The following is a 144,179-nucleotide window of genomic DNA, read 5'->3' as shown; positions in this document are numbered from 1 at the left end:
GTGTTTCGGTTTAGGGATAGAATATACAGTTTGTACAGTTTAAAAATCAGTATGTCTATGGAAAGTCCCCATAAAACATGGAAACCCAATGTGTGTGTGTGTGTTCGTGCATCTGTTTTTCATTCTAACACTGAGCATGTGTGAATGTGTGACATTTTATGTTTGCATACAGTTTGCACAAGAAACCGTGCATGTTGGCGCTCGTGCGTTTCCAAACAAATCAATGATTTATTCTGAGATCTGATTTATTTCTGTGAGATTCTGTGTTTATGTTTAAGCTTTATTTTGATGACTCATACGTGGCAGGATGTGATTATTGGTGGCAGTATTGTTCATACTTTAACAATTAACAATATTGTTAATGATTCAAGCAAACCCCAAAAGTAATAAACTACAAAACTCTCTCTTTATCATTTGTACTTTTCTACGCTCTTAAAAATAAAGGTTCTTTATTGGCATTGATGGTTCAATAAAGAGCATTTATCAGATGGAACCTTTCCATTGTACAAAAGGTTCTTTATATTGGAAAGGGGTCCTTTAGATTATTAAAATGTTCTTCACACTAAGAAAAAAAGGTTATTTTAAGAACTGCTCACTGAAAGGTTCTTTGGGGAATCTAAAATGGTTCTTCAATGGCATTGCTGAGAAAAGTAACTTTTATTTTTAAGAATGCATGTACTCAAGACTTACAATTTGTTTTTTTTTGTCTTGTGGTCAATAAAATGGATGAAAAAATCTTCATTGAAACAAGGTTGAGATCCATATCTACAGACAAAAGTGTGCTCTTTTTTTTATGTGGGCCAATAAGAAACCACTTAGCAGTGTGCTAAAAACTTTAATTCATCTAGCAAGATAAATACAACGGCTTTACAAAAATGAAAGACTATAATTAATATTTCATGAATTTTCCTTTACAGTTTGAAAGCAACACTTGTGCTATACAACTAGCCTACAACTGGGGCTGTTCACAGTGTGAGAGGGCGGGGCACAACCTAACGCGGGGCTAGTTGTAACACCCTTGTTTTAAATACTTCCACACATGCTAGCATGAAACTTTTTACTAGTTGCCAGATCAACACTATATAGAGAAACAATTGCGCCAAAATTCAGAAATCTTTGGAAGATATCACTGAACATTTATTTAACCATAGCAAAAGTAAATTTCTTACTTATGTTAATTTCTCGAATCTCTATTTTTCGCCGGGTTTAAATCCCAGTTGTGCAGGACAGTGTGTAACACTGTTACAATGAACCCCTATTGATATTCTATTGAATTCTATTGATAAAACATGATAAAAAGGTGAATAAAGACTTAAGAGTCAATGTTCAGAAATGATTAATTATTATTATGTTTTGAACTATGTTGTATAGCTGTGTTTACCGGTGTGTTCGCTGTCAAACTCAAAAATTATTTTACATTTAATAATTTAAAAATGCCATTATTTTATATGAAAAAGTTAATAATTGTATTTTATTGAGAAAATATTTAAATTTGTCTTGTATACTTTTTTTTTTATTAGATCAGAGAGCATTTTAAGCTGTCATTTGGTCATGTTACAATGTACCCCACCTATGGGGAATGTTGTCACATTTCACTTCCATTCTTTCGGGGTATATCAAGAAAAAAGTATATGCTGTAACAGCATAACTATCTAGAATAAGTAAAGTCAGTGTCAAAGAGGAAGGAAAACGTCATTCAACCATGGCAAAAAAAAAAAAAAGAGGTATGAATTCCATAACGTTCATAGCTTCTGTACTGTCTGATTCGTCCTCACTGAGGGGCCCCTTAGGGGCTATAACTGTTGGTGGCGTGTGGTCAAATTGACAGCATCAAAAGCAGAAGTGAAACTTGTCGTGTCCTCAGGCAGCGAGAGGAACAGTAAAGCATGGCCGCTTCTTTGAAACTTATCAATGAACACTTTCAGTTTTACTCAACCTGTTGCATCGTTTCCACACCTCATTAGGTTTAAATCTTTTGACTTATGGCTAACATGGAAACCAATCTGTGACATCAAAGTACCATTAAAGACTTTTTTTTACCTATGCTGCATGTATATTAGGTTAATATAATAGTTAACATCGACTAACAATGAAGATACATTATAGTCTTTATTAGTCTTGGTTAATGTTTTCTACATATCTGAAAATTGTAATATATATATATATACAATATATATTTTTGCATTGACATTAACCCGGAAATGCATGGACAAATGTATACCTTAAATGCAATGTGTCTGTGGATAAAAGCATCTGCAAATGCATAAATACATAGACCGATATTAATATATGACTGAAAATAAATGCTGTGGAAATATTGCTAATAGTTAAAATCATAAAAATAACATGTAAATATAAAAAATATATATTTATATATTTATTTTTATGATTCTAACTACTCCATGCATCAGTGCAATGAAAAACAGCACACAAAAAAAGAAAAATGTATATGCCCTGTGTGATCTGCTGAAATGTTTGAGTTATTTCCTGTGAGATCAATGTCACTTCTGCACATTAGAAGCCTGTTTAAATGCTTCCCAGTTTCTTATATGCCGAAAGCGAAAGTTAACTGATAAGAAGGAAGCTGCAGGTAAATGAGTAACAGTCTCAGAGGAAGAGGATTCTATAAAATATCAGCTTCAGTGAATTGACCTTTTCCAGTGAGGAATCAGTTACAGTCTGTGACTCTAGATATGCTGCAGCATCAGTGGATGATGCTCACCAGCAGAACCCCCGTGGAGCAGCATTTTCACAGCTCAAAACAGTTACTATCACCGGTTTACAGGCGACACATCCCCCCCACACGCGCTTCTAAGGAAAGCTGTGGCCGCTTGTGTTGCAATGCTTGATTGCCTGCAGAGAACAGTGTTAGGTAGTGTCTTCCTTCTTATCTTCTTTCTCTTCCTGTCTTGGTACCCCTCTCTGAAGATGACAATACTATCAGGGGGAGCAGCAAAACCACGAAATGCCATGGTGAACATCGCTTACAACATCTTGTGGTAGAACTGGGTACGAGAACCTGCTGTCCGTCCTTATTCAAGCTAACATGAGCTGAATCAGCAAGGTTAAAGGTCAAAAGAAGCAAGAAGGCTGAATTCAGAACGGCTTACTACGCATCTTACTATTTCTGCCATATCTTTATATGGAGAAAATAGTAAGAATAGTGTGCTATTCTGAATTCAGCTGCTATTTTAAAACCAGTTACATTTTGGTGCAAACGTGTTTTTCTGTTTTCTTCGGTATACATTTACATTTAGTCATTTAGCAGACGCTTTTATCCAAAGCGACTTACAAATTAGGACTAAATTAAGCGAGTATAAGCATTTGCTATGAAAATAATATGTAAATATTATAAGCAGAGTGAGGCAAAAACATTCTTTACACAACCAATAAGTGCACATTTTATAACCTTAAAATACTAAAAGTGATATAAAGGGTCATATAACATTAATGCCTGGTTTCACAGACAATGCTTAAGCCTAAAATGCATGTTGGAGCTGTTTTAACTAAAAGGAGCTTGCACTGATATATCTTAAAATATGTCAGTGCCATTGTTTTGTCTCAAGATTCACACCAGTAATGTTTTTTTCTTAAAAGCCACTTAAATGTCGTAATTGAACTAAGGTCTAATCCTGGCTTAATCTAAGGCTTGTCTGTGAAACCAGGCTTAAATATTTTAAAGACAAACAACAAGCAATAAAACAAAAACGTTAAGGTTATTTAAAACGTAAACTCATATAAAAATATGTATTAAATTCATATGACATCAGTATAGTGTACAATAAATATACATTAATGCATATAATTTCTAACAAAGGTTGTGTCAATTTACAGCAGTTTAAAAAGGCATGCATGATGCTTTCTTTATGTGATTCTTTCTTAAGGTTTCCTTAGAGGTTTACAAGTTTTTCAGGTTTGATCTGTGTGGATGTGAAAGTGTATTATTATCTATTGTAGAAAACCCCTCGCCACAAGCACATTTGTCATCCATGATGATTCATATATTGTACCCCACTTCATTCGAGTGTACTTGCTTTTTAAAAGTGATATTATTTATTAAGTATTAAAACTTTTTTTACATTTCAAGCAGCCATACAGAAAAAATATAACTGTATTCTACTAAGGGACGCTGAACTTTGCTTGTTAACCCATTTAAATCATTTTGTTCCAAGCTCCAAGTTGAGTGTATTTCAGCAGGTTCATTCAGCACTACAAGATGACAGCGTGTGAATATGGTCTTTGCGCACCTTATGCTTATCTTTGTACGTCTGTCTCAAAATGTTCTCTTTTCATACAGTCCTGATAAGTGAAACAAAACTTTAAAAGAACTGTGTAAATGCTTCTGCTTTAAAATTGCAACATTTCTTTAAGTATTGCTGATGAGGCAAACAAATGTTCCAAACAATGGTATTCTTTATTGAATGAACACAAGCCATTTAAATGGCATGTCCACGTGTCTGAAACATGTGGCTGGACTACATATGGGAGCTATTTAAGAGATAGCTAGAAGCAAAATGAATGAGTGATGCAAGATTTAAACAGTCTTGGACTACAACATGCCTCCCATTGAGTTTAACAACCACACATTGCCACCATAAACTGCATGAAAGCTGGTCTAACAACAAACTTTCTATGGGTGTATCCCTGAAAAATCTGACAAGTACAGAATTATTTATAGTCTAAAGCTGTGAACATAAAAAAAAAACTTTTGTGTCAGATGTATTTTGAGATGAGGTAGAGGATTGAATTGTGTAGGCGTATGCACACACCTGGCTATGTTGAGATCAATGCACTCACTTATTACTAATGTTACATTTACTGAGCATTGCAATCATCTCATTTCATTAGTGGAATATATGCAAATATTAAATGCATTCTAGATCAAAGTGTGAAGGATACACTAAAAGCATGGTTCAAATATAGAGAGGTTAGGTTATACAGGGCATCTGCTGAAAGAAAGCAAACTGAGCAGTGCCGTAATGCTGTACATCTGTCTGGAGTTCACTAGGTCTTGATACACTAGCCTCATTCAGTGGCCTCTAGGTGGCAACATTTATAGGACTTTCAAAATACATTAAATTCTGTCCATTTCACTCACCGAGGAGCAGTGTGATTTATTAAATGTTAGTTTGTGTAGGCTATCCTGGATTATCATTGAACTCAAAAGGAATCAAATATACTGCATTTCAAAAAAATGTTTAGCATAGGCCTATAGATTTAGGTGTAAATACATAGCTAATTCATGATCATTTTCATACGTAGTGTTTTGGAATTTCCTGAAAACCATGTTGCACTTAATGTGACGAATGAGTTTTTAAAAATGCAAATACCCCATATTGTCTCTTTAATATGAGGTCATGAAAACGGCATACATAAAAATGATGTATCATTTTAAATAGTTTAAGAAGGAATATAGCATGCTTCACTACAATGAACGTGTATGAGAATTATCTTCTCTTTGTTGCATTCTGAAGTCAGTGGTCATAAAGAATGCAGGATTCCGCCCATATGTCGAATTCGCGGGAGACTCATAAATCATTCCCGCCACCTGAGAGGGGGTGACTTTAGCCTGCACGTGTTGAGCCGGATGCGATTCTTTTGTTATGTAACCAACGCCTATATCTTCCTCATATGCTTTGCAGTCACATATAAGTTCATATATCTATCCCTTAAGTCGCGCGAGATCAGTTGTAACTGTGTATGTAAGGAGTGTCTGTTTGAGAACAGTATTTCCTTGTACGTATATTACCCGCCAAAACAGACCACAGCACAACGTGATCGCGGCGTTCTTTCTCTTTTTTTTTGTAGACAGTAGACTCTACTATCAAACCAGACCGGCATTTGTGAACTCGCACTCTCGCACACACGTGTGTGAGCTACAACCCCCCTTCTTTTTCTTGGAATTGCATGGTTCATTGAGTGCACGCGCACTCCGCCAGAGCACTAGGTTGGATGTATATTCCCTTCATTACACCACGGCTATTCAACCGCTTTTGCGTGCAGGATTTTATTAAACATCAAGCTACAGACTTTAATTAGGCATCATCACAATAAGAGTTTTCATTCAAATTTTTGCTGAAAGAGTTTTGGCGCGAGTTTTCTAACGCGGAGGAATTGCGGAGTGCATCGCCCTTTAAATTAAATGCTCTCCATTCGTCGCCACACCCACTGCCAGCTTCTGTCCGCGTGGGCTCTGACATGCCGCAAAGGAGGCTCTGCGGTTTTTACAACTATTTTTAAAATAATTTTGCAAATTTTTTTTTAGACTTACCGTCTTTGTCAAGCTCCCTTTTTTGCCATAGTGTTTAGAAAAAAAGGTAAGACGTGACTTTGTGTTCTTTTCCTGCATGTCTACCGGCTTCCTCCATATGATTATACAATGCGAACATCTCTCTCTTATACTTTCGCAGGAACTGCTTTACTCGTCAAGAAATCAGTAAAAGTGTGTTGGAAAGTACTGTTTTTATGCTTCGCAGATACTTTATATGACTTTACTTATATGGTCCGTTGTTTACTTTAATACGCGATTACACATGGCATAATTGCATGTCTTTTCATTCATTGTCCAGTCATTCACTCACATGTCAATTTTTCCTGCATTTTGTACAGTATATATATATATATATATATAAGTATGTTAAGAATTTTATTAGTTACGTTCAGAACTGCAGGGTTTTTCTTTTTTTTCTTTTTTTCTTTTTCTTTTCTACATAGCAACTTTTTTCAGTTAAAACACTTTATTCAATGCCACATGAATACAAAATAGAGGTTTTTGTCACACTAGTATTATCAACAATATTGCCAGAGAAAATCGTTTTACATGAATTACAACTAATTTACGACATGTTTTTTTGTTTATTAGCTTTCTAAAAGTCAAACCGAATGATTTAACTTTTTGTTTTAAATGTGAGAAATTTTGGTTGGAATAAAACTCGTGCGGGACCTTTCCAGCTGTTCGGTGACATCACGCACGACCGACCGCAACTCCGCCCATTTGGGCGGGGCCAACATTGTAAACACGAATAAAGTGAACGCGCGAGCCGGGAAACTTTGCAATCGGCAGTGCATGAGAACAACACTTCGCAGGCCGTTTAGAAACAAGCCGCTGTTCGTCGGTAGCAGAAAGCCGGGTGGACTTTTGTATGCAAACTTTTTCTCTTTCTAAAGGATTCTTTTCTCGTGCGCTTTCCTGACAGGTTCCATCAAGATGTTGCAGGCTTGTTCTCCATCGCACGAGTGGCTCTGCGACTCCGAGCCGCTGCTGTTTGACGACGAGTTTTGCCTGAGTCTCATGAAGGACTTGCAGGCTATCCCCACGCCGCCCCAGTCCCCTCCGATGAAACCCGGCCTCGCGAAGAATTTGTCCACGGTGGACCAGTTGGAGTTGGTATCTGAACTTTTAATGGAGGATAGCGACTTTCTCCAACTGGACTGGAACTTTACCGGCACCGCGTCTGCCGCGGACGACCCGCTCTCGGAGGACTTACTGTGGCGCATCGACGGAGGCAAACACATCGAGGATAAACTCTCAGCGGTGCTCTCCACGAGTCCCTTGCTCTCCGATATTGACACTGAGATTTTTGCCGAAATCGCCGGCTCTACGCTGGATTGCCACAATGTGGCGCTCGCTTGTCAGGCTCTGGAGAGCGAGGACTTACCGCTGGACAGCCAGGAGCTGATCGAGTCCACGTCTGATTACGGTTCACTGTCCACTGGGGGAGAATCATCTACAAGCGATTCTGGTGAGTCTTATGATTCATGTAGAATGTTTGTTTATTTTCTGATGCATGCACATGTGTCCTAAAGTTAAAAGAGAGCGTGTTATAAGTTTGTTGCCAGATTGAAACCACACGGATCAAACTTGAACTAACGTGATTTGAACTGTTTGTGCTCCACAGAGGAGGAGATTGACGTTGTGACCGTCCGGAGGTCGAGCACACTGACACGTTCTCAACACCAGCAGCAGCTTGAGGACAGTCGGCGTGAGCAGCAGCTTGCTCTCAAGCGCTGTCACTTTGAAATTCAGCAACAGCACAACTACGCCGCCCCGCGGCCCGCCTCTCCTCCTCCCCCGCCCTCCCCCCCTCCCAAACGCTCCCGAGGGTCCGGAGACTCCCACCGGAGCTCGCAGAGTTCAGGACGCTCTCGCAGTCTGGCCTCCCGACAGGCGGTGGACACGGAGGACGAAGAAGAGAGGCGGAGGACACACAACGTGATGGAGAGGCAAAGGCGCAACGAGTTAAAGAACTGCTTTCTTAAGCTACGGGACAACGTCCCCGAACTGTCCAGTAACGACAAGGCTTCCAAGGTGGTGATTTTAAAGCGGGCGAAAGAAAGCATCAGAAATCTGGAAACAGAGAACCAGAGACTTGCACAGAAGAGAGACAAACTTAGACAACGACAAGAACAGCTGAAAGCCAGACTGGAAAAGCTCAAGAGACTGTGAGCGTCTGGGACTGAACGTTGCCGCTATGTTTGGCCGCTAGATAGTCGTCTAAGACCCCGCTGGTTTGAGGACCGTAACACTTTTGACTGACTGCGGAGACCTCAGTATCTCTTAGGAGATTGTGGATTTTATGTCACCGTGAAGTGCTGTTTTGAAACACGCATGGTCAATGCAAGAAACGTTCTCAGTGTTGTGACTTTGCATTGTGTTAAAAGTCATTTTGTTCATGAGTCTTAATATGAACCGTTTCATAGACTGTATGTTGGATGCATAATCAGTTAAAAGCATAGTTAGCCTTAAAAGAAATGAGCCCTAGATGATCCTCACACATTCTACCTATTTGTTCTTGGCATACACATTATTTCTTCTAATGTTTTGGGCTGGATCCAAAGGATGTTAAAAATGAGGGGTTGAATGTAATTTGCATATGATTAAATTTTTATAGACTTAAAGTTTGCATTTAATGTGATGTTCAAACTGGAAAGATAAACTATATTGGATTTTGTGTTCATGCATAGCTCGTATTGTTGAGGTCTGGAGTTATGGAGGGTGTTCATTCACTCTGTTTTTACTTCACGTGTCTGCTTTGTTGGTTATTGTATGTTCCCTCCTGTTTCTTTGTTTATCTACCTCTGCCAGGAAGAAACCTGGCTATTTTATTGCCTTCATAATGGCAACTTTTTTTTTTTTTTTTTAAATGTAAATACCTCCTGTTAATTATGTATCATAAATTATTTAGGCTTTTTTCTCTTGGTTCATTTGCAGGTGTTTTGCAAAAAAAAAAAAAAAAAAAAGTTCTGTTCATCCTCAACTGCACTTTGTTTTATAAAGTAATAAAGAATGAGCAAGATGACTCGTTGTGTTTGGATCTTTTTATTGGCACCATTCATAAAATCACATCAAAACAACATGATTTAATGATCTGAAGGTGTGGTTTCTTCACAGGCACACACACAAAGAGTTGCACAACACTAAAAGCTTTAAAGAAAAGAAGGAATGTTTGAATGGTGGAATTGGGGTCAAGGTGAGGGGGTGGCTGGATTGACTTTTGTTGGAAGTCTAAAGGGCCTGATTGCAGCGGGTCAATAAAACATTAAAGTGTAGGAGTGTTATATTGATACAGTAGCACTGACTTGCCCACATAAACTTCAATCCCATAACTGAACCTACATGCTCAAGCCTTGCTTTAAAGTAAACTGAATCATAAAGCATAAACCATATACTTTAGCTCAGTAAAACATATTATTTGGTTTAATGTATTCTCCCTTTTCCCACCACAGCCCTCTGAAGTGTTATAGTTATGAGGGCCTGTCTTTTCTCATTACATAATCATTACAATTATCTGAATGTATATATGAGAGTCATATTCTTAACTAGCATTTAAAAACACTTGATGCCAGTGACACTTTGGGTAAATATTTGACTTACTGCCCTAATTGGCTCTTGAAGAGTAGCACAGTTGTATGATTAAATGTCTAAAAATACATTGTTGGTCTTGGTAAAATTGTGGTAAAACTTGGCAAAAAAAAATCTCTTTAAATAAAAGTCTTTAATAAAATCACTTTTATCAGCAAACATGCATTACATAGATCAAAAGCAAAGACATGTTACAGAAGATTTATATTTCCAATAAATGCTGTTCTTGAAAAAGAAAGGTTTCCACACAAAACAAGCTGCACAACTGTGTTCCACATTGATAATAATAAGAAATGTTGGTAACACTTTATTTTACAGTGTCCTATAGTAATAACAGTAAATTATGTATAATTACATGCAATTAACCCTCAACCAAATCCTAATCCTACCCTAACCCTATAGTAAGTACATAAGTAGTTGCTTAATATTACTCAGTACTTAAATATATAATTACACTGTAACAATGACACCTTAAAATAAAGTGTAAATGTTTCTTAAGCATCAAATCAGCATATTAGAATGATTGACACTGAAGATTGAAGTAACGATGCTGATAATTCAGCTTTGCGTCACTGGAATAAATTACATTTAAAATATGTTCAAATAGAAAACAGTTGTTTTAAATTGTAATCATATTTTACAATATTACTGTTTTTATTGTATTTCTGATAGAAAAGACCAGGTCAAGGACTGACAGTTTTGCAACAAGTGTCAGAACGGGTTTTAGACCTCCATCACTTAGTCTCTTTCATCTTTTGTGCTTAAACCTGTTGGGTCATGGATGCTCAGGAAAGAATGAAAGCGAGGGTGCATTCAGCCTTTAAACATGCAAATGCTCTGTCATCTAGACTAGACCACTGGCCCCTGAAACATTCTGAAGTTGTAGACGGAGAGGTGCTAAAGGGACCAAGCTGGTTAAAGCGAGACCCTTACGAAAAACACCCTCTTCCAAAAGACCCTCTTCCGTTCTGAAAGCGCTTCCAGCATCGTCTCTTTATTTCTCAAGGGACTTTGGCTGAAACTGTACAGATTTCATAATGAAAACTATTTCAAAATGTGGTTTTAGTATCTTTTTCATCAACCATTACATTTCACATGCTGAACGTTGTGAACGTTGAGATCGAAAGTTGCAACATCTGTAGAAGGGTTGAAGACACACGTCAGTGCACGTTAATCTCGTGTCCCGGGGCTGTTCAGCAGCGAAGAACAAAACATCCTGACAAGGATTCCAGAGAGTTTCTAAAGCTCCTCTTTACACCAGAACCCTGCAAGAACACAGGGAATCACCTCAGGTCTGATCATAAATGATAGAAAAAGACAAAGACAAGAAGAGAGATAAAAATCTGTTCACTTTAGCAATACAACCATCTCTCTTTGAAAACTGGTGCTTCCGCCCATCCAGTAAATACATGACCAGAGGAGTCATCCTTAGGAGGCTTTGGGGAAAGTAATTTCAGTAGTTCTTTTTTATTGGGTTCGTTCAAGAGCTCGGAATCCACTTTAAAATTCTTTGTAATTTAATGCATAACTTCCATTATGGCTGAAACACATCAAACAAAACATGATTTGTAACAAACCCGTAAGATATGCATCTGTCACTGCGTGACATTTTTGTCTTTTTCTTGTTGTTCATGGTTTTTATCAGCGTTTGGGCTTCAGTCTGTTGGTCTGATGTGGATTGTCCCTGTTGTGTTTGCTTTCATCACACTAAAGTGTCTCTGGCCATATGTTCCCTCGCAGGAAGGTGACAAGAGACGGGAGCCATGTTTGCGCTGGGACGTTTCACTGCCTTCCTACTGTCATTAAGACATGAAAGCAGATTTAAGAGCCGATGACCATAAAGGTCACACATTCATTCATTAGAATAATTCATGCCAAAGAAATCATTCAGTAAAAGCATCCCAGCTAACAGAACTTTGACTAATATTCTGGCAAGGCTCTCTCAAAGTTAAAAGCAAACATTCTTCCAGGAACGTTAATAGAATGTTTGTTCCAAGCTATCTGGTCTTTAAGAATGTTCTCAAAACGTTAGCACAAAAACATCATTTATACTTTGTTCATGGAATGTTTTTTTTTTTCCTGAAACATTTTAGTGGGATGTTCGTCTAACGTTTTTTAAATGTTAATACTTGTTTCAGAATGTTCAAAGAACATTCAAAAGGAACATTCCATAATGTTTGCAGAATGATAAAATGGAACGCTTTCATAATGTTCGCATAACCAACAAAACATTTTTAAAAATGGACTTTGTTTTAATAACCTACATTAGCAAAATGTTCTTAAAACCCATTTTTCTTTGAAAAAAAAAAAAAAGAGAGAAAAAAATTATATATGCAATATATGTAAAAATATAATGCATGGGCTAAAATCTGATTTATGAAAGCATTTTACATGCACAATTGACCCAGAGTTATTTTCAGCAATGAGCCACAGGAATGAATTAAGTGATTGACACATAAATTCGATTTTGAGACATGAATGACTGCTGGCTGTTTTCTGAAAAATGACTTTTGGAGAGGTAGCAGTTTCTAAAGCACTCGAGGGTTCGGCACAAAAATGCCAAATAGCCAGTGAGATCCACACGCTATGCTGACACGTGAGGCTTTTCAGAGAAGTAGACAAGGACAGGTGTGAGATCTGATTGAGGCTGGGATACACCCTGTGGGGTATGTGGGAAGGGGACAGTCCTGGATGAACGTGTGGAGCTGGGAAAGTATTTGGGGGACAGTTTGAGATCAATGCATGCATGTGTGTGTTCAGCCCTTGATTTATGAAGACACAACACGCACAAGCCACAGGGCTAAAGTTGGTCAATTCCAAAGCACATCTTCCCAGCGCTCACAACCGGCATTACAAAACACCACAGTCTTCAAATGGAGTTTTTAATAGAGTGTCTTTAAGTGGCCATTCACTGTAAACCTGAATAAGTTGGCAAAACTCAATACATTTAAGGCAATCAGTTGCCTCAAAATATTTAAGTTAAGAAATTCAAAGTTTAAGCAAGCAGAACTTGCAGATTTTTATTTTGTACTCATACATTTTACATTTTAATGTTTGAGTACATTAATCCATACATTTCACTTATTATAAACGTAGCTGGTTATAACAAACTAGTTCAATAAATGCTAATATGCTAACAATAGACATACTTGCTCTCAAACCAAGCTGCATGCACCACTCTCCTAAAATCAACATTAACAAAAATTATTCTAAATTAGCATAGCAAAACATTAAATAACTACTAAATCTCCCACTTAACATTAATCTTAAAACCCCACATTATATTACACTAAATTTCAACATTTACTCTCCCTTTTGAGTGCTATGGGCAAATCATGCTGGGAAATAGAAATCCCAGCCCAGTTTCAAATTAAAAGAAATCATTTCATAAAACTCAAAACAATGACACAGTTCAGTTTACTTAAAATATATCAGTTCTGTGAACTTGAAAGTGCTAAATACTCATAAAAGTTCATTTGACTGAACTAATTAGTTTAATTTAAGTTTGTCCTACTCAAACCAATTCATTATTTTGAGCGTTAAGTTAATTGTAATGGTTTACTTAAGGTTTGAATACACTACACAACCTCTGCCCAGATTTTCCCAGATTTATAGTTGCTGAAAGTCAGAGCCAGTCTGCAGATTTTGAGCAGTCAGAGTTGACCGATTTCACAGAAAATCGAGTAGTGAATGATCAGCACGGCCTCATTCGGATCCCATTCGGTCGGGGGAAATCAAACATTTTTGATATTTTGAGCTGAGTCACGTTTTTTACTGATCGGATAGCTATGGGATTTGTTAAAACTCTTCCATTTACACTTGGCCACATAAATGTGTCTCCACCAAAACAAATATAAATTTGATCTTAGATTCCCCTCCTATATGCAAATTTTATTCTCACTACTTTTAATAAAGATGACTGTGTGTTGAGCTTCAGGATGCAACAGCAAACTTTGTTTCATTTGCGTGCAGTTTGCGTTGCTTGCTGAAGAGATACTCAGCAACTCATCTTCTACTCATCTTCGATGTGTGTTGCTGTAGCACGGTCATATCTGCCTATAACTCGCTCTCACGCATTTATTTTTTCCCATTTTGGGAAAAGTAAAATTTACATATCTGGCTAACAACCAGATGCATTTACACTTGTCCAGTTTCGTCTGGAATGCGTCTCAAACCACCTCATGAAGTGATTTTTGTGATCGGATTTAAATCTGTCTCGAAAGTGTTTCGGAGGGCAAACCCCCTCATGGAAGAAGAACGCCATCATGTTTACAACTGTGACAATGTGCGCTTATCAGGATCAACTAAACGCTGGATTTTCGAAAGTATGTGAAGTACGTAAAGTTCGTGGCTCTTTAAAATACGTCCAAGAGTTTTACACACCGGTCTATTATTGTAGGGACATCGACGTTGCATTTTCTCTCCCCTAAACATGATGCGGAACAAAATGAACTGTGATTGGTTGCTTTACATGTCAGTCAAACGGCCTCTGGGCGATCCTGGGCCAATGAAAGCTGCTATGGAGTCCAGACCTTCTACCATCAGTCTGAAGGTCTGGCTATGCGAGACTATTTAGTATAATGCCCATTTTTCTCTGTAACCACTTACAAAGTCAGTGTTTTAAAATCTGTTCTGATTTAAAAAGTCGTGTAGTGTATTCCTGCCTTTTAAGGGATAGTTCACCCATAAATACTCACCCCAATGTTGTTCCAAATGTTGTTTGACTTTCTTCTGCAGAACACAAAAGATATTTTGAAGACATTTTATACTGATTTTGTTACTGCAGAATAAAGACATTTTTTTGTGTTACTGCAGAAGAAAGAAATCCTACAGGTTTGGAACATCATAAAAGTGAGTAATCTCTTTAACTTAGGAAATATAATTCGCAATATTAGTACCATGAACACAACAAAGTAAAAATTAACCCTATTAATGCACATTGTTGTGCATGATTCATCAGTTAATTGTCGTTTTTGTAATCTTATAAAAAAATTATCAACTTTTCCAAACCCTCCCTTCCAACCAACTGCCATAAAGAAATCGCTTTTTACAATCCAATTAAAACACATTGAGAAAAATCTACCTGAAATATACCACACTGCTCAAGTAAAACGCCATTCAAAGACTGTTTCATGTTGACTTCAACACAGCTATGGTGCTCTTTGCATCTCAATGCCCATGAAACAAACATTACTCTTTCTTTATGATCTTATATTCTTTGCCTCTATGTCAGACACACCAACAGAACAATGGGTGTGAACCATTTGCTATTATTAATATGTTTTGTCTTGAGAACAGCATTTTAAGGAGCACAACACGGCTTGCTACATGGCACACTATTTCACTTTCATCAATACAACTGATAAAATATACATGATACTGTCAAACAAATGACTTTATGTCCCTCAAGAATACATGCCGTGATTGCCATGCAAATTATCTTCTAGATGGTTAAGATAGGGACTGTTCACTAGTGTTTTACTGATTAACATGTAGTCAAAGTAGCAATACATAGAAACTTGCCATAGATTATTATTATTATTATTTTTCATAGAAAATAGCCAAGATAGAACATAAACTATTGACTGATAATCTTATCAACTCGTTGTGGCAAAGATGAACCTTTTCAAAGAATTAACAGCAATTTTGAAACAAAGTGGCTTTATCTTAATCCTAATTTAAGTGCATAATGATTTGCACTCAATGGATCTCAAATCCCTGTCATTCTTTGCCTTGTTTTGGGACAACTGATGGAATAAAAATGTATTTTTATGTACATAGAAACATTTATTCCTGTATTTCATTATCATTTTCTGCATAATGATGTACACAACTAACTAGCCAACTTATCTAGACTGAGTGGAATGAAAATAACAAGAAACCATAAGTATTATATGAATGATGTAGATGAAGTTAAATTGTTTACCAGCACTATTTGCTTTTAAATGCCCATAGACCTACTGGTCAGAGATCACTAATCCCAGATAGATGAGCGTACGGGTGAACAGAGGTTTAGGGTCACCCCCTAATGAAGCCTAATCCACCAAAGGTTAAAGGTCATTGTTTATCCACTTTCCTGGACATAAGAAGGCTCTTTCTTTTGTGGATGTTAAACCTCCTTTTCTTCATGCCCTCGGAGCATAATGAGAGTCCAGTCACAGTGAGAGGAGTGCCAGGGTAATTAGGCGTAGAAGCAGATAGGGTGTCTTTAAACATTAATGGAATTTATGTGGATTGCTCCAAGTGTGTCAAATTGTGTCGGAAAGATTATTCCACATAAAGGCTTCTACTTACAAAGGGATGATAAAAGCTTGTGTTGACATGTTAGCTGCTTTACACAATATATTTCTTTTAATATTCTGAGGGCGCCAAAATTCTGTTCAGTCAGTTGGGTCACACGGGTATCGCACGCAAAACATCTCATTCTTTGAGAAACTGCTCCATGTTTCACAGTGGGCTGGGAGTAAAGTGCCGTTCATGCTGCATATTATGAAAAAAGATGAATCGTAAATCGCAAGACCTTCCAAGAATCTTCCAAGAACTTCCATTGTTAAAGGAGCCACCGGGCCCCTCTCCCTTCAGCATGAGGCCTTTCCTCGGGCCGTTTCCTTCGCCGTGGGGGGCTTCACCCCCCGAGCTCCTGTAGGTGTGCCTGTCTGTCATCTCAAGAATGTCCTGCAGCACATGTACATACACATGCAGAGGTTAGGGCACATATACAATCTTGTTTTAAGCATACATGTGAAAAAAAAGTCAAGTTTAAAATAGAAAAACAACTATTTGCCAGTGGGGTAAAAAACATAAACAAAAAAATCCAACATGGGTTAAAAAAAATCATATGTACGGTTTCACATGACTTAATCCTCAGGCCTTAATCCTTTTTAAAAAAGTTTTAAAAACTTAATTCATTTAAGTTTTCTTATTTATTTATTTATATATATATAGAATATAGTATAATTTTAGATTTCAAAATATATAACAGATTTAATAATAATAATAATAATAATATAGTATACAATAAATATATACATAAATATATTTTTATAATTATTTAATATTTATTCTTATTTATATTTTTGCCTATTTTTATATATTTTCAAATCTATCAATATATAAAAGTACATTTTGATTTTTATTTAAAATGTATTTTAAGACTGGAAATGTATATTGTCTTGCCCCTTTAAGTAAATTTTTAAATATATTTTGGCATTTGAAGGTTTGAACAAAATTAATTAAAAAATATATTTCCTCAAGCAAGATTTCTATTTTGCCCTATGGGTTCTACTTAAAAATAAGAAAACCATACTACAGTATAAGTATAGTATATATAAATATAATAATTAATAAAGGTTGTCTGCATGTTTAAGGTTACAGGTAGACAAAAAAGTGGCAAAATCCTCTTTAGTTGCCCACAGGCTTAAATAGTTCATTGATGGTTTATTGGTCAAATTACTGCGACAGCATTCTTTCCTTTTATTCCTCTGAGTGAAACTCTTCTGCGGGTAAAACAGGTTAATGAGCACAGTGAGAGAAGAAAATGAACAAAAGACAAACCTGTAAACCTGTGAGATTTATTGTTTTTGTACATTAGATTTCAGAATTAGGAATTTAGAAAGAGGAAGAAGCCAAGAAACGTACAGCAAAGAGAAGAAAAGAGAAGTAAAGAGAAGGTGTGACAGAGGGGGGAAAGATGCTGTTTGTAGTGTATGTGTTCTCACATAGTAAAACAAGTGCAATGAAAAAAAAATGCAAAGCATCATGTTTTTCCGCTCACTATCATGGGAAGTTGTTACGGTCCACGTGTGTTTGTGTGTGTGCAATAGTTGCACATGATTTTACTGCTTTGCATCATTCTGTTGACACACACCCAGTATATTTGTTCAAAGGTAGGTCATTCTTTAACGGAGGCATTTTCCACATTCATAGTACATAGTGTGTGCTTAAAAACAAAACCATTGCAGCTGATATCATATTTGTCAAGTTGAAAAGGAAGAGTGCATTGCATTTATGGATATTGCTGTACAGCCTGGCATGCAGAATGTAGAAAATAAGTACAAGTAGGATGCTGAACATAGCTATAGACCAAAAAAAAAAAAACCTATTCTTTGTTTAGTTCATCCATCTGTGTGTGTGTTCTCTGGCCGTCTCTGCCTAGCTAATAGCTCATGACAGCCTGAGGTCTCGGCCTGTCAGCTCTACCTGCAGGGGTCTGGCCCAACGCCTCGACAGGGTAATTGTTCTGCCCCTTCCAACCCCCTTCTCAAGCTTTAATCCCTTCCCCCAAGAACGCTACGGAGGGTCAAGGTGTATGAGGGGAGAAAGAGGAAAAGAGAAAGTGTGTGAAAGAATTCAAGAGCAGTTGCTGTTTGAAACTAATTATAACTGCATGTCAACGCAGTCAATGTAATCTCAGTTCTGCACGCCACCTCAGGGACATATCTACACTTCTTCAAGACACCAACTGAACAACTGTGAGAACGTGCCGTTACATAATGCTAGTGCATGTGTGTAGGTAAAACTTGCACGAAAAGCATAATTTGCAGGCTAAGGGTGCATTTACAGGTCAATGATGTTCTAAAAACGGAAAAGTTTTTCCTTTTGCTTACAGACGACAACGTTGTCAAAACGATCGACTAAAAACAATGCATTATTCATGCCAGGCCAGTAGTCACTTTGTGAAGAAACACTACGCCTATAGACTAAACACTTAATATGCATGCGCATGATGTCACCGTGTACACAAATTTACAATTGAGACGCTAACGGTATCGGTTTCAAAAACGTGCAACTTTGAAACCTATTTTCAAAGGTTAGCACTTTCAGGCCCCAAAAACGGCATCATTGTGTAAAAAAATTGCCTCCTACTAGATATGTCTCGGGTTCCCTTTTCAATAGGGTTTTTTTTTTAACCCACCAGATTAACTTTTTTTTGTGACTTTTTTAAGTAAAAGTACTTAAGTGAAATATTAGTTAAAAAAATAAACTGAAGTGACACTTGTTGCACACTGCAGTGAGCTAGATCGATATTAGGCATGGTAAATATGGTACTCGCGGTAAATCAAGAAAACAAGATTTAAACAAAAAAGACTAACCGTGTTGAGCTGTATAACAATGATTCATTTTCTGTCGATTAATGTATCCAAACAGTTGCTCACCTGTCTAATAAAACACATCATATTTTAAAGCGTCTTTGGTATTTCCATGGTTTCTACAAAATACGATTCGTGTCCTGGTTAAAACTGCTAATTTCCCTGGATGTACATTCTTAGAATCATTTGGGATAGTGTAAGTACACAAATCAACAAAATATATAACATTGTTCTAGTGGTTTTTGCATATTTTAATCCAAAAAATCTTACATAGTGTGCCTTTAATAAGAAAACCAAAATAGGAATACATAATAAAAAAATTAAAAAAAGATTCATAAATAATTACAAATAAAATAATATAAAAGTGAATTAAATACATAAATAACATTAAATTCAAGAGACTAGACGGCCATTCCATCTCCTCTCCTTTGTTTCTAAAACACAAAGTTTGGATCAAACAGTTTAGAAAGCACAGTGAGCTGGAGTCAATGAGTTCCTCAGTGTTGTTTTTGTTCAGCAATGGCACCTGTTAAACATTGGCTAGAATGGAGATGCTCTGTGAGGCTTTTCCTAGAAACTCAACTCTCTCTGGTTAAGCCGAAGAGGCAACCTTCTGTATGTACAGTATGTGCTCATGTGGACACTGAGGGGCTGAACACAGGGGGCGGAGAAAAGCCCCTCATCCCAGCCTACCAGACGGAAGGGGTGATCCCACACACGTGGACCACACTCCAGGAAAATTCATAGAAGTACAGAGACATACTGTACATACTGTTCATGAAGACACAAATGGAAAATAACAACCACTCAGAGACTGGAGGGGTCAGAGAATCTAGACCCAAGTCTGTGTTTCACTCCGGGAATATAGACTGAATATGATTAAATCTTATTTAGCTTACTTTAAAAGAATAGTTCATTCTAAAGTAAAACATTCTGTCATAATGTACTCACCTTCATGCTGTAATATGACTTTATTTCTTTGGCCGGCCACAAAAGCAGTAGCTTATCAGAATTTCAGAGGTTCTCTGTACTGTGAAAGTGGAGCTGTCAGTGTCAGGAGCTTAAAAAAGGACCTAAAAAAAAGCATCAAATTCCAACTTGCATGCTTTTTTTTATTTTGCTGTAAATGCATTCCTCTCATCAGGAAACTATGGCTATATAATGAAGCCCATATGTGACATTTTTAATTACCTCAAGGAAAAACTGCTTACACAAGAAGCTCTGCCCTTGTTTCGCTGTAATTTAGCGTTCTCCAGCATGTGTGGTCTGTGACTAGCCAACAAGCCTGAAGATAGAAGCCTTGAGAAAAGCTCTGTGAAATCTGGGAGACCAAAAAAAGGCAGTTTAGATGAAAATAGTAACATCTCCTAACCATTCCATCACTATTACTTTGCAATAATATAGGTACGGTTAAAACCATTTACATCAGTAAGACCATTGCCATGCAGATCTGTACATAGTTTTACGCAAAACTCACATAATTCATGAGCTGTGATTGTTTAACACACACAAAAGTAGTTTGCCTGTGTAAAACTTAGTCATGACGCCAGGCTGTTGTGTTGTTACTAGGGTGCTCTGGGTGGTTGCCATGGTGTTGCTAGGGTGTTCTACATGGCTGCTTACCAAGACAAAAGATCTAAGGTCCCAATATGACTCTGCATTGCAAGTCTATCATATTTGTTTGGTCGTTTTATTGCGCATTGTGGGACGAGTTAATACCTTTATTATATTAATACTTAGGATTTGTTTAAATCCCTAACCTTAAGTATGACCAATGATACTACCGGTACTATAGAGAGAGAGAGAGAGAGAGAGAGAGAGAGAGAGAGAGAGAGAGAGAATACATGACGCCCCTTTAAAAAGATTCATTTTTTCAGAAATGAGCTCTAAATTTGGCTTGGGCCTCATGGGTGGGTGTTTTTGAGCCGAAAACTTCCATTTCTGTCATGTATGTCAGATGATAAGTCTTGTTTTTGCAAGGGGGCTTCCCCTTGTACGTGTGTTGGTGTCTGACAACTCATCTCTACCTTCAGCATGATCTGACCGATACAGTAAGTGCAGAAGCACAGGAATCATAAGACACCACAACACCATTAATGGGCTCATTGAAAGTCTCAGAGCTTCACAGATCATTCATTTTCATACCAGTCTTACTGGTGGTGATTGATATTATTAGTTAGTTGGATGTTCTTGTCATGCACAATCAACTGTGAAGACAGTCAGACTTGGTTAGATGATTGGACTGATGGTAGATCATAACACACTCAGTGCGCACACACACACACACACACACACAGGAACCCGATCTCTTTGAACTCTTCTGGTAAAAGGGTGGGAGATTCAGGTGGTTGATTACTCATAATCTTCTGATTTCAACCAAACAGTCATCAGGATGTAAAAGTAAGCCATTCCCATAATATACCCTTTAACCCACCTGTTCTTGACCTCATTGTGTTAAGACATCCGCTAAGATTTCACACTTGACACCTCAGTCTATAAATATGTAGCATCATTTGTTTACTGTTGGAGCAACTTTATGGATTCACAAGAGCTTTGTCAACACATTAAATGGACACATTTAAAAGTCAAAGGGTTCTATATGTGTCGTTTCAGCTTAAAGTTTTATACTGTACTGTTAAAAAACATCTAACAAGTTAAAATCAATGTAAAAATGTATCTGTTTTATAGAGAGAAGATGAAAACATAAAGCCCTGTTCACACCAAGAACGATAACTATAACCATAACTACAGGTGCTGGTCATAAAATTAGAATATCATCAAAAAGTTGATTTCAAGAATTCAACTTAACAGGTGAAACTAATATATTATATAGACTCATTACATGCAAAGTGAGATATTTCAAGCCTTTATTTGTTATAATTTTGATGATTATGTCTTCCAGCTTATGAAACCCACGAAATCAAAATCCCAGAAAATTAGAATATTACATGAAATCACACAGTAATTACACAGTAATACCAGGTTTTGGTTCTTTTGGCAGTGTGGGCAGGTGCAAATCCTGCTGGAAAATGAAGGAAGCATGAAGTGCTCTGAAAATGTCCTGGTAGACGGCTGCGTTGACTCTGGATTTAATAAAGCACAGTGGACCAAAGTCCTCTTTTCTGATGAGAGCAAATTTTGCATCTCATTTGGAAACCAAGGTCCCAGAGTCTGGAGGAAGAATGGAGAGGCACACAATCCAAGATGCTTGAAGTCCAGTGTGAAGTTTCCACAGTCTGTGTTGGTTTGGGGAGCCATGTCATCGGCTGGTGTTGGTCCACTGTGCTGTCCACTCAATGCAGCCGTCTACCAGGACATTTTCAGAGCACTTCATGCTTCCTTCATTTTCCAGCAGGATTTGCACCTGCCCACACTGCCAAAAGAACCAAAACCTGGTTCAATGACCATGGTATTACTGTGTAATTACTGTGTATCGTACACTAGTGGAGCGGCTAAGTGATATAATCGTTCAGTTTATGATACAAGCGTGAAAATTGGCATGAGCAGTCTCCATGGGTCACTTGACAAGAAAATTGTCCGAGCCACTTGAAATTTCAAGATTTTTCAAAATGGCCGATGGCCGACACCTTAGTGGAGCAGTTAAGTGATATAGTGGTTTATTTGGTGATACAAGCATGAAAATTGGCATGAGCAGTCTCTGATGGTCACTAGACAATAAGCCACCCACAGCTACTTGAAATTTCAAGATGGTGGCCATTTTTCAAGATGGCCACCACCAGTGGAGCAATTAGGCTTAAGAAATCATTTACTTGGTGATACAAGCATGAAAATTGCCATGAGCTGTCTCAAAGGGTCATTTGACAAGAAACCGCCCACAGCAACATAAAATTTCAAGATGGCGGCAATTTTTCAGGATTACTGCCGCCCGCCATGTGGATCTTTAAATGATACATTTTCTCATAGAAATGTATTGGGTTCCTCAAAAGACTCTGTCAAGAGAGGTAGTTTGACTGTGTTTTGTCTGACTCCTCACCCATGACCTGTCCAGTTTGGTAAAGCCTGTCAGGAGTTGCCTCCCACCGGCATAGCTCTCAGGGTTCATTGAGGTACACAAGCTCCCTTACCACGACAAGGTAACAAGTGACCCACAGAGACTGCTCATGCCAATTTTCATGCTTGTATCACCAAATAAACCACTATATCACTTAACTGCTCCACTAATGTGTCGGCCATCTTGAAAAATGGCCGCCATCTTGAAATTTCAAGTGGCTCGGACAATTTTCTTGTCAAGTGACCCATGGAGACTGCTCATGCCAATTTTCACGCTTGTATCATAAACTGAACGATTCTGCCAAACATAAGCACTTAGCCGCTCCACTACACCAAGAACGATAACTATAACCACAACTATATTTGCATCCACACCAACGGACGGTATCGGTCTGTTTATTCTAAGCAAGTGCTGATTTTTTTCGTCTGCCACTTTAAATGCTCGAGCTCTGAAAGTAGGATTGATTCTGATTGGCTGTCAATGTCTTTATCGTTCATCAGGAAAAAATCGTTCTGAAAATGATTCCAACGATATAATTTCTCCGTGCCATCGTTATTGTTGTGGTGTGGACTCTGCTATTCTTTTATATTTAGAACAATTTTTAGAACTATATCTTTATTGTTGTTGTTATAGTCCTTGGTGTGAACGGGCCTTAAAGCTGCAATAAGAAAGAAACGCTGTAGGTTAAAAACAACAATAATGTATTGCAAAATCGTACTTGTGCATATACTGACCCAAAAAGCATTTGGATGCTAATTTGGACACTTAAATAACATTAATGTTTTGCTTGCACTATCTTTCTTTCAAAAAGGCTATTTGATTTCATATTTTGTTACCTAATGCAATAGCATTCAGACATGCGTTGGATACAATGGGAAAATAAATGGATATTTTGATCATAATATAGCTAATTTCAAATGAGCTTCGTCCTGTTTTCAGCCAATGCAACATCAGATTAACAGAGATCTGTTAATTAACATCATTTCATAATTTCTGCACAGGATGTAAGCATCCTTAAATTACCTCCTAAATTATTATACTATGCTGAAAGACTACGAGTCACATTTTATTGTATATTTTCATGATCACTAAATATTTACTTTTTTAAAAATGCTCATGAAATACATGATACATGAAATCATCATATACTGCAGGTTTTTGTGATTTTATCTACAATTGAAATAAAACATATTTGTTTCTGCAACATTTTATTCCCACTCTGCATACACTTTTCCTAGAAAATAGGTCCATGGAGTTTGTATTCTCTGCACCCAGTATAAATATGAGATTTGACAAACTCAATTAACTCAAATTAATTAAATTAGTGCTCTCATAATGACCAAATAAAACCATTCAAAAACATGTACTTCCTGTTGACTTCTGTTGAAGCAGAATAAATCAAATTATATTATGTAATTGTAACTCTTTGGGCCTATAAACACTGATTTTAACATCAGGGTGGAAATCATGCAAATGAGACAGACGTGAAAGAAACAATGGTAAGCGTCAGGAAACGTTCCTTTTCTTTTATGTTAAACCCAGATGGGGAGCTTCCCCTGAGTTTCCTGTGAGTAAAGTGCTAGCTCAAGCGCTACAACAGAAAGTACGGGGTGAATACCTACATATGACATTCATGTGAAATTTCCCTAAATAACTACATTGTGTGGGCCTTGCTGATTTCTTGATGCGCTTCAAGTATTTCAGTGTGAACAACCACAAATTTGAATCGCTCAAAGAAGAACTCGAGTCACATTTTACAAGAACATGCATAACGATCAGGATTATGTTCATGCACTTTGTAGGCGGTCAAATCTTTAACTTTCTAAAAAAAAACATCAAAAAGCCTTTTAGCATCTTTAAATGTTCAGGAAACGCCGTTTGCGTTTTCTGTTAAAATTGCTACCGGCGTCAAGACGACGTTCTCCAGATAAATGGCTAAAGGTTTTGGTTTGTGCATGGCCTCCGGTTCCGTTACCTCTATGAGTGATGAGTGTTTCCACAGCGCATGCCTCTCAATAGGAGGATTTCCCCTTGTTGTTCAAAGCTGCACTCATGACTCACTCTCTTTCACTCACTCTTTCTCATTCCATCCCTCTGTTATTCTCTCAGGCCGAGGGGGCTTTTCTTTGTTTCACCTATGGAGAAACGGGTAAAAAAAAAAAAGAAGGGGGGGGGGGGGTGGCTTTCAAGAGTGATATGACTAAACTGCAAAGGTGCAAATGTCTCACTACAGGCAGGTGGTTAGATGCACTTCAGTGGTCTCAAAAGTGTGTTTTCAGCCCCCACGCACCTTACTGCAAAGCATGATGACGTTTGAATAATGGAAGTTGTTAAAAAAAACTCCAGATGAATTACAGTAATGGAAATTGGGGGTGAAATGTCCATAATTGTCATGAAACTTGTAAAGTAAGGCTGAACACTTCTTTCTTTCTTTTAATTCTAATTTCTTAAAGCATGCTATTCACCTGTATATTCATTCCAGTGGGAAACACTGGATCATGGACATTTTCAGGATCACTGCAGGCATGCATTTCTCAGTTTCTTCAGCTTGTTCCTACACCTGCAGAGATCATAAAAACATGATAAGCTCTTCAGCACACAGGAATGTGACAAGATACAGAACAATTTGCCTACAGGGGATTATTCAAATTTATTCAAATTTATTCAAATAAAGGTGATGGCAAAATAAAGATGGTGGAGAGCAGAATGTGAAGTATGTTTATGACTCAATCTGTTTTGCCTCAGGTCAGAATATACACATATAGGTAATATATATTTAAAGGTTTTACCAAGTAAAATCCAAGTATCCATGAGATACACGTCACTGAATTAAAGGGACCAAGATCTCCTACTAAATACTGGGACAAAGTTCAGTAGTACATGATTAAAGTGCTCAGCAAAGCTTGGTTTACATTCCCTGGTGATTGATATGCATGTGTGTGTGTGTGTGTGTGTGTGTGTATGTGTGTTTGCTTGGTGGCTGACGTATCACTATATGATTTCAAGGCCAGATGACTTTCTGTGGAGAGGACAAACACGAGACCGAGTTCAAATGATTGCATATGTGTGTGTAGTTTGGAAGTGAATTGGATTGATCGGGTCATTGTACGAATGCCAGCTTGATGAAAATGCAGAAATACAAAGATAGTAAGTCTCGGCTCTGCTTTATATCCACTCTGTTCCATTCTAGGGAGTTCTTTCTGAGAAGTTGGATTTCTCTATATTCACCATGTGGCACACAGAACCCTATCATAGAGGTTAGTCAGAACGAGTCCTCATGTGACACGAGCACATTTTGGTCAGATAGAATTCCTTGATGTCTAGATATAGTTCCATGAATGCTCGATGCCAAATTTCAAGCATGTCGCAGTAAATTTGGTTTTCAGGTAATAAAAAACAACTCGTTCTAAATTCATGAACTGCATTTCTCTTACCCCACTGGCATTTTTTTTCTTCCTTTTAAGCACACCCACACTAAATTTAGAGAGATTTATGCTTTATAATATTAATAATTTGTAAATGGGATAAGAAAAATAAAGTTAATTCATAATATCTTATGCTGCTTTGCTTCTCATGTAAATTTACCACTGCTTTAAAGGTGTTAAGACTATTCTAGTGGAAAACAAGACAAAAGTATTGATTAAAAAGGTTATTTTTTCAGTGTGATTAATGCAAACTTAAATGCAATTTTGCTTCAGAATGTTTGATTTCACAGTACATTAAATTTGAATATTCAAAAAAATTCTTGTTTCTTCGCATTCAGTTTGAAAAATTCAATTCAAATCAAATTATTTTATACAAATCATAAGCAAATCAACATATGCTGTTTGTAAAACCCCCAACGAAACTCATTTCACTTCTGTAATATGATATATATCTGACTAAAATAAAATATTTAACAAGAAAAAATTTAGGATGGCATTTGAATTTATCCATCGGAAATTAATTGGATCATAAAAAGCGGGCATTTCCATTCCAGAATGAAGATAAAACTATAATATAAAATAGTTATTTGGCTAGTGGTTAACGTTATGTGACGTCAACAGAAAAAGAGTAATTTCAGAGGCAAAGCGAGTTCAAAAATAAAGATTATTAAGACAAATTATACTTTTTTTTAATAATGTTCACCAGTGAATCATTCACAGTAGACCTAATTCACAGCAGCGCCATCTTTGAATGAAAGCGAGGCTGTGAGAGACAGACATTCATCTCTTCAGTGGGTTGTACTGTTATTTAATGTGTTTTTAGATTGTTCTGCTGACAAAACACCGCAAAAATATCTTTCCAAGAAATTTCAGAAGACAAAAAACTCCAGAACACATGAGCTGTGGAAAGTGATTTAGGAGCTTTATATAGCTTTATACAGAGGATGTTATCTCTTAAGTCTATCCCACACAACCTCGCTTTCATACCTGTCATGGCGCTGCTTCTGAATAAGGTCTATAAGAACAGAAACGTGGTCAATTTTAATTTTATGTTGACTTCAGACTTGTCAGAGTTGAATGCGCGTGCTGTGTGTTTCTGTCACGTGTGTCAGAGGGAACATGTGCGTGGGAGATTTGTGGGAGAATGTCCTGTGACAGCAGCATGAAATGGGGTGAGTGACAGTGGACAGCTGAAGGACGTCAAACGAGACAAAAAGGACAGTATATATATATATGTGCCGGAGTGCGTGAATGTGTAAGAGGAGAGAGTGCATCTGTGTATCTGTGTGTGTGTCTGCAGTGGGGCAAACCAGTTCACATTCCTCAGACGCAGTTGTGTTTTGCGTGATTTATAGTTCGTCTGAAGCGGTGGCGAGTAAAAGGCATAATTACAGAACGTTCTGTAGAGGATTTTTACATATGGAAATACAAAGGGTCACGTCTGCGGATGAAAACAGATCGTTCACTTAATGACTGGCTGCAAAAGACATCTTATTTACAGAACCTTATACTATAAATCAGCTAGGCCATATTAACCCATTCGTGCCCACGAGCTTGATGTACAAGGTTTGGCTAAAACACATCATCCTTAAAGGGATAGTTCACAAAAAAAGAAATTCACCCTGACAATGTTCCAAACTGTAATTCTAGAGAATGTCCACACTCGTAGGCCCTGTTTACACTAGTGCGTATAACTTTTGCTGCGGTTACGCCTGGCATCCACACTACTCCAGAGTTTTTGATACTCAAAAACTGAGACTTTTGTATTACTTTACTAATAATACTGCAGCTGCCTATATCGAAAGAGGCAAGCTATTATTAGAGCAATCGGCAAAAAACTGCAACGGTTTCCACTTGTACGCGCATGCCTAGTGTGCATGAAAAGTCATGTGACTTGCATTTTCAGTCGTGTAGTGTGGACGGAGATCACTTCTGAAACGCCAGTATGGATCGTTTTCATTTGTAAAAGTCTTGTTAAAACGAAAACGCACTGTTAACAGGGCCTATTAAGAAAAGGTTCTTTATCCTCCTGGGACCCAGAAAAAAAAAGTTTTTTGAATTTAGTTTTTTTCCATGTCATCACACTGTTTAGAGCACAATAAACAAATGGTAAAAAAACATTTTTGAAAAATAATATTTTATTCATACGTTATGCTATGTCCTCTGTAGTGGACGCCAGGACTAAGTTGTTTAAAAAATAAAATGACATGAAATTATATGTATAGGCAAAAACAATGGGATTTTTTTTTCAATCACCAATAAATTTGGGGGTTTCAGGATTTTTTCAACCAAAATTTGTATAAAGATTATTCTCAACTATGTTATGAAAGAAATAACGGAATGAATTGATAAACCATTTTACTTTATGCAATATGTGGGTAAAATATCCATAAATTAATATTCCCATTCAATGCAATGTATCTATAAACTGTATCTAATTTGCACCTTAATGTGTTCTTGGAGCAACATTTAATGAAAAAAGAAGTGTAATAATTGGAGTAATAATTGGCAACATTTGAATAATAATATCTAATATTTCATAGGAATATTGATGTGTAATTTATTTCCATATTCACTTGTTGTGTCTCACAAAATGCCTGATAAACATGATTTAAGTCCTGGTGTCCACTACATTGGACATGTATGAAATCAATGCCCTGTTCTGTAACAGAATTATTATTTTTTATACTACAGGGCCGTTGAATGCTTGAATCTGATTGGTTGACGAACGTTCTAAGGTGTGCATTATTTTCAGGGAAACGCACGGCTAAAGTAGTTCCAGGCAGGTCTTGACCGCATTACAGTTCCATATCACTTCGCCTAGTTAACGGTAATAACGGAAAATAGGATACAATTCATAACAAGAAAAAGCATTTAGCCCCATGCGCTTGATCTGCAGTTTTCAATGTCTAGCTTCACAATCAATGGAAACATGCAGTTTAATTTTAATAAATAAAGTATATTCCTATCTATAATCAATAGAAAATTAAACTGAATATATAGGCTAAAAAATGGATAGTCCTGCAGCACGGATTTTTTTATTGCAGATAATATAACAAATAAATAATTATTGATAGGCTTTACTTGTTAAAAGGCTTTTTGTTTCATTTATTTGGCTAGTCTACTGTCATCTGTAATAATAGAAGAAAAAAAAAGAATGAACTAATTAATTAAAACGAATTGAATTAATAAATAAATAATAATATTGACGCACATGCTTTTCTGTCTCATTATTGCAACATCTCTCTATAATAACTGCATAAAGCCGAGCCGGGGACACACTTTAAGGCCGGTTATGAATGTAATTTGATACTGACTGATCGATCATGCCCAAACGCGTGTTCAGCGCGTTCAGTCTGTGTTCGGTGTTTAAAATCTGCAGCAGTCGATGAAAACAGTCAGAGAATGTGTCAGCTAGTCGTGTGTCCCCAGCTTTAGTCTGCTATCAGTGGCTCAAACCTCCGTTACTAACTCTAAAATGACGTTTTGGAATTAGCAACGGAGGCATGGGATTAGATGCGTAAGAAATTAGTCCTACATACTAGAGCGTTTTAATGACAAAAACTTTACAAACGTCTTGAAATACATAATCTGAACAATGTTTCGAGGTGTGGTAACTGTAGTATAAGCGGAATAATTGACTTCAGGCCGTTGAATTATTAGAAAAATAATGCACACCCGAGGTGAACGGCCACTCCGCTTCGCGTCGTGACCGCATTACCACCTCGGGTGTGCATTATTTTTCTAATAATTCAACGGCCTGTCGTCAATTATTCCTTACTTATTTGAAACCCCTTAACATTTTCCTGAGATGTTGTTTTATGAAATACAATCTGAAAAGTAGTCCAATTTAAATTATAATTACAATATATTAGCATATTTCCATAAGAATGCTACATTTGATCACTAAATTAATGTCAGACATTTTTAAAGACCAAGGAGAAGTTGTTTTCATGGTGAAACCTCCAAACATTTCATATCTCTGAAAAGTCCTGAATGTGCTCTTTACAGGACACCCAGGTCGTGTCATGTGACATGTATGATGTCAGAGAAATTCACTAAAATATAATGTCCACTACAGTAGACAAAAGTCTATTCTTGGGTCCCAGGAGGATATAGAACTATAAATCGTTTCAGATATAGAACTTTTTAGGTGTTCCCATCATGAGATCATTTTATGCATTTAGTTTTAATAAAGTTTTTATTTTGGATCATTTTATGAATTTACCAGCTCATAAACATACTTTATCACTAGAAAATCTGTTAACCATGAAAGTATTATGCAATCATTTAAGACATTTAGAACCTTTCTGGCATAAAGCACTTTGGAGCATTCTGGATCTTTTTACTTTCGTTAAATTCAAATGAGTGTTTAGGCTATTCTTTTGAAGTTCTCCATTTGTGTTCTAGAGAAGAAATAGCATCACATGAGTTTGAAAAGACATGTGGCTGAAGTAAATGAATGATTTTTGGGCTAACAAATGAATGTTCAGCACTTAAAGTTTCATGCTCTGTTACAAACTCCAAAAGAAAAAAATTCTTATCTGAGTGTAGATGTAATCAGTGTGGTCCTGAATCAGGTTTTACAAACAGTTAACGGTTTATCACACGACTGCCAGCTGAGATACGTCAGGAATCTGAAGTTCACTGAACCCTCTTTGTGCAGTAATGAGGATCCATTAGCACGTAACTCGACACTGTTCTTGGATCAGAGACAGCAGATGCTGATGTCTTTACACGGCTATTAGCAGGAGGGTAATCCGCACTCTCAACATTAAATGAAATTAAGAAGAACTGAAAACTGGAAAACTTGCAGAAAGGGAAAGCTTATTTAAAAACAGCATATGTTGTGTTATAGATGCTGGTCCTCAATAGACTTCATAACTAGCTATCCAGTAGACTTCCTTGGTCAACCAGTTTCATCTGACAGACATTGCTGGCTAACTTCACCAGCATGGTTATGATGGTCAACTAGCTAGACCAGGACCAATCCACCATGCAAATGTAACAGACGAAGGCCAGTGAGAGCTGTGTGTGTAAACCTCACTCCCCTAATCCCAAGCAGCGCTCTAGACTGACACTAGAGACTGCTCTCTTTAGCCTCTTTGTTAAAGCGCCCACCTCCCATGTGGACAGGCCCGGGTTCGAGTCCCGGTTCAAAATGGGGAAACAAAATCAATCTGTAGTTATTGGTATGCCAAATAGAATATTGAGACCATAAAATATTATTATTCAGTAATGGTCAGTAGCAATAGAAAATAGTTCCATAATTAATTCATTAAATTACAAAATAGGACCTGATCTGACCCATATTAATTACTTTGTTGATGTAACCTAATATAGTCAAAGTGATTCAAATATGTGAAATTATATACTGGAATTATTTAAAAAATAAAACATTTGATTTAGATGTGACCACGTAAAGCACATTTCCAAGTTGCCTGATTAAACATTTTTATAGCATATTAAAGAAGATAAAACACTTGCAGTGTAGGAGTTGGGAAACCTGATTATAAAGCACTTGGTAACCAATCACTCTCAACATTTAAATATGAACTAGAGCAATCATTTAATCTCTTTCCACTGTTTCTAGCATTTTTGTTTAAAAAAAAATCCCCATCTGTACATAGAAGAGCACTTGCCACTTTCTGAGTTTTGACCTCCCCCTGTTGGAGAATATATATATATATATATATATATATATATATATGTATGTATATATATTATATATGTATATATATTATATATGTATACTTGAGCATGTCACTCAGGACTGAGGTCAGGAGGTGAGGTCACTCCTTAAGGAGCCAACCAAAGAGCAAAGACAAAGAGCCTCCTTCTTTAAAAGACCAAAGGAAAGGAGACGAGAGCCAGACAGATGCACTATCTGAGGTTTTAAAAGAATAAAGTGCAGCCTTTATCAAGTGTACCTAAAAGACAATTCGTCTTTAACTTCTCAAACAAAGAGCTCACATTGATGAAGTAGTCAGATTGCATGAATCAAAAGCATTTAAGCTGATGACATCTTTTCTTATCTTTTAAACCCCCTGAATTGGGAGTTTAATGATATTTAAAGGTAAATGTTGTTATTGCCCAATGTTTTCCTCTCCGTTTAAATGAGCATGATCAATACGCTTTTGTAAGAGCAGTTATGCCAATTCTAAACACACTTGAGGTAGGCTGTCAAAAATTGTGCACACATGTACAGTACTGCAATATCAGTTATAACTTGCTTAACTTGGTTAGTGCTGCAATGTAGTCATCGAGTTAAACTCATGGTTGGTGGATGAATCATGAGAACCACAAAGAAAGTTCTGCATGCGGTTCATTCTTAGAATCCTTCTGAGCATTTCCCTTCAGAGAATTTGCATTGAGGTCATAATTTCAACTTCAGTATTATGATACATAGGTGAAGCTTACATTAACATATAAGGGTCAAGAAAAATAAAACAAATACTACTTTGCATAAAGACATAAAATTTAAAGACCATAAAAATTATTTTTTATGATAGTTAAGCACATTTTCACCAATATTCTATCACCCATTTTTATTATTGTCACAAAAATATGAAAACCTTTTCTTTTCTGTCTCTTTTTCTTGTAAACACTAATAAGGCAATAATTAACATCCATTTTTTTATCCAAGTTAATAAGCTCCACAGATTAATTTCATTTAACTCAAAATCTTGGTTTGACTACACAAGCATGTTAATTGCACTAACTTGAAATTTTGAGTAAGCTAACTCATACAATTTGATTGATTCCTCCCCCTTCCTGTGGTCCGTGTGTCCAGTCCATAAATACACAAGTGAAATTTATAGGGGGCATGCGACGAGAGTGTCTCAGTACTCAGGTTTTGAAACGCATGCATCTAGTATATACCTGTCTCAAAATAACTTGGTGTGGTTCAGGCGTCATCACTACAGAGGGCGGACCTCAATTAGACAGTGCCAACCTTTGTGAGCATGCATGGTAACACTGAATTACATTTACATCCCCAGATCTTAGTTTGTGTCACATTATGTGTGCTGATGAACTGTCACCTTGTTCCCTGTGGAGAGAAGCTCCTGTCCAAACAAAATCCTGTTATTGCAGGGAGCTCATCTGGACAAATGTTTGTCTGTGTCCCTTTCGGATGTCGTTTCTCTTAGCACTGTTGAGATAAACGAGAGAGGGAGAGTGATGGAGACAGAAGGGAAAGTCAAGCATGAGCGCTTCAGGAGTGACCCTTTAATGAAGCAGCTCTGATCACCTTCACAGACGCTGTGAGCTGTTTTTTAGCATGTTGCTATGTGGTTTCTAAAGCTTTACTAGGTCAGTGCTTACTGGCCCAAGTCAAAAGGACCATTGCCCAAGTCTATGATATTCTGGTCCTACTCGAACCACTCCAAGCGGGATTCGAACCTAACAAAGACTGCAGTCTCTAGCGTCAGTCGCTCATGCACTTCTTGAGGCCAGGGGAGTGAGGTTTACTCGCACAGCTCTTACTACCTGGCCTCAGTTACACTCACCACCTTAATCCTCACTCCTATCCGGGTCACGGCACCAAATGTAACCAGTCCTACTCAAACCGCTCCGAGCGGGATTTGAACCGGCGTTTACGGCATGGGAGGCGGGTGTGCTAACAAGGATCCTCGTGCGACTCTTGAGGCCAAGGGAGTGGGGAGTGAGGTTTACTGATATTTAGATATGGCTCAGGTCTCTCCTTCAATCCAAGTCTGTATGAGTATAGTATGAGTACAGTAATATAGTTAACTAAGCAAACACCAATAAAACTCCCAGAACACTCCAAAATATGTAAATGACAAGAAATGAATAAATGTTTAAACCTTCCAACATGAACTTCCTGGACTCCAAGCGTCTCGTCATGTTAACCGCATTGGAAATTTCCTTGCAGGCCTGTAGTTCAGTGGTGAGACAACAGAGAGCAGCCCACAATGGTAACACAAACAAACATCTCCACATATATGTGTGCGATTTCCCTTTAGTGTAGGCATTTGCTGTAATACGTAGGCCCTTTGTTGTTTGCTGTGTAGGTTCTCTCTCATTAACCACAGACCAGTGCCCTATTTTCATTCATGCCTTCAGTTGGGTCTTTCTCGCCAAAGTGGTGCAGAGGAGGATAAATTCACTGACCATGAAATATTAAGCACAAGTACTTATTGTTCGCCTGTAAAATGCAGTATGATCAAAGGACGTTTGTAGTGAGTCGGGTCTTGTCTTCACACATTTTATAGATGGCTGCCAATTCTGTCTCATGTTTAACAACAACTATGTGTGAACGCGGCCAAGATGAAAGAGGGGCTTGCGTGAATTGATCTGTGGTGTGAAAAACTGTGTGAGGGGTCTTAGGGTATGTGCATTAATTACGGCAGAAAAAATTTGGCTGAATTCCCCTCGTTTTAAATGCCAATCTTATTGTAACTTACTCGCACATCATACTCAGCACACTTGATCCAGAGCATTTCTGCCACTTCAAGTGGTAAATACTGTGCTTTTATAGCGACTAATGCTGTAACTGGTAACTTTATCTAGGCCGAGCAGAGGAGGATTTTTGAGCCATTGTTCAACCTACGTGTTTTCCCTTACATCTGTTAAGGCCAATTTACAGCAAAACCAGGTTAAAAAGTCAGCATGATAATGCCCTACATTCAGTCATAACATATGTAATGCAAGACACAAAAAAACTTATCATGCAAATTTGACTCACTTTAATGTAAAATATGTCCCAACCAATAATGCTATCATAAAACTAGTACCTAGACTTTGAATAAACCATATAAAACATTTGATCTGATTGACATTAACATATAGATTAAAATGTATTAATTCAAAAGTAATTTTCACCCTATTTTTCTTATAGTAAAAAAGCAATATTCTAATTACAAAGTGAGAAGTCCATTATCATCACATTTAATTTAAAAGTTTCCTGCAGAATTTCATGTAAATCCACAGGTAAAACTGATCTGTCTGCATAATACTGTGGATAAACAGCATTGATCTATGACAAAGCAAGGTCACAAATAGTAAAACTAAATTAAAATCCAAAATTAACGTGTAACCGCAGAAGCCACATAAACAGGAAGTACTCTCTTTCCTGACAGGAAGTGGGTGAATGCATGCGAATGCTTTGCTGCATGTGTATGTACATTTGGAGGTATACGAATCTGTGTGTTAGATGAGAACTACTTATCTGGTAAGATTGGAACTGTCATACTACTTGTGTAGCAAACTAAATCTGAGAACCTCTGAGCCACATCCTCTTTCCTGATACACCTTTCCCTGCAGCGTTATTGCTCTCATAGTACTGCCTAGTGTAGTCATTTTACACACTTTTTGTTCAGTATTAAATGACAGTAACAAAGCTCACATTACTATTAATATCACTCATGTGTAGGTTAAGGGATTTATACAAACACTGAACTTTAAGCAACCTTAACTATCTCATCTTACACCAGTTGTTGAGGATAGGTGTGCTGTTACTTTTCTAAGTGATCAACTTTACGATTTCACCTAAAAGGTGATAAAACAAAAAAAAGGAGGGAAAAAAACCCCCAGACAACCACCAAGAACATCTCATAGCTGCACAACCACTCAAAACACTCTAGCAACTGCATAAAAACGCACTGACAATTACCCAGAACACTCTAGAAACTGCATAGTAACAACCTGGCCACCTAGAACATCTTATCAACTATCTAGCAACGCTTCTGGCAACCCCCCAGAACACCCTAGCAATTGCATAGCAACAATCTGGCCACTCAGAACACCCTAGCAACTGCATAGCAACAACCTGGCTGCTAAGAACACTTTATCAACTGTATAGCAATGTCTTGGCAACCACCCAAAACATTATAGCAACTGCATAGCAATGCCCTGGCAACCATCCAGAACACAATAGGAACTACAACCTGGCTACTAAGAACACCTTATCAACTGTATGGCAACTAGAGTTCTCAACGGGTCGGGTCGACGGGACCCGCGGGTTCGGGCCGGATTCGGGTCGAAAATATAATCAAATGACTCGGACCTCGGGCTTAATCTTTTCCGCTCAGTGAAAAAAACAACGTGCATCATGGAGAGGGGCGGGGGCAGACCTGACACCGCTGTGTGCACGCCTTTAGCCTGGAGAGAAGAAGATGGAGTTGGTGAAAAGTAAACTTGCCGCAGGTGAATTCACCGTCGCTACTACAGCCTATTTATATATTTAAAGTTTATTGTTTCAGTTGTTTGTATTGTTAAAAGGCGTGAACATTAAAGGTTGATTTGAATTCCCGTCTGCTGGTCATGATAATACGTGTATGAGAAAAAAAAAATCCGATGCGGCGTCGGGCCACGGGCCGGGTTTGGGCAGATAATTCATGTTGATGTGTCGGGTTACATCGGGTCCGGGCTTTAAAAGCCACGGGCCGGGTCGGGTCGGGTTGGGTTGTAATTTTCAGGCCCGTTGAGAACTCTAATGGCAACACCCTGGCAACCACCAGAACATCCTAGCAACTGCATAACAACAACCTGACCACCTAGAACACCTTATTAACTGTATAGCAACGCCCTAGCAACCCCCCCAGAACACTCAAGCAACTGCATTGCAACAACCTGGCCATCCAGAACATCCTTACATCTCCATAACAATGGCCTGGCAACCCCCCAAAACAATAGGATCTGCATAGCAGCAACCTGGCCACCTAGAACACCTTAGCAACACCCTGGCAACCACCAGAGAATCCTAGCAACTGCATAGCAATGACCTGGCAACCACCTATTACATCTTAAGATTGTGGCATGGGCAAAAACCGACTCGTTTGTCTTCACAACATGTAAAAATCAAGTTGAAAATGTTATACACATTGAAAACGGACAATATGGATACAAAAGAAATTTGCAACACATATAGACTGTCCAAATTAAAATTTAGTTTGATTATGAAGCCCACTTGTAAATTCAATGTATTAATTTATTTATTAACTACAACTCCATCAAGACTGTCATCATGAAAGTAGGTCAATGAATTCCCCTCTGCAAACACAACTGTCACTGTGTCCTTGCTGCTCCTTTTCTAAACAGAAGGGAGATTTTCAAAGCGTTTTGGTTTGTCCATTATGTTTACACTTTTGAGTCACATTAGTCACAGTTCTATGGCTAAGGCATATGACTAGCGCTCAAGCATTACATTATACAAGGATCCTGTTTTGACCTCCCATTAGCCGGCTGTTGAGCAGAGGGGATTCTCTCTCAGAGACTTCACCTTACCTGTGGCACAGATATCGGCAACGCCTTAGCAATGGATATCCTGACCTATTGTATTTTACAGTCCTTAGGTCTGGATAATTTGCCAAGAAATAACTATTGCCTCTTATTGCTCACATTGTGTTCTTGAACCTAAGCTATCAACCTTCTATAATAATATTTTACAATTTATGTGTTGTTGTTCTCAGAAAAATGAGTCATCTAGCTTCCAGATGCTTTCTGCTCTTGTCCTTATCTTATTCTAGCTGGTTGTTTATGTCTATGCTAACATGATAGGGTTTCAAATGCCTCTGGCCAGTGGAGATATAGATAACTAAAAACCTTTGTCCTTAACTGAATCTTTAAAGGAACAATCACACAGAAACGAAACGAAACATTTACTCACCCTTGAGTCATCCCAAAACTGACTTTCTTCTGCAGAAAACAAAATTACATAATTGAAATAATGACAACTATTTTTGCCAAAATGACAATACAACAAACAGAGAAATAGAGGGATGTATCAATATTTTCACACACACACAAAAAAAAAGTGGTCATTTGACTGACACAATTGGTTGTCCTGTGTCACGCCAAGTTTGAATACACGAAAGCGCAAAATGAGATTCAAAAGCGTAGATTATCAGTGAAGAATAATGACTAAAATGGACATACTTTACAATAAGGGTGTATGTGTGTATATATATGAAATAAATTCTACATTAATACTGTAAAAGATTAACAAAAGCTGTAAAAATTGTTTAAAAAAACAAACAAAAAAAATAAATAATATATATATATATATATATATATATATATATATATATATATATATATATATATATAGTTCATTGCTAGTTCATGATACCTATAATGTACGAAGTGTTAATGTATACAAAATAACATACGTTTTATGTTTTTTTGTCCTTTTTGGAGCTTGAAAATATAAAATCACCACTTTCACTGTATGAATAAGTGCAGCATTAACATTCTTCAAAATGTCTTCTTTCATGATTCACAGAAGTAAAAATACAGGTTTGGAACAACATGAGGGTCAATGAATGATGGCAGAATGTCATAAATATGAATCTAATCAATAATCACAGTGTGTGCTGCGAGAGATTTGCACCTAACTCATTACTCAAGCTGTTGAGCTGCTGGTGGTTTCAACTGAGGTTTATAGTGAGAAGACAAACACATGATGGGCTCATAAACACCCCATCAAGTGTGACCAGGGACACATGAGAGCATCATAGACGGCTTTTACCGCCCTCCCCCGTGATTGTAAATGAGGCAATGACGCATATTAAAAGGACCAAATTGGGCAAAAGACACTCAAAGAGATGCTCGCTCACACACACTGACCCGCCAGCAAACTAAAGGTGTGAGCTGACAGACTTTGAGAGGAAAGAGGTCAGAGATAACACACCTACGATGGGAGTGAAAGTGTGTGTGCTGTTGTGGCCTTAAAGGATGTGGGTGTGTGTGAGAAAAGCATATTTGCCATGTAAATAAAACAATAAACACCTGACAAACCGCTCTTGACTTTTTCCTGATTTTGCAAGACGGCTTGTGGCATGACATTCATTATTAAAAACATGCATTTCCAAACAGTCACGAGACAACGAACACTACTATCAGCAAACACATCCCGCAGAGTTTCTCAATCCCAAATCCTTCACTTCTAAAAACCGGTTTCAGACCAAACCCTAGTATGTTGAATACAAGTTGGTACTGCTCACACCAATCAAACACACTCCCACAGAGGCTGGAATTTCTCGAACCGGATTCAGATTGGTGCAAAGCCAAAAACAAACCATCAATGTTCTGTTAGTACATGCCATCTTAGAGCTTTGAATGCCTCCAAGCCCAGTTTTCCTGTCCTCTTTCATGTCTTTCCCACACTTTTTTTTTTGTTGGATTGGGGGGGTCTGAATGATTCATGGTTTCGGTGAGCCTTTCCTGCATGATGTACATTCAAATCACACACACACACACAAAACATGGAAGTGTAGCATGACATCTGTGATATCTTCTAAGGGTATCACTTTAAAAGCATAAGTAGGCGGAAGCTGGTGCTCATCTTACCTCCCTAGTTATATTACAACCAATCATATATCTTTTCCCCAGCTTCTATTTACAGTTATCTGACCTTATACTTTAGCAACATACTATTATCTTGTCTGGGCATTAGAACTCTGCTTAAAATTCTGTTTATTGATGCGTTTTTAATATTTTTTATACCAGGGGTGCCCAATCCTGTTCCTGGAGATCTACCTTCCTGCAAAGCTCAGCTCCAACCCCGATCAAACACAACTGAAGCAGCTCATTAAGATCTTCAGGAGCTCTTGATAATTACAGACATGTGCGTTTGATCAGTGTCAGATCTGAACTCTGCAGGTAGGAAGATTTTCAGGAAGAGTTTTGGGCACCCATGATTTATACCATGGTCTGATTGAACACTCGATTCTGATTGGCTGAAAGGTGTGTATTAAAAACGTTTAATGCACAGGCAGTACCAGTCAGTTTAATCACCGTTCTATGTTAATGTGCTGCTTTCATTGATGCACATACTTACACACATCACTCGCACACAGATTGAGCTGCGCACACACCGAAACATTCAGGAGCACAGAAACTTGTTATCAATGCGGCCCGCAACTTTTATTAATTAAATAATAGCTTTGCTAATGAATCGCTAGATTATATTTCTCAGCAACAAGGGGGTGGCATTGCTGTTTTTGTAGTAATTTAACTCACAGCTTTATCATTTGTAGAGAGAGACGCTGCACAGATGCAGGTAATTCACAACTCTCATCTCTTGCTCTCTAGTAATTAAATTTAAATAAATGCCATAATTCATTAATTCAAATAATGTGATCTTACTGCGCTGCTTCATCTGTGTGTCTGATTTAAAGCAGGCAGAATGCTAGATCAAACGAGCCGTAACTGACGAAAATTACATAATTTTTACCCTTCTGGTCAAATATTGCGCTGCAAACATCATTAACAGCTTTAACTTGTCAATACTGGCAAATTACCATGGTATAAATGGGAGAATCCCCAACTAGCTGTGCATTAAATAATCTGCTTTGCGTTGGGTATTCTTGTGCCCCCAAGTCGTGCATTAAAAACGTTTAATGCACAGTTAGCCATGGATTATCCCTTACTTAATATTTAATGTAGTCAGCACAGTGGTTCATATCATATTTATTTGGTATTTTAGTTCAAATGCACACTATGACTATGTAATCTAACATCTCTTTAAACAGAATATAAATGCCTACAAAATTTAAATCAGTGGTTCCCAACTGGTTTTGCTTCATTAATCAGATTTTACATTTAACATCAAATTTGCTACTCACTGCAGAACCAAAATAGTTTATAATATATCATACAGAAGTGAACAAAAATGTCCTTAAAATCAAACCTGAGAATTATCAGTATTAGTATTAATTAATATTAGAACTGCATAAGAACAACAATATGCAAAATGACTGACATAACCCACCAGTTGAGAATCAGCAAAATACCATTTTTAATTTTTCCAATCCAAACCAACATTATAATTTTGTGTTTAACTGTTCAAATATTTGAACTTAAATGTGCACCAAGTAATTTTTAGTTTGTTATGTTACTGTTGTGTTGTTCAATAGCTGATATGAAAGTGGTATTGGACTTACACCTCACATGATTGCAGCATCATGCAAAAGCGGAAAGACTTTTGAAGATCACTGTTATCATGAAAAAAGTCAAGTGATCACCAACTCCCATGAAGCATTGCGAAAGATGTAATCGAGTCAGCCTGATTATGATCAGATAGCCTTGATATGCTATCAAACTTCTAATATTCTTTCATATTTTGAAATAAACTTGCATTGTTTCTTCATCCCTGTAGTCATTAGTTTTATTACTGTGTCGTTTATGATTCAGTTACTTCACAAATGACCCTGTGATTTTGGTGAATAACTTTGGCAGATGAATCCCAGTCCAACAGGTGGTAAAGTGTAAAAGATTGAGAGTGAGAGAGTGAGAGTGTAAGTGAGTGTGTGTGTGTGTGTGTGAGAGAGAGAGAGAGAGAGAGAGAGAGAGAGAGAGAGACTCATACACACACTGAAGTGAAGGTAAGAAACTTTCCTGCTGAGGTTCACATGGGTTAAAGGGTTAGTTCACCCAAAAATGAAAATTCTGTCAGTAATTACTCACCCTCATGTTGTTCCAACCGCGTAAGACCTTCGTTCATCTTCGGAACATAAATTAAGATATTTTTGATGAAATCTGAGAGCTGATCACTTCTCCATAGGCTGCTAGGTGACCGAAACTTGCTGGCCCATAAAAGTTATTAAAGAGATCGTTAATATAGTCCAAGTGACTACAGTGGTTCAATCTTAAGTATATCAAGCGACAAAAATACTTTTTGTGCGCAAAAACAAACAAAAATAACGACTTTATTCCACTATTCATTTCCTTCTCTCTGGGCCTCGTAGTGTTTTTGCGCTGCGCGTCTGTGTTGCACGTCAACACGCATCACACACATGACCAGCGTCGGCCACTTGTGAGCCTACGTGATGACGTGTAACACAGACGCGCAGCGCAAAAACACTACGAGGCCACTTTTCTGGGCCAGCAAGTTTCGGCCACCTAGCAGCCTATGGAGGAGTGATCCAGCTGTCAGATTTCATCAAAAATATATTAATTTGTGTTCCGAAGATGAACGAAGGTCTTACGCGGTTGGAACAACATGAGGGTGAGTAATTACTGACAGAATTTTCATTTTTGGGTGAACTAACCCTTTAACTGACAAATGAAGACTGGTATTACTTTCATCCTGTTCGCATTCAAAAGAAATGAATTCAGTTACTTAAGCAGTTAAATCATCGTTCATGGCACCTCTGCAGAAAATGACACTCATTCAATTCAGTAATAGCACTTTAAACTGTGATGTTGACTCAGAGAAACCACAAATGCTGCATTCATCCCACCAACCCCTCCCACTCCAACACAACCCACTACACGCACTTCACCTGAGACTGTGCATCAGTTAAAGCACTTATACACAAAGCTTTAGTCACTTCACCTGGGTCTGTACTGTACATGATGCTTGCCTGATTATGGCTACTCTAATAGAAAGAAATATTTCTCTGTTGAGTACAGCTCTGTTTTAAATCCCAGAGAGATTCACAAGATATAGAAACACATAAACTGAAATAATTAATCAATAAACTAAAACCATTTAGAAATATTTTGGGGGAAAAACTAATAAAAATGTCAAAAGCACATAAAATGACTAAACCATAAACAAACAGAGGTGGACGAAGTACACAACTTCCTTACTTGAGTAAAAGTATAGATACTACTGGTCAAATATTACTCCATTACAAGTAAAAGTTGTAAAGACCTATTTTTACTTAAGTAAAAGTACAGAAGTACTCGTTTTTAAGTATCAAAAGTAAAAAGTAAATGTCAATGCATTGTTTTATTATTGTTGCATTGTTGTATGTAATACTTAAAGTACCGTATGCCTCTGAATCTACGCCTGCCTACCCTCATACCAATATCACATTTATTTCTAGAACACAGTTCCAGTAGTGGGATTGAATGTAAGATTGAATAAAAGCACTCAATAACGTCCACAATGGTTTTGGACACCCAAATGGCTGTTCCCTCAAATAGTGCCCTATTTAAAGTTTTTTGGCTTTTAGTATGAATATGTTAGCCTTACTGTTATCTATGAGCTAGTGTGCTCCAAAAAAGTGACAAAAGTCGCATTTAGAAGACCAAACCCAACGTTGAAAATGAAAATCAGGTTTATGTCAGAATCCAATGTCAGATTGACGTTGATCTCCAACATTGGACAGACGTTGTATTATGGTTGAAAATGAAAATCGGGTCGACGTCAGAAACCAACATCAGTCGGGTTCTGACGTCAACCCGTCTTTTATTTTCAATCAATATCCAACGTCAATCTGCCGTTGGGTTCTGATGTCAATCAGATGCAGGGTTCTGACGTCAACCCGACTTTCATTTCCAACCAAAATGCAACCCCCGCAACCAAAATCATCCACTGACTGATGTTACTTTCTACTCAAGGACCTTGACAGGATTGTAGTGGAGTAAAAAGTACGATATTTGCCTTTCAAATGTAGTGAAGTTAAAGTAAAAAGTTTCCAGAAAAAATAATACTCAAGTAAAGTACAGATACTCAAAAAGTGTACTTAAGTACAGTACTCAAGTAAATGTACTTTGTTACTAAACAAATTTAAATTTTAAAAATAAAAGCTAATTCAAAATAATGGTATGTAAATAATATTAAAACAACACTGAAACTTGAGAGAGATTAAAAAAAGGAGAAAGAGAAGATTGTTTTATTAACTATGGTAGCTTAAACATTACAACCACTCCTTGAGAAATGCAAATATTCGCCCACCTTTACTGCAGGGCTCTCTCTCTTTCTCTATCATCACCTTCTCCCATTTGGAAATTTATCATCACCTATTCACACCCTCATGTCTTTCCTATGGGAAATTCTTGCTCTACTAAGGATACCAGTTAATCCAATTGAATGTAATTCAACTAAATGATCTGCACTTTGCTATTATCCAACGTGGAACTGGGAGAGGCGGCGGTTTATTTGTTTACTAAGGCCTAAGGGGTTAGTTATTTCACAAATTACATGAAATAACAGTAAGAGTATCCAAAGAACACACACAATGTGTGTGTGGAGCAGTACATGAATAGGTTTGGCATCTACAGGATTCTGCTGGTAAAACAAGCCCGTACAGCTCAGCACTGAATCACACATTCCTAATGGAGCTTGATCTGTGAGAATAAACTTTAACTCACTTTCCGTGCACCAAACCTCATTCCCATTCTCTCTGCATCATCCTCTAGAGTTATGCATTCACATCAAACAGCACCATGGTAATATTATGGTACATGTCCAAAAATATGATATCATCATGTAAAAAGATGTCAGTCCTTCAGAGGGACTTGTGTCCTTTCCTCTCCCAGCTGTTAGTCTCCGTTTGACCCAGTGAACCATTTACTGCATACATTTGCCTTTCTACTGTTTATTTAAGCTGTTTATATGGTTAAGACGACTGCCCTATACATACTGTCTGATGATTCAGCCGGCCTCCATCCATGCTGAATAACTGTTACACCCTCACAATACTCAAACATTACAGAGAGCAAGATCTCCCAACAGAACTAGTGTTTTACACACTCTTAGAAAAAAGCTTCCATGGGGTTCTTGACTGAATTTTAAAGAACCCTTTATGCCATTTTATATCAGGAGAAATGTCCTAAGTGACTGCATGTTCAATGTGTCATTTCAGTTTATGAGCCGTTTAATTCATAAAATTGAACGAATTAAAAGTGAATTAAAATCAAATTAATTAATTAAAACTAAATGCATTAAATTATCTCATGATGAAAACCCCTAAAAGGTTCTATATGTGCCTGACAGAACCCTTTAAAGTTCTATATAGAACCTTTTCTTCTAAGATTACACTAGATTTGCAGGTCTATTCTGAGGGCCAGAGGACAGCAGGGTTAAACAATGCTAAATTCAAACAATAAATTGCAACCAACTTTATAATTGTGCAAAAATAACATAAAACAAACACATTACAAAAATAAATACACTACCATTAAAAAGTTTGGGGTCAGAAAGATTTCTTTAAAATTAATACTTTTTTTCAGCAAGGATGCATGCATTGGATCAAAAGTGTCATAAAAAAGACTAAATATTTCAAATAAATGCTGTTCTTTCAAACTTTCAATTAATCAAAATATCTTGAAATAAATGTAAAAAAATAAATAAAAATTTACGGTTTCCACAAAAACTATTCAACATTGATAAAAATAGTCAATGTTTCTTGAGCAGCAAATCAGCATATTAGAATGATTCCTGAAGGATCATGTGACACTGAAGACTGGAGTAATGATGCTGAAAATTCAGCTTTATTGCACAGGAATACATTTTAAAAATATATTCAAATAGAAGATAGTTATTTTGAATTGTAATAATGTTTTAAAATAAATGCAGCCTTGGTGACCATAAAAAACTTCTTTAAAAAAATCTTAAAAATCTTCAAACTTTTGAACAGTAGTAAAAGCCTTTTAAAAGGAAAAAGATAACGCTAACTGCATTGCTGTTGATGTTCAAGGCTTTGCATCCACTAAACAGGTTGTGCAACATCTCATCATCCTCCAAATCTATGAACAAAACTACATGTTAGAATGGTAAATAGCACTTCTGCTGTGGTTCATGCACTTACACAATTGTCAATTTTTCTATTACTACCGATTAGGCAATTGCAAATTATTGAACGGACCTATGCAGTGTATGGCAATGTGTCATATTTAAAGTCATCACTTATGCATGATAAACATTATTAATTTGAAATTTAGCATGTTTTATAATGTCATTGCTTTGCACACTGATTGTACAGACTTCCCCACTTAAGCGAATGTGAGCTGCACTTCCATAGAAAACCAAGACAGCCGTCGAGTGAACTGACTCAACACAACATTCACTGAGAGTTGTTAAACTCGAGTTTAGTGGCATCAAGATTTGTTTACTTTAGTTAAACAATGAAAGCTGTCAATCATAGACAGATATGTATGTAAATTCATGTGCAGGATATTCAAAGCACTTACTTAGCACTGTTAAAAGAAATTACTGTTTACATATTCATTAAACCACAGTAGTGAGCTGTTATTGTCTGCTTTCTGCATGCCTGACTCTTCACAAAATTAAACATCTGTCATCATCTACACACACCCACATTGCCCCAAACCTGTTTGATTTGTTCATTTCTTGGGTAAATGAAATGAACAAAATGTTCTGCAGAATGTCCAAGCGGCTGAAATGGATATGTATTGAAGATATTCACACACACACACACACACACACACACACACACACACACACACACACACACACACACATACATATAATTATATATATAATTATTATATGTACATATATATTATTATTATAATTGTGTTTGGCATGGAAATTAATTTGACAATGTTGATATTTTTGGACTTGGCGGAATAGATCTGCTACGCTTCTGCTGCAGAGCAAGTACAGGACTTGATACTTCCAATACACACACAATACACTGCTGTGAGCAAATAAGACAAGCTGCTGCTATACAATATAGTGTACATGAACTAACCATAGTAGATTTATACAGGTGGAGCTGGGGAAGGTGGAGGGATCCTGAAAGCACACTGCAAATTGCTACATCAAATGCTGACCAAGTATTTGAAAGTTGAGCAGCGAGCTCATTGGCTGTTGATACAGCAGTATGGCAAGCCGTTTTATCTTAAATTGTACCCAGCGTTACTCGTCGTAATTGCATTTTTACTAGCAAGAATTCAATTAGAGAGCTCTACAATTCCATTCTTACTAGTAGCAATTACAATTAGAGAGCTCTACAAATGAATTTTTACTAGTCATATGTCTCCATTGACTTCCATTCATTTTTAATTACGGAGCTCTACAATTGAATTGTTACTAGTAAGAATTCCAATTAGAGAGCTCTGTAATTCAATTATTATTAGTAACAATTCCAATTAGAGAGCTCTACAATTCAATTATTACTAGTAGCAATTACAATTAGAGAGCTCTAATGAATTTTTACTAGTCATATGTCTCCATTGACTTCCATTCATTTTTAATTACGGAGCTCTACAATTGAATTGTTATTAGTAACAATTCCAATTAGAGAGCTCTACAATTCAATTATTACTAGTAACAATTACAATTAGAGAGCTCTCTAATAGAATTTTTACTAGTAAAAAAATGAATTAAAGGTATGTATAATTGCAGAGCTCTGTAAGTGAATTAAAGAGCTCTGCAATTGCATTCTTACTAGTAACAACTGAATTATGGCGCTTTTCCATTACCAGTACCAGCTCAACTCGACTCGACTCGACTCGGCTCGCTTTTCGCTCCGTTTTCCATTGCAGATAGTACCTCCACAATAGTACCTGGTCGTCATAGCGACGCGCAGGAAACTGCCGTGACTTAATCTTCTACGCGAGATGCGCGAGACACACCCGCTACCCACACACACAGGACAATGGAGGAAATCGAGTGTATGCTGTTTTTGTTTTTGCTGTTTTTTATTCAGGATACTCCGTCTGGCGCGTGCAATGATGACGCAGTGAATAGTGACGATTCTCTCTGACCAATCAGCAGTCTGTCGTGTTTTCACGTCACATTTTAGTATCGCCTCAGCTCGCTTAGAACCTCACCGGAGGTGGTACGAAAAAAAGTACCTGGAAGCAGGTACAGGTACAACTTTTACACAGTGGAAAACCAAACAGAGCCGAGTCGAGCCGAGCTGGTACTAGTGGAAAAGCGCCATTAGAGAGCTCTCCAATTGGAATTGTTACTAGTAAGAATTGAATTAAAGAGCTCTGCAATTGCATTCTTACTAGTAACAATTCAATTGTAGAGCTCCGTAATTAAAAATGAATGGAAGTCAATGGAGACATATGACTAGTAAAATTTCATTTGTAGAGCTCTCTAATTGGAATTGTTACTAGTAAGAATTGAATTAGAGAGCTTTGTAATTGTAATTTTTACTAGTAATAATTGAATTGGAGAGCTCTCTAATTGTAATTGCTACCAGTAAGAAATGAATTGTAGAGCTCTCTAATTGGAATTGTTACTAGTAAGAATTGAATTGTAGAGCTCTCTAATTGAATTCTTACTAGTAAAAATGCAATTACGACGAGTACAATTTAAGCTAAAACGGCTTGCCATACAGCAGGAACCAATCAGCTGTGCGATTTGATTGCAAGAAGATTGAGTTTGATCAGCCTGTGCTATCTAAAGTTTCATGACAGAACTTTGCATAAATTAAAATGTCTAAAATATAAAATTAAGAGTTAATTTAAAATGATAAATAATAATAACACTAAAATAACACTGCTTGATATTATATTATACTAAAGATACAAAAATGCTTGCTTTTTAATCAATCAGTGTACGCAAAGTATGCCTAGATGTTTACTAAAGTAATCATAATGCTAATACTTCATCATAGAGAATGTAGTGCAAACTTTTGACTTGAGCCAGCAAGTAAACACACCTAAAACATTTTCACATTATCACTATTTCTTTTAGAATGTTTAAAAATGTACTATTATGACAAATTGAGGATCATGCCACATTTTACAGCCATTTATGAACTTTATGATTAACCAGACAAGTAATGATTGACATAACACCCCCATACACTGTGAGAGAGGGAAGGTGTTAGTCATGTCTAATAGAGCTCTGGACTTTGAAGAAGCCGGCAGCCAATCAGCTACACAGGCCAGTCAGATACGTAATCTGGCCTATCTCACAACACGACTCAAAATAGCTCCAGCATGATGGGAAAATATGTCCTCATACACACATGCATATGTGAATGATTGAGCGACAGAGAGACTCCATGTTTAGCGAACAACTCTAGTGTGAGCCAACAGCATGTAATATAAACCAAATGACCCGCTTCTGCCACCATCTATCTGATCTGCAGAGTTAAAGGAGTCTGTAGTTAAAGGAACACTAGACGACATTCATTAGACCCCATTTAGATCTGATGTTTTAAATCTACTGGTTGCTCTTTTTCATAAAATTACAACAAATGGCACAAAAATGCACCATACAGGGGTACATATGATTCATGTATTATTCTGAGCAATATAACAGAGTGAAATTTAAGCCACTGAAAATCTGACCAAACTCTCCTTGGCATATTCACGAGATCTCATGAAAGAAATTCCAATGCTTCATTTGTGAAAAAAACTTTTAAACCTATCCAATAAATTGGTTTGGTCTAGTTAATCTTGTCTAAAAATGCTCTGAAAGTTTCTTTCACAAACCAGTTCAATTGACTGACTCATTTAACAGCTCACTGGAGGGGACGATTATCAGTGAAAACCAGTGAACTACTTTTATGACACTTTACACATTTTTCAACGACAGTCCCTGTTCTTGTTATGTAAATGATGACAGAATGATTTTTTGGGTAACCTGAGTAAGTCATATTCATAGTCACGCAAACTCAGCAAATGACTCTGATGTAGGTCAGTCATCACACTGGCTATGATAAAAGTGTCAGTGTTGTTTACCAGCTCTCTGACTTGATAACAGATCATGAAGGACTAGAATGAGACTGAGTGATGTCATTGGCCAGCGTTTGATATCAGCTGAATTAACCAACAACAGGTCAACAGATGCACTTTCTCACATGATGGCATACGGTAGTTGTGTAATGGTAACTACCTAGAGTGTGTGTATTACAGCGGTAGCTTTAGTACATTACCCTTAATTTTTTAGCAAGCTGTTATCACATACATGAACAAACACTGTCTGGTATTTTCTCAGTTTTTATCATGGCATTCTTCTGATAAAGGTTCATTTTCAATTGATGAAGTAACATGTCCCTTGCAGTGTCTCTCTGACATTGGTGTGGCCATTGATCATGTTATTGGTACATGACATTCACCAAATACGGTACAAAAGTCAGGACAGAATGACCATTAAACAATGACCTACTTTGATTTTATGTTTTAGTATGGCATGGAAATAGGGTCAATAAACTTGTTTTGGGTTATAAGGCTACAGACTGTTTTTGAAAGAAATCAATATTTTTTGATTCAGCAAAGAAGTGACAACAAGGACTTTTACACTGTTACAAAGGAAATCAATGTCAAATAAATGCTGTTCTATTACATTTTCAGCTTTGCCATCACAGGAATAACTTGCATGTACTGAAAAAAGAAAACAGTTCTTATAAATTGTAATAATATTTCACAATATTACTGTTTTTACTCTATTTTTGATTAATTAATGCAGCCTTGGTGAGCTGCATTCATTTCTTCATTAATTTCAGACTTTTCCAAAATATTCAAAATCTTATTTTTTTTTCATACATATAGTGCTGATGTAAATTATATGGTTCAAATATTTGGTAGTGCATTATGAGTAAATATTGAGTAAGATAATTATTTAAATTTAGCAACAATTATCTTAATCTTATCACTTATCTTACTCAATATTTAATCATAATGCACTACAAATATTTGAAAATGCACATTTATTCATTCACATGGATGTTGGTAGATGTTGGAACTAAATGATCTGATGCTAATCATGTAAAATGGACTGATATCGGCCAATTAATCAGCATGCACGTTTATACGAGTCTCTATAATTATAAAAGAAACCAAAATGTAACATTCTTTGCTTTGAACTTGGTAAAAGAACAAATAAACCTCATTTTCCATTGAGCTCTGACAGGAAGAGCGGTGTTGGGGTTTAGCATTAGAAAGCTGCAAGCAAAGAAAATGCATCAGCAAAAAGCTTTTCTGGCGATCTGAAATACTTTAAAGGGATAGTTCACAAAAAAATGAAAATTCTGTCATCATAGACTCACCCTCAAGTTGTTTCAAACCTGTATGAATTTATTTTTTCTGCTGAAACACAAAAGAAGATATTTTGAAAAATGTCTGTAACCAAACAGTTGATGTGTCCATTTACCTCCATAGTATTTCTTTTTCCTACTATGGAAGTAAATGGACACATCAACAAATCTCAAGTTCTTTTTGAGATTGAAATTAAACCAAAGCTCACGATTTGACGGAAACCACTCTCTGTGTATGCTTTGGTGACATGCAGAGTAGGGTGTACAAAACCTTTCAACCGCCCATGAAGTTTTAACTGCCTTTGCTTTAAATTCCAGTGTGAGAGCGTGCATGTGTGTGGCATACGTACATGTTTGTGTGGGACGGCTGTGTGGCCTGCGAGCGACAGCTTTTCCATTCTTTCACCCAAGTCAGGGAGGAGTGTGTGTCAGTGTGATTACAGACTACGCAGTATCCTTCCTCCCCCTCGGTGAGCTTCACATACTGTGGTCTCAGAGGGCGTCCGAGGATCTTCACTAACTGTGTTCCATCATGACCCTTTAAGCCCAGACTTAGATGAGTGTGCAGACACACATGTGCATTATGCGAACTCACACACAGTGCACAACAGGCACTTTGAGTTCCCCGGAGAATGTACGTGCCGCTCTGATACCTGTAAAGCAGAAACACATACAGTCTTCCATTAAAACACATACACTCTTCCTCGTAATTCCAGATGAGTCTGCACTTTTTGAAACTCATATTTTCCACATATTTTTAAAGGGAAAGTGTGTCCGCAGCACCAAACATAATTATAAAAATAACCGTATTCGTGTTTTCCGAAGAAAACATTAGATGTGTTTGCTCGTGCACAGCTTGCCATCAACTATGCCATGTTGCTAATAAGTGTGTTCTGTGATGCGGTTGCCAAGATGTTCTTGTTGGTTGCTAGGGCATTGCTAAGCTGTTCCAGGTGGGTTCTCACCAAATCATAATATTCTGGTCTCTAGAAATAGCTTGACTCCCTTTTCAGTTAAGGCATTTTTAACCCCTTTTTATCATCTTCCAGACAAAAATGGAAAACTTTATTTTTTTTTAAACAAATAAACAACTTTAAAAAAAAAGAAGCTTAGTATTAGTTATTTTAACAAACTTTGGTGCATAACCATTTACCCTGCAACATGCACATGCAAGCACCACTCACATCTTCTTAAAAATTTGACAATTATATATATATATACAGTGAGGAAAATAAGTATTTGAACACCCTGCTATTTTGCAAGTTCTCCCACTTAGAAATCATGGAGGGGTCTGAAATTGTCATCGTAGGTGCATGTCCACTGTGAGAGACATAATCTAAAAAAAAAAAATCCAGAAATCACAATGTATGATTTTTTAACTATTTATTTGTATGATACAGCTGCAAATAAGTATTTGAACACCTGAGAAAATCAATGTTAATATTTGGTACAGTAGCCTTTGTTTGCAATTACAGAGGTCAAACGTTTCCTGTAGTTTTTCACCAGGTTTGCACACACTGCAGGAGGGATTTTGGCCCACTCCTCCACACAGATCTTCTCTAGATCAGTCAGGTTTCTGGGCTGTCGCTGAGAAACACGGAGTTTGAGCTCCCTCCAAAGATTCTCTATTGGGTTTAGGTCTGGAGACTGGCTAGGCCACGCCAGAACCTTGATATGCTTCTTACAGAGCCACTCCTTGGTTATCCTGGCTGTGTGCTTCGGGTCATTGTCATGTTGGAAGACCCAGCCTCGACCCATCTTCAATGCTCTAACTGAGGTTGTTCCCCAAAATCTCGCAATACATGGCCCCGGTCATCCTCTCCTTAATACAGTGCAGTCACCCTGTCCCATGTGCAGAAAAACACCCCCAAAGCATGATGCTACCACCCCCATGCTTCACAGTAGGGATGGTGTTCTTGGGATGGTACTCATCATTCTTCTTCCTCCAAACACGTTTAGTGGAATTATGACCAAAAAGTTATATTTTGGTCTCATCTGACCACATGACTTTCTCCCATGACTCCTCTGGATCATCCAAATGGTCATTGGCAAACTTAAGACGGGCCTTGACATGTGCTGGTTTAAGCAGGGGAACCTTCCGTGCCATGCATGATTTCAAACCATGACGTCTTAGTGTATTACCAACAGTAACCTTGGAAACGGTGGTCCCAGCTCTTTTCAGGTCATTGACCAGCTCCTCCCGTGTAGTTCTGGGCTGATTTCTCACCTTTCTTAGGATCATTGAGACCCCACGAGGTGAGATCTTGCATGGAGCCCCAGTCCGAGGGAGATTGACAGTCATGTTTAGCTTCTTCCATTTTCTAATGATTGCTCCAACAGTGGAACTTTTTTCACCAAGCTGCTTGGCAATTTCCCCGTAGCCCTTTCCAGCCTTGTGGAGGTGTACAATTTTGTCTCTAGTGTCTTTGGACAGCTCTTTGGTCTTGGCCATGTTAGTAGTTGGATTCTTACTGATTGTATGGGGTGGACAGGTGTCTTTATGCAGCTAACGACCTCAAACAGGTGCATCTAATTTAGGATAATAAATGGAGTGGAGGTGGACATTTTAAAGGCAGACTAACAGGTCTTTGAGGGTCAGAATTCTAGCTGATAGACAGGTGTTCAAATACTTATTTGCAGCTGTATCATACAAATAAATAGTTAAAAAATCATATATTGTGATTTCTGGATTATTATTTTTTTAGATTATGTCTCTCACAGTGGACATGCACCTACGATGACACTTTCAGACCCCTCCATGATTTCCAAGTGGGAGAACTTGCAAAATAGCAGGGTGTTCAAATACTTATTTTCCTCACTGTATATATATATATATGTGAAGAGTTCAGACGCAAAAACCTCTAAGTGCCATCTGAAATTTTCTTCTTTTCTTCTTTTCTTCAGAATGATTTTTTTTTTATCAAGCTTGTTTATTTAAGTTCAGTAATTTCACTTAAATTACAATTAATAGGTAATTTTCATTGCCATTTAAGTGAAATTACTGAACTTAAATATACAAGCTTCATAAAAATGATCATTGTAGAAGAAAATTTCAGATGGCACTTAGAGGTTTTTGCATCTGAACTCTTCATTAATATATATATATATATATATATATATTAGGAACACCTAATTATTAGGATTATTAGGAACACCTGTTCAATTTCTCATTAATGCAATTATCTAATCAACCAATCACATGGCAGTTGCTTCAATGCATTTAGGGGTGTGGTCCTGGTCAAGACAATCTCCTGAACTCCAAACTGAATGTCAGAATGGGAAAGAAAGGTGATTTAAGCCATTTTGAGCGTGGCATGGTTGTTGGTGCCAGACGGGCTGGTCTGAGTATTTCACAATCTGCTCAGTTACTGGGATTTTCCGACTGATTCAAGCTGATAGAAGAGCAACTTTGACTGAAATAACCACTCATTACAACCGAGGTATGCAGCAAAGCATTTGTGAAGCCACAACACGCACAACCTTGAGGCGGATGGGCTACAACAGCAGAAGACCCCACCGGGTACCACTCATCTCCACTACAAATATGAAAAAGAGGCTACAATTTGCACGAGCTCACCAAAATTGGACAGTTGAAGACTGGAAAAATGTTGCCTGGTCTGATGAGTCTGATTTCTGTTGAGACATTCAGATGGTAGAGTCAGAATTTGGCGTAAACAGAATGAGAACATGGATCCATCATGCCTTGTTACCACTGTGCAGGCTGCTGGTGGTGGTGTAATGGTGTGGGGGATGTTTTCTTGGCACACTTTAGGCCCCTTAGTGCCAATTGGGCATCGTTTAAATGCCACGGCCTACCTGAGCATTGTTTCTGACCATGTCCATCCCTTTATGACCACCATGTACCCATCCTCTGATGGCTACTTCCAGCAGGATAATGCACCATGTCACAAAGCTCGAATCATTTCAAATTGGTTTCTTGAACATGACAATGAGTTCACTGTACTAAAATGGCCCCCACAGTCACCAGATCTCAACCCAATAGAGCATCTTTGTGATGTGGTGGAACGGGAGCTTCGTGCCCTGGATGTGCATCCCACAAATCTCCATCAACTGCAAGATGCTATCCTATCAATATGGGCCAACATTTCTAAAGAATGCTTTCAGCACCTTGTTGAATCAATTCTGAAGGCGAAAGGGGGTCAAACACAGTATTAGTAAGGTGTTCCTAATAATCCTTTAGGTGTATATATATATGTGTGCATTGCACATTCTCTCTAAATCTCTGTCCACCCAGATGTTCTCTTTAGTTGTCATCAAGCCAACCACCATTTGCAGCAAAGCCCTTATATGGATTTCTCTGTAGGCTACGCTAATGACAACTGTTAGAAAGATCAGATGTCTAAGACACGTTGCATTACACTGTGTGAGAGAGAGAGAGAGAGAGAGAGAGGAAGTGGATGACAGAAAAGATAAAAATGGGTTAGTTAAAGGCACAGGTTTCCTTTCTCTCTCTTTTTTTTTTTTTTAAAGAGTAGTGACGTTACTTATGGGAAAGAGGAGGGTCTTCGAAGGCAAATGTTAAAAGTCACACCTGGGAGTTCACACGTGCAGCACACAGCGAGAGCGTGGTGGGAGTATTGATGGAACTGTCAGTCATAAATGGGTGGGATCAAGTGGAGGATCTTGGGAAGGGGGTGTTAAGGCATTTTTCGACTTGCATTCGTAATGTGAGAAGGGGGAGGTGGGTTTTTCTGGGTAAACGTAGAGACTACTCGAGTTCTTCCGTGGAAATGTGACACGTTGGCTGTTGACAGAGCCAACGGTACTGCAGTGTGCTTCTGTTTGCTAAAGCTGTTTGACTTTGGAGGTACTGCCAAAGCTGCAACCCCATTCATGCTGTCTCACGACTGGATTTACTACACAGTGAGCGAGAGGCCCATGCTGCCCGTTTCAAATCCTCATCCGTAGTCTAAACACATCTTTCTGGAATTCTGCAACACACATAGTTCTGAACTCAGTTTAGCTTTAGACTGTAGCACACTTTACGAAAACGTTTCTTTTTATGCACAATAAAAAGACAATCTCGCAAAAGACCTCTATCTATACTAACTGTCTGACCGGACGTGCGGTAAACCACTGCTGATGAAACACTTAACTGTCCAACTTAGTTTTCAAACGGAAAGGAAGAAAAAGAACAGCCAGCACAATACAGCCGGCATGCTTCCTCATTCTAACCCTGTGCTTCTCACTCTCTCAACTTCCTTCTAAAGGAGTCTTTCTGTGAGGAATGCGTTTGGAAGACTGCCAGTGTTTTTGCATAGTGCGGGAACAGGCCCTCCCTTTGACAGAACTGTATGCCATTGTAGTATTCTCTTCCAGCTGCCGCACCGTGCCACGATTGGCTGACGTTTCGCGCGCTTCCCCTTCTCTCACAGCAGAGTAGGAGAGAACAAAAGGTCAACGAGTCCACAGTGCTGAGGACTCACGTGATACTCCATCTTACTCTCTTGCTGGCTCACTAACACAAGTTCCAGAAGCATCCACCAATGAGCCTACTTTTTTCTCTCTGTCACACAAAAACATACAGGTTTGATATGCTACTGTTCATGGACAAGGACAGACAGACAGACAGACAGATATGGATGGATTTGATGGATGGAGAAAAAGAACAACAGAATGAAAGACAGAATCACAGACAGACAGACAGATAGATAGAGCAACAGAATGAAAGACAATGACAGACAGACATTCAGACAGACAGACAGAACGATGGATGAAGCAACAGAACAACAGAATGAAAGAAATACAGACAGACAGAAAGAGCAACAGACAGACAGATAGATAGATAGAGCAATAGAATGAAAGAGAAAGACAGACATAAAGATAGATAGATAGATAGATAGATAGATAGATAGATAGATAGATAGAGCAACAGAATGAAAAACAGAAGACATCTGACAGACAGATTCAGACAGACAGATGGATGGATGGATGGATGGATGGATGGATGGATGGGTGGATGGATGGATGGATGGATGGGTGGATGGATGGATGGATGAATGGGTGGACAGGCTAGAGCTGAACTGCAGATAAATAGTAAAGAGCCAAAGCTAGAGTTTCTACCTGTGTGGGAAACCTGTTTTCAGGATCACAAAATAACACACTCCTGACTAACATTACAGGGGCCTCTAGTGGTTAAACGGCACCATGACGACGAACAGCTATTATTTTACAGTACATTCACTGACTGCCAGTGCCAGTGTCTATTAAAGGACCTTTATATTTCAGGCTTCATTGTGAAGATGTTGTTTGAAGTCTGAGAGGGAACATGCAACTCAATGAGCACTGAGAGGTGGTGAGGGCTCCTGGGGATCTGCCAAACTTCATTACCTCAGCATGACACACACACACACACACACACACACACACACACACACACACACACACACACACACACACACAGTCCATGTGGCACTGACTAACAGCATCGGAGTGTGTGGCACTGTAATTGAACACACAGAACGGCCTTATTCACGTGGCACAGGCTCCGTCTCCATGGTTACCAGGACACTAGATACAAGGCAAGCTGCGTTTTGGCGGGAAAACTCCCTCAGAAAAACAAAGCTTTTGTGTACTTTAATATTCTTTGTACTGAAAAGAGGCGAAGAGAATATCTTATTTCATCTCTGAGAAGGAAGCAAACAAGACAAGACTTTCACAAATTGTTTGTAATATGCAAAAAGTTTCTTATAAAGTTCATTGTTACAAAAAAAAATACTTTGGTGATACCATGGTATAGTGATTGTATCAGATGGTAATGCCATGGTGCTTTGATACCATGCACTTACAAAAGAGTACCAAAAAGTACCATGGTAATAATTTTGGACATTTACCATAATAGTACTACGGTGTTATGGTATTCGTGAACATACCATGGAGGACAATATATAAACCATGACACATGAATTTCATTACCATGGTATATTTTTTAAAGTACTATAGTACTGCCATCTGATACTATCACTGTATCAAGGTGTGGTATGTTTTTGTAAGTGGTACTATGTCTAAAAACGTACGTAATACTGCTTTGAAATGGCATTAAAATCATATACCATGATGTGGTACTCCATGGCACTTCCCAGAAAACATATTTTGTAAGTGTGGTAAGCTAAATATTTTGTGATGCATGTAATTGTGTAACTAAGAAATTTAATAAAAAATAATTTATGGTCACAGTGTGTTACAACGAGAAACACATGAAATGAATCGGGCGTTATCGCAAATTGAGAAATTGTTAAAGCAATTTTAGGAAGGGTGTAATAAAACACACTCCACTGACAAACTGTCAAACTGCCTTTTTAAAACTGGGATAAAGTCCAAGAGCTGTTAGTCACATGACACTGCTTACCACAATGTCTAGGGGACATTTAACCGATTCATACTTCAAACATAACTGTGGATACTTATTAACTAATTTATTGTATGTGTAATAACACAGATAGACACAGCACAGTTTGTGATGAATAAGTTAGCAAACAGAAACTGTGTGCAAGGCTCAAAGAATTGGTAAATCTAACCGTTAGGGCCGTAAAAGCATTTCCTCCCTTTATGTGTCGATTGCAACAGATGCTTCGGGGTAAGGTGGGGGGTAAACTCTCATTCATGTAGACATAATTTTCAGTTTATGACCAGGCGCTCATTACAAAGACTTACAGAGATAGTCTATCAAAGAATGAAACTTCTGTCATCATTTACTCACTGTTATCTCGTGACTAGTCCCAAACCCTCTGACCTTCTTTCTTCTGTGGAAAACAAAAGGAAAAAATATGAAATGCAATTATAATTTCCATGCAATTATAAGCAATGGGGGCTTAAACTTTCAAGCTTTGAAAAACAATGAAAAAGCACTATAAAACGTGAGAAACACACTGAAATGTATGTCTGGTTCTGTGGACTGGATCAATCAATTCACTGAAAACTCCCAAAAGAACACAAGAAAGACATCGCTACTCTTGTGAAGGGTGGATGTCAGATAAACATGTTTCTCATACAAAGATATCACATGACTTCAGAAGATGCACAAGTTATATGGATCGCTTTTTTGGCACTTTTGCATTGTTTTTGAAGCTTTAAAGGATTGCAGAAATACACAAACTAGCATTATTCTACACACTGCACACTGTAATAAGTGAACATTATAATACACTTTATTCTACACACAAGTTTCTCCATGTCATAACATGTTTTTAGCAGGAACTTTTTAATGGAGTGGCCAGAAGGGCATAGTAAAAATCCTACGGTGGCACTAAAACATACTCTGGAAAAAAGTGGTAGTCTGCAATTATAATTTCAAGGATCTATTTCACTTGATCTAAACCACAAAAATACTTTCTTTGATGTAATTTGTCAGGTTGATATACTCAGATAAAATTACATTTTGATTACACTGTTTTACAGTCCTGTTTGCATATACATACTATATACTTATTGTAGTAAGTAACCCTGAATAAAACGGTGAAATATGTTGTTTACAAGATTACTTGTCCTCATGGGCTTGGTGGATGGACTTGACCAACCAGCCCCTTTGGAGGCGCCACTGATAATGTATTTCCCTAGCAACAACCAAGTGTGAGAGAAGTCACCCACAAATTAGATTCGGACGCCTCATGATGCCCTCACACTCACACGTACAAACACACAAACATGGAAGTGTTCACAGAAACAAGGATGGAAAGTAGCACTACAGTGACTCAAGTGACGTCAAACACTCGACAAGTCAAGTATTCATGACATTCTTACATACAGTACCATTCAAACACTTGGGACCAGTTAGACTTCTTATGTTAAACGGATAGTTCACCCAAAAATGAAAATTCTGACGTTAATTATTCACCATCATGTCGTTCCAAACCCGTAAGACTTTCGGAGCACAAGTGAGGATCTTTTTGGTGAAATCTGAGAGCTTTCTGTCCCTCTATTGACAGATACGCAACTGACACTTCAAAAAGTTCATAAAGAGATCGTAAAACTAATCAAAATTTTCTGAAGAGACTCATATATGATGAACAGATTTACTTTAGGCTTTTATTTACATATAAACATTGATCAGAAAACAAACAGAAGCTCAACCGAATCTGATTGACACGCAAGAATAAACCTCATTGGTTCTAGCGGAAAATCAAACATGATGCGTAACAGGAGAATGAACCTCATTGGTTCTTGCTGAAGCTCAAACACGCTGCGTAACACGAGAATGAACCTCATTGGTTCTTGCTGAAGCTCAAACACGAATAAAAGCTTAGATTCAATCTGTTATCATATAAAGCGATTGAGTCTCTTCAGAAAATTTGGACTAAACCGCTCAATTCTTAGTTTTACGATCGCTTCATGAACTTTTTGAAGTGTCAGAGTGGTAGTTGCACAAGTAGTTTGTGTTCCGGAGATGAACGAAAGTCTTACAGGTTTGGAACGACATGAAGAATTTTCACTTTTGGGTGAACTATCCCTTTAAGAAATTAATACATTTATTCAGAAAGAACACATTAGATTGATCAATAGTGACAGTAAAGGCATTTATAATGTTACAAAAGATGAACAAACTGACTTTTGAACTTTCTATTCATCAAAGAATCCTGAAAAAATTGAAAGTTTCCACAGAAATATTAAGCAGTACAGTTGTTTTCATTACTTTTGAAAGGGATTATTATTTGCTATATGCAGTTACCTGCGGAAGTCAAAACTATCAGAATTGAATTTTCTAAAATTCTTAACATGCAAAAAAAGAGAGAGAAGTGTGCCGTTATTTCTCTAAGAACAGTTGTTTTGTCTCCTCATCAGTTATGAGAAAGTGTTTTGTACAGCAGCATTTTTAAAGCCAATGATGAGACGGACGCCGGCGTGATGCAGCGATCAGGAGGAGATGAGGGCAGAATCACGCAGTGCGTCAGAGATCTCGGCCATGACCAATCACAGAAGCTGGCACAACTACAGAAGACACGACCAGACACAAGTTTATTCAGACCGCATAATGAGAAGGAGGGAGGAGAAAGAGAAAGCACCCAGTGAGCGCTCAACTTCAGCTCTGGCACAACTTAAAGGGATCGTTAAGCCAAAATTGAAATTTCTGGCATCATTTACTCAAGCTCATGTCATTCCAAACCCGTACGAGTTTCTATCTTCAGTGGAACACAAAAGGAAATGTTTTGAAGAATGTTCCAGCAGCTGTTTTACATATATTGAAAGTGAATGGTTACTAAAATAAGCAGCACCATAAAAAGTATCATAAGAGCAGTGTTATTTTAGTTTTATACTATGGTATTTGTTTTGAATATTTTGAATTAGCTTTTATCTTTTGCTCTCAGTTTTCATTTATTTCCCCATGTGCTTTTGTCACTTGTTTTTTTAAATATGTATTTTTTAGCTTTAATATGTTTTTATTTCAGTTTTAGTAACTGGCAACACTTTATTTTAGTGTCCTTAATACACGTCACATGTATAGTTACTATAGTAATAACTATAAATTATGCATAATTACATGCAACTAACTCTAAAACAAACCTTAATCCTACTCTAACCCTAGAGTAAGTATATGTAGTTCATTATTATTACTCAATACTTAAGTGCATAACTACACTGGAACACGGACATCATAAAATAAAGTCTAACCTAGTAATTTTATTACTTCAACTTCAACTTAATTGAGTAAGTTGCCAAAGCAATGACAAGTAATTTTAAGATTAAGTTTTTCATTTACTTTATATTTGATTTATTTATGAATTTTTAATCATTGTAGTTTTAGTTAACAATAACTGCACTGAATAGATAAGGTACATAATTATACGTTTTTGGTGAATAAAGACTTATTGAGTCTATTCGACACACTAAACTATAAAGAATTAATTTTTCTTGCTATATATTGAATGGAAAAGAGCAGCATAAACATTCCTTAAAACATCTTTTGTTTTCCACTGAAGAAAGTAAATCACAATAGGTTTGTAATGACATGAGGATGAGTAAATGAAAAAAATTGCATTTGGTGAACAAATCCTTGAATCAGGCTGTGGAGTCAATGCTAATGAATGTTATTGCTTAAATTTACAAAAGACATCAAAGGTCTGTGTGAATGTGTCATAGGTTGATCCTCTCATGGACAGACCTTAACACACACAAGACCTGCCGGTCACAGATGCATGGATCTATTTGAGCGTTAGGGAGGGAAATCCCAAGGGAAGTAATGCAGGTGTTTTTGGTTTAGTGTAAAACACAAAACATACATGATAAGGAAGAGGATAACTGGTAAAGTTCAAGTTCATGGCTGTTTGGAGTGAGTGTGTGTGTGTTTTGTGGTTTAGGAAGCTGTTGGTGGTGGACAACGTTCTGGAAGTGAGTCAGTGTACAAGCCTCAGTAATGGGATGAAATCTCACTGACTCACTCTCTCTTTTAAACACACACACACACTCTAAATGTCAGAAGCTGAAGCAATCAACTCGTCCCAAATGGAGAAAGAAAGCAGGATTACATAAAGGATCAACAGATGGAGTTAGAACAACATAAACAAAAACAGATTAAATTGACTGTGGTTACTTTTATCTTTCGTCAGGTATGTGACTCATTTAACTACAGCCAGTGACCCTTCTGTTGCAATACAATGCAATCTATCAATAAGAAGCTGTCACCATGATATTACAGTGGCACCAAAACATATTTGGACACTCAAGTCACTCTTCAACTGTCTGAATGTCAAAACTTCAGTTAACAAAATATATAAAACAAAATGGCATCCGTAACAAAACACATTGGACCTTTTCTCACTACAAACTAACTGGTGTCAAGGTGATTTTTAGTGATATAAAGTTTTAGCTTATATTAATTATTAACATGTTACACTTATGTATAAAAGTATATGTACATTATACTTGCATATACAGTACATCTACGAATATTAAAAGCCAAAATTATATTTGTGAAATGTTTAGCTTGAAAAGTGTCTCTCTTTGTATTTAATGCTATGCCTTTCAGATATGTTTAAATCGCGGTTTAAGTGTCCAAATACATTCAGAGGCCATTGTAATAATATTAAGTAAAACACTGGCTAGTGTTCATCAGTGATTATCCACAGACCTCCTCCTCTTTTCACAGTAACTCAACATTTCCCTCACATCCTAACAGCTGACAGAAAATTCGGAAGAAATTCACATGACCACCACTATGACTGGATTCATTCCTTACTTACATTGCCCTGCGACCTTTACTTTGTTTCCCGGGAGAATAGATTTCACTCACTCCTCCTATTTTGGGAAAAAGAGGACGATGTTCCTGGAAGTGATGACGGATGTAAGATTGGGCCGCGGGTCGCAGCGCCACCGTGTGTTCTTCGCTGGAACTGCAGGAGGTGAGTCAGCACTGCAATCACTCAGCAATACCGAGAGGCATTTAGGTCAGATGAGATCACCGAATTACCGTGACCGGTAAAGTTACAAGGCCTCTCTAAAACGCTTAGTCACCGTGATACAGGACCGTCTTACGCATATAAGTGAGTCTATTTGTGTGAGTGACTGATACAAAAACATTTACCTCAGATTTACTTCAGGGACCTGGACTTTACATTGAACAGATTTTCTTTTATCGACACAAGTAAACAAAATTAAATAAATTAAGAGTTTATATATATACAGTGCAATGCATAAGTGAATACACCCATGCTAAAGTTGACTAAAAAGAGGAATAAAAAATCATATTTTGGAAATTGAACTTAATGCCTTAATTTAAAAAATTAGGAAAAATCCAACCTTTAAGGACACCAATTTTCTTTGTGAATGAATAATGTATCGTAAATAAATAAATGTTCTTCCTTAAAATACATGGTGCATAAGTGAGTACACCCCTATGTTAAATTCCCATAGAGGCAGGCAGATTTTTATTTTTAAGTATTTTTTTATATATTTTTTTAGGATACTATGCATCCTGATAAAGTTCCCTTGGCCTTTGGAATTAAAATAGCCCCACATCATCACATAGCCTTCACCATACCTAGAGATTGGCATGGTTTTATTTCAGTTAGCCTAAAAGCTAGTTTGATTTGCATTGAGAGATGATCTTATGGAAAGTACCCCATGCCAATCTCTAGGTATGGTGAAGGCTATGTGATGATGTGGGGCTATTTTAATTCCAAAGGCCAAGGGAACTTTATCAGGATGCATAGTATCCTAAATTTTTTTTAAAAAAAATACTTAAAAATAAAAATCTGCCTGCCTCTATGGTAATTTAACATAGGGGTGTACTCACTTATGCACCATGTATTTTAAGGAAGAATATTTATTTATTTACGATACATTATTCATTCACAAAGAAAATTGGTGTCCTTAAAGGTTGGATTTTTCCTAATTTTTTAAATTAAGGCATTAAGTTCAATTTCCAAAATATGATTTTTTATTCCTCTTTTTAGTCAACTTTAGCATGGGTGTATTCACTTATGCATTGCACTGTATATATATATATATATATATATATATATATATATATATATATAAAATAACAACTGTATCTATATATAGGCCTATATATAGAACTGACATGGGACAAAAAACTGGGCTGATTATTGTGACATTATCACACGTAAAAAATAAATGTGCTCCCAAAATATATTAATACATGTTAAGAATTTTCCATCAGGTTCCAGCCTTTGAAATTGAGAGATTTAAACTATTAAAATTAAATTCTTAGTATTTGTGTACAACAGTCTTCAAAAACAGACAAAACTGACTGAGGTTTGATATAAATAAATATATACCTTTCTAACCCAGGACTGTAAAACCCTGATACTCCTAAAAGTTAATCGGATAAACATTTTGCAGGTATTTGCAATTAAAATTCACAGAGAAAATAGACAGAAATATTGATGACATCACCATCCCCACAAGGGCATATTAATTTCTACCAAATAAAAAGCTCTCTAGACCAGGTCTGGTATGTACATTTCTCTTATGGGATAAAGTTTTACCTTACCTTCTCAAGGCTAAACTTAAAATTAATTAAGATCGAAAAAACTTCCACATATTTCTTATTTTTATTTTTTAAGCACAAAAAGCAAATGTATGGATGAGAACAAATTAATGTGGTTTCCTATTTCCTTTTGAATATTTATATATTTTAACCTTCCATGTTGTTTGAGGCTTCCATATGGATGTTTATAATATATTATCTACAATGTAAAAATAAATAAAAAAATCATACTGACCCCAAACCTTTGAAGTGGTTTACAATTTGCTTTTTGCCTGCTATAACAGTAGCAACTGCATAGCAACACCCTGGTAACCACTCACATTAACATAATTAACATCACTTGCGCACAAGCTTTCTTGTGGTTTATTGCTTTAATTACTACTAATATCTGAAAGTCTCAAAAAAACAGATTTCAAAATGTCACTGGACACAAACTGGAAGTTAACACACCTCGGTCAGCTCACCTTTCAGAGTAAAATGATATTCTTTTACACTCCAGGAGGGCCGTACAGCAGCTGCAAGCTAATCCTACAGTAAAAGGCCGGAGGAGCATTGTGTCAGGAGTGAACGTCTCTAGCAATGTCGAAACCACTGAAGACAATTGAGCATACAGATGGAGCGGGGGCGAGAAATCCTAGACGCGCCTCAGACAGGTGTGAAGTAACCCAAGATTGAGAATAACCTGAAAAGTATACAAAAATAGGGCTGGTAAAAAAAGAACGCGGTAAGATATGAAGAAACAACTTTCGTAGCAGGAGGGAAACTTCAAAGCGCACCTGCCAGCGCGTGCGTGACGGATATTATCAATTATAAGACATCAAAGACGTGCGAGAGATGCTGTCAGTTCTCAGAAGTGCTTCTGGATTACAGGTTCATTACACTCATATTGAGATGATTATTTTACCATCAATGGTTTCGAATTTAATCTAGAGGTGCTAAAAATGATGCTTGATGCATAGATTTAATATTAAAAATGTTAAAGGTATTGGTAATGCACTTTTACTTTTGTTTAAGAAAACAACTGGGTAGCGTAGCCAAGCTGCAATAACCACAAGTGCATCACAACGGGCCAACAGAATTCTGGGTAAACCACTCGAGGAAACTCTCAAGTAAATGCTTTAAAAAAAAAAAAAAAATTATAAACATAGCAAGCATCTGGGCTAGGCTTAACACTTGCTCTCAAACGACATTCAATATTAGAAAACAAACAAACACACAAAACCACTTTAATTCTCAACATCAGAACATTTTACACACCTTTGTGAGAGAAAGCTGTCATAATGAGCAGTTAATAAAGTTAGTTTCGCATTTGGGATTAGAATGATTCATCAAGAGTAGAGTTTGCACGATTTGGCGAAAAATCTAATTGCGAATTTTCAGACAAATATTGTGCTTACGATTTAAAATGCGATAAATAAATAAAAAAGCTCCAGGTTTGCTTGTTGGGCTAGACAATTTGGCCAAATATTTTGTGATTGCATAAAAATATGACAATAAAATAATATATGTACTGTAAAATAAAATGATTTATTATTATGATTATTATTACTAATGAATGAATACTATAATAATAATAAAAAATACAATAATTTAGGTCCCACTTTATATTAAGTACTATGTAATTACATTGAAATTAATAATTCGATACAGTGGACTTAGTGTACAGTAGGCTACCAGTCAAAAGTTTGGAAACATTACTATTTTTAATGTTTTTGAAAGAAGTCTCTTATGCATATCAAGCCTGCAGTTAAAAAAAAAACAAAAACAAAAAAAACAGTAATATTATGAAATATTGTTACAATTTAAAATAATGGTTCTCTTTTTTAATATATTTTAAAATGTAATTTATTTTTGTGATGCAAAGCTGAATTTTCATCAGCAAGTACTCCAGTCTTTGGTGTCTTATGATCCTTCAGAAATCATTCTAATATGCTGATTTGATACTCAGTTATTATCAATGATGGAAACAGTTGTGCTGTTTAATATATTTTTTTGGAATACTTTTTTCAGGATTCATTGATGAGTAAAACGTTAACAGCATTTATTCATAAAAACAGCATTTATTCAAAATAAAAACATTTCTAACAATATAAATCGTTACCATCACCTTTTATCAATTTAATGCATCCTTGTTGAATTAAAGTACTAATTTCTTTTAAAAAAAAAAAGTTATTGTTCCCAAACTTTTGAACGGTAGTGTATATTGTTACAAAAGATTTCTATTCTAAATAAATACAGTTCTTTTTAACTTTTTATTCATCAAATAATCCTGAAAAAAGTATCTCAGGTTATAAAAAAAATATTAAGCAGCACAACTGTTTCCAACATTGATCATAAATCAGCATATTCGAATGATTTCTGAAGGATCATAAGACACCAAAGACTGGAGTACTTGCTGATGAAAATTCAGCTTTGCATCACAAAAATAAATTACATTTTAAAGTATATTAAAAAAGAGAACCATTATTTTAAATTGTAATAATATTTCATAATATTACTGTTTTTTTTTTTTGTTGTTGTTTTTTTTTAACTGCAGGCTTGATGAGCATAAGAGACTTCTTTCAAAAACATTAAAAATAGTAATGTTTCCAAACTTTTGACTGGTACTGTACATACATGTTTTTACATTGTACTTATATTTTAAAAATACCTGCATGTAATTAATTTATGTAATTACATTTGTAATTACACTGTTGACCCTTCCCTTACACCTTAACCCACCCATACCACCACACCTGTCCCTAACCTTACCCGTATCACACCTCAATAGCAGCAAAAGTGTTTTACAATACAACATGAACACAATAAGTACATTGTACTTATTTTTTGAGTACATAGTACTTAAAGCCACTTAATATAAAGTGGGACCATAATTTATTCTTCAGTACAACTGTAAAATTACAATACTAATATTTATGGCTGACTAAAAATTCGTTTTCAAGCATTAAACCATCATGGTCTCTTGTTTTCTCTTTTATCTTAAAGCTTCTCTTTTGTTGACAGTTTATAAGGGCTTCTCATTAAAAGTTTGGGAATATGGTTGATGCAAGATGCCTTCCCAAATACACGTTTTAAGCAACTGAATCAAGCTGCTCGTGTGTAAAAGAACTCAATGCCGCACTTCACTCTGAAACATGAAGGGCATACATATATTAAATTAAATCGAAGCCATTGCGATTTGAAAGTCATTCACTTTCTTGTCATGTAATAATAAATGTATTTAAGAAGGTTTTTGATTCAAAGACAAAAAGAATGCATGGGCCACAAGTTTGAGGTTTTATGAATAGAGTCTTTATAGCAAATCCTCCAGGAGAGCAGGTTTATACGCATCTACGGGGCTACAGCATTAGAGCTTTGGTAAACAAACGATTAAAAATGATTCAGAATCAAACAGATTGAATAAATAACCACAGTGATGCCTTTGTAAGCTCTCACAGTCATAAGCAACACAAATAAGTTCCACTATTCCAGTCCTTCATTTATCCACCCAATCACATCGCTCCTTCCCTCCCTCCACTTCTCTCATTGGCTGCGTTCGCATCCAGTCATTGGGCGGATTAAAGGCAGTGGTGCAGTTTTCTGATACCCTAAACTGTACAAAAATAGACGCCTAGTGCTGCTTTGTCTAATTTCGAAAACGAACAAGAAAACAAAATTAATAATAATACAACAGTCTTTCAATTGTTTCACTAATATATACAGAAGGTTTTGATCTCTATCCAGAAAGGCTGAGTGCTTTATCTCTGCGAATACGACAAACAAATAACTTTAATATATCTTAAGCTCCGACGTTCGATCTAGATCTCTAAATACATATATATCTGTATTTATAAGTATACATATATGTTAAGCAAACAGCCTGCAGAATTAACTGTAATTTGAGAGGCAACATTCGCAAGGACACGGCAAAACGTTTGTTCTTCGAGCACAGAGTAGTTAAATCAAACGTCTTTTCATGTGGCAAAAGACGCACATTAGTCAACAGTTTTGCCTCCACTTAAAAAAACAACAACACAAACTGCAAAAATAAAAGGCACGGGAAAAAAAGTCACTAAGCGAAAAGACGGAGAAAGCAACCATAAAAGGCCACAGACAAATTCAAAAATAAAATGTAAAAAAATAAAATCAGTTGAGATGGTTGGGGGTGATTAAAGGTGCCGAACGATCGTTGGTGAGTGTCCGACGTAATTTGACTCCTCTGCGGATCAAACTCAACATGTCACCTCCGCTGCCCGGATCAGGAGCGCTGTCGGGATGGTCCACCCCGGGCTGGGCAGAATTGGCCGGCCCACTTTCAACTGGCACGCTGGCATTATGAGCTGCCATGTTTTGAATCTGCTGCTGCTGACACTGGCGTTTGAGCTCTTTCTGATGTAGCTCTTGATATTGCGACTCCTGCGCGTGGTTATATTGCTGCAGGTGATTGTACTGTTGTTGATTATATTGCTGTTGATTGTGTTGCTGCTGATACTGGTGTTGCAGCTGTTGTTGCTGATACTGCCTCTGTTGCTGTTGGTGCAACGCATACTGCTGTTGCTTATTCATTTGATACATCGGCTCTGCACTTCCCACTGGTGGCTGGCCTGGGAACATGGAATAGTACGGAGGCGGCATTGCACTCAGACTCTGAGTCGATGTACAGAGATTATGTCTGATGTGAGCCAGATCAGAGCCAGGTAACCTGTTACTCTGAATCACCCCAGGAGGGCCCATGGTCTCCTCACTGCCGCTCAGGCCGGCGGTAGAGACAGATGCCTTCAGCGGCACCTACAATTACAACGAAAAGGTTCTTTGATGATTCTTTAAAACATTCAATAGAACTCAGTACACGGATGTTAAAAATGCTTATGCAAAACATCTTTAGTATTATAAACAAGCTCGAAAATTGTACAGGATTCCAACTGGAATTTCTATTATAACTTCAGAAGAACTCTACAAGAACTTTCCTAAGAATTAAAAAAGATCCCAATTATTGATTTGGTTCTTGTTAAATTCTTCCAGTACTACAGGATTAGAACGCTAATTGCATTGCGTTAGAATGATAAAATACTGGATATACACACTACTCAAAAATACAGTAAAACTGTAATACTGTGAAACATTAATACAATTTAAAATAAGAATAAGAAATCAGAAATCATTCAATTAAAGAAGAAACATTTCTTATTATCATCACAGTCAAAAACAGTTATGCTGCTTTTTGTGGGATTTTTGATGAATCGAAAGTTCAAAATAACAGAATATTTTAACAGTACAAATGCCTTTTATACTGTCTTTTGATCAATTTACTCCATCCTTGCTGAATAATAGTATTCATTTTAGAACGGTAGTATAATTTAATCAAATCAGAGAGATGCTGTAAGCATATTAAAATCCTGAATGAAATGAATGTAATTGTAAAAGTTCTTTTGGGAACTCTTGTTTGAAAATAATGCTGTGCTGAAATCCTTTAAGAAAATCCTTTTGGATTGGCTACAAATTATGATAGATAACCCAAGTAGGTCTCCTGTACATTCTTTAAGTTTCAGAAGATGAATAACCTGTGGTGTGGAGATGGGTATAGGCACTCCTCCACTGATGGTTCCCCGGCGGATGTTGGGCTTGCTGGAGGGTTTCCGGCGGATAGTGGCCGTGTGGGGTCCTATAGGCTCCGGATCCATCAGCAGGCTGACGGTGGACGCTGGCCTCTTGCTTATAAACATTTTGCGGTAATTGAGACTTAAGTCGCTGTTGCGAGGAATTGTGGAAGATTTATCAAATTCAGACTGGCTGTGGGCGTCCTCTCCTCCGTGCAGAGAGATGTAGTCATAGTCTGAAAGAGAGGAGAGTCACACACCGCGTTAATGTTGAATGATAGCACTTATACATTGTTTAGAAGAAAAAACAATGAAATTAAAAAAGTAACTGAAGCTGAAATTACATATGCAGGGAATGATAGTGGAAGAAAAATACAAACAAAAGCGGTTCATGTCTCAAAATCTGAAATCAGGGCTTAACAATAAAGACAGCCCAATGGCGTGAGAGTGTTTAGGACCCGTCACAAGCTCTTTCAGGACAGGGCTGTGCTGTCACTACATCTTCCCTTTGCTGATCAGTACATGTGTTTTATGCCTTGCAAACTTGCCTTACAAACTTGTGTGAAGTTTTTAAAAGTTTTTTCAAAGTAACATTATCTAGCAGTTTAAATTTTAATTAGTAATTTGTTTAAATGAAACAATGCATCGGTATACATTTTACATTTTGTAGAACAGGCATATATAAATATAAAAATGTTTTATTAATTGTATACTTTTCCAGTGGAAACTAATGGACCAACATTAAAAAAAATGCAAAATGCAATTTATGATGCATATAAAAATGTTTTAAAAATGTATAAATGTCTGCATTAAATAAAATAAAAATAAAATAATAAAAATTGTCTTATTGTCTTTAAGTGCACTAAATTGACAGCCGTAAAAATGTCTGCTGAAGACTACAATGAATTACCACCCAAAAAAAATGAATACAACAGACACACAAAAGCTCAGTTTGAAGTTGTGTCTTTCAGTTACACTCGAACAACATGACAAGGTGGATAACAGTTGACAACTGACAAGATGCTGCATGTTGTATCTCATGGTTGCACACACTCAAATCTTACGCATACAGATAACACTCTTTCAACAAAGGCACGCCTTCAATATGACATGGATTTCCAAAAATAAAGACATTTAATGTTTATTATTGGTATATGATCAAAATGAGAATAATCAAGTCTATGCAATGACATTCAGAAACCTACCATATAGAGGAGGTTCTTTCTTTACCACTGTAAAAGAACAATAAAGTACATTTAACATATATACAAAGGGCCAAAAACACGCACTTTGGACAGCAATCTAAGTCTGTGATTTGTGCAAGCACATCAGATTTGGTCTGCAATTGGCCTATAATGCCACAGTGGCACATTTAATGCCTACACAAACCACAAATCAGATTACTGTGTTGAAAAACGACGTAAAAGTGTCAAAACATAAAGGGGGAAAATGCCATACAAAAACACAAAGGAGAAAAAGAAAGCTAGATTGAGCACTTTTTTTTATAAATCTCTTCAAGTGAGTGCATTGAAGACTTTAAATTACAGAACAGAAAAAGAATAAATGTGAAGAAGCTCATGCATGCGTGTGTACGTGCACGCGCGCACTGACCATGCTGCGAGGGAATGGTGTCCTCCGAGCAGGATGGCGTAGTGGTCTGAGTGCTGTATCCACTGGAGCAGTGGAGGGAATCTCGGCTGGTTCGAGGAGCTTCTGAATTAAGCCCGCCTCCAAGAGTAAGACCCAGCTGCTCCCTGGCTGACTGTGGCTACGGACAGGAGCGAGAGCCAATCAGAGATCAGAAGTGTGAAGTCGACCACAATAATTCCAGTAGAATCAAAAGGTGTATAAAATGTACTTTTAGTTTAGGAAAGGAAAACTTATGCACATTTAGTGCATCATTCCTGCATTCAAAAGAGCGTGTACCTTGCCAGACATGGACAGTGTCCTGGCTTTCTCCTCATATCCGCTGTAAGCTTTGTGTAGTGGGGGCATGGAGGTCCCGTTCTCTGTGCCAGGAGAGTTCTGGCCTTGATCCTAGACAAGGATAAACTCAGTCAGTCCATGTCAATTTACTACAGGTAAGAAAAACAAAACACTACAACACTGTAGTCACAAGATAATAAAGATTTAGGCGTTTTCAAACCTGCTCCGGAACCTGGTGCATTTTCTCCCTTAGTTCGGTTCGTTTAGGCATGTATGAATATGGCACTCGGATCCGCGCTATAACAATCACTCTGAGATCACTAAACGAGGCGGTCTCGGCCCAATTGAAAAACTCTTGAGTGGTTTGGTTGAGGTGAGAAAGCAACCCAACGGACCAAAGAACCAAGCGTGTTCATCAAGAGTGTTTGACTCATGCACTGTCAATAAGAGATTGATGCACCTCCAAAAAAAGATGCACCATTTGATGGAAATGTGTTTTGATGTTATTTCCATCAAGAGGTGCATCAATTTTTGCTCAAGATCTTGTATTAACAATGCACTCTGTAAAGTCTCCTCCAGCACATCCCAGACTTTCACTGAATTTAAGATCTGGACTCAGAGGTGCCAATTCATGTGTGAAAATGTTTCTTCATGCTCCCTCCCAACCATTCTTTCACAATTTGATCCTGATGTATCTTGACATTGTCATTCTGGAATATAGAATATATCCTACATGGTTGTTTAAGAAATGAAAAGCTACACACTCCATTAATTAGGGTTAGAAGAACTGTTGCCAAACATATAACATGCTAGAAACATAATAATCACTGCAATAATAATCCAGTCATTGACTCTTAAGCATTTGCCTATTTAAATCCAAACGGAGACTTTTTTTTGACTGGGCAGTGATTAATTCATCAGTTAGAGCGGGAATGATGGCTACATTCATATAAGTGTTTGCGTGTCTCTCGACAGCTACAGATAAAGCCACAATAAGCCCATGGAGCGAACTTGTCAATCCATCTTGATGGATGACGCAGAGGAACGTAAACCGTGAACTTTAAAATGCTGCCTTGTGAAAGTGAACCGAACCAAGCAGAAAATGCAATATTCTAACAAATTAAGACCCTGTTTCTGAACAAAGCAAACGATCTACAGCTCTGAAAATGCCCTTAAAGTCAACATGAAATGGTGTTCAAACCGATTTCATTATAAGAAAATAAAATGTAGGGTGGGACTTAATTGTATCCATTAGGAACTGATTGGCTTGTGAAAAGTGGGTGTTTTCTTTAGACCTGAAAGTGAGTTTGCAGTGGAAAGTGGAGGTTTTTTAACCAGGACATCACAAATCCAAAGCATCTCATTGCAACCTAATGCTAATGCTGATTTTTTAATTTATTTCAGAACACTTTATTCTAATAATGATAATTCATTAGATCACTTTAAAAAATTTTTTTTTTTTTTTATTATTTTTTTTACATTTGATAAAGTCTGCATTACCTACAACCGTAGCATAAAATCGTTCCTAATTAGTAGAAGTGTAACAATACACTCGGTTTGATACACAATACTGATAAACTGCTAATAAAAAGTATTGTTCATTAAAATGATAAATTTGGTATTACATCAGGAATGTTCTTCTCCCCCATGACAAATCAAACGTGACACCAATAAAAATATTCATGATTCTGTATTCTAAAATTACAGAATTATGTTAGACACGTTTGCACTCTGTTCCTGACTATATATATTTAAAAAAATAAAAAAACATTTAAATACTGTATTTTATTAAATAATGTTTTTTAATATTTAATAATTAACAAAAAAAACCCCATAAAATGTATGATTTTTTAACTATTTATTTGTATGATACAGCTGCAAATAAGTATTTGAACACCTGAGAAAATCAATGTTAATATTTGGTACAGTAGCCTTTGTTTGCAATTACAGAGGTCAAACGTTTCCTGTAGTTTTTCACCAGGTTTGCACACACTGCAGGAGGGATTTTGGCCCACTCCTCCACACAGATCTTCTCTAGATCAGTCAGGTTTCTGGGCTGTCGCTGAGAAACACGGAGTTTGAGCTCCCTCCAAAGATTCTCTATTGGGTTTAGGTCTGGAGACTGGCTAGGCCACGCCAGAACCTTGATATGCTTCTTACAGAGCCACTCCTTGGTTATCCTGGCTGTGTGCTTCGGGTCATTGTCATGTTGGAAGACCCAGCCTCGACCCATCTTCAATGCTCTAACTGAGGGAAGGAGGTTGTTCCCCAAAATCTCGCAATACATGGCCCCGGTCATCCTCTCCTTAATACAGTGCAGTCGCCCTGTCCCATGTGCAGAAAAACACCCCCAAAGCATGATGCTACCACCCCCATGCTTCACAGTAGGGATGGTGTTCTTGGGATGGTACTCATCATTCTTCTTCCTCCAAACACGTTTAGTGGAATTATGACCAAAAAGTTCTATTTTGGTCTCATCTGACCACATGACTTTCTCCCATGACTCCTCTGGATCATCCAAATGGTCATTGGCAAACTTAAGACGGGCCTTGACATGTGCTGGTTTAAGCAGGGGAACCTTCCGTGCCATGCATGATTTCAAACCATGACGTCTTAGTGTATTACCAACAGTAACCTTGGAAACGGTGGTCGCAGCTCTTTTCAGGTCATTGACCAGCTCCTCCCGTGTAGTTCTGGGCTGATTTCTCACCTTTCTTAGGATCATTGAGACCCCACGAGGTGAGATCTTGCATGGAGCCCCAGTCCGAGGGAGATTGACAGTCATGTTTAGCTTCTTCCATTTTCTAATGATTGCTCCAACAGTGGACCTTTTTTCACCAAGCTGCTTGGCAATTTCCCCGTAGCCCTTTCCAGCCTTGTGGAGGTGTACAATTTTGTCTCTAGTGTCTTTGGACAGCTCTTTGGTCTTGGCCATGTTAGTAGTTGGATTCTTACTGATTGTATGGGGTGGACAGGTGTCTTTATGCAGCTAACGACCTCAAACAGGTGCATCTAATTTAGGATAATAAATGGAGTGGAGGTGGACATTTTAAAGGCAGACTAACAGGTCTTTGAGGGTCAGAATTCTAGCTGATATACAGGTGTTCAAATACTTATTTGCAGCTGTATCATACAAATAAATAGTTAAAAAATCATATATTGTGATTTCTGGATTTTTTTATTTAGATTATGTCTCTCACAGTGGACATGCACCTACGATGACAATTTCAGACCCCTCCATGATTTCCAAGTGGGGGAACTTGCAAAATAGCAGGGTGTTCAAATACTTATTTTCCTCACTGTATATTGTCGCTATCCACAATACATATTTTTGTATTACGATATATCATGACCTGATACATTGTTACAGCCCTACAAAATAGCTATTAGGTCATTGGTTAACAATAAACGTAAATAGTCATTTTCTATTTTATGTTGACTTTAATGACAGTTTGGTGAATGTTTAGATGGGCCTATAAGAGCTTTAAAGCAGCATGCAGGTTTATAGTTATAGATAAGTATACTGGTTAGTGTGTTTGATTTTAGGAATGGGGTCTGATAATCAGAAAATCATTTAAAATAGCTTGTTTTATAAATAAAAGTTTTATCAGACGGTCTCCCTCTAAAATGGCCTGCAGAGGGCGCTCTCTACCTTCACACAGATACAACCTCCACACATGCACAATGACAATCTCCAGTAGTACATGCAACAATAATGAACCCATTCACACACACAGCACTACACTACACTGAGTCTGTGCTCACAGTGCTCCTGTGCCGGAGGTGTGGGCCACGCTGGCCGGTGCGAGGGATTGTTGGAGAGTTCCCCTCGCTGAGAGAGCGAGCACCTTCCTCCCCTCCGACCAGGAGGAGAGGACTGCGTGAGCGCTGGGAGATGGAGGTGAGGGGCAGAGAGGAGTGGGACAAGAGAAAGATGAGATCAGATGGGGTCAAATCCAAGCCTCTGTCAAAAACCCTCTTGGACTAAAACAATTCCTTGGCCAAAAGAAATGCTTTTGGGTACCCTCTTCAGTGCCTGATTAGAAATCATAACATATCACTTCTTGATTTATCTTTTAAATTATAAATCACAAAATATAGCAACTTATGGTCAAATTTAAACAGAGATGCTACGGACAAAACCATTGTTGTTGTTTTTTATGTCAATTTTGAGATTTTAGGCTATTTTACTACCATAACACATCTTCCTTCAGACCGGTGTAAAGAAAACATCTAAAATTGAATATTTTATTACACTTTAAATATTTGGTCTGTAGATTTCAAATTACAATACATATCTTTAAAGGCTTTTTTTCTCCTGCACTGAGCCAGAAATCTCCACTTCAGTTCAGTAGCACTTCCATACACCAAACTCTCTATATTCTGAAGGCTTGTGCAGAGGGGTTTGTTTATATATCATTCGCCTGACATTTTTTAAAAATAAAAACATGGAGATTTTTTTCCCCTGTCTGTTGATAGTATTTTCTGATTTATAGAGTGATGGAAATGGATATCCAAAATTCCATCCGTAGAAACTCTAAAATGTCCGTTTGAACGTGGCATTATCCAATGTTCAGATTTTAGTCCTGGAAATATTTAAATAAATGCCTTTTTAATTAGTTATTTGATTAATTAGCATTTTTTAAAAACATTTTTAACCCTCTTCACCTCTGGTGTCTTGCCTCATTTCTTTGTGTTTTCACATTATGGTTAACTTAGCTAATAAATCAGACAAGATAGTGTCCTCAAGAGTTAGATACCTTATTAACTAGGGGTGTGACGAGACGCTTACTCCACGAGACGAGACGAGACACGAGATTGGGTTCACGAGAACGAGACAAGACGAGATTTTTACACAATTTTTAAGAAATCCTCAATGATGAAATGTATGAATGGAAAATAGTCTTTTATTCAACTGAAAATCACAAAATGCAAAACAATTTAGGTGCATTTTGAAATCAACTTGTAATGAATGTTATTTTACTTCTATTTTAATGAATTATATGCAGTAAAGGACATGCAAACACTGCAAAATGTTTTGCTATAAACTCTACCGTCTGGCTTCTCCCCTGTACGATTTCACATGAGAAATCTAACTCCTTTCCACAAATCGAACATAAAAAAAAATAAAACAGTAGGCTATAAATAAAATTAATATAAATAACTGAAATAACACTTTAAATGCAAACAGTAAGTGTGTATCCATAATCAAAGTAGCCTACTGCTCTCTCAAAACTACAAGTTCAAACAGAAAAAAAAAAATTCTTCAAGCATGAAAAAGAGATAAATTAACTACACAGAACAGACTAAGATTATGGTCATGTTCTTTTTCAAGAATATAAGCATGTCGACGATTTCTGGCAGCAGTTGAGACCTTTGGGCAGTAACTAGGGCTGCACGATATGAGGAAAAGCTGCGATGTGCGATAACATTGTTTAATATTGCGATGTCGATATGACTTGTGATATGTGAATGTTAGCTATACTGTTCCCATGTCTTAGTGCTTTAATAGGTTCTTTGCGCGATAGGTCAAATGTTTATTACCTGCCTGGTTCAGATTACACTATTTTAGCGCGATTTTGGCACGATCCGTTTCGTGGAGATTCGTAAAGGACAACGGGCGTCGGGACGCAAGATTCGATCGTTTCATTTCGTATAGTGTGTCATAGTGGGCGACAACCTACGCGTCTGCGATGCTTCAGGACATCACGACAGAAAGACTAGCATGTTTAATTTTAACGGTCCTCCGCGAGAGTGAGTGTGCGCGAGTGAGTGAGAGTGCGAGCAACAGTGAGTGAGCGTGTGTGTGTGTGTGTGTGTGTGTGCGAGTGAGTGAGTGAGCGAGGGACAGTGAGTGTGTGTGTGTGCGCGGAGTGTGTGTGTGATTGGCCCGGCACACAAATGATTTAAAAGTGTCAGGGGCATCTTCAATACTAATTTCACCCTCACGCTCCATCACGCTGACATCACAACAACTCACGAGACAAAGTTTCCCCTCGACGAGAAATCTCGTCGCGTTTTAATCTCGCGAGATCTCGTAACACGAGATCTCGTCACACCCCTATTATTAACCTATGCTACTTTTTGTAATTGTATAATAAATGTTTTATTGTCAAATGGTTTATGCTTATAATTTATTACTAAGCATTTTATTTGTTAATATTTAGTACCATATTTTCATTATACTGTAATACCCAGACAAACTACATTACATCTTCTATATAATCTGCACTGAGGTACTGTTTAATTTTGTGTCTGTATCTGTGATCTATTTGGTTGGGATTTTGAGGGGGGTTTGGATTATGCACCCCAACAGACTGGAGGCTGCGATGATGCTTACAGCCGTATTTTCTTCTTTGGGCTGAATGAGGTTGTATGTGTTTTGAGTGGCAAATTATTGAAACTGTCTGGGTTTCACAGGGTTAATACATCATAAATGGGCCAGGTAAGTTTTAGACCAATAGTTTTGTGGTGTGGGAATACCCGTGTTTGGTCTGGGGCTCGCAGGTGAAGCCCGTCCACTGCGCTGGAGATGGAGTCCAGAGACGGGACATGACGCACAGAGGTGTAGTTACTGTGAGAGACAGAAAGAGATGAGCAATGTATCTGCACTCATACTTTTCCAATCGATTTTAAAGGGGTCATGACATGGATTTTATTATTTTAATATCCTCCTTGAGGTTCACTTATTTATTTTCAACCTTCCTCCTGACCCTCTGTCTGAAATGATCCATTTTTAATGGGCGGCTCCTTTAAGGCTTGTCAATAAACGGCCACTGTTATGATTTGCTAATGCCAGTGCATTGGAAACAGTATCAATGCCCACTGCTATTGCACGACAGCATCAGTGATTATAATGGGTTCTATTTGCTTTTGATGCGATGCTCACATCCAGTGTAGGCAAATGTCAGCTGTTAAAGGGATAGAAGGAACAAAAAAGAAAATATTTTAAAGAATGTTGACAACCGTCAATGTGGTCAATCAACTGTCTGGTTTCCAACATTCTTTAAAATATCTTCTTTTGTGTTCAACAGATAAAAGAAATTCATACAGGTTTGGAACAATTTGAGGGTGAGTAAATGATGACAATTAGAATTTTTGGGTGAACTATCCCTTTAAGTGGCTGAGTGGCAGTGGGCAGGGCCTATGGATGATGTATAACTATAAGTCTTGCTCTGGAGGCAGTCATATGCAAATGTGTTTGCCTGTGTGACGTCACAGATCCCGCAATATCAAAGCGAGGTTGATAATAAATGCTTTGTTTATAATGAGGAGGATATTTTAATAGTACAAAGAGCTCTTATGTGTCAAAAGATCAAGGCAAATTTGATTTAGCATGTCATGACCCCTTGCCAAGTCATGAAAACTAACAATATATGCAAGGTATTATATAATGTTCGGATAGTTGGTCACTGTTGAAGGACATCACATTCAGGGGTTTATTTTGTGAAAAAAGATCTAAAAAATATGTATTACATGGCTACTGAACAAATCAATAAGTTAAAATTGAGTTAAATTTTAATTGAGTTAAAAATTGTATATCTTACTGTGGGAAGCTTAAAGGTTACTGCTAAGAAAGTCCATTATAAATGTAAAAAAACAACAACAACAAAAATATTAGCAACAAAAACACAAAAATATTAATTATATATACACATGAATCTGTAATCAACACTTTTTGCATCAATGAACATTTCTCCCTGACCCTGAACTCACCTGCTGATGCTGCTCTTGCGTGATAACGTGTTGCTAGGAGAGGCGGGTGGAGTCTGATACGAGTAGCTGTAGTCTGAGCCTTTCAGATCAAGAATAACCTGCATAAACAAAACAAGATAAAGTCAGAGAGAGAGAGAGAGAGAGAGATATGAAGTGGTAACATGTCAGCCTATTTAGAAGACATGCAGTACCTGTTCACTAGCAGGGGGCAGTGTGTTGGGATCAGCCGTCAGGTTTCCAAGATCTTCTAGAATTGTCTGTAAATGGGTGACTTCCCCAAGCATGCTTATCTCTTCGTCCTGACATTACCCAGGTTAAAAAACAGTCAGACAATATTTATGCAGGATTAAATATGAATATATTCATAACAGTACACCTGCATGAATCTGTCATCCCAAAATCAAAAAAAGAAATAAAAATACATTAAATTTATAATGAAAATAAAGCCTGGTTTAAGAACATGAGATCATAATAATTTTAGTTCTCATAGTTCTCATAACTGTAATGCATTCTGATGTTTTACTGTAATACAGTAAAGAAAATCATCCTGTTTAATTAAAAAACGCATTAAATAAAACCATTAAAACAAATACTAATCACAACATTTAAATATTTTACAGTTCAAAAAAATCGTTATTTGCATGTTAAAATGTCTCAATAGTCAATACAAACAATATATATCTTAAACCAGAGTCTGTTCAGACACTCACCAGGACAGGTTTAAGCATTGTGACAAATGAGCAGAATCTTCCTCTTTCCTCTATAAGAGCTCGACACACAGCTCTCTTCTCGGTCTCCTCTAACACGGCATAGCGTGTGTTGACGTCCTGAAGAGCGCTGTCCAACTGCATCTGCACCTCGCCTTTACCTACGCAAACACAAACACATTTCATGAACCACTGATAGGATCAGAAAGACTTTGACTTTTGTGACTGGCAACATTACAAACAAGTTTTTTTTACCAGATTTTGCCAAAGAAAAGATCAAAAATCATTCAAATTAAAGTCTTGGTCACAAAACAGGATAAGTGAATATTAAAGATGAATGCAACCAGTATTGCAGTAATGTAAACTAAATTTAAAACCATCAAAACATTTCATTCATATTTAATAAAGCTGAAATAATATAAAACAAAAATTAGAAACTCCTAAATTAACATGTGGCACGGTTGCGCTTTGGGCGACCCGAGTTTGTGTCCTGGCTTGCGGACCATTCCCGATCCCTTCCTCCTCTCTCTTCACTTCCTGTCTAGGTTTTAGTTTCCTATCTCAATAGATGTAAAATGAAAAAAATCAAAAAAAGTTAAATAAAAATCAATGAAAGCTAAATAGAAATAAACAAAATTGGAAAATGACAAAGCACACGACAAAATTACTAAAACTAAAATAAAACCCCAAAATACAAAAATATAAACCAAATTTAATATATTAATAATAATTATAAAAGCATATAAAAATAATACTAAAATGACACTGGCTGCAAAACAAAAGGAATTACTTTGCCTGGCAGTTTATTGTTAAAACCACTAATCTTTATAAACGACTGGATTGCTCATTGCATCCGGTAAAGCCATCCGGAAGTGTTTGAGCGGCCATCTTACAGTACAATTCCCTACCGACAGAGGGCATTGTTGACTTACAGCCAAAACATTGATGGAGAAATCACCTGATTTGCAGCATATCAGTCACACATGAATAGTTTTTAAGATATATGCACAGTATGTACATTAGAGATACTTTGAATGATAACTTTTCGGGCAGGATAAGCAATATATTAAATATTACAATACATACAATCCCCTATTACTAAATTGCACTATATTAAAAAGGTTACCATGCATTATCTTGCTCTGAGCGACAGCATAAAAACTCAGAAATAAAGCTTCATGTTTTTAAATCCATACGCAGTCAGCGTCATTTCTCTGAATAAGTTGTGAAATGTGTGTACTATTTCCTGATGTCTTTTTGTTGACCCAACATCTACTTCGGACTCTTGGAGATCTTAGAAACCATTAAAAAGGCACAGGTCAGCTCAAATTCTATGGCTTTTTACTAACGTGACATATGAATTACGTATTCTTTGTATATTGTTGAGCTAATTATTCATTTAACCATCGTTTAAGTCGTTATCTTTACTGCTTCGAAACACGTGCTGTTAACGAAAACACTTGAATCATTTATAGTTACTGTATGAAAAATAATAATATTACATAACACAAATATTACATAACCGCAGTGAACTGTACATGGCAAATTAAGTTGTATGTACATAACTTACAAAGCATAAATATGTATTCAGATTTCACCGCTAACTGTAATGTTTTCTCATTAAAATCAGAAGATTTCCCATTAATTCAATAGAATGTGAGGGAATACTAGGGAATACCAATATGGCAATACATTGGCTTCCCTTTTTATGAAGTCAAGAGCAATCCACTCATTTATATGGATCAGTGGTTAAAACTCATCATGGTTTACCACTAGGAGGCAGTACAGTTTCTATTGACACAACACACCATGTAAATATTTGCTGCAATGCTAATAGCTGTTCTCAGAGTCTCGCTGTGCACATTTCATTGGTCGTTCATGACCAGGCGTGACGACAGATCTGGGGTCTCTGGTAATGGTACACAGGTGGACTGTATAGTTGGCATGTGTCCTTGTGTTTCATTTAAAGTCCAACTGCCACCGCGACAGTCCCTCACATTCCAGAGTAGCTACTTGATAGTTTCTCTACACCGCAGTGGTCAACCAATACAGGTTTTTCAATGGCTAATATCGACTGATTCTACAAAGCAGGGTAGCCGAAATAATACAGTAAATATACATATCTGCTTCTGTCTCCTGGTGCTCTAACTGTACTGATGAAGTGCAATGGGAGAAATGTGAGGTTAATCACATTTAGAGGTTTGTTTACAGAGTCAGACCTCATGCCAGCACACACCATGTGAGGAGCTTTAAACACATGACCTGAGCTTTTCCTCTGTGTGTGAGTGTGCATGACAGGGATGAGCAATATCTTGATATTCAATCCTAATTTTATAGTTATAATAATATAATAATAATGATAATAATTTGTTACATTTATATAGCGCTTTACATGGAAGGGGGAATCTCCTCAACCACCACCAATGTGCAATGTTACCAAACTCGTCAAATTTATCATGAAAATTCTATATTGCTCAGCCCTACACTCTTAAAAATAAAGGTTATTTATTGGAATCTATGGTTCCATGAAAAACCTTTAACATCAATGAAACCTTTTTTTTTGCACAATTTTCTTAATGTTATTTATGCTAAAAGAACCATGGTTCTTTTAAGAACTGTTCACTGAAAGGTTCATTGGGGAACCCAACATAGTTCTTCTAAAGCATCACTGCAAAAACCTCAAGTTTATGGACAATTTGCAGCCCTTCTCAGTCTCAAAAATACACACAGCTACATGTTTAGCATTCCACAGACAGAAGAGCACTCTGACAGCTGTGTGCAGGACGCAATAGCAAGGCGTGTACAAGCGTACATCTCTGACCTCATTGACCCATTGCTAACAATAACCTCAGGTGTCCTTTGTGACACCAGATCTTCTGCAATCCAAGATGACATGCAAGACAGATGTACGGTTATTATCATAGGTTTCTTCAGAAGTACTTCAGACATGTTTATAGTAATGTTCGCTCACATTAGATGAAGACAATCATATGACCTGGTGAATACTACTAACTTTATCTCAGTGACCCCCTATTTACACACTTTTGGTTGAAGAAAAACCAAAAATAATCATTGGTGACAAAAACACCTGAGAACAGGACATTCCAACAGTTTAAATGTACAATTTCTTGATTAAAAAGACTAAAATCCTGACAATAAGGTTCATTAACGTTTAGAGAACACCTATCGAGTCGAAGTCATTTTTTATTAGATTAATAGAAATAAATCCATCAAATAACAGATAAACGAATGTTGCACAAGCAACAGTAGTTCTAAACAACTTCTGCAAATCAGTTTGTGTGCTGCGTATGCATCTTTGGGATTTAAGCAATTCTTGTCAGTGCTGTGAAACTCAATTAAGTCCTTTGACCTTCCGAGAAAAGAGATGATCCCTGGTCATTGAGTGCATTGACCTTGTGCTGGACTGTGACTGAATGTGTGTTTAGATGTTCTAAGGCCATTGCACCTTCAAACATAGCCTATAGTGAAGGATAAAATTAACCCAGGTTGGGTAGGAGAGCTTAAGGCTGGGGTCATCTGAAGTTTAAAGGGCAAAGGTCAGTAGGTCTGTTGATAAATCCCACGGCCTGTCTGCAAGACAAATGGCTTAGGAAACATACAGCTCTATTTGAAGTATGTTACAGGAGCCTGTTTCCTCTTACAGAACTTAAATGGAATTCAAGCCAACGGAGAAATACGAAAGAGTGATAAACTAAACATTGTGAAAAAAACCTGACTTGGCCAGTAAGCAACTTCTCAAAACTCTATAAAGTTTATATAAAGTAGAACCAAGTGAAGTGACCCATGCACATTTCTGAAAAGTAGCACAGCTCTGGCGTTTGGCTTGAGCTTGCTAAACACACAAACCTCATTTAAAAACAAAAAAGAGAGGTGAGGGTAAAATAACTCAGAGCCATTCAGACAAAGTTGTGTGTGTGTGCCAGAGAGACATTCCCTCAGGTCTAGAAATCCCGAGTGGTTGGAAGCTATGATGTCATCATAAGCAGACACCTTCTCTCCATAAACACAAGCAGGAGGCAGGTGTGCAGGTTTTCTGGGAGAAGTAGGGCAAAGGAACCTTAATAATAATAATAATAATAATAATAATAATGAGGATGATGATGGTTTAGTCACGGATCCAATGCAGTACTGCCTCCTGAATGAAGACTAAGCGCCCACAAGGATCTCACTGTTAACCAATGAGAGCATGGCAACGTGTGAATGTAGACCTGGGGCCGGCTGCATAAACTGCGTAGACTAGTCTTAAAAGTTAGTCATCTAACTTTTTAAGGCCAGTTACATAAAAAGGTAGCTTGGTCTAATTTGAATTAGAAATGTAAGACTGATTGCCCCTTGGTTAACTGCTAGTTAGTCAAACTAGTTTTTAAGACAGTCTTAAATGGATGAGTAAAATCAACCTAGGGTCCTTTGCACCATGACCTCGAGCCAAACACCCTCCCCAGAAGCCTTTTTTCCCTTGGTCGAACATTATTAAAGTTAGAGCTTATTTAGAGATATCAGCCGGATGGCTTAGTGCAGGCGCTAATGGATTCAAGGATGCATCTCGTAAATTACCCCACTAATATTGCCCAGAATGGTACCAAACTTATACAGTAGTACAAATAGGTTTTGTACTCTTAAACGAGGCATTGGAAAGTTTGTAAGTACATCAGGAGTTTATTTAAATAACACTTGCCTGATGGCTAATGCTACCGCTAACCCGGACGTCGACATCACTTCAGTGGATTGGGAAAAGCACGTTAAAGTCCTGACAGAAAGCGATGCATAAGGATGTAATGTAACGACAAATTCTTATTTTTTTTCGAAGTGTTGACAACTTAGTGTTAACTAATAATTGTTGCAAACTGGTACTACCAACAAAATATTAGTGCATTCCTGGAACTGGGCGTCGTTACACTACATCCTTATGCATCGCTTTCTGTCAGGACTTTTACGGGCTTTTCTCAACTCAACTCAGTGAAGTGACATCGACTTCCGGGTTAGCGGTAGCATTAGCCATCGGGCAAGTGTTATTTAAATAAACTCCTGATGTACTTACAAACTTTCCAATGCCTCGTTTTAGGAGTACAGAACCTATTTTTACTACCGTATAAGTTTGATACCATTCTGGGCAATATTAGTGGGGTAATTTACGAGATGCATCCTAGGATCCGTTAGCGCCTGCACTAAGCCATCCGGCTGATATCTCTAAATAAGCTCCAACTTTAATAATGTTCGACCAAGGGAAAAAAGGCTTCTGGGGAGGGTGTTTGGCTCGAGGTCATGGTGCAAAGGACCCTAGGTTGATTTTACTCCGAACCATCCCTTTAACATAGTGGATAAATTTATGCAACAGATATAACAAATACAATTTTAATAAATTTAACAAAATGTAGTTAATTCAAACACTAGAGAGAGAGCAGAAAATCCAGACCTCTGGTTCTTCCTACCATCTCAAACACAGCTGCAACGGTATTGGAATACTAATGTGCATGAATTTTAATAATTCAGAACCAATGCTCTTTCTTCACAATCTCCACACAGAGGCGTCCGAGTCTTCTGAGCGGTCTGCCCCCATAGACCTCTGAGTAACACAAATGCAAGTTATAAAGATGAATGTGCACTCTGAGACTCATCACAGGTCTAGACGCCATATTTATTTTCATTTTTTCACCATCTGTGTGAGTTACAGCAGTAAATCATATGGCACAGCGATGGGTTTATGGATGTGCAGTGATATAAAAGCGCTAGCCTCTGAATCGCTTATGCTAACACTTCTTTCGGCCCCTCTCTTATGATTCAGACTGTCAAGCCGAGGCCATGTTTTCCTCATTCTGCAGCAGATGACTAACATTATAGTGAAGGACTCTCTTAGAGGGAGCAGGCAAACCTGACCACGCTTCTCTTTGTTGACAACAACAGATTTATAAACGATTCTCATGATGGATGTTGCGTTCCTCAATGCAAATTATAAGCAACTCAAAAGACACAGCACATGCAGAGCAGCATTTACTGTGAACTGAAACTGAAAACAGTGCTGTTACATGCAGGGTATCAGACTATATATATTTATATAACAACATCACAACAGTTGGGATTTGATTATCGTACAAATCCATATCACATTCTCGCCACCATGCATTGTCAAAATATATAACAAAAAAACAAACAAAAAAAAAAGGTACTGGGCAACTGGCGAGTAACACTAGCCTAGAAATCTAGACGCACCCTAGCGGCAGCAAAATTTATTTTGCAGCCAGGGTAGTCTAGCAACTCTCTGTTGACTTTCCAGCTGGAAAAACCAAACTCTAGTCAGGCCAATCAAATTGTGTATAGAGTCGGTGGGCGGGCTTAACATAATGACGGCAGAGTTGTGACGGTTCTGCGTGAATTCCCTGGTACTACTTGAAAACAAAGAATGGCGGCTGCTGCTGGCGAACAGCGGTCTTTCGAATCGGCTTTGGCCGCGTTTCTAGAGGACTTGGAGTTAAGCTGTTCTTTGAGAAAAGAACAAAGAACGGCACTTAAGTCATTCTTAAAAAAGGAAGATGTGTTCGTAGTTTTGCTGACCAGATACGGCAAAAGTTTAATCTATCAACTAGCTCCGCTGGTGGGAAAACGCTCTGGTTGGTTGTAGCGCTGTCCTATTGCGTGCAGAGGGAATTTGAAAGACATCCGTTTATCCCGCCCCTCGGATTGAGCCGTGCCAATGGTGAGTTGCCAGACCTAACATCTTGATGTAGGTCTGGCTTGCCAGGCTAGAGTAACACACATTTGGTGCTTTGAACCCTGTTTAACATGCTAATAGTGCTGTTAGAAGTAATCCGTTCATGAAAAATATATTAGAAAACGTAGTATTTTGCAGTTTATTTAGTAATTGTTTATGGCCATTTCGCGATTTCAATCATCATACAGCACCACGGCACGCAAAAAAAAAATATATATATATATTTATTGGATTTACACAATTCACTTGGTTGGGAAATACGGAAATCCATATAAATATGGAGAAAAAAAATTATATCCCTGAGGGAGGAACTACAAATTACAAGTTACTGGCTAGTTGGAAATATACCACCACTGAGAAGAAGATACAAACAGTCCACTAAAGAGTTACTAATGAATTTGAAGAAAATATCTTGCGAGAGGGAACATGTCCAGCCTAATTATACAGATCTTGCTTTTCAGTTTTCAAAATCAGTGACTTAAACCAAAAGACACTGGATCAAAGGTCATATTACTCCTAGATACCAGACAAGACAGATTGTGCAGCCGCAGCACCCTTCTATATGAAAGGGAGTGTATGACCACAGGGTGTTTTCCCAATGTTGGGAAAGATGACATGCCAATTGAAGGAAGGATGGGAGATCTCTTTCCTCTCTGAGAGTTTGTGTGGCCTTGAGCTATGATCTATTTTGGTTACAATGTTCTGGCAAAAAATGCAAATTTCCTCAAATTACAGAAACATGCATAAAATCACCCTTTAGCAACCTTTTTTTTTTTTTTTGTATGAAATTGGATCTCTTTTTTTTTTTTTTTTTTTTTGGATCTCATGTGATTGACAGGTTGTCCCGTCCTCGCACCAGTAAACACGTCATCAGAGAAGAGATGAGATGTCACTGCAAGCGGGCGGGGAAGATATTTTGATAAATTTTCAAAATGAGATTTAAAAAAAAATCTAAATGAGAACTGATTTAAAAAATAATAATCTAAGAACAGATTAAAATTGAAAAATTGATATTTCCAACCCAGCCGTACATTCTAATATGCTGGTTGGGTGTTCAAGAAACATCAATGTTAAAAAAAGTTGTTTTGCTTAATTATTTTTGTGGAATTCCTGAAAAATTTTTCACAATTATTTGATTAATAGAAAGTTCAAAAGAACAGAATTTAGTTGAAATAGTAAATCATTTTCCATGGTCACAAAATATTTCTGTCACTTTTGATCAATTTAATCCATCCTTGCTGAATAAAAGTATACATTTTTTTGGCTTAAAAAAAAGTGTGTATATACAGTATATATATATATAAGCTGTTTATATTTTAGGTGATCATGATATCTAACTCTAGCCTGGATGCCAGCCGAACTTAGCCCCGCCCACAACATTTGAGGTCGGGAAGTTCGGTCTGGACTTGACCCGTTGTGGAGCAACTATGCTCGAACCAAAGCTGTTCGGACCAATCAAATTGTCAGGGCGGGCTTTATACGATGATGGACAGATGATGAACAGTAACGTAATCATCCACGTCACCTAAGAGCGCTTGGGTTGAATTCGTTTACAACAAAGATGGCTGCTGCTGGAGAATTGAGATGTGTAGATTCCACCATCGCGTCTGTTATAGAAGATATCGACAGCGCATTAATTTAAGCGATGAATGAAGAACAAACGTCACTTACTCCATTGCTCTGATTGGTTGTAGGTCTATCCAATTGAGCGCAGAGGCATTTTCTTTCCTGGTTCGGTTGAAACACGCCCCATAATCACAGCTCAATGGAGCAGTGTCAGACTCATATTCTGACTAGAATCTCAGTATGACGACGTCAGGCTAATCTAACTCGTAATTTTATGATTTATACTGTATGTATGAGCACAGTGAAAACTGATGTTTCAAAAGTCACTTTTATCACATCCTCTGGAAATGTTGAATAAGCGTTTGAGTGAGGGTGGATGCAGAATATAGATCAGCGGGCGTTTTGACCCCTCAAACAGACCAGAGCAGAAGTGAACAGCGAATGACTGTTCAGTCTCTTACTGCTGCCCACACACAGCTGAAGCAGACGACACCCACCATAATGACAGAACACATCTGCATACGCATCTATCTTTCTCAATGCCTTTATTCCATGCATTTAATGCACCACATCTAGAACTCATCTGGTGCCTCATTCCACCACTCTCAAAATTATGCCAACAATATTCAAATCTTATTCAAAGTCTCTGTTAACTATTCAATACAAAGCTGAATCTCACACAAACATGTCCACACCATGTTTCACACACTAAAATCAAAGAAAGTAATAAATCTGTATAGTGAATAACTGACTGGTGTTTGAGATTTCTCCACCGGCATAACTCTTGGACAAAGTTTGCACATTGCTTGTGTGATATCCACTGGTTTGCCTTCATGGTTTAAAACAAATATTTCCAACATTGCAACGTGACATTTTTCTTGATCACCAACTCCATCTTTGCTTGCAAAACGATGGAAAATGATTCACATTTTGTGCACGTCAGTATAACAAACTATGAGTATAGCAAAAATCTAAGTAATAAAAATCAAAAAAGCACATAAATTACTAAAACTAAAATTAAAAATACTATGATAGTATGTAACTTCTTTTTTTTTTTTTTTTGCCATTTTTGCAATACAATTTTATTCTGCATTACCGTAATGAAAATTTGAGGATGAATGTGATGATTCTGCAAACAAGCTTCATTTTACTTATGCAAACTATATTTTTTTTCTTTTGATTTTGGGGTGAATTATGACATTGACATGTTTTATAGGTGATGTGAGATTCTCCCAAAAAAAAGTGTATTTGGATTTGTTGGTAAAACTATATCCTCATCATTCTGTTACAATACTTGGTTAACTCTAGGCTAGATTTTTTTTAAGGTGTGTGCACAATGCAGTTTGACCAGGGCCAAGATCACCAAGGTTGATGCCATGACAACAGAGGGTGTGGAATTATGACAACACAAGGTGTGGTGCCAACAGAAGTCATGGGCATATCCTATTGTGTTTAGACAAAGAGATCTGAGGCAGTAATTTGAGAAAGTGTGTGTGTGTGTGTGTGTGTGTGTGTGTGTGTGTGTGTGTGTGTGTGTGTGTGTGTGTGTGTGTGTGTGTAACAAGACAACAGGACATTATATGTTGCAACTCACAGAACATTATTAAGACATTATTTACCCAAGGTGTTCAGCCTCTGTGACTTTCATTTAATGATTTCCTATCCAAGCGGTCAGATCTTACCTTTTTTTACTTTCTTCTGCAGTTTAATGGTGTCTGAAGATTTCTTCTTGATATCTGCACGTGCCTTCTTATATTCTAAAAAAAAGAAAAGAATAACATTAGCCTCGTCGGTGGAGGCAAAAGATAAATGTTAATTAAGGCAGTTGTTCAAATCCCTAATCTTAAATATGAGCAACAATAACTCTGCCTTCCTTAGCAAGCACTGATAATAAATTATTCACAATGATGTCAAATGAAACGACCCCTTAGCAACCCCAGACAGCCGTGTTGGAGATTGCGTGGGTGTAGCTGCGTATTTACTGGCGAATTGCAAAGCAACTGATTGAACGCCTATTTTATATGACATAATGGATTGTTCTTATGAATAAATGATCCATTATGAGCGGTGATATAACTGTCTGAGGGACTCCCACAGAGCTAAGAGCCATTTAATAATTAACAGTGTGCAGCTAATAGGACAGGTTTTTCGACACTGGTGATCTTAAAGGGGTGGTGATATAATTATTATTATTTTTTGGTAGGGCTGGGTATTAACACAAATTTCACGATTTGATTCGATTTCAATTCACAGGCTTGTGATTCGAATAAATATCGGTTAATTTGGATATATATCAGGTATAATACATGGCAAATTTTCTCAAGGAAAAAATCTCAACTAATGCTATAAACTATACAGGGAGTCAGTTGGTCCCAGGCTACATTACTATAATATTTAATATTAACTGATTTGTATACAAAAACTTAATTTTTTTTAAAATAATAATAAAGTTATAATACTAACTTTATAATTATATAATTATTTCTACTCTCGTTTTTGAAATTTAAACATTTAAATTGTAGCTGTAATAAAAACCTGACAGATTTTTTCAAACACATAAAATACTGAAAAACAGTAAAAAAAATAATATAATGAATATGTAACGGTGCATATATTTAGCAAAAATATATTTACCCGACTAACGAGTTTATGGTCACTGAATGGCTTTTCTGAGGTAAATATAACATTACGTGACAATGTTTACAAATTAACGTCTTTCCGCGGTTGAAACACTAATTGCGCGATTACATGTTGTACTGTATCTTATAACATACCTTTGTATGTTCATTCATGATTATTTTGTGCTGTAACGTAGTAAAGAGTTCACTGATGCTTTGCTTGATCTGAGGCGGCAACAGTGATCTTTCACGCCACATTAAAGAGCGCCAAATGGCATTTATTGTTTGAATTTCGTAATAAAATGGACAGAATTGAAATCTGAGACTTTGTTTCAAATCAAAAATAAAGCACAAAGGTTATTGTGATTTATTAGTTGGGAACCATAAATGTTTGTTCATTCATCACCTGAAAACAGCATAGACTAAAAGATCGATTCTTGGGATTTAAGAAACGAAATCAGTTCATAAAAAAGAGAATCGATTAAAATCAAGAAATCAATATATTTTTACCCAGCCCTACTTTTTGCCCTGAAGTCCACTTTAAGTTTTTGTGCCAAAACAATCATAACTTAGTTTTTAATAGGGATTTTCCTTCTTTGCTACTATACTCTTAAAGGGATAGTTCACCTAAAAATGGAAATTCTATCATGATTTTCTCATCCACATGTCGTTCCAAACCCGCAAAATCTCTGGTTAATTTTATAAAAATTCATATGGATTAATTTTACGATGCCTATTTGAACTTTTTTGATCTTCTACGTTTTTAACCAAAGATTTATGGGTTTGGAATGACATGGCGGTGAATAAAAGATGAAAGAATTAAAATTTTTGGGTGAACTATCCCTTTAAGACTTCATTGTAAACTTTTTCATACTATCATGAACTCATCTCAAAATATCAATAAAAACTAGATACTTCAAGACATTACCCATTTAAGTAACAATAATTGAATTGAATATATTGTTTATATGTGAAGTCTGAACCTGATGTATGAAACTGGATATTCTTCTTGTTCATTTTTTTTAATTCAGCTTGAGTCAACTTTTTGTTTTCAGGTAAATTCTTCCTTTGAATTCAACCCTACTTAGCTAGAAACACTTCCATTATAGGATTGAAACGATACTTTACCTCCTGCCAACTTTTTGTACGCAAAGATTAAATTCTAAACCAGTCGAATATCGATTATATCACACAGGCAAGGAGGCCGATACCTTTGGCATGGTCTTTATCCAGCTGACTGGCAACCTTCTTCCACTCTTCAATTTTCAGTTCCAGAGGAGTGATCAAGTTATCCATGAGAGCTCTGCACACACACACACACACACACAAAGTTGAAGTTGTCCATGCAGGTAATGAATTGTATAATACATAATCTCCATTACCAATTTAACTAATCAGCTTATGAAAAACAAAGTAGAAGTAAATAGTCATACGTGGTGAACAGTTTGAGCTTGTTCTCAATGCTTCTGTGTCTCATACACATCCTGGTCAAAGCTGATCCGATCTCTTTCGTTGCTCCTGGAGGGAAAAAAGAAAAAGGAAATTAATATCAATGTCCTTAATCTCACAATCTTCCATTCTGAACTCCATCAGAATCTGCTAAATGCCAAGAAGAAAAACACGTTGCTTAAGAGTTCTGAAAGAACAGTTTCATCACATTGTTCTCTCCTCTCCTCTCTTTAATCCTTTCTTCCCCCCACTCTTTCTTTAATAAGTGGCTGAATGGGCTTCATTTTGTAACATGTCTCAGACAGCTTGCAACATAACTCATCTTATCTTTCACAGGAATGTATGGTTCAAACAAAGCAACACAAATTTCTCATTAACGCGGATTAAAGGAATTGTTTGCCCAAAAATTTAACTTCTGTCATCATTCACTCACCCTCATGTTGTTTTAAACCCATATGACTTACTTTTAACTGATTCATTGATAAAATCTGACTGAAAAGAATGAAATGCTCACAAGATCAGAGACATAGTAAACGAGTCATATGGACTACTTGAAATCATCAGTAGCCCTTTACTGTAATTGCATGGAAAAGAGCATGGAAAACAGTCAAACTTTCTTCCACGGAAGAATGAAAGTCAGTCCAACTGGTTTGGAATGACATGAAGGTGAGTAAATAACGGCAGAAATATCATTCCATTGAGGTGGGTAATTACATTACACTCAGGATCTGTAAAAGAGGCACATGAAGCACATTGGCCTAGTTTATTTTAGCAAAGGCCTTGTACCTGCATCAGGGCAATCTGACCCAGAAGAGGGGAGGACGGGACACACATGACGACATCTTGACCGAGTTGCATTTCCTCTCTAAATACAAAACGCCTCAAATGACAGAAATAGAGCTGGGAACTAAGGAAAATAAACTCTTCATTCTGTCCAATTAACATATAAATTTTATAGGTTACACTACGTTTCAAAAATCAATACGATTTTTTTGAAAGGAATTAATATTTATTCAGCAAAGATGCATTAAATTGATCACAAGTGACAGTACATATATTTATAATATTACAAAAATTTAACTATTTTATTATAGAGTTCATTCTATTATATTGCCTTATAAAAAAAAAAATTGTCACCTTTTTCAGAAAAATATTATGCAATGTAATAATGTTTCTCTGACCAGCCAATCAGCATATTAGCATGATTTCTGAAGGATCATGTGACACTGAAGACTGGAGTAATGATACTGAAAATTCAGCTTTGCCATCAAAAGAATAAATTATATTTTAAAAAATATTAAATATTTCACAATTATTACTTTTTTTTAATACACTGAATTTAATAAACTATAACAACTCATAATGCACGGTTTTATATAAAACTCTTCAGTGTCGTAATATTGAGGAATTAGTGCTGCGGCCCCAAAGTTTTAAACAGGTCAATTACTTTGCTTCTGCATAATCACACTAATGCATCACTGCACCAAAGCCTCCGGCCTGCAGAAAGAGCACTGCACATTTATCAAGAGACGCTCACACAAGACAGGGTGCCAGAAAAAGCAGCTCTTCAACACCCCCTAAAGCCTATGCACTCATTCTCTTTGGTTAGCAACAACTCAGTTTAGCCAGAACAAAATTAGATCGCTCCCATTATGATCAACAAAAGTTGTTATATCACAATGATTCCTTTGCCTTTCCAATGATTCTCTTTCTAGGAAAGAAAAACAGTGGAAAAACAATCTCTCACAATCATTAAAGGCTGCCTATTGTAGGGCCACACACACTGCTGGACTTTCTTTGACTTTTCCTCAACCTAAAGTCTGCTAAGGAAAGGAAAACAAAAAGATGCTACATTTTTGGGTTAACACTTGTACAGCTGAGAAGCACAGCCCAAAAAAAAGCTATATTTAATCACTAATGTGAGAGGAATGGATCTATAAACTTGATAACAGCTGAGGTAAACACCCGGGAAAGGCATAGACTAAACTGGCTTGCTATTAGCCTATATGATAAATTACTCGGAATAATTCTGATTACAAAACCTGATGAACTAGTTAGATTATGCATTACATCGCAATGATACATCCATTATCCCGCCCACCCATAAACAAATGTGAAAAGGTCACATTATCTGATGAGTCGGAAACTCAAATTACATAATTGCTATTAAAATACTCTACCCTGTGAGTCACAGTGACTGAAAATGTATTTATTTATAAATACAATTTATTAAAATAAATTAAGTTAAGCCATTAAATCATCTTATCACGTATGCTTTAAACTGGACTGCTGACTGTGTTTGAACAGGATGTAGTTGACACAATATGCAAATTGTGCACAGAACAAGTTCTCTTATTGGCTGTAAAATTGCCATTCATCTGCCGTTAACACTCACTTCTCCTTGTTTTCATTCTCTCAATCATTGCGTCCTCTTCAAAATAATCAAACAATTAATTGAAACAAGTGAGAAGGAACACAAATCTGCCTGCTTTCACACTGTCCCACTGGCTTTGAAAGTGGACTCAGATCTCTTTTGAAGAAAAGGGCCTCACTCTACTTTTCACTCACAGTGATAAAATAATTCAATTCAATATTAGAATTTTATTATCTAACAGTAATACATGTCAATTATAATAAATAAAAAAAAGCAACATTTCACTTTCTGTGTGCAGTAGCTCCTCATTCCAAATTTGGAGAAATACTGTCAACTGCTCCATTTTCCCACAGAACTTGTATTTTGACACTTTTTCATGGCTTGTTGCACTTAAACGCTCAAATACATACAAAATTATGTAAGTATGTATGTATGTGTCACAGTATGGATTTGTGCATAAGCTCTTAAAGTGCCTAATAAACCTGCTCCTGAACCAAAGACAAAATCACTCGCTGCTCTCGACTGAATAACTTTTGCAACTTCAATTGTAAGCATTAATCTGCATTTCATTTTTACAATGAAGACTATCCAGTGTTATTTTACATTTGATTACTTTAATTTCTGTAGTAGCCCATTTCTTACCTGAATACTAGACCCACCTGAAAAAGTAAAGCCATGTTTATTTCATTTGTCTCTTTATTCTATTGTATTTTATTTGTGCAATCGTTTGCAATTTGTTTATTTGTTCTTATTTTATTACACTGTTTACTTGTCTTTTTTTTGTAAATGTAGTTCAAATACTCTAATAAAGCCTCCCTGTGCTATGTGTAAGCTTTTACAACAAAATCACCCAAATTACCCCAAAATTATTAGATAAAGTATCTGTATCTGTATCAGTATACATGGCAGTTTTCCCCATGGTATCGAATATCGATATTATTCAAGGTACCATATCGAAGTTGGAAATTCAAGTATCGTGACAACACTATAACAAACAATAACGCACAAGTAAAGTGAACATTGCATGCATAATGCAAGTTAAAAGTCAAATGTTCGAGCATTCACATTTGTCCAAATTTACACTTTGAGACACCCTACATATCTCCCATTAAAATTAAACACAGTACTATTACTGAAGTTAATTCTATAATCCTATAACTAAAGTCTATTCTTGATAAGGTTCTATTTTTTTTCCCAATGAAGTTCTTCATAAAACTACATCTGTCACTGTACTTCCTGGTAAGCATTTCCCTGGTCTATAGCCAGGGGCAGCAAATGTGTGCTCTCTAAAATTGTTAGCAGGAGTAGTTCGACTAGACATGTCACATCATGCACCTCACTGGTCTTCTGTTGCTGTGAGCATGATCTTCAGCGCAGAAACTACTGCCACAAACTGGTCTCTGTTGATGTTTTGCAGTCAACTCATTCGGTTGGGGAGGTGGGACGTCACGTCACACCCTGAAGCCTCGGGCTAGCGCTCAATGAGCCGCATTACTGCCACCACATTTCACACGCAAGATCTCAACACGTTATCTGCTGGGGGTTGAGTTGAGACATTAAAAGCTTTCAGATGTCTCTGATGTCAATCAACCGGCGTTGAATAAAGGGAGCTCAAAAGACACATACTTTGTAACAACAGTTCTCTAACTCTATAATTACAGGTGTTTGAGAATAAACCCCTTTTAAAGTGAGGCAGACCGGCAAAAAAAAAAAAAAAAAAAAAAAAAAAAAAAAAGTTGCCGATTCAAAAACTGTGAAATTTGTTCTTCCCTTTTTTAATTCCTTATAAGAGTAACAGATCAAGCTGATTGCACCATTCTGTAAATTCTTGGGATCAAACCTTGCCAATTTTCCAGCCACTTTAAAAGCAACTGTTATGCTTGCTGGAAACCACAATAGGGAGAGTTCAATTAATTTAACCGCTTGTTTCTGTCTGAATCAGATTGATCTATCTTTGTGGCTATGTATTCAAAACATTACCAAACAACTGTATACAACTTTTTAAACCAGTTAAGATGGAGTTGTGGCCTAGCGGTTAACGGACATGTTCTGACACATTCATTAAGATCTGTAGGTTTGAATCTAGCTCCAAATTGTTTCCAAATCCTGTCTTTTACCCATAAATTGCAGTTCCCTCTCTCCTGTGAAATAAATCTGGGGGCAAAATGATGGAGATAAAGAAGGAAGCATATTTGGGCTGAGCAAGGAGCCCGTTTGTGATTTCTGTTCCAATTATAAAAGCAATGTTATTCAGATATGCACCAAATTTTACTTTTATGATGCACTAATAAGGCCTGGTTGCTATCAAAATCATGCATTATTACAATTAAAAAAAGAATTAATATAAAAAAAGTCTAATACTTTAAAATCCATTCAGTAGATTTACAATGGTATCAGATGGTAATGCGAGTTATTTAATATATCAAGGTACTCAATTATTACTAATTCATATACCATGTGGTATTACCATAGGACAATTTAAATTGTACTAAATAGCCTACCATTGCACTAAAATTATATTTTTGGATATAAAATCTGTAACCTATACATACATTATATATAATTTATTATATATTTTTATTGTTTGCTTGTTTTATTTGAATAAAATATAAATTATATATAATATTAAAAAATAATTAATTATTAATAAATTATAGATAAAAATATGCATTTATATATAAACCCCAAACAAGACGTATGAAAAAAACGTGCAAGAATCAAATCTAGTCTTTCTGAAACCATATTAAAACATTCAAGCACTCAGATCTGTGTGTCTAATACAAAAAGGCTCTTCAATTTCTTGCCAATATGATGTATGATCCCCATTAAACCTCTTAATCAAACAAAGACGGTCTTTATCACTGACAGAGAGTCTGTACGTTTCCGTCAGCACTCAAATACTTTCCACTCGCTTGTGCCGTTAGAAAAGAGTTCATAACTCAACATAAAGCCAAGCCTTTGCACACAACCTCAGAAGAACAACACGCTCAGTAACGCACACCTAGCTGGCGGCCTCATCACCTTAAACGGTCAAAATTGTGTTTGCTCAAGAGCAATAAACTTTTCCACGTTTTCCTCAATGGAAAAGCTTTTGCTTAGCCACAATTTAATTCCCCTACACATAAGCTGGCTGTATGAAGAGATCTAAAGAGGACAGAAAGCGCATTGGGCCAGCATTCGCAGCGTTCCGTTTCAATCTCAGATTCTCTATTGAGTTTTCTGACCGCGGGTCAGTCACAATATATTCATTCAGATAGAGAGAGAGGCCTGAAGAATGAAACCTTAGTTAACAAGCACTCACTGCTGTCTGTGATATGATGCTTAAAAGAGGCCATTCTGTGGACAAAGACGACCATTCACACAGACACAGCACACCTTGATCACACTCACACATACACAATGACAGACACTCATAGTCACACTAGAGATTCTGCAAGTCAGTATAAAAAAAAAAACACAGAAATGTGTTCAGCATATTAGTTTTTCCTGTAGCATAATTATAATAATAAAAAACATGTAAAACAATTTAGAAAATGCAATGCTCATGGTGAAGACACTGAATAAAAGTATTAACTTCCATTTGTAAAAGAGAAAATTGTCCATTTGATGATTGGGTACAGAGAGTAGACTATTAAAGAGAATTAAAAAAGAATTCATTGCATGCTGGTATGCAGGTCAGCTCAGGGTAAACTATTCAGTGCTGATGTGCTTAAAACATTAAAGCATTGATTACACTGCAGTTCAACCAAATTCATTTGAAGATCAATAGCTTTCAGGGGGGAAATTTGCAAAGAGCGCTCGCTCCCACAAACTTTCCGCAGTACAAGATCTTGTTAATCACAACGTTGCATCAGAATATCATCCACCTAGACTTTGCTACTGGGAGAAGATTTAGTAATAAAACATTATACGTCTCTCCTTAGTGTTCACAGAGTAGGTCTATTTCATTGTACTGACATCAGCGAGCGAACACCAGAGGTTCACACTCCCAGCTGGTCTCCTTGAAAAACTGCTGAACCTTAATGACCCCACATGAGGAAGTGAAATATTAAGAGCGTTAATGAAGCAGGTTTTTTTTTTGCAAGCAAATCTGATTAGCATTACTGCGTGAATCCGTTAAGTGCATTTCCTCATACACAATGGTGCACTTTTCTCATCAAATCTAATGCAAAGAAATGACACCAAAGTATAAAAAAGCCTTTTTTTGTACTGTAAATTGTTCATAAAAAATTTATTATAAAAATGTATAATTATCACATAATTATTATATAATATATTAATTATTATATAAAATGTAACACACATATATATATATATATCATTTTTATCAAGCTTGTATATTTAAGTTCAATAATTTCACTTAAATGGCAATGAAAATTACCTATGAATTGTCATTTAAGTGAAATTATTGAACTTAAATATACGAGCTTGATAAAAATGATCATTCTAGAAGAAAATTTCAGATGGCACTTAGAGGCTTTTGCATCTGAACTCTTTATATATATATATATATATATATATATATATATATATATATATATATATATATATATATATATATATATATATATATATATATATATATATATATATATATATATATATATATATATATATTAGTGATGCACCGAAATGAAAATTCTGGGCCGAAACCGAAACCGAAAATTTAGGATGCACTTGGCCGAAAACCGAAACTGAAGCCGAAAATGGCTTCTTTTAAAAACTAATATATACATTGCTTGAATTTAATGGATCTGAAATGAAAAATCACAATATAATAATCAAACTTTTATTAACAGTTACATAACAAAACATAAAATATTTTTAACAATAAATATACATAATTATTATTCTTCAAGTTTTATGTTCCATCAAATAATATAGTTTTTTAAAAATTGTGCAAAAAAAATCCACAATTTTGGAGATTTTTGCAGAACAAATGTTACATATTGTAACTTTGGTGTCCTCTCGTATAGGGCTGTCATTTTTGTGAAAAAAAAAAAAAAATCCTGTTCGATTTTTGAGACATAGGCAAATTGTTCATTGAATCGTTAGTAAATTGCCTATATTTGGCGTTGATCCGTTTTCAACAGCAAATATAGGCAAATCCACGGACAACTAAACAGGCATTAGGACGAACGTAAAGAGGGCGCTTGAGACGCGCACAAGTCAGCAATGTGGACTGCTATAACATCAATGAAAAACATTACTGGAGGCTACATATTATGCACTATATTATGCAGAAATAGGCTGTGTGTGTGTGTGTGTGTGTGTGTGAGTGTGTGTGAGAGAACCTGCAGTTGCTGTATGACGCGCGTTCGCTGCGAGCGTATAGTGACGAGCTGGACGCGCTCCGAGAGAAGGCCGTTAAAATCGATTCCCTATTTTTGTTTTCGAAACTTGTGTTGGTTGGTCCGATCGATTGTGCAATAAGTGACAGCCCTTTGACATGCTTAATCTTTGATAGGCAGACGCGTGATAACAGCTCGACCGTGAGTGAAACCTAAGCGCTTGCGCACGGATGGGAGGGGCGGGTGACATTCATTTTCGGTTTACGTTTTCGGCTGTTTTTTTTATTTCGGCCCGAAACCGATAATGCCATTTCGGCCGAAAATTTTCGGCGGCCGAAATTTCGGTGCACCCCTAATATATATATATATATATATTTATATATTTATATATATATATATAAATATAAATATAAATATAAATATAAATATATATAAATATAAATATAAATATAAATATATATATATATATATATATATATATATATATATATATATATATAATATATATAAACATTTTTTTTCAGGATCAAATAATAATAATACTAATAAATTAAAATGACAGTCTGCAAAAAAAGAAGGGATTTCATAGGCATTGCCTATGAAAGACACGTAGAAGATTTTATTACAAAAACATGATGTGTAAACAGCCTTTAAAATGTCAGGAAAGGGTAAATATATGCAGGCAAACAATGAAATATTCTCTATAGGGATGGGATCAATTAGCTAGTCTAAATCTTATTTGATCTGGTTCAGAGGGAAAATATCTACATTCAGCACAAGAACTTTATTGTGGTTTTTTTTTTATGAAAAAGTTTTGCAATAAAACCCATCTTTTGTATTAGTAAGAAATTCCGGTAGAAATCACATTCAGAGAGGCATTCCTCCCTCTTTAACAATTCAAGATTTCAACAGCACCAAGTTTAGAATCATGTGACGTCAGATGAAGGTGCAATACAAGGAAAAGCTCTTGTCTATATAAGGCATCTGTGTCAATGAAGGCTGACCCTGTAGCAGATCAGCTAGAGGCAACGTCAGCAGAATGGCCGGCCATCCTGCGTGGACTTCAGGGACCAGTGGACTGAGGAGATGCCAATTCAGCTTCATTCTGGTCATGTGTGCCCTTCAGGGGGATAATGAATTGCAAATCTCTTCAAGGAAGCATGCACATGCACACAAACACTCACAGATTGCACGCAAAACTCAATGTGCACCATTATTACCCAAGAAACAGCAGCTGAACTGATCTATAGCATGTAATGTGCAATTTTCACCACCAAAAACCTAAAACAAAGCCCTAGTCAAACTATTTTCCTAGTGACATCATGCCACATAATTAATTTCGCTTAAGTATCGTGGAACCTTCCGAATGTGACTGTTTTCTGTGCTGTGTTCAAATTCAAACCAAAAATAGTTTAAGCCCGAGACAGAGCGGTCACAGGTCATTTCACTGGGGGCCAGGGTGTTTCCAAAGGAAACGGTCAGTGGCTTGCCTTCCCCACCAAGGTCGGGACACTCTCGTAAACCACGTCTGGGGGACAAACTTCCTCCCAAAGCTGACTTTAAATGATCTGTCACAGCATACCAAGGCGTCCCAAGTCCTTCCTGACCTTCAGGCAATGTTTGTATTATCCTTCCTTAATATATAGCAACAATATGGACTCATATATACTCAATATGGTTTCAAAGCAACTTTACAGTGATAATAGGAAATTAAAGTAACAGATTGTTTTGGCTTTACAGCAGTTCTAGAATAAAGTTATCGTCCAGCTAAAGTTAGTTTTGATCACAAACTCATACATCTAAATGTGCAAACCGCATTTCATCTACAATTTGAACAGACTCCTCTTACCTATGTGCACTATCATTTAACAAATCTGAAAAAAAAAAACTAGGGATGTCATTGGTTGGCAGGAGGGTTTTAAACACATACCACCATATCAGCTTAGCTGAGAGCTGGAAAGTCTCTCCAACCGAGTAAAACACTTAAAAAAGAGCCCAGCAAAGGTCGCTTTTGTTCTGCGAGCAAGATTCCATTGTAGGAAGGCTGGCACAGTCAAACTTCATATGTTAGGTGGAAACCGTATTAGATTATTTTTAGCATAACCATTTAGCATTTAAAACAAGCATTAATATGATGACCTTCAAATAAATGGTCTTAATTTCATATTAATACCAGCCTAAATGTCAAAAAGCTAATAATTTTTCAAAATGTTCCTGTTTTACTGTATTTTTGATCAAATAAATGCAGCCTTGCTAAGAATAAGGGACTTTTTTTCAAAAAAAAAAAAAAAAAAAAAAAAAAATTATATATATATATATATATATATATATATAAAATGGTAGTGTAAATTTGTTTTGTTTTTATATAACTCATAAGTCAGAGCAAATTCTATAGAATTCATTTAGACTACTTTTATGGTGCCTGAATGTCCTATTTGGACCTGTGGTTACTGTACGTTGTCATTGCATACAGCCATTTTTGGGTGATCTAATCCTTTAAAGCAAAAAAAGAAACACTATTTTTAAACTTTACTTACAAAAGCTACAGTCACTGGGTACAACAATCACTTATTTCAAGCCACATAAGCTTGCTTCTTGGCCAAAAGATCTTATATACAGACTTGTGATTCTTGTTTAAAAGCAAGTATGGAAAGAGGATGTTCTCCACGGGATCACAGGGTTGGGTTTGTACCACTTGGTTCCTTTCTCCACGTGAGTCATTGAGACCACACTTAGCCACAAGCCTCAAACAAGATAAAAGCTCTAGGCAGTTTGTGTTCCAAATGATCACTGGGTCATGTGAGTTCGAAACGTCTGCCACACAAACGCCCTAACCATGAACGTATAGAACAAGCATATGGGGCAAGATTATGCATTTAGCTTGGTCGGGTTATGTATTTATTTATGAAGAGAACAGATGAACAGAGACTGTCACTTTTCATGTTCAACACCATACGGAGCAGACTAGGGCTGTCACTTTTGTGAAAAAATCCTGTTCGATTTTTGAGACATAAGTGTTCATTGAATCGATTGTAAAAATAAACAATTTTTAAAGACGTTTCCATTTTAAACGCCAAATATGGGCAAATCCACGGACAACTAACAGGCATTAGGACGAACGTAAAGACCGCGCTTGAGACGCGCACAAGTCAGCGAATATTCCTGATGATTTATTGGCATGAAGTTTCATGCACAATGACAAACAGGAGTGCAACATTCACGAAAAACAATAAGCAGAGTGGACTGCCATAACATCAATGAAAAACATTACTGCAGTCTTCAACATGGCTGTGTTTACGATTAGAAATGTCAAACAAATTTCGCCTACGTAGGCGATTGTAGACGCGTAGCCTAGGGCTGCACGATTAATCGTATTTTAATCGCGATAACGATATCTGCCTCTCTCGATTAATTTTAAAAAATCGTCGCGATATTTGCCCGCTCGTTTTTAATCCTGAAAACGCTTTTTTATTAGACATTTGCATTATCTTGCATTGTAAACAAGTCCCCACTAGCATTGATGTTTGTGGTTGCCAGAAATGTGTCGCTTAGAAGATCTAATGTGAAGACGCATCACAAAGCGCTCATCTAACGTTAAATCATGCCATTTGTATTGACTTGCTGTCTGAGGAAGTTGTAGTTGGTTAAATGAAGTCTGATGGTTTGAAATTAACACCCGCCAACCCGCCAAATGCGGCTAAAAATGAACTTTGATTGCTGTCAAATCACTGGCCAATTTGGCATGTTATTATGTTTACTCACTTTGCTGGGGAAGTTCGTGTAAACCAAATCTGCTTGGATTTTGCGCAAATACTCGTGCAAAACCGTTAACTGTCTCTTTTCTTTCTCTGTAGTTTCTCAAATGAGAATAATCGTGATTAATTATCGCGATTATAATTTTGAGCAAAATAATCGTGATTATCATTTTAGCCATTATCGTGCAGCCCTAGCGTAGCCCGAATCTGTATGCATGAGACTGTCTGAATATCGGCAGAATTCACAGTTTTGTTGTAAAAAGAGACACATTATGCAGAAGTATAATTTGCTGTTATGCGTGTTTGTCAGAGCCTGCAGTTGCTGTGTGACGCGCGTTCACTGCGGGCGTATCGTGACGAGCTGGACGCGCTCCATGAGAAGACCGTTAAAATCGATTCCCTATTTTCGTTTTCGAAACTTGCGTTGGTTGGTCCGATCGATTGTGCAATCGATTTTCGAACTTAAAGTGCCCTAGAGCAGACGAATGTTTGTTTTTTCCCGCAGTGACAGCAGAGGTCACTAAAACACGATGTTTGTGCCTGAACTGAACAACTCAATATTACAAAACACAATTACTATTAAAATATCAACAAAATGCATAAAAACTCAATCGACTATCTGTGTCTGCCTGGACTCAAAGCTTCCTCTTGGCCCGCATGGACTTAAATTGTGTTTGCCTGTGCCAGTGACTGATAAACGTTGTCTGTTGTTTGTCATTTATCCTCCGCCGCATCAGTCCCTCTTTCTTCACCTCTTTTATCAACAACAGCACAACAATTTGGCCATTTGAAGAAACTTTGCACACTCAGCTGCCATGACATCTTCGCAATTGTATGTTGCGGTGACTAAAGCCACTGGCTGGACAAAGACGTCACGCATGAGATTAATTTACGCACTCGCCACCAACTGTACAGGGGTGGGAATTACAGTTACAAGTTACAATAGATCACCCTCAGTGTAATCTGTCAAAATGACGGACGACTTTTCCGTCACTGCTAAGAAAATTCAGTCAATGATGGAAAACATTTGGTTAATGCGACAATCGGCCCAATGGCACTGAGTAAAGCAAATGTAAATAAAACATTAATTTTCACGGACGTCGTTGTGAAGCGGATTGACGAGCGACATGAACAAAGTATCCCTCAAGAAATTCCTCTGTAAGCAGATGATCTGTGGGCATGGATTGCATAACATCTGGGTTTGGTTTGACACGCGTCTATAAAAACAAGAAGTGTACAAAAGTGGTCCACATGACATTTGGACAAACATTACAGCCTAAGATCATAACCAACTTGCATGGTTTCACATAATCCGATTAGATTCAGTGCCACAGATGTTACAAATAAATTTCAAACGAAACCTCTAATTAACATGGAAAATTAACATGGTCGTTTTTAGTTCCTGCTTTATTGCATCTAACTTGATGACATGGTGTTTAGAAAAACATGAGTCAAAGATCTCACACTTTATTTTTTGTCTAAACATGACCATACAGTCATCCCATCCTCGTCTATACTCCCTCTATAGACAGTCCAAAATAAACTTCACACTCTTTCCTTCGTTCCTTAAACACTAGTTTAGCTAGTGCCCACTCATGCCCAGCCCGCACAAAAGCATCCAGTGTGTCCGTGTTACACAGTCTGTCAGTGTTCACACCTACTCACTTCACCCACTGACTCTCTCCACAGCACAGACTCCACATTCAACGCCTGCTCATGATTCAGACGCCTTCCTTTTTATTTATATATTTAGAAAAAGTCACAAAAACGTGCTACAAAAAAGACTGTGGAATGGAAATGTCATGTTTTTTTACATTCCTTTTGTGGGACACTCTTTTCAAGAGCCCATGGTTCAGTGTTCATGGTTTTTTTATTTATTTACCCCCAACTCTCTTTGTAGAACACACAATCCTTGCTCCCCTCGTCTTCCCAACCATTTCCTCCTGCATAATCTGTTTTTTTTTCTTCTCCTTTTCACTGCAAATCAGTGCACAGACAATTTGAATCGCAATCTTCTTGCAGGCTATCATTTTTAATAACAATTTGGGTAGGGTTGCGCGATATGCTCCATTTTCATATCGTCCTATCGTCAGCCTGTGAGATCGGCGATACACGATATTATCGTGAGGGGGCGGGGCTTACTTATTTGATTATTAACTTGCTTATTTACTCATCAATTTGCTTGTTTTATTACTTCGTTTTAAATGAGAATCTTTTTTCTATTTTGCTAGCAAAGGTGGAGTGTTTATTAATAGGCTAAATCAGGTTATTTCCTGGTATAGTGAGGTAAAAAAAAGATCCTAATCATTCTTTTATCTGACTCGGAGTATTTCAACATGTCAGCGGGAAATTTACGGACACACATTATCCTCTCATGCCGTTACAGATCTGCAGCATTTTGACTGTTTGACGAGATGTGAACACGTTTTAATTTCTTGATTCAAGAAAGAGTCGGAGTCTGCGATATATGTCCTCCTACCAGTGCTCTCTCTGTCTGGATGCACTTCACATGCGCACCGCACTTCAATAACGCAGGTGTTTTAAATGCCAGGAGAAATCAGAGGCAAAAATCTAAAAGTCGATCGGTTATACGCCGACTTAAACTTATGACTTGACTCTGATAAAGGAAAACGGGTTAATCCGTTTACATGACCACATGCATTGTCAGTTTATTCAGCATAATCGAGTTAATAACGTGCATGTAAACGCGCTCAATCCCTGAAAACGAAAGCAGAAACGGACTGAGCTTTCACTGCATTAACAGCACGTTCTCTCAGAGTCGACGGTGGATAACGGTAGGCTACAGCAACTATCTTAATTTACTGGCTGAATATTTCTCTTGTGGACTTACATTATTGACAGTGAAAAAATTAGAAGAATATTTCTTGTTAAACAAGTTTGAAGTTGCTTGTGATTTTCACAGATGGCAGAGTTTCACAGATGCTTCGTGAACTAAAGACTTTTATTAGGCCTAGGCGGCCTATATCATTTTATTGATATTATTATTATAATTAATATTTTGTAATTGTATTGTTTTTAGTGTTATTCGTGTCATTAAATATTTTGTTAATGTGCTATGGAAACAAAATACTGACGAACAACGATGCCGCGTCTTCATCTAGGCTCTGTATAAAAATTATGCGTCTGTTAAAACAAGCACTCTTGACAATTTGTGAATGGATCACCTTGCAATGAAATTTCGTTGTGGGATGTAGTTGTTTGTCTGTTTTAAAAACATTTTCTTTGAGGAGTCCTCATACGCGCGTGATATGGCGCAAGTGTGGTTATGTGGTGATGTCGTTATGAATTTAGGCAAGGCAAATATAATTGTAGTTCCTAATTAATTTAATAACTATACTAGCTTCATAATAATAATAATGATTTAATACATTAATGGAAAAACGAGCCAATTATCGTATTGATATCGTCAAAGGCATCTGCCATCGGCGATATCTCTGTCTATCGTCGATACACGATACTATCGTCTATCGGCACAACCCTAAATTTGGGTCTCACGCACGTGTGATCTTGCGTTATTTCCTTATCACTTCTCGCATGTGTTTGGTTGTGAAACGTAGTTTGCGGACCAGACGGAAGTTGTCGGCGATTCTTTTGTAAAGTCATGCAGTGTGAAACCTCCTGTCGCCGATCCATCGTGAGGTGTGAACACACCAGCAACTGAATGATACCCCAGATAGCTGGTTGTCCTGCATCCTCAATAAACAAGCTACAGTTAGTCCAAAATGCCGCTGCTAGAGTTCTTACTAGATCAAGAAAATATGAACATATAACACCAATTTTATCATCACTACATTGGCTACCTATAAAGTTCCGTATTAATTACAAGGTATTGCTACTGACTTATAAAGCCCTAAACGGCTTAGCTCCAGTCTATTTAACGGATCTTCTATCGCCCTATAATCCATCGCGCTCTTTAAGATCAATAAATTCGAGGCTTTTGGTCATACCTAGGATATCCAGATCAACCAAAGGAGGGAGAGCATTTTCACATTTGGCTCCGAAACTCTGGAATAGTCTTCCTGATACTGTTCGTTGCTCGGACTCGCTCTCCCAGTTTAAAACTAGATTAAAGACGCATCTTTTCGGCCAGGCATTCATATAATATTGTTAATCTTACAGTTCAAACTACAATCCGGCCTCTAGTTCATAAATGCCAGAGGAGAACTGGCCCCCGACTGAGCCTGGGTTCTCCCAAGGTTTTTTTTTTCTCCATTAGGTCACCTGGAGTTTTTTCGGTTCCTTGCCACTGTTGCCTTTGGCTTGCTCAGTTGGGGATATTTGGGGATATTTAATTTTATTATATCAATCAATAAATTCCACTAGAAACAAACCTTGTTGTATTATTTTATTTTAATTTAATAATGTGAAGCTGCTTTGATACAATCTGTATTGTGAAAAGCGCTATACAAATATACTTGATTTGATTTGATTTGATAGTCGTGCAGTGTGAAAAGAACAGTGACCCGACTACTTTAGAAATCGTGCAGTATGAACTCGACATTAGGCATAGAGTAAAATGAGTTAATGTATTAGTAGAATAAATCATAAGGATGCATGCTAGTGTTAAATTGAACACTCATGTCATACTGTACTTCAATCACACAGAAAATATTACATGAATCTCTAAAACTCCAAAGGCAGTTTCACTTTAGATAAAACATTGGGTGTGCCAACCAATTATGTAACATCTACCACATATGACTACTAACAAAGTCATGAGTTCCCTGAGAGAACAGACTAAAACGTTTTTGTTTGCTGCTTTAAAAAACGGCCCCAAGGGAACTCATCCACTTCATGTCACCGACCTTATGATCACAAGGCAAGTTTTTGCAGGCCTTTTCAACAGTGAATGTACCATCACATATAATGACAATAAATACAGTAGCAAGGAGAATCACTGCTAAAGGTAAAGTCCATTCATACGTCAATGTGATTTATTATGGAAAGTGAATCACAGGAAAGAGCAATTTAGGAAATCAAACTAGGTAACTAGAAATATTCTCTGTATAAGATCTTAAAGGGATAGTTAATACATAAATGAAAATTCTGACATCATTTACAGAATATAACTTTTCGGTTAACCCAGTTCACAAAACCACTGAATGTTTCTACACAATTCTCAATGTTCAACTCACTGAATATATTATCCAGTCACAATGGTTAAAAGCTCACTGTAGTGGAGGATTATCAATAAATAATGCTAAAATTACTAAATTAAAAGTCTTTTATTTTACACTTTTGTTCAAAAGTTTGGTCTCTCTTACGCTCACCAAGGCTCCGTTCATTTGATAAAAAAAAAAAAAGTAATATTGTGAAATATTGTTAAAATAACTGGTATACTATATATATTATATATATATATATATATATATATATATATATATATATATATATATATATATATATTCTAATAAGCTGATCTGTTGCTGGAACAGCATTTATTTGAAATACAAATCATTGTAACATTATGAATGTTTTTACTGTCACATTTGACCAATTTCATGCTGAATAAAAGTATTAATGTCTATTTATTTTTATTTTTTTTTCTTACTGAAATCTTACTGACCCCAAACTTTTAATTGGCAGTGTACTTTAAAAGTGTTTTTGCCTCCATTTTGAACCTTTACAGCCTCAAGCCTCACTATAAATATCTCCTTTTGTGTTCCAGAGAAGAAAGCAAGCATCACAGGTTTGGAATGACATGATGAGGGTGAGTAAATGATGACAGAGTTTTCATTTTTGGGTGAACTATCCCTTTAAAGGGTTCAGCAGAAAAAGTTGGGACGTCCTGCTTTAGACACTGAGGTTTAGGACACAGCAAATCTGCATGCATCTAGTTTATGAAGAGTAAAATAGGTCAGATAGAATTGAGTGTACAAATAATGCTGTACGGCATGCATACATAGTCTTTACGTGAAAGGGTCATGGGACTTCACAGCTGTTCACCGCATGCACAATCACTCTCATATGGGATAGTGAGGGGGGTAGTGAGGGTCAGCTCTCTCAGTGGGTTAATTCCCCACAAACACATACATGCCGATCCAGCTTTCCTGTTTCTGGAATGTTTGCAGTGGGGTCTGACGTTTGAGGGTCAGTGGGGGATCCAAACGCGTGCACACATTTTACAGACAACTGGGGCTGGTGTGGCCCCTTTGTGAAAGTGTGGCAGCTGTAAACCAGGCACAGTCCAAAAACAGGTGCGGGACCAAAACGGCACCCCAGCCAGTGACGGTGCAACAGTGCTTTTGACGACTCCAACTAAACCTCCATGTATTCATCATGAAGAATTTTCCTTAGAAGTGAGCACTAGAATGCCCTGCTTTGATATTTATGTTCTATTCACTAAGGCACAAATTCATGAGCTGCACATTTAGGTCAGCAGCTGTCCTCTGAGAAGCTGCCTTAAAAGTGAAAAAAAAAAAAAAAAAAAAAAAGGATGGCCAGTGAATGAATAAGTATGGGATAGATGAATGCATGGATTAGAAAGATGGAGGTTTGGGTGGTTATCTCATCCTGTCTTTTGGCTACCACATGGGCAGATGTTTTGGATGAAAGAAAGTGGAGACAAGGTTATGTTGGAGATCTGGTCTAGTCTTTATTATTCATTAACATCATTGATCTTAGACATGGATTGATAAGTAAGGGAAAATGTCCAGTCAGCTCATTATTGCAAAATAAAGATCAACAGGGTGACCAGGACATAGGACAAATATATTTGTACAAAAATTGTTGTAATTGACCAATCGAAATCAAGAAAGTGAGCCATGTAATAGGCAGAAACAATTAATTACCCAATATAGGATATTCCAAATATCGGATATAACCAAATAATTAAATGTAATTTAAAAAAAGTAATTTACTGCAATGTAATGTAAATGTGATTAAAAAAATTAAATACATATACAAAATGTTAAGTGTTTTCAAAAGCAATTTTATCAAATGAAAGAAACCCTGAGCAGATGGGTTGGTTGAGCAAAGCTGTCTCAGCTGTGATCAATAAGTCGATTGATCAGGTTTAGGGGATGTGAGTGGGTCAGCAGCTGATATGCTTGTCAACATAATCAATACTGGGACTGAAGAGTCCTGGTAAAAATCAGACAACAGAGAGCAAGTGTTCATGCCCTATACTGAAAATAATTATTTTGCTGCTTGTTCAAATTACTTAATCAAAATGAGCTAAAGCAACACGATTGCTATATATTTAGTCCTACTCCTACCTTCATTTCATTGTGTTCAAATTGAAGTTCACTTAATCCATTTGTGTTGGGATTACTTCAATCATTTTTGTTGCATTAACTGAAACTGGGCGGTGGATTGTTAGTTCCCAGCATGCTTTGCATGTGGCCAGATCAGGAGTAAATGTTGAAATTACGTGTTACTTTATGTGTTTCTGAGTGAAGGAAAATACTTGTTAATGTTTAATGTTCAGTTATGTTTGACATTTAAAAGAGTTTCTGTTATATTGAAGATTTTATGGTTACCATTGTGCTGAAGAGTAGAATTTATGGTTCATCAGGCTACGTCCAATGAGCAATAGCTTTGCTGATGCCAGTGGAGTAACAAGTATATTCCTACTTGTGCCGTGCGAGCTGCAGACAGTATTTTAAATATTACAACATAACTGAACGTTAAATACTTACAGGTCTTATCCATTTGCTCAAAATCACAGACTTGAATATTGGAACCTACACATTATATTTGAATTGATAAAAAATAAGTTAATAAAAATATTAATAAAAATATGTTTAAAATGAAGATGAAATTTAAAAACTTTTGTAAAATCAAAAAGCATTTTTCAGTGTACAAAACAAATATGGTAAAAAAAAAACAGACCAATAATATAAGGCAGAACAATTTGCTAAATATTGCAAGTGTAGCCTAGTTATGTAGACATTTGCTTGTTTGTTAGCTATATTAAATATATTTGGATTATATTGGATTATATTGGATTATATTATATTTGCATCACCTATTGAATTACTGGAAACAATTTATCAATGACATTCAATTCTCACAATGCAGTAATTCATCAGTAAAGAGAACAGTGAAAGTGACTACACAAAGACTAAGCCTGTCACAAAGCCGACAACAATCTGAAGAACGTAAAATGCACAGCAATCTCTTCAGACTGAAAGAGATGCCAGTCATGTCAATGTCAACTTCCTAATCAAACATAAACTCCAACCTAAACACATGCACTATTCTTATCTTCTGTGAGAACGACAACAAAAAAACATCGCCTAAAATCCTCAACACAGCCATTCCTAGCTAACACTGACATTCAGTTGAATTATGACAACAACTGAATTTCACGTAACCATTTCCAACTAAATCCATCAGAAGGCATGACACAGCAGGCTTGAGTCATGACAGCTCGTTCGTGATAAGGTGGGGCGGCAACATTAGCAGGAAAATATTTAAATGCTCCTTCACTTCCCTTTTCTGGCATGTCAAGACTTCTATTTTTTGAGAAAAAGAATTCTCTTAGGCTATAAAAATATTTGCATATGTAATTGAGACGAAACCTCAACCTCAGAACCTGTTAATAAATTAATACTACAGCTCTGTTCCAAAACCTAGAGCGCCGGCTGACATGCTGTCTATCCCTCTACGTTCACGTGATGTCACTGTTGTGGACTTCCGCACAAGTTTCAAAGGTGATGTCAAATGCTGTTTCTATTGTATTTGTCCAAGTAGAAAGTTGGAAATAGAAAGCTATTGAATGCAACTCACAACTGATATACAACACAGCTTTGCCATTGGCTGATTCAGCTGTGGACCAGTGCATTAGGAACAAGCATCAGGTTTCCTCTATACAAACAAAACAACTCACAAATTATTTACTATGGTTGGCAATTTTCTTTGTAGACTAAATAGAAAAAAAGTAATGGAAGCATACTTCCCACCCAAGGCTACATTGATTAAATTCATTAAATAAACTGAAACAAACAACTTAAGACAGATTGTAATGCTAAAATCATTCAGCGTTTAGCAACACAAGATCAAGGTAAAATTCTTGGACTATCAGCAAGATAAACAGAGTCAGGGCTAAATCACAGAAGCAGTATAAAGAACGAGGAGCACAAACACACAGCGTAAATACTACAGAAACCAACAGGTCACCTTAACTAGGAGTGGAGCTATGTAACCCAATCCTGGCCATTATGAGACAGTCATGCCTTCCTCCAATTGTCTGAGCACAGAACAATACCATGATGACTTTCTGGTTCTGTGTCAATAAAGGTTGAACATTTGTTGCCTAGGGTGAGAGGATTTTACACTGCTGATTTCAGGACGTTAACACACTGCCCTAAAGGTGAGACCTCACAAAATTCAAATAAACAAACTACACATTTCAAAGAGATAACATAGAATAAACAAAGAGATAATACACTAGAATCAGAGCATGACGGGATAAACTGCATTACTAGTTCTCAGTTTTGAATGCGAGAACGGTAAGAAAAAGCTGATCTTCAAAGGGAAAACATGATTCCTTTAATCTCGCTCAAGAGAAATAAACAACATAATCCAACAAACGAGTTTGAAATGATAAAATAGAAAGTGAAACGACTTTATTCAAAATTTGCGCTTGTAGTGTTGCATCAAACAAAATTGTAAAAAATAAAGTTTTTCAAACAGAATTCCCAAATAAACTCCTGTCTGTCATTGGTCACTCAAACAGATAGTCCCACCCCCCAGATCATGTCATTGGCCGAGTCAGCACTGCTACGTTAGGGTTGGCCGGAATGCTCCAACAAACACAGCAATGTTTTGCTATAACCACAGTGTTTACACTTCTCACAGGAGTCAATCTATGAATGGCTCACTTCTAGCTGTCTCTGTGTTTGAAACTGGGATAGGAAAAAGTGTTTTAACACTGATAATATTACACACATCATCTTTCATATCTTAGCTTAGTCTCAGTACTTTTGACTGGTAAATAGCATATGACATACTGCTCAAAACGTGTACCAAACACTTAAGCAATATGCACTGTCAAATTCCAGAGGGTTGGTGAAGATTTAATTCTCGGTTTTATGCACATCACCAGGAGTACTATCATTCAGAATGCTATAAAACACATCGTCTTCTCACTTTAGTCTCATACAGCACACATCTGCCTTAAAAAAGGAAAAGACATTTGGACGAGTCAATGCTTCATGTTTCTGATGAATAACCTTTCCTGTGAAGTACGACTTGCCTGCTTTCCTCATTACGATCACTGGAGAGACAAGAGACAAGAGAGAGAGACAAAGAAGGTAAAGATCTCATCTTACCTCGTGTTCCAGTTGCAATGTCAGCCACTTTCTGGAAAGCGTCCAGGAATGAGCTAGTGACGATGATTGTTGTCCTGAACGACAGAAAGAGAAAGAGTTTGTTTGTAGGAAAAACACACGAGCAAAGTGGCTTTGACTGGATTCTTGCTAACAGTCCATGATGCAGGTATATCATGACAAATATTTCCACTGACAGTTTTCTGGAGCTTGCACCAGGAGAGATGCAGGAGCCAATGTTAACAGCACAGCAGACCGCAATACTCTGGATGAATGAAATTTAAATACCTGAAGATGCTGATAACTAAAGTGCAACGCACTTCAAAACAATCTGCATTCGTTTTACATTTTCTGCACTTATGGTGGGTGAAAACTGTTGGACCTTAAAAAGGGTTTAGATAAATATGGCAAAAAGCTTCAATAAATGTAATTGAGAGTACAAAATGCATACTCATTATCAACAAAACTATCAACAAAAACAGTTCTAACACAAATCAGTCTACACTAGAAGTGTTGAAGCTATACGTCATCTCGAGATAATTACCAACACAGACCAATCAGCTACAAGCTTAAATGTAGCAATGTAAATAAAATAAATGCGTCTAACTAAATTTTGTGATGGCGGCGCCAGAACTGCAACTGATAGAAGGTGCACTGTAGTATGATACTACAACCTTTCTTCGAGAGCAGATCATGGAGACATTTTTATTAATTATTCACAATCTAAAATCGTGATATTGCACACCCTTACCTGTGGCCATAAAATAAAGTGGTCTTGTGTAGAAATATCAATCCTACTTGATTTGACATTAGACAAATTCCCTTCTGTAAGTAAGCTTACATATACTTAATCGTTTGATTAAACAGTGAAAAATATCTATAGCCTCCTCCCTGGTCAGAAGATGGAAAACGGTCGGAGCCACTCAATAGAAAGAGTTCAGCGTGTTCATCGGAAGGGACACGGGCACATACTGACAGGGTCAATGGTGCCATTGTAGGATCCATTCAGAGCCTTCATTCTGAAGAGAGAGATCTCAGCTTATCAGAGAAAGCTCTGTGGTATCAGGTGATACGAACTACAAAGTACAGCCTTTCAGCAAATCCCCCACCTCCCCACAGCGGCCCCCCAAGTCCTGCAAAAGCTTTTGTGCCTGATAGGTAGACTCGCATCTCTTTAATTCTGGTTCTAGGAACAGAAGTTGGGTTAATGGTAGGGACGCCCTGGAAAAATATGTTACTGGTTACCTTCCGTTTGAAGAGCATTATTAAACTAATAGTACTGAATCTATATCCTGGTTGGATTAACTATGTCCAAAGTTGTTAACAGAGACATTTCATAGTTGTTGGATGACTAGTCACCTACTCATAAAAGTTTTTTCTTTGATTATTTTGAATTTCTTTGATTAAATGACAAATAAAAATGGTACAACGGTAAACTTTTACAGTTTACAAATACCTTTAAAGATTTTTTTCATTACAAAATATGAATTATATTCACTATTTTATTTATTAATTTATAAATAAGTCAAACTTTCTTCAAGAATTTTATGCCTTCAAATGAGACTAATAAATTATCTACAGATGGTACACAACTACAGACAGAACTTTTACTTCAAACCCCCAAGAAATCATCAAAATAAATTAATTCAAAAATAGTGAACCGGTTCATCTTAGAATAGGTGTATCCCAGTCACTGTCTGAATTAATTCAATTAAAAAAAATGATTACTGACCCACATATCTCGAAAACATGTGTTTAATGGCACTTTAAAGGCTGCTCAGCATAAAAGGCAGCAGTCGGTTTGGATTAAGATTTAAAGCAGCCATTACCAAACCAGCTAGTCTAGTATCTATATTTGCATGTACAGAGATGTTGTTCAACTTAGACATACTATGATATATACTGCAATGGGTAAATATTACCCAACACTCTGTTTACAAAAACACTAACAATGCCCAAAGTCATGAGAAACTTTAAAAAACAGTCCCTGATCAGCTCTTGGCAGTCCAGACGGAGGAGCTGGCAATGGTAATGGTGTGTGTGAGTGGAGCGTGTTTGATGTTTATCTGTAGGAATGGAGTGGACCTTTGGGAGGGTCATTACCCTGTTTACTCTCCAGGGACAGAACAGAGAGGTCAGGCAGAGGGGACGTGCTGGAAAAATGGAACCAGGGCTAAACTAAAAGATAATTTCCTCACTTGATAAGTCTCTCTTTCACATATGTCAGAATAGATACTAAATTTTATCTGCCGCAAATTAACAAGGAATAATACAGTCCAACATGTTCAATGGGTTGTACCATTGCGTAACTTGGTGTGGATCATTAAGTCAACAAAACTTTGGACAAAAAAAATGGATTGTGAAAATTGGACATGACGTAGGACCAGTTAGAAGCAGCGAGTGAGTTCTTTGTCATTTTTTGTTTATTAGGCTGCTGTCACTTTAAGAGTGAATACACTGATCTAATATACTGATACACATGCACTTTCTTTCTCAACTGTTAACGTTCACTTAAGATATAAATGACTATTTATGAGGATGCTCACAAAGACGGGCATTTTGACACATAGGTGTGTGTATTTGACCGTTCAAGCCCAGGAAGACGGCAAAAACAACCACGTTCAGTACTCACACGCTGCATGAGACTCAGCTTCATGTGTGCGCATCTCTCAGACAGCGCTCAGAAACAATATTAGCGAAATGAGTTCTCTTTCGCTGCTTATTGCACGTCAATGGTTTAAAATCACTTGTTTCTATACTGCAATTAGGGCTGGGACGGTATGGATTTTTAACCACTTACCGCGGTTGAAAAGCAAGAAATTCCCGCGGTATAGCGGTAAACCGCTTTAAATTAAATTAATTTAAACTAAAATAAACATTCACGAGTGTACCTTATTACTTCTTCTCACTGCTGATTCCTGATGGTTTAGAGGACGAGTCGCCCGCTGTCGTTTCAAAGCATAATACGGCGAGCGCGTCAAGCATAAAATGCCTCGTCCACTTGGGGAGGCGCACGCGCAGTCAGAGAAGAAGAGATAAAAGCCCACCCACACTGACAACTGATTGGTTGACTTACCGAAACGGGCCAATCAGGATGCTCTCTCTCGCTCCCGCTCCCTCTCCCTCTCTGCCGTGCGCGCGCTACACGGTTTGGAACACAGTCTCTGTCTCGCATGCGCACTCTTGCTCGCTCGCTCTACATTCCGGGAGATTTTAACTAATTTGCGGGCATCATGGAGCCGCTATTAATATGCGGGAGACTCCCGGAACTTCTGGGAGACTTGGGATGTCTGTAGGTACTCTCGCATATAGGCCTAATAGTCAATACGAATGGAATGTTATTATGTGTCATGGAACATTGCGCTCCCCAACTCGCAAAAGGTCGGATGTGCTCCATCTTTTGATGGATTCAAGGTTTTCTAAACAAAACTTATGTAAGACACAATGTCATTAGACACAATCCATGTCATTAGAATCAATGTAATTAGACACAACGTGCACACATGTGCAGGCCAATGGTTTTTTTGGGGTTTTTTTTGCGGTGATGACGGTGACAAGCTCAGACCCGCGGTAGGCATCATGTGACCGCGGTATTGCGGTAATGCGGTAACCGCCCCAGCCCTAACTGCAATACCTAAAAATGTGATGGCGCAGCACGGAAACATCACGTGACCGCGTGACCGCATAACCGCGACAGAGACACATTTTTTAAATTTCTACCAGTAAATCGTGTCTACCGGTATATTGCCCACCCCTAATCGCTGCCCTTACTTTTTGACTCTTCCTTCTAAACATTTGGCTCCATTCTATTATGTAGCACCCACTTTTCAAGATACAATCAATTCACGACAGATAAAATTAAGTCCTGTTGTATTTTCACTCAGAAATAGCCTACATCAAATTATGGAAGTACAAAGGGATGCAAATGGCAATTCCTAATGGCTTTAAGACAGTCCAATCCATTGAATGAACTATACATCCTCATTTTCATGCAGCACCTTTTCTAATTGTCTGCATTTAAATTTCTCTACTCTACTTCTAAATAATCTCTTTATTCCTTTAAGTAAACTAAAGTCCTATTCTTTATTCAACACCGCCTCTTCATTGCCTTTTTGGATCCTTTAAAAGACATTTTTCTCAGATGTTTTTTTATTACACTGGGTGACAAATCCTTCCTGATGATGTAATAATCAAGCACATTTCCTGCTTTCGAAACAAGATGATCATTATTATTCCCCATTAAAGGAAGTGTGTAATGCAGGAGGCCTGTTCTTACCTTAACTGAGATTGCAGCTTAGCGCCTTTGGTGACAAAGTCCTCCCAAGCAGGGTAACTCGCCTACAGAACAAATAGTGAGAGAGAAGAAGAGAGGTCAGTCAGGGCAAACCAGAGTAAATCATTACACTGTACCAACAGCTCATCTGGTGTCCATCATCAATATTACTAGTTTAAAAGACAATCTATTATTACTGAATACATTCAGTACATATAAACCTATTTGAAGTATTCCAGACGTGGATAGGCCCTAAAGTTTAATATTTAGAGTTATGAGTTTACTGAAATCCCTAAAAAAGTGCATGAGAATGAAAACTTTCTGAGATCACATGACAGGAAGCTGTCGTTGGTGTACACTTGTGTTTACACCAAAAACAACCTAGGCAACAAGTTTTCACAAAGTGACTGGTCAACTTTGACAAATAGGCAGACAAAAGGCAACAATGAAGAATTAAACAACAATTTATTGAATTAAACATGATGCAATTAAAACACGTCACATCAAACAACTTTGCTGACTATCTGGTTGTGCCACAAATGCAACAAAGAATTTAATTAATAGATTAATTACATGACTACAAATTAAAATAGGTACAGAATGTATTGCTCAACTGAATGTCATTTAAACCAGGTACAACATTTCCAAACTTTTAATCATGTAGTCTTACGTCACACAAGTTGTCATTTCACAGCATCACAGACTACTAGCATAAATCAGAATATCTTCTGGTTTCGTCTTGTTTTCTCAGTAGTCTCTGTCTCAGTGATCAAAGTCTTCTTTGCCACAATGTTTATTAAAAAATCTAATCCAAATCAAGCTAATTCTATTTGCAATAACGGGTATCAGTAACAGCTGATCCTGATTAAGGAAAATCTCCAAAAATGCTGACTGCTCTATATCCACAAATAGCATAAACATACTTTATAAAAAAATACACCTATAAATTGCATTGGTGAAACGTTATCTGCCACATGATGTTTCAATTTACTTGAAATAAATCCAATGGTGAAGCAAGTGACAAAGACAGGGTTCAAAAATGTGAAAAATCTCCATTACAGCAGATGTTGCTACATGTTGGTCCGCATTGTTTTTGAGCCCGAGATTCACTGCTCTGATTAAATATACATTTCATAACTTCACAGTTGTTACATTTTGCCCCCTTAAGTATCTTTAATAGTTAGCTACTGTTTGCAGTGAAGCTAACTAATTTTTTTTTTCTCCAACACTGCGAATAATAGTATTTTAATGCAGTGACACAATATGCACAAATCTGCATAATTGCGCTCAGTTATTCCCTCTACAGATGGTCTTCCAGCTAATCACTAAAAATAAGCATACCTGGAAATGCTTTATGAGAAGGCCATAAAATATAATTGCCCTGATGAAGTTTACAGTCTTCGGTCTTGTGGGAGTCAACAAAATCTCTCAGCATTTAAAGCATGTGATCAGTGTAACGCTTCTTCCATAATTGAACTCAAATGTGAGGTCATGTGATGATACAAGACCTAATAGTTTAGTTATATATACACTGTAGCATATACACTACCATTTTTGAATGATCAAAACAGAAGAAACTCACAGCTCCTGCTATAATGCATCTTTTCTTTTACTGTATACAGTATACATGCATATGCAATGCATATCATCATTATATAAAGAGGAAATATGTATGCACTGTATGTATTTTAACATTTTTCATTTTAACATGTTTATAAGACCACCCAGAAAATGTGATTTTTGCATACATGTGGTTTGAGTTGTTCCTACATTTGTTCGTAAATTTAGAACAAGTTATTGATGAATCACGATTTGTTTGTGAAAACGTTCATATACTGTTTCTGTATTTTTGATCAAATAAATTTAAGCATAAGAGACTTCTTTAAAAAAAACAATATACATATAGAAAAAACTCTTTATCTGCCAGTGATTTCAGCTAATGTGAACAATAAATAAACAAACTTTTGGAACTCAATAGATGTTTATTGGAATATTGAGGATATTGAGGCCCAAATGTACAACGACTTAAAGACTTTGTAAATAAATGGAAATTTGTATTATTTACCAGGACAAACTATATACATATACAAGTTTTTCTTCCAATAAATGTAAAATAAATAAGCTAATAAACTAAGTATAGTCTATGCCAGATAATGGTAAATAAAACATTAATCCTGGGTATACCTGGATGATATACTTTCAAATTGTTTATAATATTAGATTTCTTTAACAATTAATGATATTAAAATAATTTAAAAATGTAGTTAAATGCTAATGCTAACATGCACTAGAAACAGTGTGCTAATGCTAACACGGACTGAATGCAAACAGAGTTTAATGTCTTGCACATTCAAAACATCATCTTGCCCATCTAGTGCATAGTGTAAATAAGCGAATTGAGGCACAGCCTTATTTTATATAGCAGCTCCTTCTAGAGGCCATAATTACAGAATGTATAGTTATCACAAAGTATGCATCTCATAGGAAACTAGTGACCATTATTTGTACACATGCCTTCAGGGCTTTCCTGAGTCTGTCAGAAACTTAAAAGGACGATCCACCCATATGAACTCTCCTACCAAATCTGTCCTGTGAACCATTTCCTTTTCAAACTCTCAGTTCTTTTCCCCTCGTCTCTCAGGAGAGGACCTGTCCTGTGAAGCAGCCCCCCCAGAGTTTTGCTTTCAACCGCATGAAAGAAATATATGATCATTTCCTGTCTTCGATCCTTCTCATCTTTGCCTGTTGCTGTGGTAAAGAGGAGGTGACGCAGAGAGCGGAGGACGAGAAGAGGACAGAAAACCTGTTGGTCCACTGTATCAAGTGACAAAACAGACACACGTATATAATACAGCAGGCGGAGGTTGCAATGAGGATCAGTCGCTGAATTTCAAAACTAAAAACGGCATCCCTTGTAGATGGTTTCTTTGATTAATAATAAATGTCTTTAATAACATCCCCCTTCTTTAACAAGGACTCAAGGGAGACATGGCATAGCGCTGTAAACCAACAACACCCTAATGATCCACATACTGAGCTACGAAAGGCTATTCCTTTCAAAAACATCAGCTATGGCAAAAAGATCTGCAAAACCTGACTATGCTTTTCAACTAGATGGTAACAATAGAGAGCTAGAAGAATGAAATAAATATTATAGCACAAATAAATTGTACAATTAATATTATCATGAATATTATAATAATGGCACTTATCATAAGGGAATAATTTCAGCAATTTTGCATGACTGTGTATAGTCACAGAAAAAAAAAATATGCACACTTAACTTAAGCTGCACTTGTCTATACACCAATGTACACACCTTTGTATTAAAACTGCCAAACCAAGTGGCATTTAGAAATATAGCACACAAACGTATAGTCGGACATGTTCAAGTCCCTAAGGTCCACATCAAGGCAAGTCTCAAGTCTTTGTTCTATTTTTGTTTTCTACTTGTAGTTCTTTCAGCCAGTTGTTATTGTAATTAACGGTGTTTTGAAATATCAAAACTGATTACTTCTTTGAAATAGTCTAATAAAGCACACAAAGTATTACTTAAATCACTATATTTGTATGTATGTATGCATGTATAACATTATATTACATTATACTAAGCTTGTGTTACACGGTGTTCAGCCACACACCAATTTCATCACTTGCGCACCACGGCGGCGGCACCATTGTTTAGATTTTTTTAGTATTTTATAGTAATAAAAATCATTTAGTTCAGTTAGAGAACAGACACTACAATTAAAAACTGAACACGTCTGCTCAATTCAGCGTGAGCCGAACGATCAGCACAGATCAGCAGCAGGAGTCAGACTTCATTCATCAAGTGACGAGAGTGAGGAGTGAGGACTGACAAGACGATTGTCGAAGATTTGTTTTGAAGCGAAATGTAAAAGCACCTATTTGGCAATATTCTGGATTAAAACCCAATGCTAATTGGGAACCTGCAAACATAATCGTAAAGAATAATAATAAACCCACCATTCAAGCAATTGCCGCCCCCGAATTGCCACTAATTCGACATGGCTGCATAGGCATTCATAATTGATTTAAAAGCGAGGTGGAAAAGAGGGAAAAGCTCCAATGTCACCAACCAGTCATCACACAGGAGCGTCAACATGAGAAAAAACAAACTGTCCTGTGTATTTTGAGCTATTTGAGTTTCCCTAGTTTCCTGTAGTTCTCAATAAATGATGGGTAATGTAGTCTTCCAGTGAGCGCCAGCTGTTGCCTCAGAAAAATGTCTCAGAAATGTGAAGTTAGTTCTGAGAAAAGTTCAGAAGAGATATTTTCTTTAATATTTTCTTATCTAAACAATGACATTCAGACATTTTAAGTATTCCTTAAGTGTCACTGTCAAATACTCAGATTGGCCACCCAACTCTTTAACATCGTAATCAGCCACTGAAAAACCCAAATGGGTTAACCACTACTGAACATCATAAAGCGCTCCAAACTGCTTGAGTCATAAAGTCTCTCATTAGCACAAGCTTTGCATGTCAGTAATAGGCACCTGTGCGTGCATATGAGGGTGTGTCTGCTTTAGCTGGCAGAAAGGGTGTATCCAGTGTGCGTGCGTGCACGTGTACTAGACGTACGAGTGTCTGGCGAGTCTTAAACAGGTTGTGTTTCAGAGGTGATTCATAGGCAGGCCTGTGCAGGGTACATTCAATACTTACTCATGACGGGGGGATTGTGGGATGGAGGAGAGGGGGAAGGGGGACGTCCTGAAGCAGGAATGTGCACAGGCAGGCAGCTCCTCAGCTGTAGACTGGCGTCATCCCAAACGGGGAGGACAGAAATCATTAGTTTCAGCAATACATCTTAAGCTGCCACACAGCCTGGCTGATGTCAACAAGAAGTGTTGAAGCCTTTTAATGATCGGGGTCCAGCAGGACTAAACCCTGGGTGGTTGAGGGGAAGGAATGCAAAATGGCTGCAAAACAGCTCGGTTCACACCAAGGACGATAACTAAAACGCTAAAAATATATTAAAAAAAAAACGGTTCTAAAAGTAAAAGAATAGCAGAGTCCACACCACAACTATAACGATAACAGCACAGAGAAATAATACCATTGAGATCCCCTTAAGAATTTTTTTTTAACAAAAACACTGACAGCCAATCAGAATCCATCCTGCCTGCCTATTGTCATAGTTATCATCATTACAGTTTTCATCTTGGTGTGAACGGGCCTTAAGTCACTTCAAACGTAAATCTAAGGGATTTGTTTAGCCGTTTTATCATCCGCCAGGCAAATCGTGAAGTAAAAAATACCACTGCACCTCACCATGCTGTATGATTTGAGCTATCATTCATGTCTGAAGCTCATAAAGCAAGGTCAAGTGAAATTCTGGGTTAAATATATCGCTAATTAGCTCACTATATGCGTTACATCACGATTCAAGACATTGCAACTGAAACTGCAAACACGTTTCACTTTTGTCCTGCATCTCATCAGTGGCTGACTACGCTTATTTAGGCAACTTGCTATTTACATTAGTTAAACTATAAGAAAGTATGAATGTACACATTTATTAATTTAAAACACACACACAATGATCTAAAGTTTTCATGCAATATACCTATATATTACTGTATTTGCACCATACTTAGTGAGCACAAACCTATAGAATGTATAAAATCTGGTTTCCAAATTCGTAGTTGTAGGAATATGCAATAAAATGCAATTTTGTTGGAGTGATTAGCACATATTATGGCTTCTCAATTATGCCAAAAATCATAATAACATTTATTTTGGTCAATATTGAAATCACGATTATTGGTGGATTGTTGATTATTTCACAATAGGGCTGGGCAATATGGCCAAAAATATTATATCATACGATATCGATATTTATCTAGAAATTCATTTGAATTTAACATTAATGGGGAAAGAAATGCTTTCCACATGTTCGTTAGACCTTGAGAATGAATGTAAACATGTTTGTTCACAATTAAACTCCACATAGTTATCTTTTAATCAAGGGCCCCATGAAATCCATTTTATTTTCCCCTAAATTCTGTGTTTTCCATTGAATTTTTGGGGGGTTCTGTATTTTATGATATAATACAAATTTATAAACAACAGTGCTACACAACAGAACTATGTTTAAATGAAAAAATATCTTGGTTGTATGATATTCCTTAGAAATAATACATATACATTTTAGTATACAGTAGTGATATATTTCTGTCATCATTTCTTGAAGTTAACCCAAACTTTTATTTTTACGGATTGCCGTGAAGATTTTTCAGTTTTAGATGATAGTTTCTCTCAAATTAAACGGTGAAAAGCTTGTGAAGTGACTCTCAAAGCAGCTCTAGAGATGAAGTTCATGTCCTCATACATTGAGACAGCAGACGCTGAAAACACTGTGAGCGTCACGTGTGTGTTTGTGTTTGAAACGAAACAGTGCCGTTCATTCACACAGAGACATGCAGAAATGAATTATTAGCGATATGCACTGACTGGCTGTGGTTGCGTTTATTTCTCCTAAGAGATCTGCTGTTAGATTAATAGAGTAAAAATGTCCAGAGTTTATCATTGTTATCTACGTAAATTTTATCACAATCTCGATATGATATCGTTTATCTATCCATTTATGATTATTTCACAAATATCGATACTTCAGAAAAAAACGTATGCTAGGTTAACATATGTAAGAAAAAGGTCCTCAAAATAATTATATAAGACAAGTAAACAGTCAGCAATAGAATAAGAACAAAGAAACTAGTTACAAACAAAACAGAGAAATAAATACAACAGATTAAAAACACAAATTAAATAAAAAGTGCTTTAAGTTTTTTTTTTTTTAGGAAGATCTAACAGTGGTATTCAGAGAAGTATAAGCCTACAACAAAAAATTTAATAATGAAATGTAAAATAACACTGCAAAGTCTTACATTAAAGCTTAATGTAACCTTATTAAAGCTGCTTAAGTTATTCAGTCAAGATCAGGGAGTGATTTTCCTTTGTCAGTTGTTGTTTGATTATCACTTATGACAGACTTCAGCAATATACTGTTACACGTTTTCTTTACTTGATAACCCACTGCGTTTACGTGAATACTCTACAAAAAGGCATTTTGACATTTTTGGATATACGCAACACATTTAGGCATGTATTAAGTCAATTTGCTTATCCGCATTCGGCTCCGACTCGAAGTGCGCACACAGAAAGATGCCTGTGGAACAGTGCCTTTTTTGTGGCTTAATGCTTTTTTTAATAACACTGTTTAATATCAAACATGTACCGCAGTTTAGCAACAGTAGACTTCATTTTACAACACTCACTTCGACTAGTTCAGACTGCAGGTGAATATGGCCCAAATTTGGCCCAATTTTTTTTCTCAGATGTGACACAGATCTGTTTTTGTCATGACAGTGTGAATGGCACAAACCACATGGAATGTGATCTTTTCCGTTTCGATTTGGGCCGTTTCCATGTATGGAATTGCACGTCTGCAATGCGACCTCAGTCTGGACAGTCATCAGAATTCATGCGACTTTTACGTCACTCTAGAGACACAATTCTGCGCTCATGGGAGAGTCACTTCAAAGATTTTACAAACCCGAAGTTATCAAGAGTTTTGAGAGGTAGTCAGTGAATGACAGTGATGTGTCAGAGCTCAAGTTACAGTGACAGCTCTATATACAAGCAAAACACGACGGCTCGTATCATAAATGTTTAAAAACTGCTCTCTTTTTCTGCATCCTCGTCTTTGTTTTTTTACATTGCCTGCGCATAAATTCGCTGGCTTCCGCAGCAGATCACACTATAAATAAACACATAGGCTAATCACTTCCTTTAACGTCCTCCGTGTTTGCTTCTGTATGGCAGCGAGCTGAGTGACGTCTATTTATCGTTATTTTGCGCATGCGGGTCAGTTAGGGACCATGATCTGTTCACACTGGAATCTGATATTGGCCACATTTAAAACAACAATGTAAACAGCGATACAAAAAAATCAGATCTGAGCAATAAATCGGAATTGAGCACTAAGGCTCACGGTGTGAACATAGCCCAATTTAGCTGATTTGGATGTTAAGTTTGGGCTTTTAGGGAGGAAAGAAAGCACGCTGAGGAAGGTGAAGAAAGAAAGGTGCGCAGGACAGAATGCGGAAGCGGCACAATAATCGTAGGCCATTCGTAATAATGCAATAAAAAAATCATTTGTACAGCACTTTTGTCCATTTTCATGCTTGTTCTAACGCACATCAGTATATAAAGCGTTAACATACTATGTGTGGCGACTCAGGATAAGGGTACAATCTTTATCCAGCATAATCTGATCCAAGTTCAGTACTTTATTAAATCAGTGCAACAGAAGGGGAACACTCTGGGGTTACCTGCTGTCCTCCTGTCAACTCGTGAACCCTACAAAGACACATTTCTTCACCAAGGTCTGTGTATTATGATAGAAACCAATCTTTCACAGTATTTTTGCAGGTGGGGTTGGAATTCTGTTGTGCTATCCTTCTCTCCAAATAAATGGAGGTGTCCAATAATACCTACAAACATGCTGGTCCAGTAAAGATCACACGGTACAGGGCAAAGGAATCTTTCATAGGCATCGCGTTTCATTATTCAATGGATAGTTCATCCAAAAAAGATTTAATTAATCTTCATTTACAGATTTTTGGTCATTAAAAGTTACATAGCCTAATTATAAAGAAAATGAGCCCTTTATTATATCTCTATGGAAATTATACAATGGACATATTAAAACCACATATTACTATTGCATGACGATTAATCATCATCAGACAAAATGTCATAACCATGACTGATTTATTATCTTTTTTTAACTGAACTATCCCTTTGATTACGTGCAGATGTTAATAGAGCTACTTTTCTGCTAAACAAAAATAGACAATTTCTTCAGAACACAAACTTGTCCTTTTGAAAGAGAAGAACTATAGGCCAAGCGTTTGATATCACTGAGAAGCAGAATCACAGACTGGTCTGGATTCAAAGAAAAAGAAAAAAAAACTCTAAATGATGTGAAGGAAACATCAAGTCTTGTGCATTCCAGAAAACACCCGCTTCAATACATAAATGTCAAGCTATGAAGCAAAAAAGAAAGAAAAAAAAGCTCACATCACTCACTACTAAACTACATATACATTCAAAAAGCATCAATACTTTTTATTAATTCTGAAATAAAATATATGTGCTATAGAACAGTATCAAATTCATAGAAGAAACAACTTTCACCTTGGCAGCTTAACTTTATTTTTGATCAATGACTTTGTCTCTGACTACAATTTATATTTGCACTTCTGGCTTTTACAGCCTACGCTTAAATTGAGGGCTGTCTCGCAAGTGACATTTTACATAAGCAAGCAGCAGCCTGCAAAGTACTTTACATGCATTACTGTTGAACTTTGTTGAAATTGATCTAAAATAATGTACTAATGTAGTGTGAATATATATATATATATATATATGTAACAGTGTGATTCCCCTATATACCCGACATCTGGAATCTGGGAAGAGCTAGTTAGTCCAGCCTATTTTAGTAGTGTTTAAGCTATGCACTTTGTATTGTTTGATTTAGAGCTTACATTAAGTGCTCGATTGCAAAGCAAACTAACTAAAACTCTCTGCTCCATGAACTTGGACATCAGTGTACACACTAAGGTCGGATATATTTATTAAGTACTAACAGGCCAAACTGTAGCCTATGCCCTGCAGCTGTTTTTCTGTGAATCATATCATTCTTTACATGTACGCAAATCCATGCACGCACACACACACACACACACACACAGAATCATGGGGATATCCTGCACACTTCCCCCTTCCTGTGAGTCAAGTGGCCTATTTCCACATTAACAGCATCCATACAAATTGATAGCAGGACCTTGCAAAAAAAAAAAACTGCTGGTCCATTCATTCACTTTTGCTACTGTGCCATCGCATTATACATAACATTATTTATTTATTATCATACATTTTATTATATTTTAATGACCATATTTTGTAATATGCCCAAAATGAGGGCACCCTTAGGTACAAAGAAACTCCACACATGATATCCACAATGCTTTTCTGTGCGTCTGAAACACAATAAACCACATTAAGTGACAAGTAAGATACATAAATAAACCAGACTTCCTAATAGAAATCCTTTCAGGAAAAAAATAAAATAAAAAATGCTTTAACTTACTGAATGCATAACTGTGGAAATTGTCTAGATATTGATTATCATGAATAAAGTCTGAGTCAGATTTGAGCCATGTTTATAACAGGATGTGACACACTATGCCTCCTGCTCTCCTGGGTAGGCACACACACACACACACACACCACTGCATAACAACACATTTCCAACTAAGCAAACAATTAGTCAGTTATGATGATGAACAAACAGTATTTGTAATCATAAAACATGAAAATGCTCTACAATACATTAAAAGTCCAGTGTTTGACAATGTTCCTCAAAAGTCTTCAGATCTCCTAAAATAGCATCATAACATCAGACATTATTGAAGCTTCACCAGTTAGTCACCAACACTTCTGTTAGATCAGAACATAACTTACCACCGCATGTGCTGAGACTGTTAACTAGAACTTCTGACAGATGACAAACTGAGCTGCCACATTTTAGTTAACGGATTGACAGTCAACTAGGCCAGGTAATAGCACAATGAATACTATAGTCATACACCAACATATTTAAATGCCATTTGGGACATAAACCAGTGTTTTTGAAGTCCCCTGATGTGCCATTTAAACACTTTGGTATATGAATATGATTTTGCCATGGTTCTGCCATCATAACATCACTGCAATAGGATATTATGGTAATATCGTATTTTTGGAAATGGTGCTATAATACCAATGTTTGTGGACATTGTACCATTGTATATAGATCTTGCCATAACATTGCATCAAAATACCACAGTACTGAAATTCATGTACCATGGTATTTGCATAGTACTGAGCAATATACTACTTATTATACTGAGTACTGAGCAATTATACTACTATAAGCAAAATATAGTAGTACCATAGTATGCTTTTCTGTAAATGATTATAATTAGAAAAATACCATGGTGCATGTCTAATCAGCCATGTTAATATCATGGCACTTTAATGTTAGTGTGACAGCAGTCCCTTTGAACATATCCATCATGAAAGCTGGAATAACCTGATATTTTGACTGTTTTACAAATAACCTAAATGCATACTAGTCTTTTTAACTAGTAAATGCACTCATATACATCCGAGATCATAAGCGTACAGAGATGTAAATGATGATTTGAAGAGGACGCACATCACAGGGCGGCTGGATTCACATCTATCAGCAACCGGCCAACCACAGAACTGTTGCCAACCCTCCAAAACAGCTGGAAAATAACTTATTCTGAGCCTTTTTACAGGCAGACTCCAAACCCACACATGATGTTGGGGGGGAATCAAAGCATCTGGTTTGTTATTTTAATCCGAGAAGGACTCACCTTCATGTCGTTCATGATGATTTGGAAGAGCCCTCCCAAAGCGCTGCACTCCTTCTCCATTCCCGCATCCATTTTACCACCCCAAAAACACACGAGCAGCGTTGACACTTATCCTCCTTATGAAAGCTCGTCTCGAAACCCGCTGTCAGTATCTGAAGGGTGCAGTACGAGGCCGTATGTGAAGGTTATCGTGTGAACAAGGCAAATGAGGATAAATTAACGCAAAAATGGAAAGTGTTATTCCGCTGATTAGCTTCCCGGCGCAAGTAAACTAGTCCCGGCCACGCAAATTACTAAACCTCTGAAAATACATCGCCACGATAAAAGTGGATAAAAAGCCTAAAACGGGATTTTTTACAATAAGTCTCCAGGTCAAAAAGGTGCCACGTAAGCACAGGTAAACCCGCATGAAAAACTGACCGTTGAAAGTCTGCGCCGAAGTACCTGGCTCGGCGTTTTCAAAAGCTTGGCTCTGCTGGATCGATAGTCACGTTAGTTTAGATCGCGACAACCGCCGTGTTTTTTATTCCTCATGGTTTCATTCAGTCGATCCAGCCGCTGATATATCCTTAATAGTGATTTTGATCGGTTGCAGTTTGAATAAGGCTTTCCGGTGAAATTAATACGGCAAAACCTAACTAAAGTTTCGACTCCTGATAGATTCCACAGAGCGAGTGGTAAACATTATTCACTCCTGGCTCACTCTCTCTCGCGCTTTCTAGCCAGTTTGTGTGGATCAGCAGGCGGACGAACTCAAAAAGGGGCGGAGCATGAGCACTTCGGATATCTTCGTACTTTTTCGACAATGTTACTTTTGTCATCGACAGATTTGTTGACATGACATTTTGATAGAATATACAGTACAGGCCAAAAGTTTGGAAACATTACTATTTTTAATGTTTTTGAAAGAAGTTTCTTCTGCTCATCAAGCCTGCATTTATTTGATCAAAAATACAGAAAAAATTTAATATTGTGATATATTATTACAATTTAAAATAATTGGTTTTCAATTTATTATACTTTAAATTATCATTTATTTCTGTGATGCAAAGCTGAATTTTCAGGATCATTACTCCAGTCTTCAGTGTCACATGTGACATCCAGTCTATGATCCTTTAGAAATCATTCTAATATTCTGATTTATTATGAGTGTTGGAAACAGTTCTGCTGCCTAATATATTTGATGAATAAAAGGTTAAAAAGAACCGCATTTATTCAAAATAAAAAAATATTTTCTAATAATATAAATCTTCTTTACTATCACTTTTTATCAATTTAACACATCCTTGCTGAATAAAAGTATTGATTTATTTCAAAAAAAGAAAGAAAAAAAATTACTGACCCCAAATTACTGACCAGTAGTGTATATTGTTCTTACAAAAGATTTATATTTTTAAAACATTTGCTTCTTTTTTTTTCTTTTTTTCTTCTTCTTTTTTTTTTTTTTACTTTTTATTCATCAAAGTATCCTAAAAAAGTATCACAGGTTATGAAAATATATTAGGCAGCAGAACTGGTTCCAACTTTGATAATGAATCATCATATTAGAATGATTTCTAAAGGATCATGTGATAGACTGGATGTCACATGTGACACTGAAGACTGGAGTAATGATCCTGAAAAATCAGCTTTGCATCTCAGAAATAAATGATAATTTAAAGTATAATAAATTGAAAACCAATTATTTTAAATTGTAATAATATATCACAATATTACATTTTTTTCTGTATTTTTGATCAAATAAATGCAGGCTTGATGAGCAGAAGAAACTTCTTTCAAAAACATTAAAAATAGTAATGTTTCCAAACTTTTGGCCTGTACTGTATATAGTATATTTTTCTGCTACAAAATTTTTCTGATATATATATATATATATATATATATATATATATATATATATATATAATTTAAACATTTCCCCAAGTTCTTATAGGCTATAATACATATTTTTTTATGACCTTAAATAGTTATTTAGATATTTAGAGACAATATGAAATATGTGTACATTTACAATTTTTTTTTATTGTTTTTGTCACAACACAGTACTATTTAAGACACAAGAACAGGTACAAACAAAAATGTGATTAAAACTTGTGAAAGGCCAGGGTAACCAGCTGCATCACCTAAGAAAACAATAAAAATATATTTCCCCCTGGAAATAAAATTCCATCAAAACTTTTGATGTTGAATAAAATTGTTTAATACAATTTATTTGTTTATGTATTTATATCCATTTTGTTTTTTTTAAACCATTTTATTCATATTTTTTATTGTATTTACCTTTTTTTAAAGTTTATTTTGAGGGACCTGGTAAAACCTGTTACAAGAAATGTAGTGGATTACTTATGACTGAATGCTGTCCACAAGGTCTTCCTAAGCATTTTATTATATGTACTTTCTATAATGATAAACCAGAATAAACAGAGCTACATCCTGTTACATTTATCTACTCACAAGAGAGCTGCATGGTTTTCTAGGATTCATATCACATCTATGAGTCAGCATCATTGTAATCTTGCCCAGCCTTGTGCTGTTACCTGACATGACGAAAGGAGTCCACCTTTCAGCTCAGTGTCTCATAGCAACGCAGACGTGATCAATTTAGCATCCCGTCGTCCTCTAGTCTAGTGGCCTCCCGTCTCTCTGCCTGAGAGGAGAGGTCACCTTGTTCAGCAGTCTGCAGTGGGCTTCAGTTCCCACAGCTTCAGCTTCATGTGCCCACTCACAGCACAAACACATAAACTCACAAAGCTCACGGATAGAGCATTTAACTCTGGGTTTTTAAGGCCCATTTTAAGCGTTGCTATGAAAACAAACAGGTCAGTTCACATGAATTATAATTTGCGAAATCACTCACAAAGGATTATTAATGATTTTTTGTTTGCAGTTCTCCATGATTAGAAGGATGGTGTTTTTTTTTAGATATCATTTATAGAAATTGCTCTCACAATAAGCAATGTATGACTGATTAAATATTTTAAAGTTGAGCCTAAGTATAACAAACTTACATTACATTATATTCAGTATCTAAAATGAGTTTTTAGCATGACTGCACTGGTACTAAAGATGTACTTTATAGCTGTGAAAGGCGCTTGCTACCATCTAATGGTGAAACTTTAGTAATGCAGTAGTGTTTGCATAGCAGAAATAGGCTGTTTATGATGAAATACTTCAAGTACAGTATTTGCTGTATACTGTGTAAGGGGTTTTACAGTCAAAGACCCAGAACCAGATATGATGAAAGAAGACCCGGAGTCAGAATTATAATAAATTAAAGAAAAGATTTATTGAAGATAGTTTGCAGTTTCATCAGCAGAAGTCATCTTCAGTACTCACAAAGAGTTCGTAGGCCGCCCCGTTTACAGTTACAAAGATCACAGCAGTTATACCCTTCACCAAGGTCTACGCTACGTCCTTGCTTCAGGTTTCTGATTGGCTGAGAAATAGATAAACATAGTAATTTTCCACACATATACAGATAGACTGAAGCATATCTCCATCGATTATGCAGCTGACACTCGGACCCTGAAGTTAGGCAAGTCGTGACCTTCCAGTTCTCAGATTTGGGTTTCTGGGTGCCAACATGTCCAGAACAACAACTCAGTCAATCTCCAATAATGCCAGTGGTTCCTTAACCTGTAACCAAGAAGACTAAAACACACACCGACACACATCTTCCAAGGTTGGATTTGGCCAGGCTCTATAAACAGGAGAGTTCTCTCAAAACATCAAGATAATGCGTTCTTCCTCTCAAGGAGAGCTACTTTAGTCTAACTGGAAAGTAAGGCTTTTACTGAGAAAGGTTCCCTTAAACTATAGACTTCATTGGCCCCTGTGACCATAGTTGTCAGAGTACCCTAGAAAAACAGATGTATGCATTGACACATTGAAGCCCTTTCTTAACAAAACATATTCATATTCAACAAATCCATATTTCATTTCTGGAAGCCGGGCTAAATAAGCAAGCACTGTTACTGCATTTAGATATCAAATACAGACATTAGAGAATGGATGAAAAGAACATTTCAGTAATCACACTGGTAACTTCTATAACAAAGTAAAATATCATAAGCCTAGAGAAGTCATTCAACTCATGTGATATTTAGAAGGAAAAATAATGATTAATATCTTAATTATAATCACTCATTACATATACATTGAAGCAGCAGTTTATTCCAAAATCCACACCCTTCAACTGCCAACTAATTTTTTTTACTTAATTTTAATATTATATAATTTCATATTATAACATATTGAAAAGGCAGTGAAGCAATATTGTTTAAAATGTAAAAAAAAAATAATAAATCTATTGAATACATCTATCAGTGTTTTTTAGGCAACACAGAGAAACCATTTTGTTTTCATGTGACAAGAAAACATTAAAGTTATTAAAATATATTATATTTTGGCTCTATTATGGACGTAATACACATTATGTTGAGGTCAAAAGGGTTACAAAAGTTGTAACCATGAGAAAAAACTTGGCACTTTTTAATGCAAACCTTATTTGTCTTTGACCTATTCTTAAAACTTCACAGTAACAGTATGGAACTAGCTGTGGAAAGACACATGAAGACACAGTATTGCGTTGTCAAACTCCATTTATTTTGTGCTTTATCTTTTGTCGTGTTTGACTGCAAGAATCAATGTACATAAACTATCCATCATTTTTGTTTGTATTTTTGCCCTTTCCAAAAGGTACAAACCATTTTTACAAACATGTTTAATCAGAGCTGCCAGGGATCATAACTTATAGGCAAATAATACAGTAGAATAAGTTTTTAAGAAAAAACAAATGTTGCAATGTTCAGTGTAGAATCGCTTTCTTCAAAAAGGAAATAGTTATGCAATCTTAAAAAAAAAAAAAAAAAAAAAAAAAAGTACAGTTACTTTATTTATTGCATCAAAGGGTCCTCGAGGCCATGCATCAATCTCATAGGCAAAGTTACATTTGGCCCATGTTAGTTAGCGCAGTCATAAATAAGCTTATGTTGGATGCATCATTCATTCACATAATGTCATGAAAGATCATTATGTCTAATGCTATGCTGCTGGCTCCAGTCACTGTGTGCAAAGGCCCTCCTGTGGTCAGTTTTGTAAGTGCAGCCTGACCTCACTGAGGTTTGACTTTTGGTTAGCAACAGCAGCATGAAACAAGAACATCTTAAACTTTTAAGAGCCCTAATTCTAGACAGTCAAGTCAGGTTTGCTGGTATAACCAATGGACTCACTCCAGGTGTATGCTTTACTTGGGAAGGCAATGTATGGAAGACAAAAATTTGAAACGATACAATGATCTTTCTTATTTTTTAGGTCCACTAAGATTTCTACATTCATCAAAGAAGACAATACAAGCGTCAGTACCAGTATCGATACAATCGCAGCATTTGCTTGGCAAAGATTAGTTTTCTGCTTTCCTTACATGAAGAAAATGTTAGATTTGAAAACACGGCAATTAACAAACATTAATTTGGCACAGAACACGAGTAGTGTTTCGTAAAAGCAGCCATGCACAAATGAATCCCTGAAGTCAAAGCACCGTGTGTCCGTAGACTTATGTAGATTAATGTTTAGGCCTGGTTAGTTAGCCATTAACTAAACAAATCTGTGTCAGTGCATTCGCAGTCTGCATGCAAGCACTTGCAGTGGGATGTGGGTCTTGAAACGTTCAACGTCTGGTTCATTCATATCAGTCGGAGCAGAACCACTGAGCACTTTCCGATAAGTGAAGCATTTCTGAAAGATTTTGGAAGTACACATAAAGATCTAATTTCACACCTTTCTAAGTCTCTGTCTTTTCATGATTCCAAGGTGCAGTTGGTCAGTTGAATATTCAATAAGCTGGTTTTGCAATGTTCTGTCGCACTTTGTCGTTTTGTATTGTGTTTACGGGCGATGTCACATGCAATAGCCAAAGCTCCGCCTTTCAGGAACCGCACAAAGTTCTCACCCACCAGTGGACCCATGGCATACATCCCTGGCTCCTTCACGCTCTCATATGTGTACGGATACACATCAAACGGGTTCCTCCGACAGCTGATTGGCTCTTCTGAGTCCAACCCCAGTGGGCGACCATGTTCTGGGAGGAATGACAGGTTGGGATGGGCACCAATCAAAACGAGTGCCATTGAGACTTGTAGCACTGTCTGTTGCCCTCCCTCATCCTCTAGCACACACTTGCCACCATGTCTGAAGGCAACCACACGGTGCTTTGGGTAACTGAGGTAACCAGGGTAACAGGTATATGGGTTGGTGTTTTCAGCAGGTGAAGTAAGAGCTTGGTTGGACAGATTGACCTCCGTCTCACCCACTTTGTGTTGCTGTTGGCTCATCATTTGGTGCACTTTGTGGTACTCAGGGTAGAGGAGTTTGGGCAGTTGGTTGAAGATAAGCGCCGGATCGGTCACAGGTCGCCTAAAGGCGTGATATACAGGCGTGTTCAAGTGGTGAGCCGCGAGAACGGCATCTGCCGCCGTCAAGCCAGCACCAACCACAAGAACTGGCTCGGAGGCATGGTCCAAACGGCCTGAGGAAATGGCGGCCTCCAGCTCCCAGAAGCTGTGGCACACGAAGGAAAGGTTTTCGCCTTCCACGCCGAGACGGGCTGGGATGTCGTGGGTTCCTGTGGCAAGCACCACGTTCTCTGCATACACGCAGAAAGGGACTTCAATTACTTCCTTTCCATCATCACCGTTTGCGCTTCTCTGGAGGCCTTCGATCTTCCAAACGGAGCAGTCAGATTCAAGGGAAACCCGAGAGAGTGAGGTCACGGTGGTGCCGCAAGCAAAGCTCCTCTCCAGACCCATTTTAGTCACATAGTGCTGGTAGTAGGACGCAATCTCAGCTGGCGTGGCCCGGTCGTTACGTAAATTTCTACACGCACAAAACACACAAATGTTAGATGATCAGTTTCATCATTTTGGTCATTTCAAACTTCATGAACTATGTGTTATACTCGTGATGCCTCATTTATTCACAAAAAAAAGCACCATTTGCAAAAATTATGACTTTGGGTGGGCTAGATTATGTTGAGTAGCTCAATCAAACGTAGCAAGATTAAAAGCACCACAAAGCCACAGTATATACAGTTTTAGCTGATTTTAACATACTTAGTTATATATAAATATAATCATATAACACCAATTCTATCGTCTCTACACTGGTTACCTATTAAGTTCCATACTGACCTATAAAGCCCTAAATGGTTTAGCTCCTGGGTATTTAACGGAACTTCTATCGCCCTACAATCCATCGCGCTCTTTAAGGTCACTAAATTCGAGGCTTCTGGTCATTCCTAGGATATCTAAGTCCACTAAAGGAGGGAGGGCGTTTTCACATTTAGCTCCTAAACTCTGGAATGGCCTTCCTGATATTGTTCGAGGCTCAGACTCGCTGTCCCAGTTTAAAACTAGATTAAAGACGCATCTCTTTAGCCAAGCGTTCACATAATACTTACCTTTTATACTACAGTTGAATCGGATCGAATGCATTAATATTATGAACAGCAGCTATGCTAATTATTTCCCATCTGCTTTTCTGTTGTTATCTCGGGACGCTAGCTCTAGTTTGTATCCAGCCTCTCATGGAAACTTCAGATGCCCCAACACCCTTGAAGAGACGACTCGACGCCTAGGAAGAGACGACTCGACGCTGGCGATATGTTATGCCCTAAATTAATACATGATTAACTAACTGTATTTTTCTATGTACATTTCTGAAATGCACTTTCTGTAAAGCTGCTTTGAAACAATATGTCTTGTGAAAAGCACTATACAAATAAATTTAAATTTAAATTTGAATTGAATTATACTATTCACATTATGTTAGCAAAAGAGAAACTATTTTTACATAGAAAAAAACTAGAGAGGAGCTGCAAGTCCCCTTATAGTTTCAGTTTAGTTCAAACTAACAATGCAAGAATATTTGCATATTTGTTTCATGTATGCCAACAATCTTTCTTGGGAATTTTGTATGAAATGTGAGCTCATTATTGTCTATGCTGATTTCATAACATGCAAACATTACTAGCCTGTGGCTAACTCGGGTACGCTTACATTTGCGCTGAATGTTGATCAGTGTACATTGTCCCTTTTCAAAAAAAAAAAAATATATATTTTCGTACTTTCGTTTATCTCTCATCCAGTCCTTCAACTTCAAACCAGGAAGTTCCATCCAGTTAGCCAAGCTGAGAGTCAACATTGAGCCCTCCATTGCCTGCCAGCAGAAAGAACAATAAACAATAACGTCACATATTGATATGAAGTAGGCAAAGCACAAGAATAACATCTGATCAAACTGGTACAAAAACTCAATAGAAGTTGCTTTCAGACATGCAAACATTAAATCACATGAGTGCTTTTCCCACAGGGATGTCCTTCTGTATTAGGGTGAACCTCATGAAACCTCTTAAACATAGTCATATGTTCACAAGTCACAAGTCATATTTCACCCTATTTCTCATTACTGTAATATGTCTGAACATTTTACTTCTGTTTCTTTTATAGTTTCTACTATGCTCAATGGTGATTCCAATTAGATTAATTAGTAATACAGACATTTGAACTATATTACAGTAAAATATACAATAAACGAATATATTTTTAATGTAATCAGCAATCTTTAAAGGCAGTACAACAAATACTGCCCAAATATAACTCATATAATATACAACAAATACTATCATGACTTTTTACGTTTCTTTTTGATGTGAAATGATTTTATTTTTATTTAGATTTAGGAGTGCAACATGACCTGGACATGTATGTGTGACATTCAAATAAACAATGATACAGTTTCCTGTAAAAGTGAACAACGAGCGCTGAGATCAGAAGCCAGAAGAATTTTAGGAGTGGCTACTTACATGCCAGGCCCCTCCAGGTGGTCCCTTTCCCAGTACAAGGTGAGGAGTGGCCCTTTCCGGCTCATGTCGCCATATCAGTGGGGAAGCGCAATCCACCCCAAAGTCGCCATCTGGAAGGAGGAGGGCATCGAAGAGCACAGCCACAGGGTTTGAGGAACGGCCCTCCACACCTTCACACAGGTACTCCAGATCCTACATGCACATGTTAAGACAAAACAGTCTTTTTTTCGTATTTGAACAAGAATGTGTGCAAAATCTTGTCAACTACTGTCAATATTCACTAATCCTTGGAACAGGCTATAGAAACTTTTGTTGAAAACCACTACACTTAATCACCACTTGTTATGTAAAGAGGTGTGGTAAATGTGTCTTGAGGGTGTGAATGTGTGAGGGTGTTAAATTTGTGAATTACCTGGTCAAGCAAAGACAGGTGAGCGTTCTCCTTCAGTTTGTTATGCAAAATTGGGTTGGGATGGAAGCCATTGGGGGAAAGGTAAGGCGTGTATCCCGACAGCAAATAAGAGAGACAAATCCCTGATGGTCCATTACCTGTTAGAAACAAGGCATGCATGTGAATACTGAATGCTCTAGAATATATTCCCCAGAGAACTTTTCATATCTCAGATGTTTGGGGTTTTTTTTGGTGTGAAAATTAAGATGTTCAAACTGAACATCTTTCTGAAATTGGCCAGGGAAGGGATAGTTCACCCAAAAATGAAAATTCTGCAAATATTTTGGAGAACATGGGTAAAAAATACTATGGAAGTCAGTGGGGCCCATCAACTGTCTGGTTACTGACATTCTTTAAAATATCTTCTTTAGTGTTCAGCAGAAGAAAGAAACTCTTACAGGTTTTGAACAACTTCAGGGCGAGAGAATGATGACAGGATTTTCATTTTTGGGTGAACTATCCCTTTAAGCAGATAAAGTTTAGAAACTGTCACAGAACAATAGTCTGAGCCTCACAGTTTTTAATCTGATGGAAGTGATGTAAGTGGGTATGTGAATGGCTGGTAAGAAATATTTTTCTCCAATTAACCGGTCATCAGCACATCCAGACTTTTTTCACATTTAAACATGGTAAATGTTTTAAACTGAAAGCACAAGGCTACTCAATTATAGGTAGCTGTAATAATTATAAAAGTAACCAAAATTGTGAATATACAAAAATCCAAGGGGTGGTGGATGTGCAGAACATTGTAATCAACAGGCGTACCAATTATGCTGAGCTTTCTGCAGAGTTCTGCATGCCCAGATTCCATTTGAGCCTGTCCATTAGTTAATTTTGGACCTTGGCTGCAATACAACATTTTAAATTGCTCACAGAAGAACAGTATAGATTAAAAAAAAAAGATGAAAATGGGAGAAAGAAACAATAGTATAAGAACAGAAATATTTGGGATGCATTTTGCATGTAGAAAAGAGTTGTGAGTGCTCATGGAAGAGTACTCACTGAACCCACTTAACCACATAAAGCTTAAAAACAACAAATATATAATGTTGACTCTTACCAATAATGACAACAGGCAGGATATCCTCAGAAAATGTGCCTTTGTTGTACAGCTCCATAGTGGCTCTCCTATCACATGCAAAAAGAGAACAAATGGCGAGCTGCAAAAGCTATCAGCACAACCATTAAACACCCTCCCAGGTCGCTACATCCCCTCCCCTTGACCCCTTCCATGATGGTCATTATTACTAATAATAGTGACTAATACTTTCCCCTTCTATTAGATAACCCTATATAATCTGCATTATAGTAAGGCAGGCTGTAAGCTTCAGACAATAATTATGAATCAACTGAAGTGTTGTTACATAACAGGTATGGCTAGCCGTTTTTTCACCAGTTAAAATGCTAATTCTATATATCAGGAATTAGATTTCTTAGAAAAAATTTCTAAGAAATCTAATTCCTGATATATATTCAATTTCTACTAGTAACAATTGTTGATATCAAGAACAGACATGTGCACTAGTAACCACGTATTTATTGATATCAAAAATTATGCTTTTTACAAGTAAGAATTGTATTTCTGATATCAATATGTGCAACTGGAATTTCAACTAGTAATCTATTCTTGATATCAACAATTGTATTTGAATGGCAGGCCATGGTGACATTTAACTAGTGAAAATACAATTAAAGATATCAAGAATTAACATTTTTACTAGTTGAAATTGAATGATTTATATCAAGAATTCGTATTTCTGTGAGTGATGTCATTGTTGATAAGAATTAAAAATTTTACTAGTGGAAATTTAATTCCTGATATCAAGAATTAGCATTTAAACTAGTAACAATTTAATTGCTGATATCAAGAATTCATATCCTGGGAATGAATAAAAAGTCGAAACGGCTTGCCATCTAACATGCATGATTACAGAAGTTCAGTGTAACCATGACTGTGCAGAATTTGTTAAAGTGACCGTGCCCTCTCTAAAGCTGTTCGCGCCACGGTTGTCATTCCGAATAGTTGACCACACGACGTGACACTTTTATTTTCTCAAATACACTTTAAATATAAGCTCTGGTCATTATTTGCATGTATATACATGTATAATGCACGTAGCAGCAGTTTAGAGACTTTTCCCGAATTCTTGAATGAAGTCCAGGGCTGCGTGTGTGGAGTAATGTTACGTGCGACTCGTTTTCTCTGTGATCTGGACGGTTTATGAAGCTGCTGCTGAAAATCATGTTCAAGTCCAACTCATAAAAATGGGTCATTCAAGTTCAACGCTTAGAAAGAACAAGAACGTAGCTTCAAAGCGTGGATTTTATCTCACAGAATTTAAAGGGATAGTTAACCCAAAAAATGAAAATGCTGTCATCAGTTACTCACCCTCAAGTTGTTCCAAACCTGTATGAGTTTCTTTCTTCTGCTAAACACAAAAGATGATATTCTGGAAAATGTTGGTAACCAGACAGTTGATGGTTAGCCACGGACTTCCATAGTAGGAAAAAAATACGTTGGAAGTCAGTGGCTACCGGGTTAGCAATATTCTTCGGAATATCTTCTTTTGTGTTCAATAGAAGAATGAAACTCATACAGGGTTGGAATATCCTGGGGGAGAATTTTAACTTTTCGGTAAACTATCCCTTTAAGACACTTGTAACGGCTATTTCCCCACTTAACGTTACTTATCAAACAAAAATGATTCGCTATTAAGTAGGGCACCGTGACAGCGAACCGCGTGCACAGGTCATTCAAGGAACTAACGTTAAATTGAGGCGTTCTGCGCTTCACAGAATTTTCCAGAGACGATATGCGTTTCCCAGTGACGACTTCATCGTTTCTCAGTCGCATTTAGCTGGTAGGATGCGCGAATAGCCTGATCAGATACCATCAGAATACAGTTCAACTGGGTTGCATCTACGGAAGATTACACGAAAGCCGGTAACCGTCTGATGCGTACGTAACTCAGATGCTTGCGTTACGTGCGCGTGCGCTTTCATAAGCGTGCTGTCCAATGTGTCCAGACCTCTAATGGTCCAGACATGCCCACGAGACGAGACAATTTCAATATCCGACGGACACATTACGACGCAAACACCTTAAGGAAACAAAGAGGAGTTATAATGACCTAGGAGATGAGATAAAATATGATGTAATTCATCAAATCACGATTGGTAATGATGTGATGCGTCTTTACATGAACGATCCGTTGCGTTTGTCACGTGACAAATGAACGAAAGACTCGGAAGGAAAAGTAATTATTTGTGTTTCCTGTAAATTATTTTTGACTGCATTATAATGATTTCTTAATTCAGAATATGATCAAGATTGCGTAGGAGGACGGCTTGACTGTTTAAAGACACCTACCTTTAATGCAAATATCCGAGATCCAAATAAGTCACGCTTCACTTAAGACAGCAAAGTCTTGAATGCACAAGCAGAGCGGCTGCAACGATACTTTAAAACAGCATGTAAAATACACACGTAGCTTCCTCCTGACTGCAAAGAGAGAAGCCGCACAGTTCCAGCCCACGATACTCGACTCGTTTTATAATTCTTCATAGTCCGTCCCATACGACCCAATCATCGCAAGTGTTAAGATATGACGCTTATGATTGGTGCAGTGTGGGGTGACGTATGAGCGTCTTGTAGCTTGTAGTTTTCCACTCACTGACAATGATCTCATCCCTGATTGGCCTGAATCTTGCTGTCACTCCACATCAGCCAATAGGCAAACATAGCGGCTTGAACAGTGTCGCTGCCATACTATCGCTACCATTGCACCTCCTGAAATTATGACCTTTTTTGGCCCCCTAAACAATTATTTTAGCCTTTCTTTTGTAATAACAATGTTAATTATTTATGGAAGATTCTTTTTTCACAAGATTAAATCTCTGAACATTTATTCATTACAGAATTGCAGCAATGAGAACTACTAAAGGCTTGTGTATTTTGCTCATATATTTTGTTTGCATATTTTGTCACTGTATCGCTTGTTTTGTTTTTAAATCATTTTAATACCCCTGACTCTTTTCCCCCGTAAATCTCCATATTCTAGTTACATCAACAACATGACATAACATCTAAAATTGTACGTCTGTAA

The 144,179-nt window shown here is 37.1% G+C and overlaps 3 protein-coding genes and 1 long non-coding RNA gene across 9 annotated transcripts; 1 reads left to right on the top strand and 3 right to left on the bottom strand.

The window, feature by feature from the left end:
* The first annotated feature begins 5,836 nt into the window (after positions 1-5,836).
* mych (myelocytomatosis oncogene homolog) lies at positions 5,837-9,299 on the top strand. Its single transcript, XM_084127981.1, has 3 exons — positions 5,837-6,317; positions 7,197-7,742; positions 7,899-9,299. Exons 2-3 carry the CDS (start codon positions 7,208-7,210, stop codon positions 8,444-8,446), a joined length of 1,083 nt encoding a protein of 360 aa, XP_083984107.1. The 5' UTR covers positions 5,837-6,317; positions 7,197-7,207; the 3' UTR covers positions 8,447-9,299.
* A 104-nt stretch (positions 9,300-9,403) lies between these two features.
* LOC311091870 lies at positions 9,404-63,344 on the bottom strand. Of its 2 annotated transcripts, XR_014608176.1 has the most exons (10): positions 63,248-63,344; positions 58,774-58,816; positions 51,404-51,706; positions 38,021-38,049; positions 33,432-33,541; positions 25,429-25,523; positions 24,939-25,098; positions 20,143-20,272; positions 19,903-20,024; positions 9,404-16,537 (listed from the first exon to the last, which is right to left on the bottom strand). It is a non-coding gene; the product is annotated as an uncharacterized lncRNA (long non-coding RNA). The 2 variants fall into 2 exon arrangements; XR_014608177.1 differs by lacking the exon at positions 33,432-33,541.
* Positions 63,345-68,284: 4,940 nt separating this feature from the next.
* Positions 68,285-131,525, bottom strand: mtss1 (MTSS I-BAR domain containing 1). Of its 4 annotated transcripts, XM_084127677.1 has the most exons (16): positions 130,763-131,517; positions 119,293-119,354; positions 115,020-115,093; positions 93,286-93,370; positions 93,064-93,155; positions 90,917-90,991; positions 80,945-81,102; positions 80,426-80,533; positions 80,235-80,332; positions 79,002-79,092; positions 76,284-76,406; positions 72,519-72,629; positions 72,204-72,360; positions 71,798-71,824; positions 70,557-70,828; positions 68,285-69,783 (listed from the first exon to the last, which is right to left on the bottom strand). In XM_084127677.1, exons 1-16 carry the CDS (start codon positions 130,832-130,834, stop codon positions 69,142-69,144), a joined length of 2,247 nt encoding a protein of 748 aa, XP_083983803.1. In that variant the 5' UTR covers positions 130,835-131,517; the 3' UTR covers positions 68,285-69,141. The 4 variants fall into 4 exon arrangements, with proteins under 4 accessions (XP_083983803.1, XP_083983805.1, XP_083983804.1 ...); XM_084127679.1 differs by lacking the exon at positions 76,284-76,406 and having other exon boundaries at positions 130,763-131,525; XM_084127678.1 differs by lacking the exon at positions 71,798-71,824 and having other exon boundaries at positions 130,763-131,482.
* A 3,822-nt stretch (positions 131,526-135,347) lies between these two features.
* On the bottom strand, positions 135,348-143,642 carry osgn1 (oxidative stress induced growth inhibitor 1). 2 transcript variants are annotated; one of them, XM_084129007.1, is made up of 7 exons: positions 143,444-143,602; positions 141,134-141,201; positions 140,839-140,918; positions 140,035-140,171; positions 139,623-139,814; positions 138,885-138,976; positions 135,348-137,635 (listed from the first exon to the last, which is right to left on the bottom strand). In XM_084129007.1, the coding sequence occupies exons 3-7, from the start codon at positions 140,882-140,884 to the stop codon at positions 136,561-136,563; spliced, it is 1,542 nt and encodes a 513-aa protein (XP_083985133.1). In that variant the 5' UTR covers positions 140,885-140,918; positions 141,134-141,201; positions 143,444-143,602; the 3' UTR covers positions 135,348-136,560. The 2 variants fall into 2 exon arrangements, with proteins under 2 accessions (XP_083985133.1, XP_083985132.1); XM_084129006.1 differs by lacking the exon at positions 140,839-140,918 and having other exon boundaries at positions 143,444-143,642.
* Positions 143,643-144,179: the final 537 nt, after the last annotated feature.

Source organism: Abramis brama, assembly GCF_963993115.1.
Source record: "Abramis brama genome assembly, chromosome: 11".
NCBI lineage: Eukaryota > Metazoa > Chordata > Actinopteri > Cypriniformes > Leuciscidae > Abramis > Abramis brama.
The sequence above is the reverse complement of the archived record's forward strand: the minus strand, read 5'-3'. Positions and strand labels throughout refer to the sequence as shown.

What these genes read in the sequence shown, in the direction of transcription:
- mych (XM_084127981.1), top strand. Translation starts at nt 7,208, where the DNA reads ATGTTGCAGGCTTGTTCTCCATCGCACGAGTGGCTCTGCGACTCCGAG. An exon ending in ATCATCTACAAGCGATTCTG is followed by an intron (nt 7,743 to 7,898) that starts GTGAGTCTTATG and finishes TGTGCTCCACAG; the next exon opens with AGGAGGAGATTGACGTTGTG.
- mtss1 (XM_084127677.1), bottom strand. Translation starts at nt 130,834, where the DNA reads ATGGATGCGGGAATGGAGAAGGAGTGCAGCGCTTTGGGAGGGCTCTTC. An exon ending in CGCAAGAGCAGCATCAGCAG is followed by an intron (nt 79,093 to 80,234) that starts GTGAGTTCAGGG and finishes TGTCTCTCACAG; the next exon opens with TAACTACACCTCTGTGCGTC. An exon ending in ACCTCCGGCACAGGAGCACT is followed by an intron (nt 72,630 to 76,283) that starts GTGAGCACAGAC and finishes ATCCTTGTCTAG; the next exon opens with GATCAAGGCCAGAACTCTCC.
- osgn1 (XM_084129006.1), bottom strand. Translation starts at nt 141,191, where the DNA reads ATGGAGCTGTACAACAAAGGCACATTTTCTGAGGATATCCTGCCTGTT. An exon ending in ACCTGTCTTTGCTTGACCAG is followed by an intron (nt 139,815 to 140,034) that starts GTAATTCACAAA and finishes ATGTGCATGTAG; the next exon opens with GATCTGGAGTACCTGTGTGA. An exon ending in CACCTGGAGGGGCCTGGCAT is followed by an intron (nt 138,977 to 139,622) that starts GTAAGTAGCCAC and finishes TTCTGCTGGCAG; the next exon opens with GCAATGGAGGGCTCAATGTT.